This window comes from Mauremys mutica, chromosome 20 (genome assembly GCF_020497125.1).
Source record: "Mauremys mutica isolate MM-2020 ecotype Southern chromosome 20, ASM2049712v1, whole genome shotgun sequence".
Classification (NCBI taxonomy): Eukaryota; Metazoa; Chordata; order Testudines; family Geoemydidae; genus Mauremys; species Mauremys mutica.
Window position 1 is genome coordinate 16,709,772 of NC_059091.1, and position 139,792 is coordinate 16,849,563.

Below are 139,792 nucleotides of genomic sequence, written 5' to 3' on the forward strand. Positions count from 1 at the left end.
TATTGAGAAGACGGTTGGACACAGGAGTGATGTACCTGCCTGAGGTGTCTGTCACGTGCATAAAATCTCTCTCTCTCCAACATCTGTCCTCATTCACTCTCGCTATAACCTGACTGGTGCGAGAGGTACCATTGAAATGGTGTCCTAAAGAATTGTTGTTTCATTGTGCAACAGACTGAGGTTGCGGCTCCTCTTTCCCAGAGCAAATTCCATTCCTCTGAGGTAATTTGTCTGCCCAGATCCTTTCCCCAGTGAATCAGAGACGGACATTTTTAGTTAGGAAAGTTACTTGCAAAGATTGACATAAATCATTTTTCTGTTTTTAAACTGACCAGAAGCCATCACTTCTATTGACATTTGTGTTCTGGATACAAAAGCAGGTTGGTTTTTTTGAGCATCCAAGACCCCAAGGAGGGGAAAGATTCCATCCCCAGCTGGCTCTGGCTGAGGGGCAGCTCGCCATCTGTCATCCATCCTCTCCACGCCCTTACCCTGTTTGTGGTGACTCCAGCCCAACGTGGATGTGGAGGTCAGGATGGTGGGAGTCTGTAGCCCTGGCAGGATCCCACATACTTCGTTGGCATTTGAGAGGGGGATACAGATTCTGGGAATGAAGCAAGCCTAGATGGAGAAACCGAGTCCTGGTTGGGTCAGAACAATTCATCAAGTCCCAGCCAGATCAGACCCAGCACGGGGACTCTGGCACCTCCTGCCCCTTTGCCCCATCTGCTCAATGGCTGGAAAGTGCCACTTACCCCTTCTTTGAGTCCCCTCACTCCATCGCCACCTGGATTCCCACCCCACTACAATTGCCTGCCTGGAGCCAACTGGCCTCAAATTTCCCTGGCACACTCTAGATGTTCATCTGTTGGGCTCCATGAAACCTGTTGGAGGAGGAGGAGAAGGAATTCTGGGGCAAAGGCAGTTTGACTCCTACCTGAGTCGCACTGGGGTCCTCCTGGGTCTGGCTGGCACAGCTGCGCCAAGGCTCACGTGCCACCTCCCTGGGCTATCACATGCCAGGAAGCTTCTGTCTGACTAGGGTGACCCAGGCACTAGGTGCCTGTCTCATGGAATGGGCACAGGGCTGGATCCCACCACTCTAAACCCACCACTAACATTGCGATTGGATAGGGCTTCACAGCCAGATGGGTGGCCCCCCAAGCTCTGGGGCAAGAAATACCATCCCAGGGGGTGAGGGGTCCCTCAGCAGCTCAATGGCAGAGCAGGAATAGACCCAGGCCAGGGCTGTGATCTCTGTGTGGGGCATTAGCCACAGCCCCTCTATTGCTCCCACAGTGTTAGCTTCCCATGTTGCTGCTACCCCAGGCTTTGCAGAGTGCCCAGCCCAACAGCCTCCTCCTCTGCGAGCCCTTCCTGCTCCCCCTTTCTGTGCGATTCTCACAGTCCAGAGTGAATGCTAAAGCCAGCTGTGGGCAGGGCCAGGAGCCGGAGCACTGGGAAAGAGCTGCCAAGCCCCCAGCCCTCTCGGAGCACATCTGCAGAGGTTTGGGGGACCAGGAAGCAGCCTCAGCAACAGTTTTGGGGTGCCAAGGTGCAGTCAGAGCAATGGGCTGGGGAAGCAAGGGCTCTGGGGGACACAGACAGATTGGCGGGCAGCGTGTGGGGCTTGGGAACACAAGCAGAGGGACTTGGGGAGCACAATGAGAGGTTTGGCTGCCTAGGAGTGCTCACTATGAAGGGTCTGGGGTGGCAAAGTGACAGGCTCAGGGGGCAAGAACACACAGCAGTGGGTTTGGGGGTGCTGGGGGTCTCACACAGTGAGGGTTCAGGGGTGCTGGGGGGGGTCACACAGTGAGGGATTGGGGGTGCCTGGGGGCACCCCCTGACTGGTTCAGACCGCCCTCCCACCACTACAGGGAGGACATTGCTGGAGCTGGGCAGGGATGAGTGGCTTTCTTGCCCTTTAATAGTGAGTGCTGGGAGGCAGGGCTAGGGGGGTCATGTGGGGATGGAAGTGAGGTGTGAGGGAATGTGGCGCTGGTAGGGAGGTGTGTGGGGCTGGAGGGGAGCTGGGGGACTGTGGGGTTGGAGGGGAGGTGTGAGGGATGTGGGGCTGGAGGGGAGCAGAGGGCATGTGGGGGCTGGACGGGTGGTGGGGGTGCTAATGTTGGGCTGTAGGGGACGTGTGGGGGATATGGGGCTGGCGAGGCAGTGTGGAGGTGTATGGGGCTGGAGGGGAGCTATGGGGAGATGTGTGGCTGGAGGGGAGGTGTGGGGGGATGATGTGGGGCTGGAGGGGAGCAGGGGGGTGGCTGGGAAGGATAGTTTTGAAGCTGAAAAGATGCGCCTTTGTCATCCGTGCCTAACCAGGGAACAGCTGCAGCAATTCCAGCAAAGCCTGTCTGGGCTAGGACCCAGCAGAGGCTGCAGCCCCGGGAGGGGTGGGGGGCAAAGCCTGGGACATGATTACGGACAGAAAGAACCTGCACAGGCCCCACTGCCCGCCACAGCCTGCCTCCCCCATTCCTACTGCCACATACATGGTATGCAGGGACCAGCCAGTGCTGAGCTGCAGCCACTTCTGGGGTGGGCCAGGGGCAGTTTAACAGCCACTTGCACTACATGGCTGTGCAAACATGGCTGTTTAGGACAGGCAGTAGGGTGCCCAGACAGCAAATGTGAAAAATCGGGACAGGGGGGTTGGGGGTAATAGAAGCCTATATAAGAAAAAGAACCAAAAATCAGGACTCTCCCTATAAAATTGGGCCATCTGGTCACCCTAACAGGAAGTGAAGGTCGAGGTCATAGCAGGAAAGATGGAGTCTGGCTGCCTGTTGGGAACTCTGGCCTGTATCTGCTGTTCCTCCTCCCCTGCAGCCTCCGTTCACTGCACCGCCGGCACAATGCTCTGGGCAGCGGGGCTGCGAGCTCCTGGAGCAAGCCGCAGCCTGACCCGGTGCTCTGTGCTGCACGGCGGCATGGCTGGCTCCAGCCGGGCGGCGCGGCTACCTGTCCTGGTGCTTTGGGCAGCGCGGCTGTAGTGCTGCCAGCCATCGTGCTCCAGGCAGCGCAGTAAGGGGGGCAGGGAGCGGGGGGGGGGGGGTTGGATAGAGGGCATGGGAGTTCGGTGGTTGAATAGGGGCAGGGGTCCCGGGGGGTCAGTCAGGAAGGAGGGGGGTTGGATAGGGTGACGGGGGGCAGTCAGGAATGAGAGATGGGGGTTGGATGGGGTGGTGAGGGGCTGTCAGGGGCAGGGGATCGGGGGGCAGTCAGGGGACAGGGAGGGGTGGATGGGGAAGGGGTCCCAGAGCAGGCTGTCAGGGGACAGGGAACGGGGGGGTTGGATGGGGCAAGAGTCCTGGGGGGGCCACCAGGGGCGAGCAGCAGGGGGGTTGGATAGGGGGCAGGGGCCATGCCAAGCCTGGCTGTTTGGGGAGACACAGCCTCTCCTAACCGGCCCTCCATACAATTTTGGAAACTCGATGTGGCCCTCAGGCCAAAAAGTTTGCCCGCCCCTGCCCTAGTAAAAAGGGAGCTGCTACAAGGATATTGAGGGGCAGCTGGTGAGGGTGCTAGAGGGGACCTGAGGTGGCTGAATGGTGGTGGTGAGGAGGGGGAAGGAGGTTGGGGGCTGGGCTGTCTCAGGGGTAGGAGGGGTGGAGGCACTGGGGCAGCAGCACTTTTGGGCCGTGAGCTCCGCTCTCCGTACTCCATCCCTGGGGAGGCGTGAGGCAGATCCAGGCAGAACTTGGTGCTGGGGCCCATACAAGGCCGCAAGGATGCGGGGGGAGGGGGAAGTGGCAGCAGCTGCTGAGGAGCGGAGCCCTCCCTGCCCCATATGTCAGGGGCACTGCCCCCCAGCCCCACCCTAAGGAGAGCTGCTGTGTGTGCACCCAGTGCAGCCCCCCTTCCCTGAGTTGAGCTGCCCAGCTGCTCTCCCCAGCACAGGGAGCCCCAGAATGTGCAGGCCTTCCACCCACCACCACTTGGGGGTCTCCCCATCCCCACACCACAGGGCTGGGCTCAGGGTCCTGGGGGCTGGGAACCCCCACCCCCACTCAGGGCCCCAGCCCCCTCTGGGCCAAGTGTCCCACAGCTGCTCTGAGCCTGGCCCTGTAATGCAGGGCTCTCCCCTATCCCCTCTGGGGACAGCAGCTGCCCTGGGCCCAGACCCATCATGGCAGAACCCAGCCCAGACTCAGTGCCTGCGGGGAGCAAGGTCCCAATGTTGGGGACTTGAACACCTGGACTGGGACTTAAACCCAGGCTGGGACTTTAACCCAGACTACTTGGATTTTGTGCAAACCTGGACTGGGACTTTAACCCAGACCTAAGTTGTTAGGGACTTGAACCCCGACAATTTGCTTTGGGACTTTAACCCAGGCAACCTTGACCCTACTTAACGGGTAGGTGGATGTTGCTGGATTTTTACGAGCTTTAGCTGGTTTACAGAACTTGCCTTATTGCCGACGCAGAGATTAGATTACCAGGCAAGGCTTTTTTAAATTAGAGGATGCGCGCTGCGTTGCCTTAGAGTTTGATTTTTTGCCGGAGAGTCAGACAAAGTCCCGGCGGAGTCGCCAAAGATGTTGGGGACTTGAACCCCAACAGCGAAGTTTGTTGTTTGACCGCAGAGTTACAGACAACACCAGCAAGGTTTAAAACAAAAGCTTTTTATTGACAAGTGCACGTGTCAGTAAAGAACTGCTTGTATTTGAAGAGAACCAGCCCCCCCTTTACAGCTTAGTATTAGCTTATATAGACAGTTTTATTACGTTATAAATTATTTACTTTACACAACCCATATTTTACCCCCCTTTGGTTAGTAACAAACCCTAATAACAAAGCACATTTGTTTTTTTTTATAATGTAAGCAAGTTGTGATGCCCCAGCAACTTTTTTATTAGCATAGTTGCCAAGCACCAGACACTGGAAGACAGGAGTTAACGCAGCTGGTAACTTGAGGAATGCACCTTTTTTTTGTATTTTACTTTTTTTTAGGGCTTTATGAAACATGCTGACTTTAGTCAGATTGACATAACTGGTTTTTGTGCTACATTTTTATTTAGGCCTAACACCAACACATGGTCAGCATGGAATCTGCAGGGGAAGCTCCCTCTTCTGGGGGAAGCCCTGGCGTCCAGGGGACACCAGGAAGCCCAGTGCAGACCAGGCCCTCAAAGGCCCCACAGCCGCCCACATGACCTTGCGTGGGGGGAGCAGAAAGGGGGACCAGAGGACCCATCGTTATGGCACGGGGCGCTATACAGACATGGCCCAGGTGACCTGGTCATGGAGGCTAGGGGGTGGGGAGGGGGCTGTCCACTTGGCCCCACACCCCACCCCTCCACCCACAGCAGGGAGGGAGCTCCTGGCAGCAGGACAAGGGTGTGTGGGGAGGGCAAGGGGGATGATGCAGCCCTGGAGTCAGGACTCCTGGGTTCTATCTCCAACTCTGGGTGGGGAGTGGAGTCTACAGGTTAGAGCAAGGGGTGCTGGGAGCCAGGACTCTTGGGTTTTCTACCACTATCTCGCTGCACAGCCCAGGGTCAGTCCCTGACCCTCTCTGTGCCCTGCTCCTCTAGTTTAGGTGGTAAGTGGGACTCTGCCATTTCCCTAATGCGGATGCCAGAGGGTCCAGTCATTGCCTCCCAACCCTGGATCACCCCAGCCTCAGTCTGACTGAGGAGTCTGGGCTGATGGGGTGGCTGCCCGAGGGAAGGCTCCCTGTCCCACAAGACAGGCACCTTCTGTCTCCAACTCTCTGTAGAAGGAAGGACTTTGGGGGGAGGGGGATGGCTGGAGGGGCCTCATCCCCCCCCAGGGGTGCTGGGTCTGACAGACATCTGCAGATGTGAGTGCTGTTTGGGGAAGCATCTCCCTGCCCCTCTGTTGTCTATCCCCCCCCCCTTTACTCCCCTCCCCCGGCAGGTGCACAGCCTGCACCTACTGGGTCCTGCACGGTCCATCTCCCCTCCCTGCCCCGCTTCCCTATGTCTCCAAAGGGGGGATGCTGACCCCTGGCTGGGCCGTGTCTGTATTTAGGGGCCCCTGTGCCTGGGCACCAAGTGACTTTGTGGGTGGCTCATTGGCACAGCCCCTCAACTGTCTCCCCCACCTCCTGCCCCCCAGGGCAGTTCCCCCCTCATGTCCTGGGGGCAGATTAGTGCCCAGCACAGCTCGGGTCCCTTAAGCTGCATTCCCAGACCTCAAACCTCAGACCCCCACTGATCATGTGATCAATGCTGATGGGGACTGGGTCCTCGAGGCCAGAGCCAGCAGAGGGGAGATGGACTGGGCCACGGAGTTCCTCTGTCCCTGTCCTGCCTGATATGGGGCCCTGGCCTGTGTGCAGCCATTTGGAGCTGGGCAGAACCACATGGCCTCTTCCCCTCCCCACGCCCGGCTGCAAGGAGACTGCACTGGCGGCTGCTTTTCTTGGGGTCGGCACCGTGGGCCCAGTTAGCCTTGGACCCTGTGTCCCATCATGGCCAATGCCGGCTGCCCCCAGGAGAGATTTCCTTCTGATCCCTGCTAGCGGGCAGCTCCTCCTTGCAGCCTCCAGCCCAGGGAAGCCTGTCACAGACTCATAGGTCGTGCCCACTCTTGGCCCCGTGAGGTCCGTGGGGGGAACCCCCTTCAGTGAGACAGCCCTTCTTGGGCGTCCACTCTCTCTTGGGGGTTAAGCCCCTCCACCTCCTGGAGCTGCACCTCTCGGAGCCTTAGCACACCTGTTTCTCACCGTGGGCCCCCTCAGGGAGTCCACCCGCTCTGGACCCCCAGAGGGAATAATGCAACCCTGTTCTCTAGACTGGGGTGACAGCCAGCGTAAAACAAGAGGGTTTTTTGAGCATTTAAACACAGCGTAGGAAACTCTCAGGGCCCCCGGGCCTGGCCTCCCTCAGCACAGCACATTCAAGTCTCCCCTGCATTCAGGTGGGCTCTGCCTGCTCTCCCTCTCCAGCCCAGAGCCCCCCTGCTTCCCAGCTGGGCATCTGATATCACCTCCCCCAAGCCCTGCCTCTGTCCATTGTCTTCTCTCCAGGTAAACAGGGTCCCCTGGGCCTCCTCTTCTCTCTTCTGTCCTTTGGCCTCCGCTGGCTGGAACTGGCTGGTTAGGTCACAGGGGTCCTCTCTTTACTGCCCATTGTCCTCGGCTGTGACTCCTGAGCTGGGCCTCTGGGTCACCACGATGCCAGTCGCTGGGGTGTCCATTCTCCAGGCCATTGGCTGGGATCCAAAGTTCCCTCGCTGGTCCTCTGTAACAACAAACTCCCTCTCTCATCACCTCGTTAAACCAGTAACACCCAGGGAAACTGAGTCCCACCCCCTCTGCATGCAAACCATTGGAAAAAACAAGACAATCTCCCACTTCATCAGATCTCTCTCCCCTTTGTCGCTGAACTGAGCGGGATCACTTAGCCAGTGACCTGGGGAAGTTCAGGGCCACTGTCCCGTGATAAAGCATTGGCTATAACATGGGCCCTCCCCCTCACATGGACCACCCCCAAGTCATACCCCCGGAGGAGCAGGCTCCGTCTCAGCAGCTTGCCATTAGCCCCTTTCATTTGGTGCAGCCATGTCAGGGACGAATGGTCAGTGTACACAGTGAAGTGCCGCCCAAATAGATACGGCTGCAGTTTTTTTAAGGGCCCACACCATGGCCAGGCAGCAGCTTCTTGCTCAGGTACACAATGGGGTGTCTCTTCCCCCTTAGTATCAGTTTGCATCAGCACTGCACCCAGCCCCATGTTTGAGGCATCGGTGAACAAGAGTTTGTTAAAATCCGGGTTTACCAAAACCGAGCTTTGGACAAGTGCCCCCTTCAGTGCACAGAGAGCCCTCTGGCACTGCTCGGTCCAGACCACCTTGTCTGGCTTTCCCTTCCTACACAGCTCCGTGAGGGGAGCTGCCAGGGAGCTAAAGTGGGGCACAAACCTCCAGTAATACCCCGCCATCCCAATGAAAGCCTGGACCTGCTTTAGTCTGGGGAGTGGGCCAGTCCTGGATTGCCTCCACTTTGGCTGGCTCCAGCTTCAGGAGGCCGCCCCACACCTTGTGGCCCAGGTATGACACCTCTGCCATTCCCACCTTGCACTTTCCAGCTTTTATGGTCAGTCCTGCATCCTGGAGGCAACCCAGCACCCTCTTCACCTGGGACACATGTTCTTCCCAGGCTAAAGACACAGATATCGTCAATATAAGCCAGAGCAAAGTCCTCCATCCCCCTTAGCAACTGATCCACCAGGCCCTGGAAGGTGGCAGGTGCCCCCTTGAGGCAGGGGTTAGCTGGTCTGAGGGGGGAATTGATTCCAGCGAGGGGTTAGCAATTGGCCCTGACTCTGCCCCCTCTTTCAGCCCAGCCTTTCTGGCTCAGCAAGGGGCCAGGAACCAAAAGCAGGGTGCCATGTGTGATCCAGGCTCTGATTCCCCCCGAGCCTGGCAGCTGCTGCTCATGCAAATCACAGGAAGAGCTAGAAGGGTAGAGTGCCACCCCAGGGCCTGTCCCAGCTGTGCTGGAGGGGAGGAGCAATATTGACCCAGACCCAGCCAAGACGTACTTGCAGCCTAAACCTCTCTGCATGCCCTGGACCCCCACCATTTGGCATCCAGAGTTTCCTGGGTCATACCAGAAGGGGCCCCATGTGTTAGGTGCTGAATGAACCAATGAACATAGAGTGAATGAACATAGAGACGGGCCCTGGCCCGAGGGCACTGCGACACTTCAGGGTTAAGCGAGGTGTCTGGAGTGAATTCCAACAACCTGCTCACAGCAGGAGGGAGCCTTGTCTGTGCCCAGCAGGGAAATTCTTCCCCAGTGAGCAGCTGCTGGCACCACAAGCCCCCTCTGCTCCAAGCTCCATGTCACAAAGTGAGAAATCACTGTAATATTTTATGATTCCTATGCATGCCTCAGTTTCCCTCAGTACTTTGCATTGCTCCCCAATGGGTGCAGAAGGGTTAAATCTGCTCTTGGGGGGCTGAGCAGAAGCCATGAGGTGATGGGTCATGTAGCTGTCTGGGGGGAATGAACACAGTGTTAAAGGACTGTCTGAAACTGACCCGTATCAATGAAGGATCCAGAAAGACAGTGGGACCTCAATGGCCAAGATGTTCACACCCAGCAACCAAGAGAAAGGACCTTCCCTGCCCTCCACCCCACCACCTCTCTGCAGGAAGCCGAGCACAGCCCAGCTCGAGAACAGAGGCCTGAGAGGTGTCAGGGTACAGGACAGAGTTGGCTTTTGGAGGGACTCAGCACCTCTCAGTTGTGCCAGACAGAGACAGAGCTGGAGCCAGAAGGGGGTTCCAGGGCAGCTTGGCTAGGTGGCGTGCTGGCGTGGCCAGGGTGAACAGTGTTTGCTTCTCTGGGCTAACCTGGGGACTTCCCGGTCTGGGATGCAGACGACTAATAAACCCGACTCCGTTTGAAAACATCACCTGGTGTCGCTGCACATCCTTGCCAGGGTGCACTGGGCCCTGAGGAGTGGGCAAGTCTCTGGCCAGGCATCTGTCTCAGCTGAATGCACCAGGCGGAGCTCCCAAGGTGAAGCAGAAGGGCTGGAGCCCAGGGGCTCAGTCTTGGAGGAGTTGAGGCAGCGTGGTGTGCCCTTAAGGAAGAGTGGGACCCCTCGGGGGTCTAGTCCCCTGAAGGGCTCCTCCAGGGACTGTTTAAAAGCTGGGATGCAGCAGCCATGACACTCCACAAGCCCTGTTCTTTCCCAGGACAGGCTAGCAATTTACACCCTCACTTTGTTGCACTCAAGTGCCCAGTCCCTTGTCTTCTGGACACCCACTATCAGCACCACAATCCACTGCTGGCAGGGAAGCAGGGCGATCCAGTTCACTGGTTCCACCTCAGTGCAACACTCCTTAGCACAGAGTGCTTAGAGGTGGCCAAAGTAAAATCTAACACATTAATTTACCAAAACTCGTGTTAAAATTCAAATAAAAGCCCGGCCCAGGTCAAAAGATACAGGTCAAATAACCCAGGGGTGGGCAAACTATGGCCCGCGGGCCAGATCCAGCCCACCAGTTCGGGGGCTGCTCCATGCAGCTCCCGAAAGCAGCAGCTCCAGCGCTCCAGCTGGGGAGCAGGGTTAGGTGCCGCTCCATGCAGCTCCTAGAAGCAGCAGCATGGCCCTCTCTGGCTCATAAGCATAGGAGCACCCAGGGAGCTCTGCTCTGCATGCTGCCCCACCCCAACCGCCGCCCCCGCAGCTCCCAATGGCCAGGAACCACAGCCAATGGGAGCTGCAGGGGTGGTGCCTGCAGACAGGGCAGTGTGCAGAGCTGCCTGGCCGTGCCTTCATGTAGGAGCTGGAGAAGGGATATATAGCTGCTTTCAGGAGTCACTTGAGGTAAACGCTTCCTGGAGCCTGCACCCTTGAGCCTCCCCCCATGCCCCAACCCCCTGCCCCAGCCCTGATCCCCCTTCCGCCCTCCAAACTCCTCAATCCCAGCCCGGAGCACCCTCCTGCACCCCAAACCCCTCATTCCCAGCCCCATCCCAGAGCCCTCACCCCCCCGCCCCATCCCAGAGCCCCCTCCTGCACCCTGAACTCCTCATTTCTGGCCCCATCCCGAAGCCCACAGCCCCTCCCACACCCCAACCCCAATTTTGTGAGCATTCATGACCCGCCATACAATTTCTATTCCCAGATGTGGCCCTCGGGCCAAAAAGGTTGCCCACCCCTGAAATAACCCCATCAAACATGGTCTAGAGCCTGGGCTTATTAACCAGTTCCTTTCCTGTGTGATAAGGTATCTCTCTCCCAGTGGTCAGTCTGTCCAGCGCTTGTCCAGGCCAGGGAGTTGGGCTCCACATTTCCTGGGAGGCGCCTGCTGGCAGAGCACTGCCTCCCTGATGGATTGTGCCCTCTTTCCTTCTCTTACAGTCTCAGACCCTTTTCCTGTGTCAGTGCTCACCTCTGCATTGTCCCTGGACTGTAAACTCTGGGCTGGGCTGGGTCCTGGATACCAATTGTTCTCGGTGTTGATGGAGGCAGCTGGGAGACCCACCTTGCCTCTGATGACATGGTTCACTTCCCACGGGTTTGGAACCCAATATCCTCCACGTTCCAGAACTCCACCAGCATTTCCTGTGCCAGCCCCCTCCAATAACCACGACAACCAGCGAGCTTTGAGCTGTTGGTTCAGACCACACACCACCCCGTCGGTGAAATAGTGAGAAGATGGTTGGACGCAGCTGGCATGTCTGTGACACAGGCTCCCAGAGGAGGAGCCAGACAGTGGGACCGGGTCGGGGATGAACAGACATGAGGGAGGATGGGCGGACATGGACAGCAGAGTTGGAGTCCAGGCAGATTTCCCCAGCTTCTCTGGCACAGGCTCAGTCACTGTCCTGGATTGAGCTGGTCGGGCTGATCCTGGCTAACCCAGGGCCCGTGCCACCCCATGGTGAGATCAGCCTGGCTTCCCAAGTGACATCCTTCACCCCCCGGCACTGGCGTGAGCAGCATGCCCTGGCACTGCGCGAGGGACAGCCTGCAGAGACAGACGTACAGACATGGCCCAAGGGGCACCCTGCACTCAGAGCCTGCTATGCGCTGCTTGCCTGGAGCCTGCTGCGCGCCAGGGAGCTGGGAACCTGGTCCTGTGCAGAGTCCCACACACCGGTTAGTGTCTCTGGAGCCCGATGCGCCTGTCTGGCCTGGTACTGCAGCTCCTGGAACTTCCTCTGGGGGGCAGCATCACCCCACACCAGCTGTGATAGTGGCACAAGGGAATGGGAGCAGAGACAGCTCGAAATTGCTGTGCGGGGAAAGGAGTTATCTGAGTCCTGACAACTGCTGAAGTGGCAGGGGCATACACAGCCTGGTGGGGGAAGCTGCCCTGCTCCATTGCCCTTTCTCCCCAGCTCCCCAACCTCCACGTTACTCCATCCCAGCAGGCCCTTTGGTTCTGGGCCCGTTGTGTAGGATAGAGTCCTGTGGTGGAGGGGAGGTCACGTGGCCAGCAAGGGAACACTGGGGGAAGGAGGGGACAGCCACAGCCAGAGGGGCTGGAGTGCTGCCTGGGTGGGAGGTAAGGCCTCTGTGCCCATGGGAAGCCCGGCTCCTGCACTGGATGGCAGCGGCCTCTTGTGCACCTCCACACTTTCCCAGTGCCATGACATGCAGCCATCTCTTGGGGGGAGCCTGGCGCCTCTAACTAACTTGGAACCACTGCCCAGCTAATCATGAGGTTTTAAATATGATCATATTCGGGTTTGTTTATTAGCCGACTGCTCTTTGAGTCCTTAGGGGGCCACATTTGCCAGCTTTTCTCTGCAGCTGGCCAGGAGGGCCAGAAACTCACTTAGTTTTTTCATTGGAAGCAGAATCACATGATGCCAGGAGCTGGGGATTTGAGAAACGTGAGAGTCACGATCAAGTTGTGCAGGTTGGAAACACTGAGCCTAGGAGGCAGGAATGTGATGGAGGAGAGAAGCACCAGGGGAGAGTGCACTATGAGAATGTGTGTGCGCGCGCGCGCATGCGTGCTTCTGAACAAAGATCTACTGAGCTGGAGGCAGTTTGGCATGGACCAGCGCCAAGTGATCCCTAGTGGGGGGAATAACCCAATGTCTCCATGCACCTGGCTGGGAGCAGCACGGACTCCCCTGGGAACAGCTCAATGAACCCCGCACCTTCACACAGCCAACACAGCGCTGGGCTGTGGGGGGGCCAGGCTGGGCCCTGACGTGAAGGATGTGGCTGGTGTGCAGCTCTACAACAGGGGGCACCAGTGCCTGGGCACCATGTGCTGGGCTGAGCGGGTGTCCCCAAGGACTCAGCAGGGCACAACAGGCACAGATGGCAGGGAGAAGGGATAGGGGCTTGGAGAAAATCCCCCGTAAAAAGAGATTGAAAAGGATGGGACTGTGCAGAGAGGGAAAAAACGCCAGCCTAGGGAAAGAACTGGATAAAGAACAGGCACATAAGTGAGATGTCTTCAAGTCAGTAGGGCCTGAGGAGATCCCCCTGGGGGACTTATAGAAGTGGCTGGAGCAATCTTGGAATGGTTAGAGATTATCTTCGAGAATGCCTGGAGGATGAGTGGAGGTCCCAGAGGACTGGAGAACAGGGCTGCCCAGAGGGGGGGCAAGGCCCCGGGCCCCGCAGAGGCCCCATGAGCCCTGGCCTGGTGGCAGTCCAGGTCTTCGACCAGCATTTCGGCGGCGGGGGGCCCTTCAGTGCTGCCGAAGATGCAGAGCGACTGAAGGGCCCCCTGCCGCCAAAATGCTGCCGAAGACCCGGACCGCCGCCGGATGAGTACAAGCGCTGCAGCTCCCCCGCTTTGCCCCAGGCCCCCGAATCCTCTGGGTGGCCCTGCTGGAGAAGGGCAAACAAAGCTCCCATTTTTAAAAAGGGGAAATGCAGAGGACCTGGGGATTATCAACCAGCCAGCCTGGAAAGATACTGGAACAACTTATTAAACACTCACTTTCTAAGCACCTAGAGTTTTCTCACCACAATTGTTCTTCCAGCGTGGCTGCCCAGTCCTTAGCCAGGATCCAGCACTGAGCCCAACATGCTGGTGTGATGGGGTGTCCACCCCACACAAGGCCTGATGAGCTTATAGTGACAGGTGGGCCAATTAACTGCCCAGGCTGCACCTGAAGGAACAGCCAGGGAGCAGGGATTAACCAGAGAAGGCTCAGCTGACCAGGAACAGGAGGGGCTTGTCTAAAGCCCAGGAGCTGAGAGCAGCTGGGGGCTGCAGGGAAGTAGCCCAGGGAGGAGTGTGGCTGGCAAACCCAGAGAGGGGGGAAAGAGTCAGTTAGGTAGGAAAGGCTCAGGGGAAAAGCAGCAAGGGGTAGGATAGTGCAGACCTTGGCTGCTGATCATCAGAGGGTCCCTGAGCCAGAACCCAGAGTAGAGGGCAGGCCTGGGTTCCTCTGCCAGCCACTGGGGAAGTGGAACAGACCAGGCAGTGCAGAGCAGACTGCCAGGGACTGTTTGCCCTGAAAGACTTTGGTACCCCAGAAAGTGAGGACCCTAGTGACCTGGCTGGGTGGGGACAAGTCACAAAGAGGAAGCTACAGCTCCCGGAGGGGGCCTTCAACTACCTGAAGGGGGGTTCCAAAGAGGAAGGAGCTCGGCTGTTCTCAGTGGTGGCAGATGACAGAACAAGGAGCAATGGTCTCAAGTTGCAGCGGGGGAGGTCTAGGTTGGATATTAGGAAACACTATTTCACTAGGAGGGTGGTGAAGCACTGGAATGGGTTACCTAGGGAGGTGGTGGAATCTCCATCATTAGAGGTTTTTAAGGTCATGCTTGACAAAGCCCTGGCGGGGATGATTTATTTGGGGTTGGTCCTGCTTTGAGCAGGGGATTGGACTAGATGACCTCCTAAGGTCCCTTCCAACCCTAATATTCTATGATTCTATGAATGAGAGAGGCTGCAGGGTGAGAGGGGATGATGGGTGGCGACACCGCCAGAGGAGGATGGAGCACCTGGAAGGAGCTAATCCCCAAAGTGGCCAGGAGGAGGCACCCCTAGCAGTGAGTAGAGCCCATGATATCTTGGCTTTTTTGTCTCCTCAGGTGAAAGATTCCAGAGCGGATCTCTCTGCTTATAGCCTCAAAGCTTATCTTTGTGTTCCAAGCCAGGAAGCTCTCCCAGGGGTTCAGTTAATTTCTAGTCTCCTTCCCGCATAGTGATAGTTACATGGCTCTCTCCCCGCCTCACTAGTTTGATGGCTTTGTTTACCTTCTATGGAAATGTACTTCCATTGTCTCTGCTTACTCAATTTACACTGGAGACACATTTAAGCAGGTGGAACCACACTCTTTTCCTAGGGCAGGTGCCTTAAGCCCTGCTTCCCACACACATTTTTGGAACATATTTCCAGTCCATATTTATAATTTGCAATATGTTAACCATAGACCCATCACACAAGAATATTGATGATCAGTGAGTTGCTAGTTTTCCAATGACATCTTACAAGACACCTGTTAAATAAATATGACAACTGTGTGTGGGGTGCACTGAGCTGGTCAGGCCTGCTGGAAAGCACTGCTACACAGCAGGGAGCCCCCTGCCCTCTGGTGCTGGGGTGCCTGTAGGACCACACACAGACCCACCTAACATCCTTACATGCAAGCTAGGGAAATGTAGCCTAGATGAAATTACAATCAGGTGGGTGCAACACTGGTGGGAAGACTGTACTCAAAGTTATCAATGCTCTGGCTGTCCAACTGGGGGAACGTATCTAGTGGGGCCCCACAGGGGTCAGTCCTGGGTCAGGTACTAGTCAATATTTCCATTAGTGACTTGGATAACGGAGTGGAGAGAATTCTAAAATCTGCAGGTGACCCCAAGGACAGGACTCAAATTCAAAATGACCTGGACAAATTGGAGACTTGGTCTGAATTCAGCAGGATGAAGTTCAATAAAGACAAGTGCACAGTACTATATATAGGAAGGAAAAAGCCAATGCCCAACTACAAAATGGGGAATAACAAGCCGGGTGGTAGCACTGCTGAGAAGGATCTGGGGGTTATACTGGACCGCAAAGTGAATATGACCCAACCGTGTGTTGCAGTTGCAAAAAAGGCTAATATCATTCTGGGTTGTATCAACAGGGGTGTTGTAGGTAAGACACAAGAGGTAACTGTCCTGCTTTACTCAGCACTGGGGAGGCCTCAGCTGGAGTTCTGCATCCAGGTTTGGGTGCCACATTTTAAGAAAGATGTGGACAAACGGGGTGGGGGGGCATTCAGAGGAGAGCAAGACAAATGAGAAAAGGTTGAAAAAACCTGACCTCTGAGGAAAGGTTTAAAAAACTGGGCATGTTTAGTCTGGAGAAAAGCAGACAGAAATTGGACCTGACAACAGTCTTTAGCTGCCTGAAGGGCTGGTATAAAGAGGATGGGGATCAATTGTTCTCCAGACCACACCCACTGGAGGTAGGACAAGAAGTAATGGGCTTATTCTGCAGCAAGAGAGCCTGAGGTTAGGAAAAACTTTCTAACTCTAAAGGACGGGAGGTAAGTCGATCTAAGATACGCTATTCTCGTAGCTGAAGTTGCGTAACTTAGATCAACCCCCCCGACCCCACCCCAGTGTAGACCAGGCCTAAGGCTAGTTCAGCTCTGGACCAGGTTACCAAGGAAGCTGTGGAATCCCCATCACTGAACGTTTTCAGGTTAGATGAACAGGTTAGATGAACATTGTCAGGGATGGGCTAGGTTTACGTGGTCCTACCTCAGTGAAGGGGGCTGGACTAGGCGGCCTCTCAAGGTCCCTTCCATCCCCACATTTCTATGATTCTATGCAGTGTGTCAGAGTGGGCATAATTCAGGTCTCCAGAGTAATGAAAGGGCCAGAGGGCGATTGGGTACCCCCGTCTCATGGCACAAGAGTGATGGGTGGTGAGCTGGAAGGCAGTTTATTCATAGCCGATAAGAGCCTCTTTCACACAAAGTGTGGCTGGTCTGTGGCACTCCCTGCCACCAGATTGCAGCTGCTGAGGCTGATCCTGAGTGGCCAGAAGCCAGAATGCTGAGTGGTGCTGGACAGTGCATGAGCTGGAGCCCTCTCTGTCTGGCCTCTTCCAACCTAGACTGCTGATGTTGCTCCTGCACTATTGCAGGAACCTGTTTGGGTCAGCGTGAGTCCCATGCAGCACCCAAGTCAAGCTCCTCCCCCCAGACATGTGCTGAGTTGCAGTGGCAGGCCATCCTGCAGCCCTGCCCATGGCGGCCTCGGAACCCCTCCATACCTTCCCTTCCCCATACAAGGAAGCGGAGTTGTCTCTTCCCCAATGCCCTTGTGCCCAGTTTCACACTGGTGTGGGGTAATGTCATCCTCTAGAGGAGGCTCCAGGAGCTGCAGTGCCAATCCAGACAGGTGTGTTAGCCTCCAGAGCAAGGGTAGCCAACCCGAGCCTGAATTTACCAATGTGCATTGCCAAAGAGCCACAGCAACACATCAGCACCCCCCGTCAGCTCCTCCGCCTGCCCCCAGTGTCTCCCACATGCCAGCAGCACCGCTGATGAGCACGTAACCCTCCACCCCTGTGCCTCCCGCCTGCTGCGATCAGCTGTTTTATGGTGTGCAGGAGGCTGGGGTGGAGGAGGAGGAGCAAGGGCTCGGCAGACTCAGGGGAAGGGGTGGGGAGCCTTGGGGGAAGGAGTGGAGTTGGTCTGGGGCCTGGGACAGAGCCCGGAGGTTGAGCAGGGAGCACCCTGTAGCACATTGGAAAGTTGGCGCCTGTAGCTCCAGCACCTGTCCCGATTTTTCACACTTACTATCTGGTCACCCTAGTTGCTGCCCATGCCAGTGCTAGGTGGAGAGGGAAGTTGCCCAGGAGGCTGGGCTGATTCGTCCATGGAGCAGCGCATTCAGCAGGGCCCGGGCCTGGGCGCGTCCCTGACACTGAGCACTGGGTCAGACAGGATCAGCCTGACCAAGTCAAGCTGTGAGAGCGACCCGGGGATGCACCTTGGAATCCACTTGGTGTCCGTCTGGGTAAATAGCACCCTCCCCTCCAGAACTTCCTCCCCCACCTGCACAATAGCCCTGGGACGGGTCTTTCTCTCCAGCTGCTGCGGCTGCTGCAAATTGTATGAGCAGCGGCAGCCAGTGCTGTGTGTGAATCATACCAGTCGGTGTGGGACCGTGTGTGTACCTGGCTTGGCACTGGGACTCAGCTGCACTGGGGAGGCTCTGCCCATGCCACTTCTGGCTCTAGCTCCCCCCGCCTCCCTCCTTCATGTACCCTGGTCTCCAGGATGAGCCCTATTCCGGCCTCCCTTTAAAACCCACAACATCGTGCCTCTCTCAGTGCTGGTCCCTCCTCATCACTCCTCTGCATCCATCCCAGGCCATGGCATCCTCTAGCACTCATCCCACCCAGCGCACACTCCCTCCAGCAGGGCCACTGCCCCTCACACCCTCATCTCACCCCATTGCCCTGGCTGCTGCCCCTCCTCAGGCCTGTACAGCTGCAGCTCGGGCCTGCTCTGTCCCCCCATGCCACCGGGGGGAGTTGCAGCACCAGCTTCCCCAGCCCAGCCAGCATCCCTGCCTCCCCCAGGCCAGGCTGATGGTGTGGGGCAGTCAGGCCCAGCAGGGCTGCCTAGGGTGACCAGATGACCCGATTTTATAGGGACAGTCCCGATATTTGGGGACACTTGCTGTCTGGGCTGCCCTGCCTCTGTGTGTGTGTGTATGTGAGAGAGAGAGAGCAGGGCAGTCACCCTGGGTGCCAATGTCCAGGGGTCCCATACCGCTGGCTGGCTGGCTGGTCCTTCCTTTGCTCAGCTGCCCTGGCCAGCAAAGCACTTAGGCCTAGCAACCATCTGAGCCAGCTCTGTACCAGCACCTCTGCTGCTGCCAGCCTGTGGCGGTATTAAGATGGTACCACATGGCCACTGGCTGCCTAGTCAAAGCTCACTGCAAAGCCAGCTCTGCACCCTCTTGCCCCACAAACTTTCCAAGGAGGGGAGAGCAAAGGACCCTCCAGTGGCAGGCTCAGCCCCCCACTCCACACACTGGAGCTTGTATTGCTACTAAACCTGCATCCCCCCTCCCTACATGCATGTGCCCCTCTCCCTCCAGCCCACACCCTGCCCATCTCCTACCCTCGTCAGGGCACAGTGATGACAATCTGTGATCACTGACGCAGTCAAAGCCTAGACCCGGGGTCCCCAATGTGGTGCCCATGGGCACCATGGAGCCCACTGGGGCGTCTAAGTGCTCCCACGTACTGGCCGGCGGTTGAGCATCCGCTGAAATGCCGCTGACAAGCTACGTCATCTAGAGGCATCACTTCCGAAATGCCGCCAATTTTCAGTGGTATTTCGGTGGTGACACCTCTGGATGACGCTGCTTGTCGGCGGCATTTCGGTGGTGACACCTGTTGACGTTGCTGCTTGTCGGAGGAATTTTGGCAGATGCTCGTCCTCCGTCACGGTCCTCTGTGGCTCATCGTCTGGCACCCGCCAGACGAAAAAGGTTGAGGACCACTGGCCTAGACCAATGCCAGGCAGACTCTGCAGGAGGAATTATGGGTAAGCTCTATTGTAATTTATGTAAATGAGGCTGGCCAGGGCTGGCTTCCCCTTCCTCCCTCTAGAGGGTGCAGAAAGCTCCCTCCCACTAGGAAACTGGAAAAGCAACTTCATTGTCCCCTGTGTCCCCCTGGCCCCATGACATGTCCTGCCTGGCCCCGGCTCTGAGCAGGCTGCTACAGGGACTGATGGTGTCTCTGTTATTTTTCTGTACAGCGCCTAGCACTATTGGGCCCTGATCTAGGGTTGCACTTCTAGGCTGTACTCCTGATACCTCCCCACCTCCAGGGTCTGAATTCAGAAGCGGCAAAGCCTGCTGTCCCCAGCTGTATCCCACACAGAACTTAAGAGCATAAGGACCGCGAGGCTGGATCAGCCTAATGGCCCATGCAGCCCAGTGTCCTGTCTGCTCACAGTGACCATTGCCATTGCCAGGTGCCTCAGAGGGAACAAACAAAACCGGCAATCACTGAGTTATCCATCCCCTGTCGTCCACTCTCAGCTTCTGGCGAACAGACACTAGGGACACCAGAGCATGGGGTTATGTCCCTGACCATTCTGGCTAATAGCCATTGATGGACCTGTCCTCCAGGAACTTATCTAGTTCTTTTTTGAACCTTGTTATACTTTTGGCCTTCACAACATTCCCTGGCAACGAGTGCCCCAGGCTGACTGTGCGTTGTGTGAAGAAGTACTGCCTTAGGGTTGTTTTAAACCTGCTGCCTGGTAATTTCATCGGGTGACCCCTGGTTCTTGTATTATGAGAAGGAGTAAATAACACCTCTCTTATGCACTGTCTCTGCCCCAGTCAAGATTTTATAGACCTCAATCATATCTCCCCTTAGCCATCTCTTTTCCAAGCTGAAAAGTCCCAGTCTTGTCACTCTCTCCTCCTACAGAAGCAGTTCCACCCCCATGATCATGCCCTTCTCTGCACCTTGGATATGTCTAATATAGCTTTTTTTCAGATGGGACGACCAGAACTATTATCAGAGTGGTAGCCAGGTTAGTCTGTATCAGCAAAAACAATGAGGAGTCCTTGTGGCACTGTAGAGACTAACAAATTTATAACAATAACTAATTTATAACAAATAAATGTGTTAGTCTCTAAGGTGCCACAAGGACTCCTTGTTGTTTTTGCAGAACTACTATGTTTGACAGCAGTGGCATGTTGAGAATCTGGACTGGAGACTGGGAGTCAGGATTCCTGGGTTTCATGCCCGGCTCTGGGAGGGGAGTGGAATCCAGAGATTAGAGCAGAAGGCTGGGAGTCAGGACTCCTGGGTTCCATTCCTGACTCTCTGGGAGGGGAGTGTGGTTTAGAGGTTGCAGACAGATCTGTGGCCCAGTACATGGATTTACCACATTCATTGTGGCTGGGACTTGACTGACCTTGTGTGATGCCTGGCCTCTCTCTAACAGGGGGGAGCTTCGGGAGGAGACCAAATTGACAGCCGCTCAGTAACACAGGCCCTGGAACAGATGCTTACTGATGCCACTCAGTCACTTACCCTCCCAGCGCAGTGCCTGGGCCCCTGGCTCCAGCCTCTTTCCACTGGGGACAGAGCCCCTGGTCTGTAAGCCTGGCTGAGGTGCCAGAACCAGCCCTGAACCCCTGACTGCGGGGAACCCGGTCACCCCAACCCAGGGCATCTGCTCTATGTCAGCCCCTGATCAGGATGGGGTGGCTCCTGGAACCTGGCAGCTGGGGAGAAGTGGGGAAAGCAGTGGTACCCAAGCAGGACAGGGGTGATCAGGGACATGGCAGACACTTGTGCCCTGATATGGTCCAGATGAGGAGAGGGCCCCACAAAGGGTTGGGGCACGGGCCTCACAGAGGATGGTGCCCGCAGCACTGACCCACAGGCCTGGGCCTGGCTAGGCAGGGAGGGGGCTGGCCAGCTGGCCAGCTGTATGAGTGACAGGCAGACAAGGGGGCTGGTGTCCAGTGAATCCACCCGCATCCAGGTTCCCAGCGTAGGCCAAATTTGCCCACGCTGTTCCCCTGTTCCCTGGGATGGGGGAGCCAGCGGCCCCTGGAGAACTGAGCTGGCTGATCACCCCCAGGAGACTATATGGGAGGGGGAATGAGGTCCCCACACTGCAGAACCAGAGACCCCAGAGGAAGGGATTGTGGGATGTGGGGGTGCAGAAACTGGCACCTTTGGGGGTGGGGTGCCCAGGCCAGGATGCTGGAGACGAGTTTAGGGCCCAGTGGATGGCCAGGGGTGGAGGCAAGGGGGGCTTAGGGAGAGGAGAGGGGGCGGATGGGGACAGGAGGAGTCACTGGACTGGGGGAAGGGAGGGAGACATCAGCCCTGGAGCAAGGAGGATTGGGGGACACAGCAACATTACCAGGGTTGAGTGGGGGAGGGGGCAGAGTGTGGGGACTTGGGGTGTAGGGAGAGACTGGGGCTGGAGGAACCTTGAGCTCCCCACAGCAGCCAGCGTTCCTGCCTTGTTCCTGATAGCAACTCCTGCTGGGAGAGGCAAGGCTGCAGCAGCTGGGCGCTTCCCCCCGGCTCCGCCAGAGCTCCTGCCCTGCTCCCCACAGCGCCCCCTGCTGGGAGAGGCCAGGCTGCAGCAGCCGGGAGCTTTCCCCACCCACCACAGCCAGCATTCCTGCCCTGCTCCCCACAGCGCACCCTGCTGGGAGAGGCAAGGCTGCAGCAGCTGGGAGCTTCCCCCCCCGCTCCACCAGAGCTCCTGCCCTGCTCCCCACAGCGCCCCCTGCTGGGAGAGGCCAGGCTGCAGTAGTTGGGAATTCCCCCACAGCCAGAGCTCCTGCCCTGTTCCCCACAGCGCCCCCTGCTGGGAGAGACTGGGCTGAGGTAGCTGGGAGCTCTGACCACAGCCAGCGCTCCTGCCCCGCTCCCTGCTGGGTGTTCCATAGCATCAAGGGCCTGACTCCCCTGTACTGTCACTCCCACTGGAGCTCATGTGGGTCCCTGCAGGGGGTGTCAGTCTGGTGGGGTCCCTGAGGCCCCGAGCTCCGTGTCTGGGCTGTGAGCTTCCCCGTGGGCACGGCGCCTGTGAGCATCCGTGCGGCTGTGCCCTGGCTCTCCAGGACCAGCGTTAGGTTCGGGGCCCAGGTGGTGGCTATGCTCTGCAGGGTTGGGAGGGGTTGGTGGGGTGGTGGGATGTGCAGTGGTAACTCTCGGACTTCCTGGGGGCAGAGTAGTGCCCAGCCGTGGGGAGCAGGGGCAGCCAGGCCCCAGGCTTTGCTGTGAATGGTGCTGGTTGCAGGGCCTGGCACTGAGCCAGCCTGACACTTATCTCCCCACGGCGGGCACCAGGCCAGCCCCTCCCCCAGCCTGTGCTGTGGGAACATTCTTACTCAAGCGAAAGAAATGCCTTTGCCGTGCCTAATGGCTCGCACATGGGGGGCGGGGCCCTGGGAAAGGTGCTGCCTGCGTCAGAGGGCAAGGGGCACCCCAGGCACACCCCTCACAGCGGGGCCGGGGGCTGGGAGAGAGTTGTGGCCTGGGAGGGGCAGTTCTGGATCTAAACTCTCCCCTGTTTGTGGGGTGATTGTCTCTGCAGTCCCCCGCTTTGGGCCACTTCCTTTGCAAGGAAGTCCCCATGTAACAAGCTGCACTCAGGGATCCCTCACCCAGCGCTGAGATGCAGCCGCCTCTGGGGTGGGGCACGGGGGCTGTTTGTACAGGGATCCCTCACCCAGTGCTGAGATGCAGCCGCCTCTGGGGTGGGGCACGGGGGCTGTTTGTACAGGGATTCATCGATCTTGGGGTGGGGGGGGAGGCAGATGTTTAACAGACCCTCCTGACATCACCTGGCCCAAGGATGTCATTCCCCACGCAGGTCGGTCTAGGAATGGGGACACGGAACCAGGACTGGTCCTGCCAAAGCCCTCAACTCCAGCACACACTCGAATGCGGGGCCAGCAGGGGGCTGTGGGTCAGGAGTGAGGGGCACTGGCAGAGCTGTGAGTGTTGGAGCAGTGTAGAAATGGAGGGATCAGCGCTCAGTGGAGGGGAGCCAGGCGTGGGGGAGGGAGGGGGTTGAAGTGCGTTCTTGGGGTTAGTCAGCTCCCCCGCCCCTCCCGCCCAGTCCTGGCCAGCTTGGCAGTAAAGGGTGGATTGTTTCCATGTGTTGGCAGCTGCGCCTGTGTGTGTGCGAGGGATTGTGTATCTGGGAGGGATTGTGTGTGTGTGTGTGTCTGGGAGGGATTGTTTGCGTGTGTGTGTGTGTGCATGCGTCTATGTGTGTGTGTGGCGGGGGAGGGATTGTGTGTGTGTCTGGGAGGGATTGTTTGCATGGGTGTGTGTGTGCATGCATCTACGTGGGGGGGGAGGGATTGTGCATGTGTGTGTGTGTGCATGCATCTGTGTGTGTGGGGGGGAGGGATTTTGTGTGTATCTGGGAGGGATTGTGCGTGTGTGTGTGCACATGTGTCTATGTGTGTGGGGGGAGGGATTGTGTGTGTGTGTGTCTGGGAGGGATTGTGCGTGTGTGTGTGTGTGCACGCGCATGTGTCTATGTGTGTGTGGGGAGGGATTGTGTGTGTGTGTGTCTGGGAGGGATTGTGTGCGCGTGTGTGTGTCTGGGAGGGATTGTGTGCGTGTGTGTGTGCGCATGTGTCTGTGTGTGTGTCTGGGAGGGATTGTGTGTGTGTGTGTGTCTGGGAGGGATTGTGCGTGTGTGTGTGTGTGTGCGCATGTGTCTGTGTGTGGGGGGAGGGATTGTGTGCGTATGTGTGTGTCTGGGAGGGATTGTGCGTGTGTGTGTGTGTGTGCACATGTGTCTATGTGTGTGTCTGGGAGGGACTGTGTGCGTGTGTGTGTGTGTGTGTCTGGGAGGGATTGTGCGTGTGTGCGTGTCTGGGAGGGATTGAATGCGTGTGTGTGTGTGTGTGTCTGGGAGGGATTGTGCGTGTGTGTGTGCGCGCGTGTGCACAATCTGGGCTTGATTTGGAGCCGGCTTTTTTCCCCAGCTCCATTTCTGTTTTAAGCGAAAGTGTTTGTGTCTCCCCTCCCCCAAATCCCACTCCCCCTTTTCACCCCAGCCCCCCAAACATCCAGCACCTCCTCAGACCCCCCCCCAGTCCTGTCTTCCATCTCTGGGGGCACCCCCCCACATCCCCCAGGGGTTTCTGCCACAATCCCAGGATTTCTACGTGCTCCTGCCCCCCAAAGAGCCCCCCTCCTTCCACCACCCCCAACAACCTTCCTGGCCCTGAACAACTGTCCCCACCTCCTGCAGCAACAGGAAGCCCCCAGCTCCAGGCTCTGGAGGTTGCCCCTGGGCTCAGGGTTCACTCAGAGCAACAGCCAGCAGGGTGTGGAGTGCAGTGGGGTGGGGGAGGCAGTGGGGGCAGCAGGGTGGAGTGCAGTGGGGTGGGGGAGGCAGTAGGGTGTGGAGTGCAGTGGGGTGGAGGAGGCAGTGGGGGCAGCACGGTGAGGGATGCAGTGGGGCAGGAGCAGCAGGGTGGGGGAGGCAGTGGGGGCAGCAGAGTGTGGAGTGCAGTGGGGTGTGGGGAGGTGGAGTGGGGGCAGCACGGTGAGGGATGCAGTGGAGCAGGGGCAGCAGCGTGGGGGTGGAGGAGGCAGTGGGGGCAGCAGGGTGTGGAGTTCAGTGGGGTGGGGGGAGGAGTGGGGGCAGCACTGTGAGGGATGCAGTAAGGCAGGGGCAGCAGGGTGGGGGAGGCAGTGCAGGTGGGGGAAGGCAGTAGGGGCAGCAGGGTAGTGGTAGTGGTGGGGAGGCAGTTGGGGCAGCAGGATGGGGGGTTCAGTGGGGCTGGGCCAGCGGGGTGGGGGAGGCAGTGAGGGCAGCAGGGGGGAGGTGCAGTGAGGCAGGGCCAGCAGGGGGGAGGGCAGCCCCACAGGCTCTCTTCAGCTCTGGGGAGAGTCCCCCTCTGCCTAGACATCCCTCTCTGTCTGAGAGGCTCCTCCCCTGCCCCAGCCCCAGCCCCAGCTGCAGCCCATGATCTCCCGCATGCCAGTCTATGACCCGGGCTGGGTCTGCCTGGGAAAATGCTGCTCTGGATCCAGCCTCGTTCCTTTCTTGGCAGGCGCCTGACCCAGGGGTGGCTATTCCGGGTTGACCCATGCTGGGCCACCCTTTCCCAGAGGGAGAGCTCAGGACTGGGATCTGCTGCCTCCCCAGAACAGATCCCAGCGGGGGCTCGCCCTGGACCCGGTGCTGAATTCCAGCTCCATCCCTGCCACTGCCCCAGAGGCTGTGAGCTTCCCTGCAGCAGTGCCCTGCTTTGCCATGATCCTGGGAGTCCAGCAGAGGGAGCCCTCACACAGAGTGTGTGTGGTCAGTCCAGATGGGGGTGAGGCTGGGAGACAGGACCCCAGAGTGCAGAGTAATGCAGCTGGGATTGTTGGGTGCATGGTCCCTCTGGGAGGAGACATGAAGCTGGTGGAACAGCTGAGCGTGTTGGGGGGTGTAGCTGAAAGGATCCCTCCCCCCACCCAGGCAGAGGGGCTCCTGACCTGCCATCTGCAAGGCCCTGTGCCACCTTAACCCTGAGGCCCTGTCTGTCCGTGGGGTGGGCCTAGTAGACTAGGAATAGCATTGCATGAGCACGATGCAATAAATGAAGTCATGTGCCCCCTGCTAGCTGGCATGAGACCCATGGGCCTGTGCTTCCTGTGCCCCGCTCTGCACGGCCCAATGGCGAGTCCCACACAAGCTCAGCGGCCAGGGAGGCTGTGGAGTGGGGGGTGGGGAGAGGAGTTGCAGCGATTCTGCTTGTGTGCTGGGGAGGGGTCCATCAGCGAGGAGGTGCTGTCCTGCGTCATCAGTGCAGGGTTAGGGGTCTTGCCTGGAGGGGAGGCTGGGAGCTCCTGGTGTGCTGGGAACGTTCCGATGGGGGGCTATTTATACTGCACCTCGTAGAGCCGGGGCCTGCCCCCTTGCAGCTATTTGTATCCCACTTCCTTCTGTCCTGCTGCCCTTTTCTTCCATCCTCCTTTATTTATAACAGCTTGGCCTCCACTGACCCACCCCTCTCCCCAGCACAGGCGCCAGGACTCCTGGGTTCTCTATCCAGCTCTGGAAGGGGAGGGTCTAGTGGGTTAGAGCTGGGGGTTGGAAGCCAGGACTCCTGGGTTCTCTGCCCAGCTCTGGGAGCGGGGTTCTAGTAGTTAGAGCAGAGTTTTGTGAGGGAGCCCAATGCAGAGCAAAGGAAGCACCTGCCCCTGCCAACAGAGAGGTGAGCAGCCTCATCCCTTTGGAAAATTGGGCAGATCTGGGGGTCATGTCTCTGGCACTTGGGTGAAGGTGACGTATTGAGCTCCAGGGATTTGATTGAGCAGGAAAGGCAGTGGGTGGAGGCTGTGTAATGGGGTGCTCTTCCCTTGAAGTCAATGTTGACTCCAGCATGGCATTAGGGGGTGCTGTGCCACGAGGACAGGGTGCTGATGCCCCAGTGTGGGGCTAGGGGTGCTGTGCTGCAGGGACAGGGTGGCGATGCCCCATTGTGGGGCTAGGGGGTGCTGTGCCACGGGGACAGGGTGGCAATGCCCCAGTGTGGGACTAGGAGGCCTCTCCCCTGTCCGGCTCTGGGCACTGCTCCAGCTTACGCATACAATGGGCTGCTGTTCGGACCTGCTGCCACAGCTGGCCGCTCTGCTGGAACAGCTGGCCGCCTGGGTGCCTCACCCCAGTCTGCTGGGCTGGGGGCCCTGGGCAGGGACGGGAGCAGCTGGGAGCTGACTCCCCACGCCCACTCCCAGCCAGCCCCAGGGCCCCTTCACAGGGGGCACCAAGGAGCCACTGAGCTGACATAGTCCCTGCCAGGCCTCTGGATCCTACAGACCCCCACCTTATCCCCCTGGGTCACACAGACCCCTCTTCTTCCTCCGGGTTCACACAGATCCCCACCCTGACTCTCCCTGGTCACACAGACCCCCCTTCGTCTCCCCGGTTCACACAGATCCCCACCCTGACTCTCCCCAGTCACACAGACCCTGCCCTTCCCCCCCTCCCCCCAGGTTCACACAGACCCCGCCCTTCCCCCCCACCCCCCAGGTTCACACAGATCCCCACCTGACGCTCCCCAGTCACACAGACCCCCCTTCGTCTCCCCGGTTCACACAGATCCCCACTCTGACTCTCCCCAGTCACACAGACCCCCCTTCGTCTCCCCGGTTCACACAGATCCCCACTCTGACTCTCCCCAGTCACACAGACCCCCCTTCGTCTCCCCGGTTCACACAGATCCCCACCCTGACTCTCCCTGGTTCACACAGACCCCGCCCTTCCCCCCCTCCCCCCAGGTTCACACAGATCCCCACCTGACGCTCCCCAGTCACACAGACCCCCCTTCGTCTCCCCGGTTCACACAGATCCCCACTCTGACTCTCCCCAGTCACACAGACCCCCCTTCGTCTCCCCGGTTCACACAGATCCCCACCCTGACTTTCCCCGGGCACACAGACCCCGCCCTTTCCCCCCCCAGGTTCACACAGATCCCCACCTGACTCTCCCCAGTCACACAGACCCCACCCTGACCCCCTGACCCCTCCCCAGGTGACACAGACCCCCCAGCTTGTCTCGTATTCTCCTCCCTGGGGTGACTCCTCACCCCTGGGCAAAGCTGGAAAGGGAGCTCGGAGTGGGGTCAGATGAGGGGCAGCTTCTCTGGGTCTGACTAGACCATTTCAGGCTCTTGGCCTGGGCAACTCTGGGGCATCACGTGCATGCCCAGATCAACCAGTTTATGGGGCTACAGGGCCACCTGGCAGAGCCAGGCAAGCTGCTGCCAGCCTCCCCCCAGCTCTGCCAGTGCCCCTCAGTCCTGACCCGCAGCCCCCAGCTATCTCAGCCCTGCGCTCCCCAGGTCTGCTGAGGCACCTCGGTTCCCCTCTGCTGCCCCCCATCCCAGGTCCTCCTCCCAATGTAATGGGGAGGGATCCCAGCACCCAGTGGGGGATCCAGCTGCTCTGGAATGTGCCCGGGCTGCTTTTCCTGAACCACCTCCCAGCACCCAGGGATGGGCAGGACCCGCTGGCTCCCTGCTGCCAAGGGCCAGCCAGGGGCGGGGGGAGCATCCTCCCCCCCCCACAGGTGCCTGGAGCTAGAGAACCAGAAATTCCTGCTCCTTGCAGGAGTGCCTCAGGGGAAGGGGGTGGAGAGGGAGGCCCAGGGGGTGTGGGGTGGGGGCAGAGGGGAGGTGTGGGGGATAGAGGGACAGAAGAAGACCCAAGGAGAATGAGGGGCAGAGGGGCGGCTTGGGAGGATGTGACGCGGGGAAAACCTGGGGGGTAGAGGGGAGCTGTGGGCAATGGGGAAAGAGGAGACCCAGGGGGGATGTGAGCAGAGCTGGGGGCAGAGGGGAGGCCCAGGGGAGATGGGGGCAGAGGGGAGACTTGAGGGGATGTGGGGCAGAGGGGAGGCCCAGGCGGAATGTGGGGTAGGATATTAGTTCAGTGATTGACCACTTTAGGAAGCAGAGAAAGAGCCAGGCCTGGCCCAGGAGGCTCCCCCTTCCTCACTTGGGCTCAGGATTAGCCAAGGGACCTCAAAACAAGCTCTACAGTTAAGGAGAGAGAGTATGGTCCAGTGGTTACAGCAGGAGGGCTAGGAGCCAGGACTCCTGGGTTCTCTCCCTGGCTCTGGGAGGGGAGTGGGGGCTAGTGGTTAGAGCAGGGAGGAGGCTCCCAGCTGGGTAATGCTCCCCAGGGGAGATTCTCTCCTCACCTGTGGGGTGAGCTCATCCCCTGGAGCCTGAGCATGTGCAGCAGCTGGCCCCACTGACCAGGAGCTGGGGAATGGGTGGGGGTGGTTTGAAGGTCTGGGGATGGTGGAGAGACAAATGCCCCAGGGTTTGCTGGTGGAGAGGGAGGAGGATGTTGCAGGGGGGCTTGGGTTGAGCCCAAGGGATTAAGGGGAAGAGTCTGCCCCAGGGATATGGGGGTGGGGGACTCTGCATGGGGTGTGGCTCTGGGGACAAGTCTCCAGCTCCATTGCTGGGTCGAGGGCAGACAGAGCACGATCCTGCCCCCGAGCTCTGGGAGCTGGGGGCCAGGGCCCCACCTGGTTTGTATTCCTGGGGGCCCAGGGCAGGGGCAGGCCGAGAGCAGCTCTTTGCCCTGCAGGCTCTATCCCTCTCCACCCTGCCCCTGCCCCTGCCCCATCATGGGGTTAGCTGGGCAAATCAGGGGCCTGAGGCTGGCCTGTACTCCTGCACCAACCACTCCTTGCATCCCCACAAGCTCTGGGGCCACTGCCCTGAGCTGCAGCCCCTGACCCCACCTGCAGGGGGCAGCAGGGGGAAGTGAACCTCCCCCACCTTCCTGCGCAGCTCACCCAGCAATTCCATGGCTCTCTGGCCAGAGCCCAAGCGGGGAAACTCCCAGTAACAAATCATGGACAGATGGACCAGCCCAGTGCCTGGAAAAGGGGAAGCAGCTCAGCTGTAAAGACCTCCCCCTGCACCCTCCCAGCCGCACCCCAATCACCCAGCTGTTCCCCTGACCCCTAACCACTCTACCTGACTTCCCCAGCCATGCTGAGAGCGCAGCACTCCCCAGCTTGTCTCCCATTTACAAGCCTGTAAATTATTGCTCCTTTGCAGAGACTTTATCAACATCGACCTAGAGGGGAGGGGGCAACAGTCCAGGGACTTGACTCCCTCCTTAGGGGCTGCTGCTACCTCCCCCACACAGGACTTTCTGTCCCTCTGGTCCTTTTTCCATGGTGGGGGGAGGACGAGGCTGGGATAGCAGGGGGCTGTGGGTCGGGACTGAGTTCTGAGGGGTATCACAGTCGGGGGGCTATTGGTCGGGACTCAGGGGCGTCGCAGAGCTGGGGGGGCTGTGGGTCAGGACTGAGGGGCGTCGCAGAGCTGTGGGAGTTGTGGGTCGGGACTGAGGGGCATCGCAGAGCTGGGGGGGCTGTGGGTTGGGACTGAGGGGCGTCGCAGAGCGGGGGGGCTGTGGGTCGGGACTGAGGGGTGTCACAGAGCTATGGGGGCTATGGGTTGGGACTGAGGGGCTTCGCAGAGCCGGGGGGGCTGTGGGTTGGGACTGAGGGGCGTCGCAGAGCTGGGGGGGCTGTGGGTCGGGACTGAGGGGCGTCGCAGAGCTGTGGGAGTTGTGGGTCGGGACTGAGGGGCATCGCAGAGCTGGGGGGGCTGTGGGTTGGGACTGAGGGGCGTCGCAGAGCTGGGGGGCTGTGGGTCGGGACGGAGGGGTGTCACAGAGCTATGGGGGCTATGGGTTGGGACTGAGGGGCATCGCAGAGCCGGGGGGGCTGTGGGTTGGGACTGAGGGGCGTCGCAGAGCTGGGGGGGCTGTGGGTTGGGACTGAGGGGCGTCGCAGAGCCGGGGGGGCGGTGGGTCGGGACTGAGGGGCGTCACAGAGCTCGGGGGGCTGTGCGTAGGGACTGAGGGGACGGACAGAGATCGCGGGGCACGGGGTTGGGACTGAGGGGTGTTACAGAGCTGGGGGGGGCTGTGGGTCGGGACTGAGGGGCGTCACAGAGCTGTGGGGGCTGTGGGTTGGGACTGAGGGGCGTCGCAGAGCTCTGGGGGGGCTGTGGGTCGGGACTGAGGGGCATCGCAGAGCTGGGGGGTCTGTGGGTCGGGACTGAGGGGCGTTACAGAGCTGGGGGGGCTGTGGTTTGGGACTGAGGGGTGTCGCAGAGCTGGGGGGTCTGTGGGTCGGGACTGAGGGGCGTCGCAGAGCTGGGGGGGCTGTGGGTCGGGACTGAGGGGCGTCGCAGAGCTGTGGGGGCTGTGGGTCGGGACTGAGGGGCGTCGCAGAGCTCTGGGGGGGCTGTGGGTCGGGACTGAGGGGCGTCACAGAGCCGGGGGGGCTGTGGGTCAGGACTGAGGGGCGTCGCAGAGCTCTTGGGGGTCTGTGGGTCGGGACTGAGGGGCGTCGCAGAGCTGGGGGGGCTGTGGGTCGGGACTGAGGGGCGTCGCAGAGCCGGGGGGTCTGTGGGTCGGGACTGAGGGGCGTCGCAGAGGGGGCTGTGGGTCGGGACTGAGGGGTGTCGCAGAGCTGGGGGGTCTGTGGGTCGGGACTGAGGGGCGTCGCAGAGCTGGGGGGGCTGTGGGTCGGGACTGAGGGGCGTCGCAGAGCTCTGGGGGGGCTGTGGGTCGGGACTGAGGGGCGTCGCAGAGCTCTGGGGGGGCTGTGGGTCGGGACTGAGGGGCGTCGCAGAGCTGTGGGGGCTGTGGGTCGGGACTGAGGGGCTAAGCAGAGCTGGGGGGGCTGTGGGTTGGGACTGCGGGGCGTCGCAGAGCTGGGGGGCTGTGGGTCGGGACTGAGGGGTGTCACAGAGCTATGGGGGCTATGGGTTGGGACTGAGGGGCTTCGCAGAGCCGGGGGGGCTGTGGGTTGGGACTGAGGGGCGTCGCAGAGCTGGGGGGGCTGTGGGTTGGGACTGAGGGGCGTCGCAGAGCCGGGGGGGCTGTGGGTCGGGACTGAGGGGCGTCACAGAGCTGTGGGGGCTATGGGTTGGGACTGAGGGGTGTTACAGAGCTGGGGGGGGCTGTGGGTCGGGACTGAGGGGCGTCACAGAGCTGTGGGGGCTGTGGGTTGGGACTGAGGGGCGTCGCAGAGCTCTGGGGGGGCTGTGGGTCGGGACTGAGGGGCCTCGCAGAGCTGGGGGGTCTGTGGGTCTGGACTGAGGGGCGTAACAGAGCAGGGGGGGCTGTGGTTAGGGACTGAGGGGTGTCGCAGAGCTGGGGGGTCTGTGGGTCGGGACTGAGGGGCGACTCAGAGCTGGGGGGCTGTGGGTCGGGACTGAGGGGCGTCGCAGAGCTGTGGGGGCTGTGGGTCGGGACTGAGGGGCGTCGCAGAGCGCTGGGGGGGGTGTGGGTCGGGACTGAGGGGCGTCACAGAGCGGGGGGGGCTGTGGGTCGGGACTGAGGGGCGTCGCAGAGCTCTTGGGTGTCTGTGGGTCGGGACTGAGGGGCGTCGCAGAGCTGGGGGGGCTGTGGGTCGGGACTGAGGGGCGTCGCAGAGCCGGGGGGTCTGTGGGTCGGGACTGAGGGGCGTCGCAGAGGGGGCTGTGGGTCGGGACTGAGGGGTGTCGCAGAGCTGGGGGGTCTGTGGGTCGGGACTGAGGGGCGTCGCAGAGCTGGGGGGGCTGTGGGTCGGGACTGAGGTGCGTCGCAGAGCTCTTGGGGGGCTGTGGGTCGGGACTGAGGGGCGTCGCAGAGCTCTGGGGGGGCTGTGGTTTGGGACTGAGGGGTGTCGCAGAGCTGGGGGGTCTGTGGGTCGGGACTGAGGGGCGTCGCAGAGCTGGGGGGGCTGTGTAGGGGAGAAGTAAGAACTGCCAAAAGCGAAGCAGAGCTGGACCTTGCAAAGGGAATTAATACCAACAGTTAAAGGTTCCATAGCCAAATAAATAAGAAGAAAACAAGGAAAGAAGAAGTGGAGCCGCTAAGCACTGAGGATGGGGTGGAGATTACAAATAACACAGGGCATGGCCCAACATCTAAATGAATCCTTTGCCTCGGGTTTTAATGAGGATAACAAGGCGCTTAGAGGTAGTCACATGGTGGCTGATGGGAATGAGGATATGGAGGTAGAAATTACCACATCCGAGGTGGAAATCAAACTCAAACACCTCACTGGACTAAATCAGGGGGCCCAGATAATGTTCCTTCAAGAATATTAAAGGAACTGCCACATGAAATTGCAAGCCCAATAGTAAACTTGAGGGTCGTATCCTCTGGCTGGAGTTCCTATTTTAAGAAAGGGGGAAAAAATGATCCGGGAAACAATTTTTTATCTCAGCTGCATGCAAGGTCTTGGGACAAATTTTGAAAGAGAACGTAGTTAAGGACGTAAAGATGAATGGTAATTGGGATAAAATAGAACCTGGTTTTACAAACGGTAGGTCCTGCCAGACCAACCTGATCTGTTTCTCTGCACAGATAACTGATGTTTTAGACAAAGGAAATGCAGTAGCTCTAATCTACCCGGGTGTCAGCAAGTCATCTGATACAATTCCACATGGGAAATTATTAATTCAATTGGAGAAGATGGGGGTTAATATGAGAATTGAAAGGTGGATCAGGAACTGGCTAAAGGGGAGACAACAACCAGTCACACTGAAAGGTGAACTGTCAGGCTGGAGGGAGGTTACTAGCGAGTTCTTCAGGGATCAGTCTTGGGACCAGTCTTATTTAACATTTTTATTACTGACCTTGGCACAAAAAGTGGGAGTGTGCTAATAAAATCTGCAGATGACACAAAGCTGGAGGTATTGCCAATACAATGGAAGACCAGAATAACACACAAGAAGAGCTGGTTGACCTTGAAAACTGGAGTAATAGAAATGCGATGATATTTAATAGTGTGAAGTGCAAGGTCCTGCATTTAGGGACTAATAAGATTTTTTGCTATAAGCTGGGGATGTATCAGTTGGAAGTGACAGAAGAGGAGAAAGACCTGGGTGTATTGGCTGATCTCAGGATGACTATGAGCCGCCAAAGTGGTACAGCTGTGAAAAAGTCTAATGCAGTCCTAGGATGCATCAGGCGAGGTATTTCCAGTAGCGACAGGGACGTCTTAGTACCATTATACAAGGCACTGGTGAGACCTCACCTGGAGTATTGTGAGCAGTTCTGGTCTCCCATGTTTAAGAAAGATGAATTCAAACTATACAGGTGCAGAAAAGGGCGACTAGGGTGATCAGAAGAATGGAAAACCGACCTTGTGAGAGGAGACTCAAAGAGCTTGGCTTGTTCAGCCTAACCACACAAAGGCTGAGGGGAGATCTGATTGCTCTCTATGAATACATCAGCGGGACAAATGGATATAAACTGCCCATCGATAAGTTTAGCCTTGAAATTAGATGAAGGTTTCTAACCATCAGAGGAGGGAAGTTCTAGAACAGCCTCCCAAGGGGAGCAGTGGGGGCAAAAAACCAAACTGGCTTCAAGACTGAGCTTGAGAATGTTCTGGAGGGGATGGGATGAGGAGACGGCCTCCAATGGCACGTAACTGATCTGCGACTACTAGCATCAAATATCCCCAATGGCTGGAGATGGGGAGGACTCTGAGTTATTACAGAGAATTCTCTCCCAGGTGTCTGGCTGCTGGGACTTGCTCACGTGCTCAGGGTCTAACTGATCAACAGATTTGGGATTGGGAAGGAAGTTTCCCCTGGGTCAAATTGGCAGAGACGCTGGGAGGTTTTTGCTTCCTCTGCAGCGTGGGGCCTCGGTCACTTGCAGGTTTAAACTAGTGTAAATGGTGGATTCTCTGTAACTTGAAGTCTTTAAACCAGGATTTGAAGACGTCAGTAACTCAGCCAGAGGTTTCGGGTCTATTCCAGGAGTGTTGAGGGGTTGAAGTTCTGTGCAAGGCCGGCTCCAGGCACCAGCATTCCAAGCAGGTGCTTGGGGCGGCAATCTGCAAGGGGCGGCAGTCTGTGTGTTTTTGCCCCCAAGCAGCACACCGAATTGCCACCGCGGACAGCGGGGGCAGTCCGTGTGCCATTAGGGCGGCACGCGTGTTTCCGCGGTGGCGGCAATTCAGTGGCAGCTTCTATGTTCAGCTGTCCGCGGCGGTGCAGCTTCTGTCTTCCGGCTGAAGACAGAAGCTGCCTCCGAATTGCCGCTGCCGTGGAAACGCGCGTGCTGCCCTAACGGCACATGGACTGCCCCCACTGTCCACGGCGGCAATTCGGCGCGCTGCTTGGGGCAGCAAAAACAGTAGAGCCAGCCCTGGTTCTGTGGCCTGCAATGTGCAGGAGGTCAGACTAGATGATCACGATTGTCCCTTCTGACCTGAAAGTCTCTGAGTGCTCACCCTCTGTCTCCTGCCTGGCAGGGCCCCTGGCTCTGGGCTCAGGTGCAGCCTGGAGGTTGGTTATGAAAGGCTTTTGGTGGGTCTGTTCCTCTCCACACAGCAGCGAAGAGCTGAAGGGAGCACTGGGCGCCGGATACTAAATCCCCATGGCCTGCCAGGCCCAGGCACGCACCCACGACTGCTCTGGGGGCTCCACAGCACAGATGTGGTGAGCGCTGCTTGGTGGGTCACAACCATGCTGCTCTAGCCTACACCACACCTGTCCATGGCACACAGCCATGCGGGGCCCTCATTCTTCACAAGCCGGAGCAGATTCCACCCCCCCAACCCCCAGCCAGGCATGGCAGTGAGGTGAGCCCGCCAAAGGTGGGAAACTGAGGCAGCGCAAGGGGACTACCCCAAGCTAGAGATGTGAGTCAGGAGTCCTGGCTCCCTCTCTGCTGCCATGACCCTGTAGAACTGTGTGTGTGTGCATGTGTATAAGTATTAAGGTTTTAGCTAGTGGTTATAGATCAAATTGTTTTATCATAATAAATGTGGCATCTTTGTCTTGCCCCCTAAAACGATCCTGTGTAGTTTTGTCTGCATAACAACCCCCTCCATGTGTTCCCCTTTGGGGAGCAGCTGGGAACTTCCAGGCACAAAGGGATTTAATGTCCAATCATTGCAGAGAAAAAGCAACCCAAGAAAGAACCAAGTCAGGCCTGCATCCTTGCACTGCTCCAGAGCCAAGGCTGCAGCTGGGGAGGTGCAGCAGTGACCTCAAACAATGGCCGCATGGTGCCACTCAGCTGAGCCAGAGGAGCCTGTGCCCAGGGCCCCCACTCCCAGGTAGGGCAGACACATGGGAACTCAGCTGGGAAAGTGGCAATGTCCAAGTCCCCCTGCCCTGCCCCTGCAAGCCCCAAATGTTACTGGCTCTACCTGGGGATCCAGGAGTGGCTCTGCCCAGGGATCCACATATGGCTCTGCCCAGGGATCCATGTGCGGCTCTACCCGGGGATCCATGTGCAGCTCTGTGGGGGGATGTGGGGCTGCAGGGGAGGTGTGGGGGGAGGTGGGGATGGAGGGGACATGTGGGGGAATGATGTGTGGCTGGAGGGGAGGTGGGGGTGTGTGAGGCTGGAGGGGAGGTATGGGGAGATGTGGGCAGGGCTGGTGCAACCATTTAGGCGACCTAGGGCCCTGGCATTTGGGGGGTGCCATTTTCTTCAGCAGCGACTGCAGCGGCCGGATCTTCAGCCGCCCCGGTCGCCGCCAGCATTTAGGCGGAGGGAGCTAGGGCAGGGGAGCACGGGGAGGGCCGCCTGCAGCAAGTAAGGGGAGGGGGGCAGCAGGCAGGGGAACTCCCCGCCCCAGTTCACCCCTGCCCCACCTCCTCCCCAAGCATGCTGTGGCCGCTTCACTTCTCCCGCCTCCCAGGCTTGTGGCGCCAATCAGCTTAGGCGCCGCAAGCCTGGAAGGCGGGAGAAGTGAAGCGGCCACAGCATGCTTGGGGTGCTTGTGCATGGAGCAGGGATGAGCTGGGGTGGGGGAAGGGGTGCCTCAGAGCAGAGGGTGGAGAGCTGCCACAAGGGGGGCGCCTCAGGGTAGAGGGGGGAAGCTGCCGCGGGGGGGGGGTGCCTCAGGGTGGGGGCACGGGGGGGGGAGGGCGCAAGGTGGAAGTTTCGCCTAGGGCGCGAAACATCCTTGCACCGGCCCTGGATGTGAGGCTGGAGGAGAGGTGTGGGGGGATGATGTGGGGATGGAGGGGAGCAGGGGGTGGCTGGGAAGGATCGTTTTGAAGCTGAAAGATGCATCTTTGTCATCCATGACTAACCAGGGAACAGCTGCAGTGATTCCAGCAAATCCCATCTGGGCTGGGACCCAGCAGAGGCTGTGGCCCAGGGAGGGGGTGCCTGGGAGATGGTTATGGACAGAAATAACCTGCACAGGCCCCACTGTTCCCCCCACAGCCTGCCTCCCCCATCCCTACTGCCAAATATATGGTATGGAGGGACCAGCCAGCTCTGAGCTGCAGCCACTTCTGGGGTCGACCGAGTCCAGTTTAACAGCTACATGCACTACATGGCTGTGCAAACATGGCTGTTTAGGACAGGAAGTGAAGGACGAGGTCATAGCAGGGGAGATGGAGTCTGGCTGCCTTTTGGGGTGCCTGGCCTGGCTCTGGGGTGAGCCCCCATAGTAGGAACCATCCCAAGGGCAGCACCTTGCTCCAGCTAGGATGACCAGATAGCAAATGTGAAAAATCGGGACGGGGGCGGGGGGTAATAGCAGGGCCGGCTCCAGATCCCAGCGCGCCAAGCGCGTGCTTGGGGCGGCATTTTGCCGGGAGGGCGGCAGGCGGCTCCGGCGGACCGCCCGCAGGCATGACTGCGGAGGGTCCCCTGGTCCCGCAGAAATGCCTGCAGAGGGTCCGCTGGTCCCGCGGCTCCGGTGGAGCATCCGCAGGCATGCCTGCGGGAGGTCCACCAGAGCCGCGGGACCAGCGGACCCTCCGCAGGCACGTCTGCAGGAGGTCCCCCGGAGCCGCGGAACCGGCGACCGCCAGAGCGCACCCCGCGCCGCGCCGCCCTGCCCTGCTTGGGGCGGTGGAATTCCTAGAGCCGCCCCTGGGTAATAGGAGCCTATATAAGAAAAAGACCCAAAAATCGGGACTCTCCCTATAAAATCGGGACATCTGGTCACCCTAGCTCCCGCCCTCCTGGGCCCCTGGAGTAGTTCTGACCCCACAAGGGGTGGAGCCTGGGCAGTTCAGGGTGGAGCCTGCCCTCTAGCTGTGCCACCCAGAACTCACTATTCTAAGGCTGGGCAGCCCCCCCAGATCCAGCAATGTGCTCCCTGTCGTGGAAAGGGGGGGGTCTGAACCAGTCACGGGGTGCCCCCAGGCACCCCCAAATCCTCACTGTGTGAGCCCCACGGGCACCCCCAAACCTATTGCTGTGTGTGTTCCTTGCCCCCCTGAACCCATCACTTTGCCATCCCAAACCCTTCACAGGGAGTACTCCTAGGCACCCAAAACTCTCACTGTGCTCCCCAAGCCCCTCTGTGTGTGTTCCCAAGCCCCACACACTGTCCCTCAACCTGTCTGTGTCCCCCAGAGCCCTGGAGGCGCCTTGCTCCCCCAGTCCATTGCTCTGGCTGCACCTTGGCACCCCAAGCCCATTGCTGAGACTGCTCCCTGGTCCCCCAAACCTCTGCAGATGTGCTCTGAGCAGGCTGGGGGCCTGGCAGCTCTTTCCCAGCGCCCCGGCAGCCGGCCCTGCTCCACAGCTGGCTTTAGCATTCACACAAGAATGACAAAGAAAAATAAATAGGAGGATCTGGGCTGTGAGAATTGCACAGAAAGGGGGGAGCAGGAATGGCTCACAGAGGAAGAGGCTGTTGGACCCGGCGTTTTGCCATGGTGGGGATAGGGGGGCTGTGACTAGTGCCCCTCGCAGACATCGTAGCCCTGGGGCAGGCAGCTGCCTTGGGACCTGAGGCCATTCCTATAACTCAGTTGGGATCCCAGGCATCCAGCGGCGCTGCTGATCTCCAGCCCAGGGGACATCCCAGCCTGTCCATAACAGAGTCCTCATGATGGCCGTGTCTCAGCCCCCATGAGATGAGTTGTCTGGGCCTCAGCCTGGAGGTCACTATCTGCCCCCCCGCAATAGGATAGGCCCCATGTTGGCAGCCTCAGCCAAACTCTCCGCTGCCCCCAGAGGGGCCTGTCCCAGGTAGGGGGCGGTGCCTTGCTGAGGGTCTGAGTGCAGATGCTTGCCCTGCAGTAGATGAATCTTCAGGGCCTGATTTACAGAGGTGCTGAGCAACCACAAGTTCTGTGAGTGCTCAGCCCCCCTGAAATGAGCCCCATAGCTCCAGCTGTGCCCCATATCCCATACCCCTTGGTGTCATGCGGAGACCAGTCCAAGGACGGGAGCATGGTCTGCCATGTGCCAGCCTCAGGGCATTCTGCCACTTAGCCACAATTGGGGCAGCTGGGCGTCCCCACCCCATGTGCTGTGGGGTGAGGGGCCCTGAGAACATCACCTGCCCACCCCCGCTCACACAGCAGCTGTGCCCGCTCCAGTCAGTGGGGTCTGAGATGGCGACAGCAGCGCTGCACCTAGTGAAGGAGTAAAATGGGTGTGACAATATCCCATTCTCACCAAGGGCTCCATCATCCAGACAGCCCCCTAGCACCACCCGGCCTGTGACACCAGCCAGCAATTCCCTGAGCCCCACTGCTCCCTGGGGAGATCGGTCTCACCCCATGATACTGGGGGCTGAGGTGCCCCAAGGGAAGGGCATCTGCTCAAGGCCACCCAGTGAGTTTGGGGGAGATTTGGGACCAGAATCCTGGAGCACAACCCGCCCCCGCAGTTGAGCCTGAATCCCCAGGCTCCACCAGGGACCTTCTCTCTGGGGAAAACGGTTCTGCCAGATACACCCCCACTGCCAGCTGCAGGGCTAGGAAGCCTGCGGGGGAGGTTCTGCTGTGCAGGGTTTCTCCTCTGAGCTGCTGAGAGCTCTAAGGCCAGGGAGCAGGTGGGCCTGGGGGAGGATAGCAGCCCTGTAGGGAGGGCACTGGGCTGGCCCCCAGCAGACCTAGGTTCTGTTTCCAGCTGTGCTGCAGCCCTGCTGGGTCACCTTGAGCAGGTCACCTCCCCTCTCTGGCCTGTTTGCTCTCCCAGCCTGTGTCTGCTCAGCCTGTGAGCTCTGTGGGGCAGGGACTGTCTCTCCCTCGGCAGCTGTGCAGGGCAACGGGGCCGATCCCAGCTAGCAGGGCCGGCTTTAGGAAGTGTGGGGCCCAATTTGAACAGTTTTGACGGGGCCCCAGCAGGGATAACTTAAAAAAACTCAAAGAAACCCCACACATGTAAAACAACACATGGGGCTTGTACTCACCAGGCAGTGCTCCGAGTCTTCGGTGGCACTTCAGCGGTGGGTCTTTAACTCGCTCCAGGTCTTCAGTGGCACTGAAGGACCTGCCACCAAAGTGCCGCTGAAGACCCGAAGTGCCATCAGGTGAGTAAAAATTAAAAAGGCACCTCTAGCCAGGGAAGGGATTCTCACTGGGTGCGGGGCCTGATTCGGGGGAATTGGTGGAATAGGCCTAAAGCCGGCCCTGCCAGCTAGGGCATGTATATGGGCCACGCTAGCAATAACTCCCACCAGTACCAGCACCTCTGAGAATCAAGAGCCATGGTCTCTTGTGATGGAGCAATCTCTTGGGGGAGGGGCAGGGCAGCCCCTGTTCCCTCCTCAGGAGGCCACTCACATGTGCCAGGGGCTGAGAATTGGGAGCAGGCAGCTGTCTGTCTGTCCCACATGCCGACCAGTAGGAATAGCAGTGAGCTGGGGAGCAGGCTCTGGTTGGGTGGTGGGTGGGATGCTGTGCCAGGGAGCAGGAGGCCTGGCTCTATTCATGCTCTGCCACTGAGTTGTTGAAGGGCCTTGGGCAAGTCATTTCCCCTCCCTCCCACTGGATGGTATTTCTTGCCTCAGAGCTGGGGGGGGGGGCGGCTGTGGCTCGCAGCTGGTTGTGAAGCCCTATCAAAGTGCAGTGTTAGTAGCGGGATTAGAGCTCCCCCAGCCCTGTGCCCATTCCTCCAGAGAGGCTTCTACTGCCTGGGTTGCCCTAGTCAGACAGGACGGAGCTTCCCGGTATGTGATTGCCCAGGGAGGTTGCACATGAGCCTTGGCGTGGCTGTGGCAGCCAGACCCAGGGGGTCAGGGTGCACACGCTCACCCAGCTGTAGATGAATCTTCAGGGCCTGATTTTCAGAGTGCTCAGCACCCCTTAAAAGAACCCCACAGCTCCTTAGCTCTGCCCCATATCCCATACCCCTTGGTCCCTTCAGGTCCTCTTCCTCAAGTAGAAGTCAAACTGCCTTCACCCCCACAATTTGCCTCCTGCAATGACACCTGGCCTTCTGGAGCCTGGCAGAGAAGTCTGGGCTGAGCTGCCTTGGACTCTCCTGGAGCCCAGCTGTCTTCTCTGAATTGCCTTGAACTTTCCAGGAAAGCTCCATCCTGCCAGGGCAGCATGAGGCCGAAGGCTCTGGGCTGGCAATGTTACCAGTGTGGGCTCAGCAGGGCCCAACTCCAGCTGGTGATGGCGCAAGGGGGGGCTCTGCACTGAGGAGGGGCAAGTGGCTCTCTCCAGCCCTTGAGCAGATGGGGCCAAGTAGCAGAACCGCCGAGATGCTAACAAGCCCCCCATCGTCTCTCTCCAGTCCCCCTGGCTGGTTCTGTTCCAGCTGGGACTCAGTCAGTTCATCCAGGGTCTGCTTTGTTCCATCCCCAAGTCTGCCTGGCTCCCCCAAATACTAACAAAGCAGCGGGGATCCTGCCAGGGCTACAGCTGCCCCAGTGTGCGGACCCCACCAGTCGCCTTGGGTTGGAGTCGCCGGAAGGAAGCGGGGGTGGATGAGGGGCCGCCCCTCGCCACAGCCAGCCAGCGATGGAAACTTTCCCCTCCTTGGGGACTTGGATGCTCATAAAAAACAACCGCTTTTTTGGTCATGTTGGAGGGAGGTTTCATGACTCTGTGGGAAAGGCCGAGGGTATGGGGTCTGAGCCAGCACATCCCTGACCCCAGAACACACCGCTGCTTGTGCCCCCTCCCCCACCCTGCTGGGTGGGGGTCAGGTTTGGACCCCCCCTCTCCCCTGGGGAACCTTTATCCGGTCGCTCAGAGATCTCCCAGCAGAGCCCCCCCATTGCACCCCGCTCCCTCCATCGTCATCTGTCCCCCGGAGCTCGAGCCCCACTGAGCGCCGCAGTGCTCCCTTCTCCCCGCGCCTGCAGCGAGGGAGCCCGGTCAGTCCCCCGCCACCTGCCGGCGCCAGCTCGGGCAGGGGTCGCTGGCTGCAACGCGGAGCTGGGCCTGACCGGGAGCGGGCTGGGCAGGAGGGAGGGGAGGGAAGGAGCGTGGGAGCCCGGGGAGGAGGAGGCCGGGCCCCGCCCCGCGCAGAGGAGGGGCGGCCGGGCCAGGACTCGAGTCGCTGCTGGCGGGGGAAGTTTCCCAGGGTCCGGGAGGGAGGGAGGCAGCCTGGCTGCACTGGTGTCTGGCTCTGGGGCGCGGGGCTCTCGGCCCCGCCATGGATCTCTAGGGCGGGGACGGCGAAGGAGCGGGGTCCGGGTTCGGGATCGCAAGCGGAGCGGCGGGATGGGCTCGGGGGCCGGGTCCCGGGCGCTGCTGGGCGGCAGCCTCCTGGGCATCGCGCTGCTGGCGCAGCTGGGAGCCGGAGCAGGTAAGGGGGCAGGGGCGGGGGATCCCGTGCGCGGGGCGCGCCGGCTGTGGGAGTTGTGGTCTGGAGAGCTGGAGGGGGGATCGCGGCAGCTGCGAGTGCCGGGGGACTCCCGCCCCCGGCGATCTCTTATTGCTCAACTCGGTGTTGGGGCAGTTTCGGGGACCCCGTTGTTGAGGGGTCCTCTCGGTGTTTGGGGGTCCTGGCGATTTTGGGGACCCCAGGTTGGCGTTCGGGGGGGGCGTCTGGTGGCGTCGGGAAGGGGGGCGACGTGATCTGGTCCTTCACTTTCTCTTTACAAACTTTGCAAAAGTTTTTTTTTTCCTTTTTTTTTTTTTTTGCGCGGGGGGTGGGGTGGGTTTCAAAGCCAGGAATCCGCCGCGCGCCCCAATGATGCGGGCTCCCCCGGCAGGGATCAGCGGCTGAATGGGGGGCTCAGGACGGGGGCGGCTCCGTCCAACTTGGGAACCACTTGTAACGCGTCTCTTGTGCGCTCCCCCCCCTGCCTGAGCCCCCTCCCCTGTCTGCGCTGGGGGGAGGGGGCCGGCCCTGTGTCAGAGCACAAAGAAAATACTTAATCATTGTATAATCCCCGCTTGGGGGAGGGGGCTGCGCGGCCCCTGCCCCGCGGCTGGGCTGGGCTTGGGCTGGGAGTTCGCAGGCACTGATTTGAGGCTGCGGGGAACAATCCTGCGCTCCTCTTCTTTCACTATTGACTAGAAGTAAACTTTCCTCGCAGCCTGCGCCAGCCAGCCTGGGAGCGTGGGGGAACCTGGAGCTGGAGCGCGGATCCGGCTTCCCCCTTGCCGCCCTTCCCCCTCTCTGCGGTCGCGGCCTCCTGCCCATGAAGTCCGCACGAGCCAGGCGCAGAGCGTGGGGGGGTCCCATTGCCTTGTGGTGGGGGCTGTACAGTGGGGGGAGCAGGGACCCAGGGGTTTAGCTGGGATTGCCATGAACCGGCTTCCGGGGGGCGCTGGCTCACATTTGATGGCATTTTTGTTGCGGTTCAGTGTGTGGAATTGTGGGGGGGCTGATGTCCTGCACAGATGCTCCAGCAGCTGTTTTGACTCCGTCTCTTCCCAGCCCCGGATACTCAAACTTTTTGTGTTGGAAAGTAAATCTGAGGCGCCATCCTGGGGCGCTCCCAGCCCTTCCCCTGGCTGGGCTCCCCCGCTTCTTCACAGAGCTGGGGCATTGGGGCAGGGCACCCGCTGGCTAAGAAGCACTGGGGAGGCTGGGAGAGAACTTCAAAACGATTACCCAGCTCCGCATTGGGCCTGCTGGGACCTGGCCTCCCCTGGCTCTGCTGGGCAAGTGGCAAACTCAGCAAGAGCCCTGGGAGCCCAGCTGGTCAGCCAGCGGCCCCCCACCCCCCAGTGAGTGTGAGCTGGGACTTGAGGTGATGCATCTGGGAGATAAGATGATTTAATTGCGTGTCCTGCACCGACTTGCCAGTGCACAGCAATGTGCCAGCGATGAGAGAACTGCTGTGAAAGGTAAATACAGCGCAGGGTTATTATTCAGCGTGGGTTTCACTCGCCCATGAAGCTGCTGGACTGGTTTGTGCGGCTCGGGGAGGCCAACCTGCTGCCTGCGCTCCCAGCCAGCGCATGGGGACACATGTGGATGGGCCCAGGGTCTGTGGGATGGCTGCTGCTGCTGTAGGTTGTGGATAAAAATAAATAATAAATAATTGGAGATATACCAATCTCCTAGAACTGGAAGGGACCTTGAAAGGTCATCTAGTCCAGCCCCCTGCCTTCACTAGCAGGACCAATTTTTGCCCCAGATCCCTAAGTGGCCTCCTCAAGGATTGAACTCACAACCCTGGGTTTAGCAGGCCAATCCTCAAACCACTGAGCTATCGCTCCCCTGATACCCTGAAGTATAACCCCCTCCACCCCCCTTGCTGCCTGGCTGGACATAGACCAGCATTGTTCTTGTTGAGCAACTCGCTGCATTGCGGGAGTCCCGCCGTGCTGTTCGTTCCTGAGCAGCGCGTGGCCCCATGGCTAGACAGGGGTCTGGCCACTCTGCTCCCGCACAGACTGCTGGTGCCAACCCCTCCTTGCAGGAACTTGGAGGTCTCTGTCCTGGAGCCAGGAACTGGCCTCCAGACGCACCCAGACAGTGTCCTCACTAGGGAAAGGCATCTCTAGCTGCTGTCACAGTGAGTGAGGCAGAAGCCTTTGCAGCTCCAACTGCTTGGGGGCTGGGCAAGGGCTGGGAGGCCTTGGGCTCAGCTCAGGTCTCTTCTGGGTAAATTCTTGTCTTGGGCAGTAGTAGCGGAAATTAGGTTATGGGGGTGTGGATTATCCCCCCTCCTGGTGTGTGTGGGGGAGTGGCCTGGTTCCCCCCCCCCCCCCATCCCGGGGATGCAGTCCCTGGGATGCGGCAGCCTGGTCCTCCTGTCTGGGGGGATGAGCTCCCAGGGGTGGTGGGAAGTGGCCTGATCCCCTCCCCCCCCAGTTCCAGGGATGAGGTCCTGGGGGGCGGGGCAGCAGCCTGGTCCTCCCATCTGGAGGATGAGCTCCCAGGTGGGGGGTGACTGTCCCAGTCCCCTGTTCTGGGGATGCGGTCTTGTGGAGGGTAACGGCCTAGCTCCTCCCGCCCATCCTGAGCATGAGGTCCTCCTACCTTTGCAAAGTCTCTCTCTTTCTAGAACTTTCCCTGGTTTATTTTAGTCACCCCCTGTTTAACCTCCCCCTTCCTCCAGAGCAGCCTGGCTCAGCCTGGCTCCCAGAAAGCTGGCTTCTCTGTGCCCTGCTGCAGCAGCTTGGGCTCCCCGGAGCGCGATGCTTTGTGTGGGACCCGGCTGGTTCGTGGCCAGGCTCCCCATGTTGCCCCCTAAGTGAAGGGGCTGGTGGGGGTGGCTGCCCTGTGGGCCCTGTGGAATGAGGTGAGGGTGGGAATTGGGTGGCAGGCAATGGCTCTGTGGTGCTGGCCACCTTCTGGGCACTGGCCTCTGTCATTCACCCACAGACAGTGTGGGACCCTGCCCCTCCCCAGCGCTGGCTATACCCAGGAGCGCTCAGAGCTGCAGCAGCTGCCTCCCCTCCAGATGCATGAGAGGGCCGGCTGGCTGGGCCATTCACTCGTCTGCCCCTTTCTCCCCCCCCACTGCGTTGCTAGCCTGTGAACAAAGCGGCCAGGCAGCTGGAGAGCTGTGGAATCTGGAGAGGGCCCTGGAGTCGCCTGAACAATCACACTGGCTAATCCGGTTGTAAACACTCCTCCCATAGAGCCGCTGGCTGCAGCAACAGGGATACCCAGGGACCCAACCGGCCAGGGAGGAGTGGGGCTGGGGGGCCCACCTGCCCCAGCACAGCCAGTGCAGGCCATGGTCTCTGCCCAGCTGGCAGGACAGTGTGGACCTGTTCTCAGGGGCTCTCTGCCTGGCTAGTGAGCCCCCTCCCCTGCTTCCTTGTAGACTGCAGAGCTTTCCCCAGGATAGCATCCAAATGTGCCCCAGAATCAGGGCCTGAACCTGCTCGTCCACCCAGGATGGAGACCAGGAATCCTGGGGTGGGTGGTGTCTCCTGAGCCCCCCTCCACTCATGGGTTTTTAGCAACACTGACCCCTTCCCCTGCCATGGGGAGGGTGAGGGGCAGGTGAGACTCCCTGGGTCCTGCTGGGGGTGCCAGTTGCACCGAAGGGTGCCTAATGGGGCCAGTGATGGGGGTCCGGATACTGGGCTTGGACTGCACCTTGGAAGTGACAGGTCTTGTCTCCCACTCGTGCACCAGTCGGTCCCCCTGCTCTGGGCTGGGTCACAGAGGCCCCGACTCTCCCAAGCCAACCACTTGGCTCTGAATTGGCTGCACTGTTGGGGCAGGGGCAGTTGGCTGTGTCTGCCAGGCCAGGGGAGCCAGCTCCGCTATCCTGTGACGATCAGTTCTGGTCCATTCGTGGGTCCTTGGCTGGCAGGAGCAGTCCTTCCCCTGCCCTGGGGAGTGGGGGAGTTACAGCAATGGGATCCCTGACTGAACACCCTGGGGCCCTGAGCTTCTCATGAGGCTTCACAAATGCCAGAGAGGAGGCAGGTTGGGGCTACTTCTGCACCAGCAGAAATGACTCCGAGAGGGCAAGTGACTGGCCCAGTCATTGGCAAAGCTGAGGATAGAACCCAGAAGTCCTGGCTGTCTCACCTTCCCCTTGTCCATTCCTCTCTGGGTGGCTCTGGATCCTGTGTTCTGCTTGACAATGTACATTGGGCTGGCTTGGCCCCTGAAGTGCTGTTTCAGGCAGTTGGGAGTTCCGGCAGTCCCTGGGCTGGCTGTGACTGTCGGGTCCCTGCCTCACTGCACTAGCTTAAGTGGTCCTGCGAGGCTGCCTGTGGTCAGGATCCCAGGGCGCTGGGGCTGCTGGGCAGCATGGGTCGGGGTGGGAGACTTTATAGGTATGTGCCCTGCCTTGCCTGGCATACCTGTCAGGAAAGCATGCCAGCCCCTAATGCAGAGGGGTGAGGGGCTGTGTCCCAGCATGCACTGCCCCTGTCTCAGCTGTGGGGGGCGGGGGAATACGGGTGCTGGGGCTGGGCCAGGTGTGTGTCGGCACAGTGCCTCCCTCACTGCCTGTGAGCTCCCAGGACTCAGTGCTGAGCCCCTCACTGCTCGCAGCACCTTGCCTGCAGGGGCTGATGGGAGACTGTGCCCCAGGCTGCCGGAGTGAGAAGCTGGGGGGGAGGGGGGTGGGTGGCTTGTGTTGGCAGCAGCTGTGTGTCCTGAGCACAGGTGGGGGTTCCTGTGTGTGAAGATATCCCACTTTGGACACAGGACTTGGGGGAGGTGTGGGGGGTTGTTCTGTGACTCTCACCCCCCAGGAATCCCAGAGCCCTCCGGGGCAGTAGAGCCTCCAGGGTCATCCTGTCTTACCCTGCCTTTGTGAACTCCCCCAGCGTTCGGACAGCCTCTTATCTCCACTGTCCTTTAATTTCTGCAGTGATGGGGCCTTGACTGCTGCTGGGTTTATTTTTTTTGGGGGGTGGGGGAAGTGGGCGCTAGTGGGTTAGAATGGGGGGGAGGGGGCTGGCAGTCAGGACTCCTGGGTTCTATCCCTGGCTTTGGGAGGGAAATGGGGGCTACTAGGTTACAGTGGGGGAGTGAGGTCGGTAGTTAGGACTTCTGGGTTCTGTCCCTGGCTTTGGGAAGGAAGTGGGGGCTAGTGGATTAGAGTGGCTGGCAGTCAGGACTCCTGGGTTCTCTCCCAGCTGTGGCACTGACTCACTGAGTGACTTTAGGCAGTCCTCTTCCTATCTCTATGCCTTAGTTTCCTGACGGTGCTCTCTTTGGAGGGCTGTGCATGCTGAGGGTTCCCCACTGCACTTCCCATCAGGCCTCCCTGCAGATGGGGAGTTGGAGCTGGCACTCAAGGGGTTAATGTTCTGGGATCCCTCCCCCCCTTCTCACTCTAGGCTGGAAGAAGTTAGGGCTCTTCTTAAAACTCTGCCCCCTCCGCTGCTGGGCCTGCCCTGGGGATCACATTGGGGGGTGTGGGACCCCGTCATCGCACGTATCCCAGTGTGGAACAGGCCCCCGCTCCACTGTGCGGGGGCACGACTTGGTTTGCTGCTCCCCAGACACATCTGTGCTTGACAGGCGGGGGGTTCCATGCGGGGCCCAAGCCGCCTCCTGGCACCTGGGACAGCCCCGCCAGCTACCCAGGAGAATGAGTCTCTCAGCATCTCGTCCCCCTCCCCCAAAGCTGCTGTGCCTAGGGCCCCTCATGGGGCTGGGGGTTGGCGCCAAGGGCAAAGGAGCCCAGAGATCAGGGTATGTGTGGTGGAGCTGTCTAAGCCCGATGCCACCCCTTCAGTTGCAGCCGTGTGTGGGGAGGGGGCCGGCTGGCCGGCCGGCAGAGCAAATTCCACTGCAGTATTGGCTCTGGGGGCTGGAGTGGGGGAGAGGGGCGGGGGCGGCATTGTCTCTGGGAGCTGATCTGTGTGCTGGGCACGCAGCGCGCTCCAAGTGGGTCTGGAGGAAATGGCTGGTGGGGGAAGGAGTGAGGCCCCTGAGCCCTACGTGGCCTGTGGGGCCCAGGCCCAGCCTCCTCTCTCTCTCTGTATGGGGGAGGGGAGGGGGCTGTTGGGTTTGTGCCTCGTCCTGCTCCCCAGCCATGGAAAACTGCTGCTGGGGTTTCCTTTTGGGATCGGCTCCTCCACAGGGCCTGGAGCTGCAGCCCCAGGGGCATAGAGATGTCTGAACCCCATTTATTCAGGGGGCCAATCCAGCTGGGGGGGCTGGGACCAGCCAACCCTACACTTCCAGTGAGTCCCATTAGAAGCCCAAGCATTGGCCCATGGGGGGGTTGTGGGGTGTCTCTAGTTTGCCCCCCCATGCTAGCCCAGCTGCTGGCAGAGCTGCCCAGGGGTCTGGAAGGGGAGAGGGCTCACAGGGCTGGGTGTACTGGTCCCTCGACCCTAGATTGGGTCCAGCCAGGGCTGGCAGCTGGTCACTGTCATCCTGGCACAGGGTCTCACTGTCCCTGGGGAGGCTTCTTCAGGAGCCTGTGGGGCTTGGCAGAGCTGGGGTTGCCCTGGGCAACAGGTCCCCGTGCTTGGGTGGGGGTGGGGTCTGAGTCCGTCTCCCTCAGAGCGACCCTCCATCCCCAGGCTGTGGGAGCCTCGCACTCAGGGTGGAGGCAGAGGGCTGGGCTGACTGTAGGGTGAGCTGTGGGTGGAGGTTCCTGGCTCGTTTGTCAGAGAGTCGTCGGGCCTCAAGATGCTGTAACACCCAGGATGGTGCAGTCTCAGTCCCCTCCCAGCTGTGCTGCTCTGTCCCCTACATGTGGGGCCGAGGCCCCCGGCTCTGTTCTGCCTGTAGCCCTGTACTGCCTGGCATGGCCCAGCCTCCTTGGCAGGGTCTGAGCCGAGGTCCGAGCTGGCAGGCTACTGCTGTATGAGGGGCCTGGGAAGGGGCAGAGATTAGCAGGGCAGGTCCCTGGACACTTGATGAAGACACTGACTGCTCTGAGGCCCTGACAGGCCCTGCACTCCCTGTGGGGTCCTGGTGGCCTGGGACCATGTGCCACAGGGCAGAAGGTTCTGGGAGCAGGAGCTCTGGGGGCTGCTGTTCCCTTGGTCCCAGATGGTGCGAGGCCCTAGCATCTGACTGGAACCTGCAGGTTGTGCCCAGAGCCCTGGAAACCCCTGTCCGCCCGCCCCCGCCCCCCGTGCTGGATGGCACTGGGGGCTGCTGGTGGTGGAGTCACACAGACCTTTCCTTGGCTCATTGGTAGGGGCCCCAAGTTAAACTTCCTAGTCATACATGGAACTTGTCTGTCAGCTGCCCTCCTCCTGATTTGTGGTATGTGTGTCTTCCCTTTGCCTGCTGCTGCTGGGATGAAACTTTCCCCATGCAACGTCAGTACCAATGTCAGTGCGGCATTGACTCTGAAGCCTAATGATGGCTGTTTAAATCCCAGCCCTGATAGCAGCATTGCTGTTGATCATTTCAGGGTGGGGCTTGGGGTTATGAGCAGGGTCCTGCCACATCCATCCAGTTTATGGGGCGCTCTGATGTTGGGGGTTGGACTAGATGACCTCCTGAGGTCCCTTCCAACCCTGAGATTCTATGATTCCCTGGGGCTTGCCTGAACAGTGTGCTCTAAGCCAGATGGGTGATGGACCAAGGACCATCTGGGTGGGGCAGGGGGACAGGGAAGCAAAGAGCAGCTGCTGTCAGGGGTTGCTGCTAGGAATCCCCTGGATCCCAGTGCCCTGATGCCCCTTTCTTGGTGCAGCTGGCATGGCCAGTGACTGAGCTGGGCTCCCCACTGAGGGGCTGGGTGCGAGGGAGTTCTGCATGGGGATGGGGACAGGGAGGTGAGGGGGCCACTCCTTTGTGCTCTAATGGGCTCTCTCCCGCTCTCTCCCTGCAGCCGTGCAGTGTCTGGAAGGCTCCATGCCCTGTGAGAATGGCGGCCAGTGCATCCTCTACTCCAACGGGAAGGCAGCCTGCGTGTAAGTGACCCCCTGCCCTGCAGGTTGGGATCCGTGCCCGCTGCCATCCAGCAAGATGGGCTCCATGGTGGTGGGGTGTTGCTCACAGGCTGCGGGGGGAGGGGGAGGGCTTTCCCACCCTTTCTCCCTGGGGTGAGGGGATGGGCAGGTCTGAACCAGCAGGAACCAGAGGCCTGGGACTGAGTTAGCAGGAGGGAGGGTGGTTCCCGGCAGCGCGGCCATAAGGAGTAAGGGCAGCCTGGCCCAGTGGTTCAGCTGGCCCAGGCCAGGTTCTGGAGCGCTGGGTTTTGTTCCTGGCTCTGCCCCTGCCCCCATCTTGCTGCGCCTCACCTGATGTATGTCCTTGGCTGGGGGCCTGCATAGCCCCGTCACCATGCCTGGCATGGCCCTGCCCCAAGGAGCCGGTGGTGATTGGGGGGTGCCAGCCAGCAGGGTGGGGGGAGGGGTGTCATGGCACCAAGCCCCAGTCGCTGCTCTGCTTGGTGGAGCTGGCAGAGCTGCCTGGGGGTAGGAAACTCCGGCAGGGCAGAGGGTCAGGGCTGGGGGATGTGGGGAGCAGCCACTTACTGTGAGGTAGCCTCTTGCTTGCGCCTCGTGGCCCCTGGGAAGGGATGCAGCAGAAGGGACCCTCGCCAGGCCAAGGGAGGGGAGTCACACCCTGCCGGGGCTGTGAGCATGTGGGAGGGGCTAGGGGTTGCCCTGAGCTGATGGGAGTGGGGGATGCTTGGGGCAGGGTGAAGGGGTTATAAGAGTGTGGGGGATGGGGTGGATCTGTTTCCATGTGGAATGAGGAATGTCAGCAGCCAGGCAGTGGGCGACTCACTCTGACTCTGGAGGCCTGGCTGTTGGGTGCGACCCCTCCTGTCCCCCAGGCCCCGCGCTGGGGAGGGGAACATGGGGTGATGCTTGTTGATGCAGGGGGTCAGGAGAAAGGGCTTCCTGCTGGGGTCAGATGAGCTGGGAGGGCGGCTGCAGAAGAGGTGAATCTTGTGCTTGTGGGAAGGCTAGGGGCAGAGTGACAAAGTGCCTGGATGTTTTCTTTGGGGCTCCCTGGGCAGAGAACTGACACCCTGGGGCTCACATCCTCTGGCCCTCTCCCCTGCCCACTCCTACTGGCAAAAGGGCCGAGATCTGCCCCCCCGACCCTTGTTTCCTCCCTGGGGTGGCTGTTGCAATCCCAGATTGCAGAGCAGTGTTAGCAGTGTGCTGGCTGCCCTGCAGCTCCCCACTTCCTGGCGGGGTGTGGGGGGGAGCTCCTTCTGCCCGGCCTCCTTCCTAGAGTCTCCCAGACAGGGGGCCTCTTCAGGAGGGGGCCCTGGAGTCATTTGATCCCAGCGACTGTAGACAGCGCTTGGAAAGGAAGCAGCTGCTGATCTGCGGAGGAGGGGGGGGGGGCACATGTGAGACCCAGGCTGTGTCCGGAGCTGAGCTGACCCCATCAGGCTAGGGTGACTGGGCTGACCCCCTTCCCCAGCCCCCATTGGAGCAGCTGGCCCGCATGGGAGAGGCCAGGAAGGAGTGTGCTGAGTTTTCTGGTTCTCAGCCCTGTGTGCGGGAGCACCCAAAGGGAGGCCGTTTGTCTCCCTGGCCCTGGCTGGACCACCGGAAGGGGCTGACGGGCCAGATGCTTTCCCTGGTGGGGATGCTATAAAGGCCATGTGGGGGGACCCAGGAACTCCAGCTGCTGGTGGGGAGGGGGTTGGGAACAAAGGAGAGGCGGCATTGGACCATGGCAGCTCCTGCCGTGCCTGGACCCGTTCGGTCAGTGTGGATGGGAGATGGGTTTGGAATGGAGATTGCCACTTCTGCCGTGCTGTGTCACCCGACAGGTTTGCAGAGCCCTGGCGAGCCAGCTGCAAGGGACTGGGGCTGACTAGCATGGGGTGCTTCAGTGAGTGTCATCACCCTGCTTCACGGGAGCAGAGCTGGGGATAGAACCCAGGAATCCTGACTCCTAGTGCCCCTGCTCTAACCACTAGACCCTGCCGTCTCTGAGCCCAGTAATGACTTTCTCTGTGAATCACTTCCATTTTCTTCCTGCATCTGACTCTGCAGTGCGAGCTCTGGTGGTGGAGGCTGCCAGTGGGGCAAGGCAGGCTGATTATCTGGGAATTCTCTCTCCAGGGCAGGGCTTCAGGCCCTGATGCTGGGGAGTTGGAACCGGATGAGGCTGAGCCCTGGAGACTGGGTGCAGGGGGCCTTGGCAGCTCCTGGCAGTCTCTCTGCAGAGCCGTTTCTGACCTGTCACCCAGGTCGTAGGTTCCAGGGGGAAGTGGTTGGCGCCTGGTGGGGGCAGCGGCTGGCTCTGTACGGGTAGCCTGGGTGGCCCTGTGCCCACCACTTCCTGCTGAGTGAGCCAGGAATAGCTGAATAGTTTCTGTTCTGTGCTGTGCCCTCACCCGGTCCCCGCTGCCCCTAGTGCCAGGCCATGGCACAGCGGCCGCGCAGGCAGGTGCCGAGCTCGCAGTGGCAGGTTCCCGTCTCCTTGCTGCCTGCGTTGGAATGCCAGACAGGTGGATGGGCCTCCTGCCGCCCCGCCCCGAACAGGTGAATCACCGGCTGTGGCGCTGCCTGGCCTGGAGCAGGAGTAGGATCTGGATGGGGCCTTGCTGCCTGGCCGCTGGAAATCGTGGGCTGGAGTGTGGGACTGGAGCACCAGCTGAATGCTGACCTGGCCCAGTGCCAGAACAGGCACAGTGCCCCCAGCATCAGGGAGTGGGAGGGGCGGGAGGGGAGCAGTGGAAAGCAGAGAAGGTCAGGGGAGGGGTGGAAGGGGCACAGCAGAAGCAGAGATGATTGGAGATGGGGGCAGAAATGAGTAGCCAGGGGTGGGTAGGAGAGGCATGGTGGGGTGCAGGGGGCATAGAGGAGCAGCCGACAGGGGACTGGAGAGGGGCAGAGAGGAGTGGCCAAGAGGGTGGGGGCAGGCGGAGAGGAACGGTGCGGGGGCACGAGGGGGCAGCTGGGAGGGCAGAGAGGAGCATCGGGGGGGGCGGCACAGGGGACATCCAGGAGGACAGAGAGGAGTGGCCATGGGGTGGGGGGCAGAGAGGAAAGGCCGAGGGGGATAAGAGGGGGGCAGGGGCAGAGAGGAGCAGCTCTGGGGCAGAAGGGGGGCAGGGTGTAGAGAGGGGTGGCCAGGGCGACAGGACGTGAGCGACAGGGAGCAGAGAGACGCAGCCGGGCAGGCAGGAAGGGGGCAGGGGACAGAGGGGAGCTAGGGGGGCAGGATGGGCGTGGCAGAGAGGAGTGGCCAGGGGGCTCTCCCTGCCATTTGGCTCAGCATGGTGCTGTGGTGCTGCTGGAACCTGTCGAACGGGTTGGAACCGGCTCAGGGAGGGCTGGTGGGGGGAAATTTATCTCCGTCCCAGTGCCAGAAATCTTTCCCCCTCCCCTACCAGTGTGCGGGGCCCCTCACAGGGGGGCAGCTCCCCGTGGGCCCCATGGGCCCTACTGTGCCAGCCTGGAGCTGGGTTTGCCACCTGGGTCCCTTTGCCAGGTGCCCTCAGGGTGAGAAGTGGGGACTAGTTTAGTCTGGATTGTGCCCGCCCAGGCACTGCAGGAGGGGGCACCAAATGAGCGTGGGAGTTGGGGAGGTGGGGGACAGGATTGGAGCAGGGGCTGATGGGAGATGGGGTGGGGGGAGTGAGGATGGATGGGGGAGGGGGCTGCTGGGGAATGCATGTGGGAGGATGGAATTGGAACAGGGAAGTGAGATCAGGGAGTGCAGCAGAGTCCATTGGGGGATGGGAGGGGGCACATGCCAGGGTAGCCCCCATCTGCCAGGTGAAGGGGCATTCTGGGAGCAGATGGGCAGTGTGGCCTGCTGGTCAGAGCAATGGGAGGCGGGCTGGGAGTCAGGACTCCTGGGTTCTATCCTCTAAAGCTGGCTCTGCCTCCTGCGGCTGGGAGGTATGGGGGGAAGTTGTGCCCCCATGCGATCTCGTGCCCAGGGGCGTCCCTCCAGGAGTGGGTGCCTGAGGCAGCCGCCGGGGTGACTCATGGGGTGATGTGGCAGTGGAGCCGCTGAGTCACCGCCCCACAGAGCAGGCTGGATGCCGGCTCCACTCCCCAGACATGAGCAGGCAGGAGCACTGCCAAGGGGCTGGGAAGGGGGCTGCTTCCCAGCGTGGGAGCGTGGCTCTGCCTGCAGGGGAGGGCGCTGCCTGGTGCTGGGATACAGGGCCCTGCTCCCCTTCTGCTTCCTGCCACAGGGATGCCTGTCCCCTTTCCCTTTCCAGGGGTTGAGTGGGTGGATGGATGTGGTGGGAAGCTCTGCCAACCCCAGCCCTGCACTCAGGGTGCCCCCCCCCACACACACATGCAGGGAGAGGGGAGTTGGCATCTCACCAAGTGCTGCTGGATGGAGCCCAAAATGGAGTGAGGATGGGGTGGGGGGTCCGCAGGGCATTCCTGGTCCGTACTGGGGCCAGTGGAGCTGCCCATGTCACTGCTTAAGGGGCTGTGGCCTGGTCTGGTCGGTGGCATTTGCCATGGTTGTTGCTGAGGCAGGCGTAACCATTTGCAGGCTCCAGGGCACAAGAGTCAGGCAGGGACCAGCACACCAGGGGATGGGGAGGGGGTGGAGTTCCTACAGGCAGTATTGGTCAGTGGGTCTGAGCCTGGTGCAGGGGGGTTATGGTCTAGATGGTCCCATGGCTCCCATCTGGTCCAGTGGGGCAGGAGAGAAGGGCTACAAGGCTGGATGGGCCTGTGGGTCTGGTCTGCGCTGTCTATCTCCTCACCATCCCTCTCCTCCGCCCCGTCTGTGCCCCCAGCACCATGTGTGCTCTAGCACCGCACTGCCCTCTTGTCTTTCCTTGTTGGACCAAGCCCCCAGCTCTGTGGGGTAGGGCTTGGGTCCCCGGGAAGGGGGGAGCTGGTGTAATTCCAGGCCTGGGCAGAGTCCCTGCTGTCCCGTGGTACCTGCCTGTAGGGGGCGCTGGAGCTCCTCCAGTCCCAGTCTCTCCCAGCAGGGGGTGCTGTATAGAGCAGGCTGGGAGCCCCCAGGCTGCTGTGGGGTGAACTGAGCGCCCCCCTGTTTCTGCTGCAGGATCTCCCCCCACCCCCCTGGAATTGAGGGCCTGGTTTGCAGGTCCTGGACAGCAGAGTAAACAGGCGTTCTGCGTTGCCCTGGTAACGGCAGGCGGGGGTGGGGGTTGGCCGGGGCTGCCGCTGAGCCAGAGACGGGAGCAGATTGGGGGTATAATCTGTGCCCCAGTACCCAGGCTGTGGCGCAGCCTCTGGAGCCGGCCCAGCCTGACGGGGGGCACCCAGGTGCTGCCCAGCACTGGCTTCATCCTGGACCCTGAGCTGTCGTCAGGAGCAAGCCCAGAACTGGGGCTGGGGAGGCAGGATGGTCCTGTCCGGCCTGGCTCAGCCCAGTAGGCTTGGCTGCCCTCCCCTCCTCCACCCTTCAGCCCCTGCACACCGTGGGTCTTGGACCCAGCCCTGTGGTGCATGCAGAGCCCAGGTCAGCCCCTCCTGTCGCCTCCCTATTGCAGAGCTCCCAGCATGCACTGCTCCAGCTTGGCTAGCTAGAGACCTGTGAGCTGGGCCCCACTCGCTGGGGGGCTGGGTCTGCCCTGGCTCAGTCCCATAGGACGTGGCCCTCGGGGGCAGAGTTCAGGGCCCCTGCGTGACAGGGGGTTTGTGGGGGGCAGGAGGGACTCTGTACCCTACTCCTTCTGCATGCGCCCCGAGGAGGTGAAGCTGTGGGGGGCAGGGCAGAGAACCCCTCACCAGGCTCTCCCCCGAGAGAGGTGCAGACCTGCTGGCTGGGCCAGGTTCCACTGGGAGTGGGTGCCCCTGCAACGAGCTCTAGGCAGTGGGGTCCCGGGGTCAGAGCGGGGTCCTGGGGCCGCCCCTGTGACAAGCTCTAGGCAGTGGGGTCCTGGGGCCGCCCCTGCGACGAGCTCTAGGCAGTGGGGTCCCTGGGTCAGAGCAGGGTCTGTGGTCGGCCAGGTGCTAAGAGGTGCAGCAGCAGGTGGGCTCTGAGAAATGACAGGGTGCAGGGGGCCCAGGGAGTCGGTCCTGAATTGGCTTACGCCTGCTCTGCACAGTTTGTAGGGAGTGGGGGTGATGCCAGTCGGAGGTTACCAATACAGCTTCATGTGAGGGGGTCGCTCTGCTGCTATAAAGGTGCCCTGTACTGGTGTAGCTCGTCTCCTTCCCTGGGCAGGGATGGCTACACAGTGGGGAGACCCTTTGCATTGGCACAGCTTCCCCCATGCTTAGAGCTGTACCCTGAGGCCGAGCCCAGCCCTCAGGGGCAGGAAGAAAAGTCAGACTCAGCAGCCCCTTCTCCCCTGGCCAAGGCTGTACGCCAAGGCTGGGAGGCTCCCCCTGTGGGGAGCAGAGAGGGGGGTTAAAGGCTTCAGTGGAGATCTGGCAAGGGCTGGGGGAACAAGGAGGGGCAAAGTGAGCAGCTGGCACAATGATGAGTCTAAGCTGGTGCCAGTTGAGGCCCTGCAGAGGGAGCTGAGCCCACAGGGCAAATGGGCAGCACAGGGTAGAGGGTGTTTGGAGCAGAGCAGCCAAGCAATGTCTGTTGGAGGGAATAACCTGAGATCTGGGGCAGCCCCCAGGACCAGCACCAACTGCATGAGGGCCGGGCTACCCTGGGGGCAGCTTGATGGAGCTGCAGGGATGGAGGTGGCTGATGTGTTGTGGCATAGGGGCCTATGGTTGGGTGCTGAGTGCAGGTCTGGGTGCCCGCCCGCAGAGCACAGTGGGGGGATGGGATGGGCCAGAGACATCCCCCACCCCCCCAGGAGCCCCTGGCAACCAATAAAAGCAGAGGAAATTGATGGACTCTAACCTCCCACCCTGCCCTGGAAAGGCAGACCAGCCGGAGACTCCATGATGCTGCCCCTAGGAACTTCACTGCCAGTGAAGTGATGTATAAGGCACCCAGATGCAGTGGTGGTGGGCATGTGTCCTTCCTGCACTTGTTCCGGGCGCTTGCCCGTAGTCCCATTCCTCCCCCTGAGGGAGGGACTCACGCCAGTCTGTGCCCCCTCTCTGCAGGTGCCAGCCCGGGCTGATTGGCGAGCGTTGCCAGTTCCAGGACCCCTGCCACCAGTCGCCCTGTGCCAATGGGGGCGTGTGTGAGAGCTCCCTCAAGGATGGCACCGTGCAGTACCAGTGCACCTGTCCCAAAGGCTTCCGAGGTGAGGGTCATGTGGGCGGGGGGCATGCTGCTCTAGGGGAGGCTGGGGAGGGGGTGGGACCCAGCTTGGCCTGGTTGGAGGCGGAGCCAGGATCTGACCAGGCCCGGGGAGAACCGATGCCACGCAGGCCTAGGGGAGATGGGGGATGGCCATGGGGGGGCTGTGGGATATGGGGAGGGACCCTCAGCCCAGCTGGGGGAGGGGAATGGAACCTGACTGAATAAGGCTGGCGCGGGAGGAGGGCTGGGCACACCTTGGCCCTGGGGCAGGGACCTGCTGGGCCTAGGGGGAAGGGCTCTCTGGGCTGTCCTCATGCCCAACCAGGTCCCGCTCACAGACATCCTCCCCAGGTCAGGACTGCTCCCTGGGTGATGCCTGCGCCAACAACCCCTGTGCCAATGGGGCCCGCTGCACCAACTGGAACAGCCGCTACAACTGCACCTGCCCGCCAGGCTACCAGGGCCGCAACTGCCGCACGGACGTGGACGAGTGCCGGGCACCGGGCGTCTGCCGCCATGGGGGCACCTGCTTCAACACGCCAGGCTCCTTCCGCTGCCAATGCCCAGCTGGCTTCACGGGGCAGCTGTGCGAGAGCGTCTACACACCCTGTGCGCCCTCGCAGTGCCTCAATGGGGGCACGTGTCGCCAGACCGGGGAGCTGAGCTACGAGTGTGCCTGTCTACCGGGTGAGGGGCCCGGGGTGAGGGGCAGCATTTGGGAGCAGCAGGGGTTGGTGTGTGGGGTCCTGGCCGGGACAGTGCTGGAGGAACCTGTTTGGGGGGATGCTGTCCCCTCCCTTAGCCCTGGGGGCAGGGGTTGTTGGGGGTGTGTCTCTCCCCCTGCCCTGGTGTGTGTGCCCACGGGGCTGGCGGCTCTGGGCCGCGCTGCAGGAAGCTCATCGGAAGCTGTAAATGGCGCCGGGGGATCTTGGACCCTGGCCAGGAAGGAAACAATCCCAAGGAGCGTCCGGGAGAGCAGCATGGCCGGAGCTTGTGGGGGAGGGGGGGCACTGTCCCTCCCAACCTTGGGCTATCCCCTCCCCTGCTCCCAAGAGCCCTCTTTGGCTCCCTCCCCACCTCAAGCTGACCATTTCTTTCTCCCCATTAGTCCCTTCAGCCCCCTCCCCTCAAGTAATGGCTCATTCTCATCTAAGCTGCAGCTCTGCTCCTGCCAAATCCTGCACCCTCTGCCAGCTGGCCTGGCCCTGGGAACACAGAGAAGGAGGGGTATGGTCTGGGGGACCCTGTGTGTGGGGGGGGGACCAGGCCCTGTGGTCCGTGTGGGAGGTGAAGTGGCTCTGATGCAGCTGTGTGTGTGTGTCGGGGGGGAGCAGGCTGCGAGGCCGCTGTGAGTTTGAGGGAGAGCAGGCTCAGAGGGTGCTGTGTGTGCTGGGGGAGTGGGTGTGGGGGTGCTGTGTGTGCACATGGGGAGGTACAGCGGGCTCGTGGGCGCTGTGTGTGCATCAGGGGGAGCAGGCTTGATGGCACTGTGTGTGTGTGTGGGGGGGGGGAGCAGGCTCCGAGGGCACTGTGTGTGCATGGGAACGGCAGCGAGTCCGGTGGCGCTCTGTGCGCATTTGGGGGGAGCGGGCTCCGAGGGCGCTGTGTGTGCATGGTGTGTGTGTAAGGGGGCACTGTGTGTGGGGGGAAGCAGGCTTGGGGGTGTTAGGTATGCATGGGAGGCTGCGAGCTTTGGGGGTGTTGGAGGGGGAGTGGGGTTTGGGGAGCTCTGTTCATTGGGGGGGCAAGTGGGCTTGGTGGCGCTGTGTGTGCGTAGCGGGAGCTGGCTCTGTGTGCCAGGGAGCAGAGAGCTCAGGGGCGATGTGTGCGTGTGGCGGGGAGTGGGCTCGAGGGCGCTGTGTGTGCCTGGGGGGGGCAGTGGGCTTGGGAGTGCTGTGTGTGTGTGGGGGGGGGCAGCGGGATCAGGGGCACTGTGTGTGTGTGAGGGAGCAGGCTCCAGGGGCTCTGTGGGTGCGGAGCAGGGGCGCTGTGTGTGTGTGGGGGGGGTGGGGGGAGCGGGAGCTTAGGCGCTGTGTGTGCATGGGTGCGGAGCAGGGGCGCTGTGTGTGCGTGGGGGGGAGCGGGAACAGGGGCGCTGTGTGCGCGTAGGTGGGGATCGGGCTTGGGGGCGCTGTTTGTGTGTTGGGGGAGCAGTGGGCTCGTGGGTGCTGTGTGTGCATGGGGAGGGGAGCAGCGGGCTTGGGGGTCCTGTGTGTGTGCATGGGGAAGGGAGCAGTGGGCTCGTGGGTGCTGTGTGTGCATGGGGAGGGGAGCAGCGGGCTTGAGGGAGCTGTATATGTGGGGGCAGCAGTGGGCTCGGGGTGCTGTTTGTTGTGGAGGGGAGTGGGCTTGGGGGAGCTGTATATGTAGGGGGAGCAGGCTCAGGGGCCTGTGGCGGGGGACAGCGAGTTTTGGGGGTGCTGTGTGTGTTTGTGAGCAGGGTTTGGGAAGCTGTGTGTGCTTTGTGGTGGAGAGCGGGCTCGGGGGCACTGTGTGGGGGTGGGGGGACAGTGGGGTTGAGGGCACTGTGTGTGTGCGTGGCGGGGGGAGCCGGCTCTGGGGGTGCTGTGTGGGGGCGGGGGAACTGGCTTGGGGGCACTGTGTGTGCATGGGGCAGGGGAGCGGGGTTGGGGGCACTGTGTGTGCGTGGGGCAGGGGAGCGGGCTTGGGGGCACTGTGTGTGTGTGTGTGTGTGTGGGGCGAGGGAGTGGGCTTGGGGGCCCCATATGTGCATGGAGCGGGGGAGTGGGCTCGGGGGTCCTGTGTGTGCATGGGGTGGGGGAGCGGGCATGGGGGCCCTTTGTATGTGTGGCGGGGGAGCGGGCTCGGGGGCCCTGTCTGTGTGTGGGGCGGGGGAGCAGGCTCGGGGGCCCTGTGTGTGTGTGGGGCGGGGGAGCAGGCTCGGGGGCACTGTGTGTGTGTGGGGCGGGGGAGCAGGCTCGGGGGCACTGTGTGTGTGTGGGGCTGGGGAGTGGGCATGGGGGCCCTGTGTGTGTGTGTGTGGTGGGGACGCTGGCTCGGGGGCACTGTGTGTGTGTGTGGGGCTCAGGAGCGGGCATGGGGGCCCTGTGTGTGTGTGCGTGTGTGTGGTGGGGACGCTGGCTCGGGGGCAGTGTGTGTGTGCATGGGGCCGGGGAGCGGGCATGGGGGTCCTGTGTGTGTGTGGGGTGGGGACGCTGGCTTGGGGGCAGTGTGTGTGTGCGTGGGGTGGGGGAGTGGGCATGGGGGCCCTGTGTGTGTGTGGGGGGTAGGGACGCTGGCTCGGGGGCACTGTGTGTGTGCGTGGGGTGGGGGAGTGGGCATGGGGGCCCTGTGTGTGGGGGGGTGGGGACGCTTGCTCGGGGGCAGTGTGTGTGTGTGTGGGGTGGGGACGCTGGCTTGGGGGCACTGTGTGTGTGCGTGGGGCGTGGGAGCGGGCTCGGGGGTGCTGTGTGTGCATGGGGGTGTTCCTGTTGCAGCGTGGCCTAGGCTGAGCAGAGCTGCGTGGAGCCAGAGGGGCGGGCAGCACACCCTGCTAGGGCCTGTGGAGAGGGCCCCACGTGGGATCTGGCCCCGCCATGCCTGAGGCAGCTCTGCTGTGACCCTGGGGTTTTTCTGACCCCTCCAGGCCAAGCTGCTTAATCTCCCATTGCCCTGGGGGTGCCAACCAGGGGCAGGTGGGCATGGGCATTGCAGGGCCTGGCCCAGGGCCCTGTCCCCTCAGGGCTTTGTCTGATAAATGCCCCACGACAGACTCCTGACTGGCCCCCCTCCCTTGTCTGCAGTGATCTCTCGCCCTACTCCCTGACCCTTTGCAGAAGCCCCTGCTCCTCTTGCTGTAAGCCGCTGTGTGGGCAAAGCCGGGGAAAACTGGCCTGCCTCGCTCAGCCCTGCTGGGACCTGCATTTGTTCCAGGGGTCTGCTGGGTTGCAGCAAGGGGCTGGGGACTGGAGCCAGGACTCCTGGGTTCTATTCCCAACACTGAGCAGTGTGAGGGGGCTGGTGGGTGGGTGGGTGGGGTGGCAGTCAGTTGCCTGGGCTCTGTTTCAGGTTTAGCCACAGACTCTCTCTTTGGCCAGCTGCTTCTCAGGTTGGGCTGGAGGTGGATTTGAGCTCTGTGCCTCTTGGAGACTGGGTTGGAGGGGCTTGGGGCTGGGGCCAAGGAGCGGGTGGGAGGCGCCTGGGGCCGGGGAGCAGGTGGGAGATGCCCCAGGCGGGGGCTGGGAAGAGACACTCGTGGCCGGGGCTGAGTGTACACACACTCTCTGACTGGGCCGTTCTCTCTCTCTCTCTCCCGCTCCCCCCATCCACTCTCTCCAGGCTTCGAAGGGCAAAACTGTGAGATCAACATTGATGACTGCCCAGGCCACAAGTGTCTGAATGGAGGCACCTGTGTGGATGGGGTCAACACCTACAACTGCCAGTGCCCACCCGAATGGACAGGTACCACCCAGCACCCTGCCCAGCGGCAGGAGTTAACTCCTCGTTGCCCGCCACCATCTGTGCAGTCAGCACTATGGGCCTTAGAGCCAACATCCAACCCTGTGGGCAGGGACTGTGTGCCCAGCAGCCCAGGGCTGCCATAGGACCCCAGGAGGAATGTGACATGGGGTCTTCCCTTCTAGGGCGCGCCGGCTCTGATCCAGCCCCAGGGCAGGAGTCTGGCTGGCTCAGGTGGTGGGGAATGGGACTCAGGCCCTTTCCCCTTTATCATAGAATCTCAGGGTTGGAAGGGACCTCAGAGTCATCTAGTCCAACCCCCTGCTCTAAGCAGGACCACTCCCCAGACAGATTTTTGCCCCAGATCCCTAAATGGCCCCCTCAGGGATAGAACACACAACCCTGGGTTTAGCAGGCCAATGCTCAAATCACTGAGCTATTCCTCCCCTCAGGGCAGGGGACTGGCTGGCTTGGGGTGGGCAATGGGACACGGGGCCTTTCCCCTTTATGGGGTGCTGGCTCTGATCCACCCCAGGGCAGGGGACTGGCTGGCTCGGGGTGGTGAATGGGACATGGGGCCTTTCCCCTTTATGGGGTGCTGGCTCTGATCCACCCCAGGGCAGGGGACTGGCTGGCTCGGGGTGGTGAATGGGACATGGGGCCTTTCCCCTTTATGGGGTGCTGGCTCTGATCCACCCCAGGGCAGGGGACTGGCTAGCTCGGGGTGGGCAATGGGACATGGGGCCTTTCCCCTCTAGGGGCGCTAGCTCTAACCTGCCCAAGCTCATCTCCCTTCTCCCCCAGGCCAGTTCTGCACAGAGGATGTAGATGAGTGCCAGCTGCAGCCCAACGCCTGCCACAATGGGGGCACTTGCTTCAACACCAATGGTGGGCACACCTGCGTGTGCGTCAACGGCTGGACGGGCGAGAGCTGCAGTGAAAACATTGATGACTGTGCCACAGCCGTCTGCTTCAATGGGGCCACCTGCCATGACCGCGTGGCCTCCTTCTACTGCGCCTGCCCCATGGGCAAGACAGGTGAGGTGGGAAGGGGGTCTGGCCTGACTCAGCCCAATCTCAGATCTCCAAGCACCCCTCACTGCGGGATCTGTGATTCTTCCCCCCCATGCCTAACTCCCCCTCAACGATCTGTGGGGGGCTGAGGGGTTGGCCAGGGGGATGGGAAGGGCTAGGAAGGACCTGAAGGGGCAGGGGGTGGCTGAGTGGAAGGGGGAAGAAGATGGGGGCAGGAGGAGTGGAAGGGGGTGGGAGGGAGACCTGAGGTGAGGGTGACAGGCTGGCTGAGTGGAAGGAGTTGAGAGGAGGGCTATGAGGGGTAGGGAGCTGGGGTGGGGGCAGTAGTATGGGAGTGCAGATGGGGGAGGACTGGAGCTGGCTGGAGGGCGTTGGTGGGTGGCTGTGTGGGTGGGGGGAACTGGAGCCAGCAGGGAGTGTTGATGGGTGTTTGTGCGGGGGGGACTGGGGCTGGCTGGGGGGGGGGGGTTGGTGGGTGTTTGTGCAGGTGCGGGGGACTGGGTCTGGCTGGGGGGGTTGGTGGGTCTGTGGGGGGGGACTGGGGCTGGCTGGGGGGGGTGAGGGTTGATGGGTCTGTGTGGCGGGGACTGGGGCTGGCTGGGGGCCGGGGGTTGGTGTGTGTGTGTGTTGGGGGGGGACTGGGGCTGGCTGTGGGGTGTGGGGGTTGGTGTATGTCTGTGCAGGAGGCCGGGGTTGGCTGCGGGGTGGGAGGGTTGGTGTGTGCGGGTCAGGAGGAGGGATGAGGGGCATTGCCTTAGCCTTCCAGGATGGGGCTGGCACTCTGCTCTCTGAGGGCCAGGCTAGCTGGGCTTCCGGAGGGTGGTTGCCCCACTGCTGCCCACGCCCCTCACTCCCTCCCTCTGCCAGGTCTCCTGTGCCACCTGGATGATGCCTGCGTCAGCAACCCCTGCCATGAGGACGCCATCTGTGACACCAACCCTGTGAACGGCCGGGCCATCTGCACCTGCCCCCCAGGCTTCACTGGGGGGGCCTGTGACCAGGATGTGGATGAGTGCTCTATTGGTGAGGAGGGGCCCACTGCCTTGGCACAGAATTGGGTGGACCTGGCCCTTTGCTCAGTGATGGGGTGGGGGTGTGGGAGGCTGGGCCAGGGTCGGGGAGGGCCTGGCCTTTTTCTCAGTGATAGGGTTGGAGTAGGGTTGGCTGGGCCAAGATTGGAGGGAGGGGAGCTGGAGGCCTGGCCCTTTGCTCAGTGATGGGGTTGGGGTTGGGGAGGCCTGGCTGGGATTGGGGTGAGGCAGGGGTTCGGGGGGTCTGGTCCAAGCCCCATCTCTGACTTGGCCACATCCCTGCAGGTGCCAACCCATGCGAGCACTTTGGCCGCTGTGTGAACACGCAGGGCTCCTTCCAGTGCCAGTGCGGGCGCGGCTATACGGGTCCCCGCTGTGAGACTGACATCAACGAGTGCCTGTCCATGCCCTGCCAGAACGATGCCACTTGCCTCGACCGCATTGGGGAGTTCACCTGCATCTGCATGGCGGGTGAGCACTCACCCCACCCCCTGCATTGCCTGTGGGATGCCCAGCTCGGCCTGCCCCATAACAGCTGAACTGCAGCCCTGGAGCCCTTGGGAATGTGTGTGCTCGGGGGCTGGGTCCCTGCCTTGAGGGGAGACTGGCTCTACACCCTTCCCCCTCCCCACCCCACCCCACCCCACCCCTACACCAGGACTCTTGAGAACAGCCTGTGTCCAGGAGCGCCAGATCGCCTGAGGAACGGGGGCCAGTTTATCCCCCAAGATGCCAAATGCTGGTTAAGTGATTGTGAAGCTGACTGGGAGCCAGGACTCCTGAGCTCTATCCCCAGCTCTGGGAAGGGAGGGGAGTCTGGTGGTTAGAGCAGGGCAGACTGGGAGCCAGGACTCCTGGATTCTCTCCCCAGCTAGGGGAGGTGAGCATTGTGCTGTCGATCCAGGGGCTGGCTGGCCTGAGTATCTGGGAATGAGAGAGGTGATTCTGTCCTCCTGCCCCCCAGTCTAACAACACCTCACAGTGAGTTTGTTGAGACTCAGCCCAGTGCCCAGCAGGATGAGAACCTGGGTCCCCTGCCCTGTATCCCAGCTGGCTCTAGCCAGCCCCAGCTGAGAGGCTAGGGCTGGATGGGCGTTGGGTGCCCCTCTGTGACAGGGTTTCCCATGGGCAGAGCCCAGCCTGGCCTGCATTCCTCTCCTGTCCAGAGCAGGGAATCCTGGCTTGGCTCGGCTCCCAGGGGTTGGGAGCCGTTGGGAAGCCCAGGCGGTTGGGGCGAGGGATGGCGGCAGATGGCGGGATCCCAGGGGCTGGGCCTGGCAGGGAAGGATGCAGTGCTTAATTTGGAATGAAAGAGGTGCCAGGGCTCAAGCATAACAGATGTGGCAAGCCCAGAGGTGCCGGGGCTATGAGCTCCCAAGCCCTGGCACAAGTTAAGCACTGGGAGGCTGGCTGTGGAGGTGCTGGAGGGGCAGGGGGCGCGTAGCCGGCAGCCAGACGGTGGGAGTGCAGGGCTGTGCCTGGAATACTAATGGGGCAGGGGGGAGGCCTGCGCGGGGCTGGGCTGCTCCTTTTTGTCTCCCCGCTACCCCCTGTGGGGAGGAATCTTCCCTTCATTAATTTCAGCCCTTTGTGAGGCTGGTGGGGGGGAGGGGCAGTGCCGGCACAGCACTCGCCAGGGCACTGGGCCCTCTCCCCCAGTCCAGCACCCTGGTGCTCTGCTGTTCCGTGCTGGTGCCTGGGCATCCTGACGGGATGGGGGCCAAACAGGCCCCTTGTGGTGCAGGAGGGTGAAGGAGCCATAGAGCCTCTGCCCCGATGCCTGCGCCAGTGATGTGGGGACCAGGGAATGGGCACAAAACCAACCCGCGGACTCCACATGCCGGCTGCCTGGCTGCTCCGGGAGCCACTCACATTGCTCAGCTCAGAGCGTGGAGCAGGATTCAGTGCTCTCCTAGTTCTGGGCAGGGACTGGGAGTCAGGACTCCTGGGTTCTGTCCCCAGCTCTGGGAGGGGTGTGGGGCCTAGTGGGTAGAGCAGGGGGCCTGGGAGCCAGGACTCCAGAATGCTGTCTCCCCAGCTCTGCCACTGACCGGCCTGGGCCCGTGGGCGAGCGTTTCACCTCTGCATGAAATACTCTCCCTGTGCTTGATGCTTCCTTAAAGTCCCTGACCCAGGCAGCACCAGCGCCCCCGCCCTTCCCCGCCAAACCATGCAGTTTTGTAGGGGACCCACTGCCCCCAAACCAGCAGTACTGGCAGCCCTGAGCTGGGTGTGTCCATGGGGCAGAGCTGGGGTCGGGGTGGGGCCTGGATAGTAAGCCGGGGGGATAATAGTTTAGGAGCCCCCAGGTCCCCTCCATTTACAGCCAGGGCAGCACAGCCATCGGGAGCTCTGCCATGCTGAGGCTGGAGGGTGCTCTGGGCCTGCCCCAGATCTATGGGCTCAGAGGCACTGGAATTTATGGGGAAAGGGGGCTCCCAGATTTTAATGGGGGCTGGGGGGGGCAGGAATTCCCAAATGCATTGTGGTCTCCCCACCCCATGTGGCCAGCTGGAGGAGGAGCCATAGCCCCAGGGGGCAAGGCCCTCCGGCCATATAGGAGCAGCCTGTCCATGGGCTGGGGTCACAGTTCTGGTGGAAACCGGGCTGCTGAGCCCCAGGAGGGAGAGGGCAGGGCTGGCTCCGCTCTCCATAGCCTGGGCACCCCCTGCTCCCTCAGACTGCTGTGTCTGCTGCTGCCCCAGCTCTTCTCCCCCTCCCCCCTGGAGACACATTGCCCCCCAACACTGCCCTCTCCTGTCCCAACCCACATGGGGCAAGAGCTCCCACTGCTGCAGCCTGTGTCCGTCGTCCCCCCCACCCATCCCCACACCCCGTAGGGAGATCCCACTGCCCTAGTGATGGAAACCCTTCTGGTAATGGGCTTACTCCAGACCCCCCCGCAGCCTCTCTGTCCCATGGTGCAGCCTAACACCACACAGTCTGTTGCTTCCCCTGCCCCATGGCAGTGCCCTGCCCCCACAGAGCCTGCCGCCTCCTCGCCTCCCCTGCCCCATGGCGCTGCCCTGCTCCCACATAGCCTGCCACCTCCTCGCCTCCCCTGCCCCATGGCGCTGCCCTGCTCCCACATAGCCTGCCACCTCCTCGCCTCCCCTGCCCCATGGCGCTGCCCGGCCCCCACAGAGCCTGCCACCTCCTCGCCGCCTCTGCCCCATGGCGCTGCCCTGCCCCCACGTACCCTGCTACCTCCCCTGCCGCATGCCGCTGCCTGCCCCACGTGGCCCCTGCAAGCAGCCTCACTCCTGCCCCAGGGAGCTCTTCCGCCCGTGCCCCGTCTCTAATGCTCCCTCTGGGTTCTGGCTGCAGGGTTCAGCGGCACGTTCTGCGAGATCAATGTTGACGAGTGCGACAGCAACCCCTGTGTCAATGGCGGGATCTGCCGGGACGGCGTCAATGGCTTCACCTGCACCTGCCCCTCTGGTGAGTCTGGCTCCTCCCGGGGCCATGGGCAGGCACAGAGCTCCCAGCGCGGCCTGGCCGGGCTCCTCCTGGGGCCATGGGCTGGGGACAGGCACAGAGCTCCCAGCACGGCCTGGCCGGGCGCCTCCCGGGACCATGGGCTGGGGGCAGGCACGGAGCTCCCAGCACGGCCTGGCCGGGCTCCTCCCGGGACCATGGGCTGGGGGCAGGCACGGAGCTCCCAGCACGGCCTGGCCGGGCGCCTCCCGGGGCCATGGGCTCGGGGCAGGCACGGAGCTCCCAGCACGGCCTGGCCGGGCTCCTCCCGGGGCCATGGGCTCGGGGCAGGCACGGAGCTCCCAGCACGGCCTGGCCGGGCTCCTCCCGGGGCCATGGGCTGGGGGCAGGCACGGAGCTCCCAGCGCGGCCTGGCCGGGCTCCTCCCGGGGCCATGGGCTGGGGGCAGGCACGGAGCTCCCAGCGCGGCCTGGCCGGGCTCCTCCCGGGGCCATGGGCTCGGGGCAGGCACGGAGCCCCCAGTGCGGCCTGGCCGGGCTCCTCCCGGGGCCATGGGCTGGGGGCAGGCACGGAGCTCCCAGCGTGGCCTGGCCGGGCTCCTCCCGGGGCCATGGGCTCGGGGCAGGCACGGAGCTCCCAGCGCGGCCTGGCCGGGCTCCTCCCGGGGCCATGGGCTGGGGGCAGGCACGGAGCTCCCAGCGCGGCCTGGCCGGGCTCCTCCCGGGGCCATGGGCTGGGGGCAGGCACGGAGCTCCCAGCGCGGCCTGGCCGGGCTCCTCCCGGGGCCATGGGCTGGGGGCAGGCACGGAGCTCCCAGCGCGGCCTGGCCGGGCTCCTCCTGGGGCTGAGGACTGGGCCCATGGAAGTGCCCCGGGATGGACAGGCTGGGCCCAGCAGCAGGGGGCCCTGTAGGGCAGAGGGGAGGGAGCACTCGCTGGGGAAGCATAACACCCCCCGGCCCCCTGCACGGCTTCTTTCATCCTGGAGGCCACTTCTTGCGGGGCTGATGGACAGCCAGGCCACGGCTCTCCCTGCTGACTGGGGACAATGGCACCTTTGTTCTCTTGGGGCTGCCTCCCCTGCTGGCACACAGCCCCCTGAACCCAATTTACATGTGGGGCAGACGCCGGTGATAGGGATGGGAGGGGAGCTGGCCTGCCCCATTGCTGGGCCCAGTGGGGAGCCTGTGCCATGGTCCTGCACAGCACCCGCCTCTAGGACAGGATGCCTCTACCCAGCTCACTCGCAGATCCACAAAGCTCACACCCAGCCCCTCCCCAAAGCCTTTCTCCCCCTCCCACACAGACCCTGCACCCCATCCTGGAGCCCCGCCCCCGTCCCCACCCCCAGAGCCTGCACCCTGCCCCTGAGTTCCTCTCTTCTCCCACCCCTGGACCATGTGTCCCATCCCAGAGCTCCTCTTCTGCCCCATCCCCAGATCCTGCACCCCCACCCCACCCTAGCTCCTCTCCTGTCCCAGCCCCACTCCTGGACCCTGCACCCCGCTGCATCGCTGGGGCCTGCACCCTCAACTCAGAGCTTAGCTCCCCCCACCGCTGTGGCCTACTCCCTGACCACAGCATATCCCTGTCCCCCTTACTCCTGTGGCATCCCCTCCCCCCAGCCCCTTGCCATCACCCAACTCTGACCTGGAGCCTTTGCCTGAAGTTGCTCCAAGCTGCACCCCACCCCAGAACTGGGAACACCCGGTGGGGACTGGGGGCTCCATGGGGAGGCAGTGCAGGGCCCCGGCATACGTTTGAGCCCCCTGCCTTTCTGTGCCCAGGCTTCTCTGGTTCCATGTGTCAAATCGACATTGACGAGTGCGCCAGCACGCCCTGCCAGAACGGTGCCAAGTGCATGGACCGGCCCAACGCCTATGAGTGCCGCTGCACTGAGGGTGAGTGAGGGCTGGCGCCGAGACCTGGGTGCTCCGTGGCCTCAGCGCAGGTTGGGCAGCTTGTTCCCCAGGGGCCACAATAGTTCTTCCCATCAGCAGGGGGCAGCGGTGCCCCATAGCACCCCCATTCCCAGGCGTGGCTAGGGCCCCCTCCCAGCAGTCTGGGGAAGACACTGCAGCTGCACCCCCAACCATAAGACGGTCAGGGGTACATCTGTATTAAACAAGCATTCGTGGTGCCCGGGGAGGGGGAGCCAGTGCCAAGGCTGGGACCCACCTACCAGCCACACTCTATGAGGGCTCCCCTTGCCCCATAGGCGCCCCCTCCCCTCACAGCATGGAGGATGGAGAGCCAGGTCTGGCAATGAGTGGGACCAGTTGCCTGCATTGGGGACCCCCACAAGCCTGTGGCTGGGGTCACATTCCATGGGTCTGGGCTGTCCGGGGCCCTCCGGCATCTGGAGACGGGACAAGAATGGAGCTGCTGGAGTCTGTCCCACGTGGGCATCCCCTCCCCAGCAGGCGGGGGTGGCGCTACCCACATGCCATGTGGCTGCAGGGCACTAGGGCCACACCAGCATCACACAAACCTGGCACTGCCCGCCTTCCCTCCGCTCCCCCCCCCCAGGCTTCGAGGGCACGCTGTGCGAGAAGAACATTGACGACTGCTCACCTGACCCCTGCCACCATGGCAGCTGCCTGGACGGCATCGCCAGCTTCACCTGCTCCTGTGCCGCCGGCTACACCGGCTACCGCTGCGAGAACCAGCTCAACGAGTGCCACAGCAGCCCCTGCCAGCACGGGGGCAAGTGCATCGACCGCATCAACAAGTACCAGTGCAACTGCCTGCCAGGCACCTCAGGTGGGGGCAGGGCTGGGGGCCTGCGTCACGCTGGCCAGGTCTGTGGCCCCACCCCACCCCCTGCTCCCACCCTTAGGGTCCACAGCCCCTTTCCTTCCCAGAGGCGCACTGTGCCCCACCTCACCCCCAGGGGTGCACAGCCACTTCCCCCCCCACCCCAGGGTGCACTGTGCTCCTTCCCACCATGTGCCTATGCTGCCCCCCTCACTCCCCCTCTAGATCCATGGCCCCTCCCTCCCCTGGGTCCTCTGGCTTCCATTACCCCAAACCCTGGGACATGCACTACCCCCACCTCAGAACACACTGTGCCTCCCACCCCCAGTCCCCATCTCTCCACTGGCTCCCCTCAATCCCACCTGCCTAGCCCTAGGGCATGTGCTGTCCCCAGGGATATGTTATTCCCCCAGCTCCCTTTCCGCTGCTCCTGCCCTCCCAGCCCACATGCCCAGCTCTGGCCAGGCCATGGGGCTGAGGGTTCCCCGCGTGCTGTGGGGTGCTGCCGGTGGCTGGCTGGCTGGCGCGGATGTAAGGCGGCCCCTCTCCCCAGGTGTGAACTGCGAGGTGAACTTTGACGACTGCGCCAGCAACCCCTGCGACTACGGCGTCTGCCGCGACGGCATCAACCGCTACGACTGCATCTGCAAGCCCGGCTTCACAGGTGGGGCAGGGACGGGGCCCAGCTCCAGGGAGCCCTGGCTCTGGGGGATGGGGGTGGGGTCCTGTGACCCTGATTCTGAGAGGATGGGGATGCAGGGGGCTGGCTCTGGGGGGTTGTTTGGGGTGGGGCCTAACTGTGGGGTGGTGGGGCCCTAGGTCTGTGGGGGTGGATGGGGGGTGGGAGCAGGGCCCCATGACTTGCCTCTGGGGGGTGGGGCCCTGGTGTTGGAGGGCTGGGCAGGCAGGGGCGGCTCCAGGCACCAGCGCATGCCTGGGGCGGCAAGCTGGTGGGGGGTGTGGCGTGTCGGTCGTCATGAGGGCAGCAGTCAGGGAGCCTTCAGCAGCGTTTCTGTGGGAGGTCTGCTGGTCCCGCGGCCTTGGCGGTAATTCGGCGGTGGGTACGCTGAAGGCACGGGACCAGTAGACCTCCTGCAGAACCGTCGCCGAATCCGCGTGACCAGGGCGGACCTCCCACAGAAATGCCACTGAAGGCTCCCACCATGCTTGGGGCAGCAAAACCCCCTGGGGGGTGGGGTCTTGGCTCTGGGGGTGTGTGGTGGCTAGGCCATGGGGTGCCCTGGGCCGAGCCATACGCGGTCCCCATGCCAAGCGGGCGTGTCTCATAGGTCCCCTGTGCAACGTGGAGATCGACGAGTGTGCGTCCAGCCCCTGCCAGAACGGCGGCACCTGCCTGGACGGCGAGAACGGCTTCACCTGCCTCTGCCCTGAGGGCTTCCACGACCCCCACTGCTACTCCGAGGTGGACGAGTGCAGCAGCAGCCCCTGTGTGCATGGAGTCTGCCGCGACGACATCAATGGGTGAGGGAGCACTGCATCCGCCCCGCCCGCTCTGCCCCCGCCCTGCCTGCCCCTGCCCGAATGTCCCTGCCCTCCCCCGACCTGCCTTGCCTGCATCCGCCCTCCCTGCCCCGCATCCACCCCGCCCTGCCCACGTCCGCCTGCCTTGCCCCCACCCCGCCCTGCCGGCATCTGTCCTGCCCACGTCTGCCCACCCTTCCCCCTCCCTGCCCTGCCCCAACATGCCCTACCTGCATCCACCCTCCCTGCCCTGACCAGCCCTGCATCTGCCCCACCCTGCCTGCATCCCCCCACCCTGCCTGGCCCCCCGCCCCACCCTGTCCTGACTTGCCCCACCCTGGCTGCGTCCGCCCAGCCCTGCCCTACCCCGCCCCACCCTGCCCTGCATCCTGCCCACAGTGCCTCGACCTGCCCTGCCCCCGCCCCACCCTGGCTGCGTCCGCCCAGCCCTGCCCTGCCCCCACCCCACCCAGCCTGCCCCCGGCCCTGCCCTGCCTCCGGTGACACTTGCCCTGCTTCGACCTGCCTGCATCTGCCCGACCTGCCCTGCCTGCGTCCGCCGCCCCCTGCCCTGCCCCCACGCCGCCCTGCCTGCGTTCGCCCAACCCTGCCCTACCCCGCCCCATCCTGCCCTGCATCCTCCCCACAGTGCCTCGACCTGCCCTGCCCCCGCCCCACCCTGCGTGTATCCACCCAGCCCTGCCCCACCCCGACCTGCCTCCACCCCGCCCTGCCTGTGTCTGCCCATCCTGCCATGTCCTCGACCTGCCCTGTCCTCACCCTGTCCTGCCTGCCCCTGCCCCACCCTGCCGCCCGCCCCTGCCCTGCCCACTCTGTGGCCAGCGCTCCGCCCGCCTGCCCTGCCCAACCCGGGGAGCAGTGCTGGGCCTGCCCTCCTGCCCTGCCCAACCCAGGGAGTGGCGGTGGGCCTGCCCTGCCCAACCTGGGGAGCGGCGCTGGGCCTGCCTGCCCTGCCCAACCTGGGGGCAATGCTGCACCTGCCTGTTTTGCTCTGTCCTGCCCCTGCCCGCCCTGCCCTGCCCATCTGGGGGCAGTGCTGCACCTGCCTGTCCTGTTCTGTTCTGGCGTGCCCTGTGGGCAGCACTGCGCCCACCCACCCCAGGGGCAGTGATGCACTTGTCCGCCCTGCCAGGGGGAGCCCCTAGACCCAGCGGCTCCATCCCAGTGATTGCTGTGTGGTGCCAGTTCCCCAGAGAGCCCTGGAGGCACAGAGTGGGGTCCCCATGGGGCAGGACCTGCACTGACGCCCCCTCCCCCACAGGTACAAATGCGAGTGCGAGCCGGGCTGGGCTGGCACCAACTGCGACCTGAACAAGAACGAGTGTGAGTCCAACCCCTGCCAGTTCGGGGGCACCTGCACTGACTACGTCAACGGCTACCGCTGCAAGTGCAAGGAGGGCTTCCAGGGTACGTGCCCCCGCATCCCCCCCTCCCCCTCCAGTCCCCCTCTCCCTCTCCCCAACTGACCCTCTGTCTCCCTCCCAGGGACCTACTGCCAGACAAACATCAATGACTGCCTCTCCAGCCCCTGCCTCAACAAGGGCACCTGCATCGACGCCATCGCCAGTTACACCTGCCTCTGTGACCTGCCCTACACAGGTGGGGCTGTGCCCATTGTGGGGAGAACAGGGTGCCCGGGCCAAGTGGGGAGGGCCTGTTTCTGGGAGCCAGGAGGGGTGGGGGGGTCTCTGTGGTTTGGGGGCAGGGTGGGTGCCAGGCCAGGTGGAATGAGCGTGTGTGTGTGTTGGGGGGGGGGGTTCCTGTGGTTTGGGGGGGGCGGGCAGGCCAGGCTAGGTGGAGTGTTGGGTGCGGGGGGTGCCTGTGGTTCTAGGAGGTGTGGTGGGGTACGGTGGGGGGGGCATGGTTCTGAGTGGGGTGGGAATTTCCTGTGGTTCTGGAGGGAACGGGGGTCACCATGGTTCTGGGAGGTGTGCTATGGTGGGTGGGTGTCCCTGTGGTTCTGTGGTGTGTGGTGGGATGTGGGGGTGTCTCCGTGGTTCTGGCAGGTGTGCTGTGGTGGGTGGGGGTCCTTGTGGTTCTGGGGTGTGTGGTGGGGCCAGGGGGGTGGGTCACTGTGGTTCTGGGGTGGGTGGTGGTGGGGGTCTCTGTGGTTCTGGCAGGTGTGCTGTGGTGGGTGGGGTTCCCTGTGGTTCTGGGGTGGGTGGTGGGATGGGGGGGGTGTCTCCGTGGTTCTGGCAGGTGTGCTGTGGTGGGTGGGGGTCCTTGTGGTTCTGGGGTGGGTGGTGGGGCCAGGGGGGTGGGTCGCTGTGGTTCTGGCAGCTGTGCTGTGGTGGGTGAGGGTCCTTGTGGTTCTGGGGTGGGTGGTGGGGCCAGCGGGGTGGGTCCCTGTGGTTCTGGGGTGGGTGGTGGGGGGGTGTCTCCGTGGTTCTGGCAGGTGTGCTGTGGTGGGTGGGGGTCCCTGTGGTTCTGGGGTGTGTGGTGGGGCCAGGGGGGGTGGGTCGCTGTGGTTCTGGGGTGGGTGGTGGGATGGAGGGGGTGTCTCCGTGGTTCTGGCAGGTGTGCTGTGGTGGGTGGGGGTCCTTGTGGTTCTGGGGTGGGTGGTGGTGGGGGGTCTCCGTGGTTCTGGCAGGTGTGCTGTGTTGGGTGGGTCGCTGTGGTTCTGGGGTGGGGGGTGGTGGGGGTCTCCGTGGTTCTGGCAGGTGTGCTGTGTTGGGTGGGTCGCTGTGGTTCTGGGGTGGGGGGTGGTGGGGGTCTCCGTGGTTCTGGCAGGTGTGCTGTGTTGGGTGGGTCGCTGTGGTTCTGGGGTGGGGGGTGGTGGGGGTCTCTGTGGTTCTGGCAGGTGTGCTGTGGTGGGTGGGGGTCCTTGTGGTTCTGGGGTGGGTGTCTCCGTGGTTCTGGCAGGTGTGCTGTGGTGGGTGGGGGTCCTTGTGGTTCTGGGGTGGGTGGTGGGGCCAGGGGGGTGGGTCGCTGTGGTTCTGGCAGGTGTGCTGTGGTGGGTGAGGGTCCTTGTGGTTCTGGGGTGGGTGGTGGGGCCAGCGGGGTGGGTCCCTGTGGTTCTGGGGTGGGGGGTGGTGGGGGTCTCCGTGGTTCTGGCAGGTGTGCTGTGGTGGGTGGGGGTCCTTGTGGTTCTGGGGTGCGTGGTGGGGCCATCGGGGTGGGTCGCTGTAGTTCTGGGGGGGATGGGGGGATGGGGGGGTGTCTCCGTGGTTCTGGCAGGTGTGCTGTGGTTCTGGGGTGTGTGGTGGGGCCAGGGGGGTGGGTTGCTGTGGTTCTGGGGTGTGTGGTGGGATGGGGGGGGTGTCTCCGTGGTTCTGGCAGGTGTGCTGTGGTGGGTGGGGGTCCCTGTGGTTTTGGGGTCTGTGGTGGGGCCAGGGGGGTGGGTTGCTGTGGTTCTGGGTGTGTGGTGGGATGTGGGGGGTGTCTCCGTGGTTCTGGCAGGTGTGCTGTGGTGGGTGGGGGTCCCTGTGGTTTTGGGGTCTGTGGTGGGGCCAGGGGGGTGGGTTGCTGTGGTTCTGGGTGTGTGGTGGGATGTGGGGGGTGTCTCCGTGGTTCTGGCAGGTGTGCTGTGGTGGGTGGGGGTCCCTGTGGTTCTGGGGTGTGTGGTGGGGCCAGGGGGTGGGTTGCTGTGGTTCTGGGGTGGGTGGTGGTGGTCTCTATGGTTCTGGCAGGTGTGCTGGGGTGGGTGGTGGGGCCAGGGGGTGGGTTGCTGTGGTTCTGGGGTGGGTGGTGGTGGTCTCTATGGTTCTGGCAGGTGTGCTGTGGTGGTTGGGGGTCCCTGTGGTTCTGGGGTGGGTGGTGGGATGGCGGGGGTGTCTCCGTGGTTCTGGCAGGTGTGCTGTGGTGGGTGGAGGTCCCTGTGGTTCTGGGGTGTGTGGTTGGGGGTGGGGAGGTCGCCATGGTTCTGGGACTCATGGCAGGGCAGTTCCTGTGTTGAGCAAGGCCTGTGGCCAGGGCAGAGGCCTCATGTTGACTCTGGGTGGGAGAGTCAGAACTGCTCTCACCATCGCCCCCTTCTGCCTGCAGGCCGCAACTGCGAGAATGTGCTGACACCCTGCTCCCCTAACCCCTGTGAGAATGGGGGGGTCTGCGACCACACGCCCGACTACGAGGGCTTCACCTGCAGCTGCCCCCCAGGCTGGCAAGGTATCGTCCCTCTGCTCTGCCCCTCCCCCGTGGCCTCCCTGCCGCACCCGCTCTGACCTGTGCCCTTTCCCTCCCCGCCAGGTCAGAGGTGCCACGTGGATGTGAATGAGTGTGACCGGACCCCCTGCCGGAACCGGGGCACCTGCACCAACCTGCATGGCGGGTACAGCTGCACCTGCCGGCCGGGGTACACAGGCACCAACTGTGAGACAGACATTGACGACTGCTCCCCCAGTGAGTGTGGGGGAAGGGTTCACGCGCACTCGTCGGGGTACCGCACACCAGCTTGATTGGCTCTGCCACCCGACAGCCCAGCCAGGGCACCGTGTGGAACCCCAGCCCTGCAGGCTGCGGGCGGGGGGCTCAGTAGGGGGCGCTCTCCCCTCGCAGTCCCTGCTGACCCGGTGCCCCAGGGTGGTGCTAGGGGGTGCTGTGCTGTGGAGCGGGGGGCTCAGCAGGGGGCGCTCTCCCCTCGCAGTCGCTGCTGACCCAGTGCCCCAGAGTGGTGCTAGGGGGCGCTGTGCTGTGGAGGAGGGGGCTCAGCAGGGGGCGCTCGCCCCTCGCAGTCCCTGCTGACCCGGTGCCCCAGAATGGTGCTAGGGGGCGCTGCGCTGTGGAGCGGGGGGCTCAGTAGGGGGCGCTCTCCCCTTGCAGCCGGTGCCCCAGCATACTGCTAGGGGTGCTGTCCGGCAGGAGGCGCTGTTAATTGGAGATTTCCCACCGAGTCCTTGCTGCCCCATCATCCCGCCGTTTCCCATGGGCTGCGCTGACGCTGTCCTGGACAAACCCTTCCCGAGGGCTGCCTCTGGGCCTGCCCAGCCTGCTCGTGCTGGGTTCTCCTTCCCCTCCTACCCAAGCGACTGGGCAGCAGGGCTGTGGGGCTGGGGATCAGCCGCTGCTCCTTCCCCAGAGGGGGCTGCGTGAGTGAGTGGGGGAAGGGCTCTGGGAATGACAGGGATGTGGGGGTGAATCTCTCCCTGGGGGTGCCTGCCCTGAATGCCCACGGGGGAGGGGAGGCTTGGCTGGAGGCCATGAAGTGGCTGAGATCCTCTGGCCCCTTCTGACACCGCTTTGTGACCCTGCCACTTACCTGCCCGCAGACCCCTGCCTGAATGGTGGCTCGTGCCAGGACGGCATCAGCTCCTTCTTGTGCACCTGCCTGCCGGGCTTCACGGGCCCGCGCTGTGCCAGCGACACCAATGAGTGCCTGAGCAGCCCCTGCCGCAACGGCGCCACCTGCACCGACTACGTCAACAGCTTCACCTGCACCTGCGCCCCAGGCTGGGCCGGCCTGCACTGCGAGCACAACGTGCAGGAGTGCACGGACAGGTGAGTCAGTTCCCCCCCCCCCCCCCCCGACCAGGGACCCCCTTCCATTCCCTGGCCTGCACTGCGAGCACAATGTGCAGGAGTGCACCGACAGGTGAGTCAGTCATCCCCCTTCCCCCCACCCCCCAACCAGGGACCCCCTTCCATCCCCTGGGCTGGGCCGGCCTGCACTGCGAGCACAATGTGCAGGAGTGCACCGACAGGTGAGTCAATCCTCCCCCTTCCCCCCACCCCCCAACCAGGGACCCCCTTCCATCCCCTGGGCTGGGCCGGCCTGCACTGCGAGCACAATGTGCAGAAGTGCACGGACAGGTGAGTCAGTGCCCCCCCACCCCAACCAGGGACCCCCTCCCATCCACTGGTCTTGGCTGGCCCACACTGCGAGCACAATGTGCAGGAGCGCACTGACAGGTGAGTCAGTCCCCCCCACTCCCAACCAGGGACCCCCTCCCATCCCCTGGGCTTGGCCGTCCCACACTGCAAGCACAACTTGCAGGAGCGCACTGACAGGTGAGCCCCCCCTCCAACCCGGGACCCCCCTCCCATCCCCTGGGCTGGGCCAGCCCACACTGCAAGCACAACGTGCAGTAGTGCACCAACAGGTGAGTCAGTCCTCCCCCTTCCCCCCCCCCCCACCCGACCAGGGACCCTCTCCCATCCCCTGGGCTGGGCCGGCCTGCACTGCGAGCACAACAGCACAATGACAGGTGAGTCAGTCCTCCCCCTTCCCCCCCCGCCCGACCAGGGACCCCCTCCCATCCCCTGGGCTTGGCCGGCCCACACTGTGAGCACAACGTGCAGGAGTGCACCAACAGGTGAGGCCCCCCCCCACCTGACCGGGGACCCCCCTCCCATCCCCTGGGCTGGGCCAGCCCGCACTGTGAGCACAGCGTGTAAGAGTGCACCAACAGGTAAGCGTGTCCTTCCCCCCCCCCCCCCAAAAAAGCCTCCCCTGGGCTGCCCTGTGAGCTCAAGGTGCAGGGGTGCACTGACAGGTGAGCCCCAGCCCCCATCAGGGAGCACCCCCAATCCCCATCTCCCTGTCCCCAGAGGACCCCTATCTGCAAGGAGCTTCATCCCTTCAGGGGGAACCTTGCCCCTGGGATTCTTAGCTCTAGCTTCCCTCAGCGCTGCCAGACCCTGGCCCCAGCCAGTGAGAGCCGGGAACCCTTGAGAGAGTGGTGCTAGGGCGGTGGGGTGGAGGTGGCTGTAGGGGGGCAGGGGACAAAGGGGAGGAGTGGGGGTGTTGCTGGGGGGCAGGGGTTGTACTGATAGGTGGCGAATGAGGCTTCGAGCTAACTGCCTGTGACCCTGCAGCTCCTGCTTCAATGGTGGCACCTGCCTGGATGGAGTGAACTCCTACACGTGCCGCTGCCGTGCCGGCTTCACGGGCACCCACTGCCAGCATGAGATCGATGAGTGCCAGTCCCAGCCCTGCCTCAACGGGGGCATCTGCCTGGACGGCGTGGAGTCCTATCGCTGCACCTGCCCCCAGGGCTACACGGGTGCCCAGTGCCAGGTGAGCCCTGCCCCGGGGGTGGGCGGTGGCCTGGTGGGGAGGGGCAAGGACACAAGGTCCCAGCGTCTGGGGAGGGTGAACGTGAGGCCTGGCATTGTCAGGGGAGCCTGGCCTCGGGCGGGGGAGGAATCCAACAGCCCAGTGCAGTGGGGGGTGGGAGGCAGGGGCCAGGGCCTTGGCCTCAGGGGATGGGGAGAATCCAACACCCCAGTCAGGTGGGGGGCAGAGGCCTGGCCTATGGGGGCAGGGGATCCACACCCAAGTGTGGTTGGGGGCGGGGACCTGGCATTGCTGGAGCCCAGCCAGGGCTATATTGGTTCCCCAGGTCGCGTCCCACCAGAGTACATTGTCCCCTAACTCCCCCTCTCTTGCAGACCCTGGTGGACTGGTGCAGGCGCTCGCCCTGCCAGAACGGGGGCCGCTGCGTGCAGACGGGCACGGCCCTGACCTGTGAGTGCCCGGGGGGCTGGACTGGCCGCTACTGTGACATTCCCAACGTCTCCTGCGAGGTGGTGGCAGCTCATCGAGGTGAGGGCACCCCTGGGCAGGACTGACCCCCACTAGTCCCTGCCAGGCTGGGCTGGGAGGGGTCTGTCCTTGGCAGGCACTGCCCTCGCTCAGGGATCTGGGTCTCCAGTGCCCTCGAAAGATGTTGGGGGCCCATAGGGCAGCTATTGGGTGGAGCTGTCAGCTCAAGTATAGCCTGGCCCCTGCCCTGCCCCCACTGGGCCCTGCTGTCCCAGCCACATCTGCTCCAGCAATGCTCTTGGTACCCCCACAGCTATCCCCAGCTCTGGGAGGGAAGGGGGGAGGGTCTAGTGGTTAGAGCTGGGGGAGCTGTGAGTCAGGACTCCCGGGTTCTATCCCCAGCTCCTGGGAGGGGGTGGGGGAATCTAGTGGTTAGAGCAGGGGGGGCTGACAGCCAGAGTCCCTCTCCTCTCCGTGCCATGGTTTCCCTTGTTGGAGCTGCGCTGGGCCCGTGGGCTGTGCACAAGGCATCAAGTCTCTGTCTGTCTGTCTGGGGCAGGGGTCTCCAAGGAACAGGTGTGTCACTACCGGGGCCAGTGCGTCGACGCTGGCAACACCCACTACTGCCTGTGCAAGGAAGGCTACACGGGCAGCTACTGTGAGAGCGAGGTCAACCCCTGCCAGCCCAACCCCTGCCAGCACGGTGCCTCTTGCCACAGCTTCATAGGCAGCTACGACTGTGAGGTGAGTCCCAGGGACGGGGGCTGCACGAAGGGGCTCCAGGTGCTGCCACCAGCTCTAGCCAGGCTGCTGGGGCGGGGAAGCTGCAGGAGTTGTGCCCCCCCTCCCCCACCGCGAGGGCAGCTGGGCCAAGGGGATACTGAGCAAGGCACATTCAGATGGGCTTACCTCGGAGCAGGGCAGCCAAGAGTGGTCTGAGCATGGGCCTGGGAGCCAGGACTCCTGGGTTCTGTCTCCGGCTTTGGGAAGGGAGCAGGGTCTACTGGTTGGAACAGAAGTGCTGGGAGCCAAGATGTCTGGGTTCTATTCCTGGCTCTGGAAGGGCAGTGGGGTCTAGTGGTTGGAAAGGGGGGAGATCTGGGACCAGGACTCCTGGGTTCTCTTCCTAGCTCTGTTGTTGACAGTTTGTGATGTGGGGTGAGTCCTCCTCCTCCCCCCGATGTTGCTCCGTGGCTCCCCACAGCAGTGGAGAGGGGTTGGTGGTGGCAGCATGAGGCCTCGTTTAACCTCTCTGTGGCTGGAGGGGGTGGAGCTGAGGGGCTCGGCAGCCCTAAGGTGGGGCCCTCAGGAGTGGAGCTGGGGCCCAGGGCCCTGACTTGGCTGTGTCTGTGTCTCCCTGCAGTGCCCACCAGGGTTCGAGGGCAAGAACTGCGAGTACGACATCGACGAGTGCCAGTCCCACCCCTGCCAGAACGGGGGCTCCTGCATCGACCTCATCGGGCGCTACATCTGCTCCTGCCCGCCGGGAACCTTGGGTAAGGCCAAGCCAGGCTAGTGGCCAGGCACCGTGGGGGGGGCGATGGGAGGCAGGTTACTGGGGGAGGGGGTGGCTCTGGTTACTCCCAGGAGGGAGGGTACCTGTGAGACAGGGGGCTCAGGTTGGGGGATGGGGCCTGGTTTCCTTGGGGGGCCAGATCCCCACAGGATGGGGTGGTTGGGGTGCTCTGGTTACGCCGGGGGCTGCAAGGTCTCTGCCCCCCGCCCCCCAGGTGTCCTGTGCGAGATCAACGAGGACGACTGCGCTGCGAGCCCTGGCAGCCGGGCACCCAAGTGCCTGAACAACGGGACGTGTGTGGACCGGGTAGGTGGCTACCGCTGCAACTGCCCCCCGGGCTACACAGGCGAGCGCTGCGAGGGCGACATCAATGAGTGCCTGGCCAAGCCCTGCCTGCCCCAACGCACGCTGGACTGTGTGCAGGGCGCCAACGACTTCCACTGCATGTGCAAGCCGGGCTACACGGGTGAGTGTGCCGAGGGGTGAGGCTACACCCAGGCAAGGGGCGGGGCTTCACGGGGCGTTTACACCAGGGGCATGGGTGCATGTCAATGGGGTGCACTCAGTGCAGGGTGGGAGAAGGGGAAACCCCTGGGGAGGTGGGGACTCTCTAGGCTTGGGGTCTGGCTGGCACAGGGAGGCTGGGGGTCTGTGCACCCATGAGGGGCTGAGCTGTGGGAAGGTGGCAGTTCTGGGAGCAGTGCTGGAGGTGGGGTGGGGGGGCAGCTCCCCTCTCCCTGGACTCTCCATGACGCCTCCCTGGGCCCCTGCTCCCCCCCGCAGGCCGGCGCTGCCAGAACATCGTGAACACATGCGAGTCCCAGCCCTGCCAGAACGGTGGTCAGTGCAAGATGACGGTGAACACGCCACTGGGCTACACCTGCCGCTGCCCCCCGGTGAGTGCCCTGCGTGGGAAGGTGCAGGGCGCTGGGCGCCTGCCTTTGGCCGTGCACAGCCTGGAGTCTTCCAGGCCGAGGGAATGGGGCTGGGGGCCTGCTCCGCCATTCCAGTCCTGGAGCTGCAGGCTGAGCTCTGATCTGAAGAGGGGCATCTTGGTTCTGGTGCTGCAGGGGAGGGTTTAGGTGTTGGTCCTGGTGCCCCGGGGGAGCAGGCTGGTCCTGCTGTGGGGGAGGGTTCCCATGTCATGCGGGGGCGGGGGGGAGGGGCAGTTTCCATGGCACTTGAGGATGGGGTGGGGTAGGGTTCCCATGGCACCTGGGGGGGTGGATAATCAGCTGAATGTGAGCGCCCAGTGCAACGCTATGGTCAAAGGAGCTAACACAATCCTGGGATGCCCAGACGGGCATAGAGAGGTTCTCTTACCTTGTACCTGGCACTAGTGCAGCAGCTGCCGGACTCCTGTGTCCAGTGCTGGTCCCACAGTGCAGGGATGCTGGTACATTGGTGAGGGTCAGAGGGGAGCCCCGAGAATGGCGGAAGGATCCGAAGAGCAGGGAGTCTGAGCAGTTCAGCTTCCCAGGGGGAAAGGGGCAGGGGAGTGGAGCCCAGGCTGGGCTCCTGGGCCTAGCGACTGAGGTGTGATGTGATGTAGCGGCTGGGAGCTGGACACGTTCAGACTGGAAACAGCCCCTGGAACGGGCCAGCAAGGGAAGGGCTGGGCTGGGTTGGGTTCTCCACCCCGGGCCGTTTGCAGTGGTGCTGGGCTGTGGGTCTAACAGCTCTGCACTTGGTCACACAGGAATTAGTTCAGACCTTGTAATATACACGCCAGGCGGAGGGGCCTGTTCTGGTCTGGGTCCTGGTGCTGCTGGATGAGGAGATCCTGGTTCTGGGTCAGTTTTGGTCCAGGTCCCAGCGCTGCTGGGCAAGCAGGAGGTGGTTCTGGCTCGTGGCCTGGTCCCGGTGCCATCTCTCTCACCCTCTTCCCTGCCCCTCCCCAGAACTATTCCGGGCCCAACTGTGAGCGAAGTGTGCTGTCATGTCGGGAGCTCGCCTGCTTCAACGGGGGCAGCTGCCAGCACACAGTGCTGGGTGCCCGCTGCTCCTGCCTGCCAGGCTTCACCGGCTCTGACTGCCGCCTGCGGGCCAACAGCAGCTGCACCAGTGCGCCCTGCCTCAGCGGGGGAACCTGCATAGAGATGTCCTGGCCTCCCCATTTCCAGTGCCTGTGCCCCAGTGGCTTCTCCGGCCTGCACTGCGAGCAGAAGCTCCAGCAGCTCCTGGAGCTGCAGTGCCTGCAGGAGGAGTGCGCTGCCAAGGCAGGAGATTCCTACTGCGACAAGGAGTGCAACAGCCCTGCCTGCAAGTGGGACGGGGGCGACTGCTCCCTGCTGGTGGGCGACCCCTGGCAGCAGTGTGAGGAGCGCCAGTGCTGGCAGTTGTTCAACAACAGCCAGTGCGACGAGGACTGCAACACGGCCGAGTGCCTCTACGACAACTTCGACTGCAAGAGCCGCGACCGCAGCTGCAAGTAAGGGGGGCGCTGGGCTGGGGGGGCAGGGCAATGGGCCAGGGAGGTGCTGTGGGGGACTCTACAGAAGGCATTCTCCCTTCAGAGTCTGCACTTGCCCCAGTGTGGTGCTGGGGGGCGCCGTGCTGTAGGGGGTGCTCTCCCCCCACAGTGTCCCGGCGTGGTGAGTGTGCGCGGTGCACCTGGGGGCGGTGTCTTGTGGAGGACATGTGAAAATGAGGCCCTGGGCAGTCGTCCCTAGTGCAGATCCCATGGCTTTTGCTTTAATCCTGGTGCTGTGCCCAGGTGGGGCATGGGGGCTGTTTATACAGGGACCCCTCGCCTGGCGCTGAGATGTGCCCCCCTGTGGGGTGGCGTGTGGGGGGAGTATTTATCCAGGGACCTCTCACCCAGCTGAGGTGCAGCCCCCTCTGGTGTGGGGCCTGCGGGCTGTTTATACAGGGACCCCTCACATGGCTCTGGGGTGGAGCGCGGGGCTGTGGTAGCTAAAACTCACTGCTGGCCAAAGATGGCTGTGGGCACTGGAGCCATGTCCAAGATGTTTCTCACTGTGTGATGCAGTCTCTGCTGCAGGAGCCCAGTGACCCCGGTGCCCTGGGGTGCCCAGCGGGACTGAGGGGGGCTGGCCAGAATGGGATAGGGCTGGGGGCTAGGTGGGGCGGGGCTGGGTGGGGCTGTGCGCTGACCATGCCCTCCCTTCTCCCCTCCCCACCCCCCAGCCCTGTGTATGAGAAGTACTGCTCAGACCACTTCGCTGACGGGCAGTGCGACCAGGGCTGCAACAATGAGGAGTGTGGCTGGGACGGGCTGGACTGCGCCCGCGAGATGCCAGAGCACCTGGCCAGCGGCGTGCTGGTCATCACTGTGCTGCTGCCCCCCGACGAGCTGCGCCGGACCAGCACCACCTTCCTGCAGAAGCTGAGCGCCATCCTGCGCACCTCGTTGCGCTTCCGCCTCGACAGGGACGGCAACTACATGATCGAGCCCTTCTACCGGCCCAGCCGCCTGCGCCGCCGTGAGCTGGGCCGTGAGGTCATTGGGTGAGCTGGGGAGGCGCAGCTCCGCGGGCTGCGGCCATGGGGAGTTGGGGGGGGCGATGTGGCCGCAGGGAGTGGCGGGGAGATTTGGGCCACAGCCAGGAGGTGGGGGGAAGAGAAAGCCCTGTGGGCCACAGCCATAGGGATTCGGGCAGAGACGCAGTGCTGTGGGCCACAGCCGGGGGGTGGGGAAGAGAGACAGCCCTGTGAGCCATGGGGGGAGAGGGGAAGATGTAGCCCCATGGGCTGCAGCGGGGGAGGGAGCCAAGGGCCTGGGGGGACTGGTACAGGGGGATGGTGCCAAGGTGGGGCTGGTTAGCGCTTTGTGGGGCTGGCACTGGGAGTAGGAGCCAGTGCCGGTGGAGGGAGCCAGCCCTGGGGCAGGCACTAGGAAGTTGTCTGTTGACTTGCACCACGACACAGCCCTTTGCTCCCAGAGGTGTCACGCAGCTGCCTTCAATCAGCAATTGGGTTCACCACCCGCTCTGATGCGGGTCTTGGGGTGGCTCAGCTGGTGCCTGTCACCCACTCCCTGTGCTCTCAGACGGCAGCAAGGGCTCTGGGGGCAGCATCCAGGGGCCTTGCCTCCTGCCCGGCCCTGGGACCCAGATGGGAGTGGGTAGGGACAGGGAGAGCACAATGGTGCTAAGCAGCTGCTGGCAGCCTGGCAGAGACCACATGGTCCATGGGACCAAGCTCCCGCTCCCTGGGCCACGCCTGCTCTGGGACGTGCACAGCCCTTGCTGCAGGGAGTGCTGAACCCGCCTTGCACCAGGGCTCCATGTGGAGCAAGGGGTGCCCAGGCCCCCTACAGTCTGGGCCTTGGCACCACTGTGGGCGAGGCCACTGGTAACTGTCCCCCTCCCTGTCCCAGCTCTGTGGTCACCCTGGAGATTGACAACCGCCTCTGCGTCCAGGCCTCAGACAAATGCTTCCCTGATGCGCGCAGCGCGGCTGACTACCTGGCTGCACTGGCCGCTGTCGAGCGCCTGGAGTTCCCCTACCCCATCAAGGCTGTGCACAGTGAGTGCAGGTGGGGCCGGGGCCAGGGGGTGGAGTTTGGGGGCAGGGCTCTCAAGAGAGGGTGGGGTGAGTGGGAGAGGTGGGGTGAGTGAAAGGGGGTGGGGTATTGGGAGGGGCGGAGTGAGTGGGAGGGGTGGAGTCTCAGGATGGGGTGGGGTGAGTGGGGGCGGGGTATCAAGAGGCAGGGTCTGACTCCCGTCCACTCCTGCAGGTGACAAGCTGCAGCCGAAGTCCCCGGACTCCGTGCCCCTGGTGCCCCTGGTGGTGGTGGCAGCGGCCGTGATCCTGCTGGTGATCCTGGTGCTGGGGGTGCTGGTGGCGCGGCGGAAGCGGGAGCACAGCACGCTCTGGTTCCCGGAGGGCTTCAGCCTGAAGAAGGAGAACAGCAACAAGAACCGGCGGGAGCCCGTGGGCCAGGACGCCTTGGGCATGAAGTATGGGACTTGCCCTCACGGGGCCAAGCCCACAGCCTGCTCCCCACACCCAGGCCTGGAGCCCGGGGGATCCCCACTCTCTGCAGCAGCATGGGGGATTTTACCTGCTGCAGGCCCCCACCACTACTACCACCACCAGGGGGCAGCGTGCAGACCATCTCTGCCTGCACGCCCCATGGCTGCCCAGTGCCTTGTGCAGGGGGGATGTCCTGAGAGTGGCCCCCTGAAACCCTGGGTGGGTGGGGTAGAAGGCAGGGGCTGTGTGGCAGGGGCTGGGGTCTAAGCTCTGGGCTTCCCTCCAGGAACATCAGCAAAGGGGAAAGCCTGATGGGGGAACACTCAGATGACTGGATGGATGCAGAGTGCCCGGAGGCCAAGAGACTCAAGGTACCAACACCTGTGGACCAGCAGCGAGCTCTGGCTTGCTGTGGGCCAGATGAGTGATGGGCGCTGGGCTTGGTGACGTGGGGGAGGAGGGGTGCGGGGCTCAGTGACGCGCCGGGGTGGGGGTGTCCTGATGAATCCCAGGTGCTGCACTTAGCCCCTTGCTCAGAGCCGCATAGGGTCATAACCCAAATCCCACCTTGGGGAGGTGGAGGGGATGGGGGAATGGGAGTCCGCGGCAGGGCTGGGGCAGGATCTACCAGCTCTGTGACTGGTTGTGCTCTCCCCCAGGTGGAGGAGCCGGGCGGGGACTCAGAGGACCCTGTGGACTGCCGCCAGTGGACACAGCATCACCTAGTGGCAGCTGACATCCGCATGCCACCATCCATGGCCCTGACACCACCCCAGGGCGAGTTCGACACCGACTGCATGGACGTCAATGTCAGGGGGCCAGGTAAGGGGGCATGGCTCCATCTCAGGGACTACAGCTCCCAGCATGCAGTTCAGGCATGCTGCACCCTGGGAGAAGTAGCATCACTGAGGAACTTTGGATGGAGTAGCTGCTCCCCGCATAGGCAGCTGACCACAAGCCCCAGCATGCACCACTGTCCCAGTTCAGCCACACAGCATGCTGGGAGTTGTGGTCTCTCATGCTGGAGCCCCTGGGGCAGCCCCCAGTTAACCCCGTGGTGGCGGCTTTCCTTGCAGATGGCTTCACTCCGCTCATGCTGGCCTCGTTCTGCGGGGGCGGTGTGGAGACCGACCTGGCTGAGGAGGATGAGGCTGACGACTCCTCAGCCAACATCATCTCGGACCTCATCTGCCAGGGCGCCAACCTGAGTGCCCAGACGGACCGCACGGGTGAGACTGCGCTGCACTTGGCTGCCCGCTACGCCCGGGCTGACGCCGCCAAGCGCCTGCTGGACGCCGGTGCTGACACCAATGCCCAGGACAACACGGGCCGCACGCCGCTGCACGCCGCGGTGACTGCCGACGCCCAGGGCGTCTTCCAGGTGAGACCCTATCCCCCCACTGTGATGCCGACGCCCAGGGCATCTTCCAAGTGAGACCCCATCCATGATGCCAACACCCAGGGCCTTCCAGGTGAGACCCCATCCCCCACCCACCCTGTGGGACCACCAACGCCCAGGGCATCTTCCAGGTGAGCTCCTGCCTTCCCTCACCCACCTGGGACAGGCCCCAGTTGCTCACTCTCCACCAGAGCTCCCCCACGATGTTGTCTTCCCTCCCCACATCCTTGGCCAAGCCCCTGGGCAACCCGGCCCTTGCTAGAACAACCCCCTGGAGAGCTCCCACTCTGCCCACACTGGGAGGGCTCCGAGGGCCCCTGGCTGTGCCCATGCTGGGAGAACTGGGCTGGGCAGGGTTTCCCCGGGTGTGGCTCACAACAGCCCTGCCCGGCAGATCCTGATCCGGAACCGCTCCACGGACCTGGATGCCCGCATGGTGGATGGCTCCACGGCACTGATCCTGGCTGCCCGGCTGGCCGTGGAGGGGATGGTGGAGGAGCTCATTGCCTGCCACGCAGACGTCAATGCTGTGGATGAGCTGGGTATGGGGCGGCTTCCCGCCATCGGGAGTCTCTGCTGAGGCCCACCCCCAGCTTCCCCTGGGGAAGGGCCTGGCTGTGGGTATAGGGGCTCAGCTCTCCACCCCCAGCATGAGCCCACTGTGGGGGCTTGGTGACATGGGAGGGCACTGCCAACCTGTGAGGATTTGGGAGGGGCTGTGCAGGGGGAGGAGCCCAGGGCTGGGCTAGCCAGGGGCTGCGGATAGGGACTGAGGGGCACCAGTAGAGCTGGGCAGGAGCAGGGGGCTGCGGGTTGGGACTGAGGGGCACTGGCAGAGCTGTGAGGGGAGGGGGGAGCCCAGGGCTGGGCTAGCAGGGCTGCAGGTTAGGACTGAGGGGCAGTGGGGGGATGGACCAGCAGAGGGCCCCCCCCTCACAGCTTGGTTCCCCCAGGTAAATCTGCGCTGCACTGGGCCGCGGCCGTGAACAACGTGGAGGCCACGATCGCGCTGCTGAAGAATGGGGCCAACAAGGACATGCAGGACAGCAAGGTGAGCGGCGGGCGGGATGGGCAGGTGAGCGAGGCCTGGCTGTTGTTCACCCCGCAGGCCCCGCCCACAACAGGGGCCCCCACTGTGCCTTCTTCCTGGAGCCTCTGAGCACCAGGACGAGCTGCTCCTGTGCTGGGGAGGGGGAACCCCGTGTGCCGAGGGCCCGACCCTGGCTCTAAAGCCCCAGCACAGAGGGCTGTGGGCATCTCCCACCCCTGCCCTGGCGTTCCCAGTGCTCCAGGGATGGGGGCAGCCCCCTCAGCACAGTCTGAGCCCCGCTGTCCCCCCACGTCCCCCCAGGAGGAGACCCCGCTGTTCCTGGCCGCTCGGGAGGGCAGCTACGAGGCAGCCAAGATCCTGCTGGATCACTTTGCCAACCGGGAGATCACAGACCACATGGACCGGCTACCGCGGGACATCGCCCAGGAGCGGATGCACCACGACATTGTGCGCCTGCTGGATGAGTACAACACGGTGCGCAGCCCGCAGGGGGCGCTGCCCCCCGGCCACACCATGTCCCCGCTTATGTGCCCTCCCAACAGTTTCCTGCCCAGCCTCAAGCCCACGCCGCAGGGCAAGAAGAGCCGGCGGCCCAGCGCCAAGAACACGGCAGGGGCAGGCAGCAGTGCCAGCCTGGCCAAGGAGGCCAAGGGGCGCAGCAAGAAGCTAAGCTTGGAGTGCCAGGGCTCCCTGCTGGAGAGCTCAGTCACCCTGTCACCCGTCGACTCGCTGGACTCTCCCTATGTGGCCAACCCCACCTCGCCCGTCCTGGCCTCGCCTGGCGTCTTCCACCCAGCCAGCTCCTCCATGTCGGTGGGCTCCACGCCCATGGTGCATGGCCTGATGGACGGGCCCTTTGCTGTCAGCCTGGCGCGGCTCAGCGACCTGGGCGAGGTGGCATCGGCCCAAAGCACCATCCTCTCCATGAACCGGGTCTCCATGCCTTCGCTGCCACGCCAGCCCGGCTGCGTGGGGCTCAGCCTGGGCATGGTGAGCCCGGTGGCGGTGCCCTTCGACTGGCACACCCGTGTCCCCACCTCCCAATGCAACCCAGTCATCGGGGTGGTGCATCCGGCTGCCTCCCACCCCAACCTGCACCAGCCGGCCCAGCCCTTCCCGCAGGGGCTGCTGCTGCCCAACCACCTGGCCATGGTGCACAGCTCCCAGGTGCTGGCTGCCCCCAGCCCTGCCAAGGATCAGACCCCACCGGCACCCACCCCTGGGCAGCCCATGCCCCCGCCGCCCCCTGCGGCACCCACCCTGGGCCGCGCCAGCCAGCCCATCTCGCCCAAGGAGGGGCAAGGGGGTGCACGCCCTGGCCCCCCACCGCCTCCCCAGTATTACAAGGCACCCAGTGGGCAGGGGGCAGAAGATTACCCCACACCCCCCTCGCAGCACAGCTACACCCCTGGCCAGGACGGCACCCCCAAGCACTACCTGCACCTGCGCAGCGAGCACCCCTACCTGACGCCCTCGCCCGAGTCCCCCGAGCAATGGGCCAGCCCCTCGCCTCACTCACTGTCCGACTGGTCCGAGTCCACCCCCAGCCCGGCCGTGCTGGGGCCCCCTCAGACCCTCTCCCACCTGCCCGACCAGCCCACCAAGATGCAGGTGTTTGCGTGAGGGCAGGGGGGAGGGAACCAGGGCCCCAAGCCCCTCCCCCTGGCCCCCTGACCCCCTTCCTGGGGGAGCCCCTCACTCGCCCCCGGGCCCTGCCTCCTGGGGACACCCCCCCCTTGTGTTTTTTTTATAAGAAAAATGTCAAATGTAAAAAGGAAAAGATCCCTCTCTCTGTGGGTGGGGGCTGTGGGCTCCCCCACAATTGCCATGGGTGGGGGGGCTCTAGCTATGCCCTGACCCCCCATCTCCCCGGTGGGAGGTGTTTGTCTTTTTTTAAAAAAAGTCTTTTGTATAGAAAAAAAAAAGTCATTTAAACAAGCGCTTTATTTTTACAAAATATTATATGTAAAGTGTCCAGTAGGTGTTGCTAAAGCACCATAGGCAGGAGTGGGGAGGGTGATCCCTGGCCTCCCCCCTCCCCCCACTGTTGCTCGGTGGGCAGCGTGCCCCCCACGTTGGGGAGGAGCCCGCTCACTGTAATTGTGTACTGCGTATGCGGCGCTAGCCTGTGGCTGCTGCCCGGGGCACAGCCCCCACCCCACCCCCCGCAATGCGGGGGGCTGAGCCCCCACTCCCAGCCCCCCTGCTCAGGGCCCTCCGCAATGCGGGGGGACTGAGCCCCCCACTGCCCAGAGCTCCCTGCCTGGGGCTGAGCCCCCCCAGGTCCCCCGCCCTCCCCGTCCTGTTTCTTGGCACTTCATCACATTCCAGGTTAATTTATTCCTTGGAGACGCCGCTGCTTAAGTGGGGCCTGTCTGGTGGGGGGCTCCGGCCAGCGGTGGGGGGCTGCCAGCTGCTCTTGGTGTCTGCCTCCCCCGTGGCACCACTGCCACCCCCACCCTGGGCACAGCTGATTGGGATAGGCGGCACCTGTCCTCCATGGCTGATCCCACCCCCTCTGCCCCACAATGGCAGCTTGGCCTCCCACCAGGGGCCCCGCCCGCGGTACGATGCCAGGCAGCGAACTGACAGCCAGCTGGGCTCCATCCCCTCTGTACATTCCCCACATGGCTCGCCTGTCACTGGCTCTGGGAGCAGGGGCTGGGGAGGAGCCCGGTGGCCGGGCACAGCTCCTGCCACCCGCTGTAGCATAGACGATGTGTAGCTCATTTTTAAACTATTTTTTAAATCCCTGTTTAAATCAAGTAGCTTTGAACCCACTGGGTGCCGCTGTACAGAGCTTGGCCCTGCGCCTAACCTCCCTGGGACGTGCGGTACCGGGGCCCTCACCCGTCCCTGCCCCCACGCCCCCTGGGACCCGCTGTGCAGAGCCGGCCCCGCCCCCGACTCCCCCTGGCACCCGCTGTGCAGAGCCGGCCCCTCCCCCGACTCCCCCGGGACCTCCTGTACAGGGGCCCTCACCCCCATCCCTGCCCCCACACATAACCCTGCTGGGACCCACTGCAGAGCCTGCCCCTGCACCTAACCCCCCTGGGACCTGCTGTACAGGGGCACCCATCCTTGCCCCTGCCCCCTGGGATCCGCTGTACAGAGCCCACCCTGCCCCTATCCCCCTGGGACCCACTGTACAGAGACTGGCCCCACTGCACCTAATAAAGCTGTAGTTAACAAGGAACCTGTCTCTGCCCCATTCTGTGTGCCTGTTCCCCCACCCCCCTACGTGCACCGTTTGCCATACCCAGGGCCTTGCCGTGGCTCTGGTTTGGGGTGGAGCGGCTGCTCTGGGTCAGCTCCAGTCCTGGGCTGATCTTGGTTGGTTATTGCAGCCTGTTTCCCTGGGCTGGTTCCCGCTGAGCAGTTCATAGTGGCAGTGGCACCTGGGCCTCTGCCGGGGGCTCCTAGCAGTTGTCTGTGGCCTGAAGTGCTGTGGTTGAGCGGTGGGGCCCTGGGGAGAGTCATGGCTGCGCACTCCAGGAGGACAAAGAGCAGCTGGCAGAAATGCCCCCCCCCCCCCCCCGCACGAACTCTGTGCCCAAATGTTCTCTCTGCGCTTCCCCAGGGGTTGGAGCTCTGCCTCCCTGCCGCACCCCATCTCCCAGCCCCTTGCCCTGGCTCAGCACTGACCTGCCATGGGTGCCCCCCCTGCTTGCAGCTCTTGCACAGTTGTGCTTTCACCCCGAGGTGCCTGGTCCCTGTGGGGCTGGAAGGAGGCTTTCGCTCGGAACTCGCCTGCCTTGCGGTGGGGACACACTAACCCCCTTGCCTGCTTATTGTCCTCCAGGGTCTTCCCACGGTTCCACCTGCATGCCCAGCCGGGCAGAGCTGTTCCCCCCCAAGGCCCTGGGGTACAAGCAGAGAGGACTCAGAACCCTGGGCTGTGCCCCAGCCTTCCTGGGTGCGAGCGCAGCACCAGCGAGCCCCAGAATACGAGAGCTGCTTGCAGCCAGGCACCCGCTGGGCAGCCTGGAGGGGGGGCATGGCAGCTGTTGGCTTTCAGGAGACTGATTGTCCTGGGTTCAAAGCCGCTAGCCCTTTCAGTGTGATACACCCTGTCTCCACTCTGCCCAGCATCTCTGGGGATCTGACACACCATCCCCCAGGGGGATGCAGCCCCAACAGAGAAGAGACAAATGGGCGAGACCAGCTGAACGATTTGCATCTCACCAGGATGTGTCAGGACAAGTCACAACCCAGCCCAAATCCTCAGCGCTTCCCCTCCCTGATTCCTGGGCAGCTGCCAGGAGGGGCCACCTTCGACGGGCACCTGCTGCACCTCTGTTGTTTCGGTGGAGTCCGCAAACTGGGATGGACGTGGCTCGATCTGTCCTGATGGGGAATTCATGCCTGTCACAACTCTTCCGGCCTCAGTTTCCACAGCCCTGTTCTCAGCACTTGGGGCAGCCCTGGGTGGCCATGTCCATACTCGCGGCTGTAAGTGCTGGCGTTCAGGTCCAGCAGGAGAGTGGGGCGAAGTGGGCAGGCCATTCCCGCTCGGACTCCCACTCCAAGTCTCCACCAAGACATTGCAGCCCTGGGCGTCAATCGCCATCGTCTCGCCGTCACGGGTCTGCCCATTGAGGCCTTTCACGGAGCAGCTATTACCATCAGTACCGGTCCTCCATGTGGAGATGGCAGTCCCGTGACCATCATAGATGCCGGCACCACCGCTCCTCCCGGTCCAGAGACAGCAGTGGAGCTTACGCCATCCTTCGATGGGCCAGGCCAGCCAACCCGGACAGCCGGCCGGCCGAATGGTACCAGTAGGCACCGTGGCCTCAGTGCAGCCCCCAGTGGGAGCTCGCTCAGTGGCCAGAGCTTCAGAAGCACCATCGGCCTCCCTCTCCAGACCCCGAGAAAGGAGTTGGTGGGACGTACGTCCTCGGCACCGTGCCCGGAGTCCGACCAGGCGGTGGACCCTCCGGTGCTGGCCGACACCCAGAGCACTGCACCAGCCTCTTCGTCCCGCCCGGAGGCGGTGATTGTGATTGCGGCCCTGCCCCCCTCCGTCCTGCAGGAGGACTTCAGGGCCTACCAAGAACTCTTAAAGAGAGTGGCAACAAGCCTACACCGAGGAGATGGAGGAGCCCTCGGACTCCCTGTTTAACGTGTTGTCCCCATTGGCACTGGGTAGGGTGGCCTTGCCTCTCCATGAAGGGGTGGCTAAGATTTCAAGTGTCCTGTGGCAAACACCCGCCTCGCTGGCCGCCATCTCTAAAAAGGCGGAACGCAAGTACTTGTATACCCACCCGGCGCTCAACTCCTTGGTGGTCAGTTGGTCAACCACAGGGAACGGCAGGGTCAGCCAGCCCCAACCCCAAAGAACAAAGACTCTCAGAGACGACTCTTTCGGAAGTTACGAGTGGCGAACTATCAGGCTCTCCTGGGCCAGTATGAATTCAATCTGTGGGGCTCCCTGCCTAAGTTTGAGGACTCCCTCCAGGAGCGCAATAGGTAGGAGTTTAAGGCACTAATGGAGGAAGGGGCAGCAGTCGCTAGGGTGTCCCTGCAGGCAGCCTCGGATGCTGCGGACACAGCCGCACGATCAATGGCCTCCGCGGTGTCCATGAGACGGGCATCATGGCTCCTGCTTTCTGGGCTGTCCAGTGAGGCACAGTCTTCCATGCAGGATCTCCCGTTTGATGGGAAATCTCTGTTTGCAGAGGAAACAGATACAAGGCTGCATGGCATGAGACTCTCGCACGACCCTCCAGACTCTGGGCCTCTATGTCCTGGCTCCGGCAAAACCTAAATTCAAGCTGCAGCAGACTCCTGCCCAGGCCCCCCTCCCAAAGTACGAGGCTGCCCATAAGAAGCAGCGGGACTATAAGAGACACCTTCAGAGGCGGTCTCGGCCTGCCCCCCAGCCTGGGTCCTCCAAGGGCAAGCAGGCGGGGAAAAGGCGTTTTTGATGGGACGCTTGGGGGCATCCCGCCAGTCCTCATCAGGGATCCACCCCCCAAAAAGCCTCCTTTCTCCAACCAGTTGTGTGCTTTCCTCCCGGAATGTTCGCGGCTGACCTCGGACCGATGGGTCCTCAACACCATCTCCTGAGGTTACAGCCTCCAGTTTACCTCCTCCCCGCCCAACCACCCCCCTGCCCCCGTCCCTGTTGGGGGACCCCTCGCACAAAGCTCTGCTCAAACAGGAGGTGGGGCGGCTCCTAGGAATAGGAGCGATAGAGGCGGTGCCTGAGGAGTTCAGGGGAAGGGGTATTACTCCCGTTATTTCCTTATCCTGAAGGCAAAGGGTGGCTCAGGCCCATCCTGGACCTCCAAGGTCTGAATCAGTACATGGTGAAGCTCAAATTCCACATGGTCTCCCTGGCCTCCATCATCCCCTCCCTGGATCCCAGGGACTGGTACGCTGCCCTTGATTTACAGGACACATACTTCCACATCCACATATTTGAGGGGCACAGGAGCTTCCTCCGTTTCATGGTGGGACGGAATCATTACCAATTCCTGGTCCTCCCATTTGGTCTGTCCTTGCCCCCAGGGTGTTTACAAAATGCATGTCGGTGGTAGCTGCCTACCTCAGATGGCGGTGGGTCCAGATATTCCCCTATCGGGACGCTCGACTTGTCAAGGGCACCTCCCGGTCACAGATGAGGGATCACGTGGCGCTCCTGTCCACATGCACCGCCTTCAGCCTGTTGGTAAACAGCACCAAATCCACGTTAGTCCCGGTCCAACACACACAGTTTATCGGAGAGCTCCTGGACACACAGTCGGCCAGCGCCCCTCTACCACCAAACAGGTTCAAGACCCTGAAAGGTCTCATTGACTCAGTCACAACGTTCCTGGTGACCATAGCCAAGGTTTGCCTGCAACTCTTGGATCACATATTGGCGTGCACATACGTGGACCTTCATGCCAGACTCAGAATGAGGTCCCTCCAGCTCTGGTTGGCCTCAAAGTTCTCCCAGGCCACTTACAGGATGGACAAAGTCCTCGCCATGCTGGACTCTGTGATCACCTCCCTACGGTGGTGGTCCGCCACAAACAACATGCTCCAAGGGGTCCCGTTCAGGGACAGGGGCCCGTTGTTGGAGCTGGTGTCCGATGCATCGAACCTGGGTTGGGGGGCCCATGTGGGGAACTTTTGGACCCAAGGCCTATGGTCGGCTCAAGACCCTGACCCTTCATATAAACATCAAGGAGCTCAGGGCGGTGCGGCTGGCGTGTATGGCCTTCCGCTTGCACCTGGAGGGCAAGGTAGTCAGGGTCCTCACGGACAACATGGCCTCGACAGTCTATATCAACAAGCAAGGTGGGGCCCGATCCTCTGCTGCGAAGCCCTCAGGCTGTGAGACTTCTGTATAGCCCACATCATCCACCTGAAGGCCTTCCACCTACCGGGCGCCCGGAACGAGAGGGTGGATCGCTTGAGCAGGGACTTTTCCTCACAACACGAGTGGTCCCTCCACACGTAAGTGGCCCACCGGCTCTTCCAAAGGTGGGGAACTCCCCAGGTGGATCTATTCGAGACTCGGCAGAACCGGCGATGCCCCCGGTTCTGCTCCGGCGGGGCCTGGGGAGCGGCGCTATCTCCGATGCCTTTCTCCTGTCCTGGTCAGGCCAGCTTCTGTATGCCTTCCCCCCTATTCCTGCTGATCAGCAGGGTCCTGGAGAAGATAAAGTCGGACAAGGGCTGGGTCCTCCTGATTGCTCTGGCATGGCCCAGGCAGCATTGGTATGGGACCCTCATGGGCCTGGCGGTAGCTCCGCCGTGGCCGTTGCCGCTCCGCCTGGACCAGGGACGCCTCCTCCATCCCAACCTAGCAGCTCTTCACCTCACAGCGTGGCTGCTCAGTGGTTAGGTGCTCGGACCAGGTTCAGCGTGTCCTCCTCGAAAGTAGATGGCCCTCCACTCACCGTGCTTATTTGGCAAAGTGGTCCCGGTTTTCTAGGTGGGCAGCGGACCAGGGTGTCTCCCTGGTGACCGCCCCGATCCAGCTTATCCTTGATTACCTCCTCCACCTGAGGCCCCAGGCCTGGCACCCTTGTCGGTTAAGGTGCACCTGGCAGCCATATCAGCCTTCCATCCGCTGGTGCAAGGGCACACGGTATTTTCCTTAAGGGTTTGGACCATCTTTTTTCGTATTCTAGACCCCCCGGTCCCGCAGTGGGACCCTGGTGTTGGCTCATCTCACGGGGCCCCCATTTGAACCACTGGCCATGTGCTCCTGGTCTCACCTCTCGTGGAAGGTGGCCTTCCTGGTTGCAATCATGTTGGCCAGGTGAGTCTTGGAGCTCAGGGCCCTGACCTCCGAGCCGCCGTACATGGTCTTTCATAAGGGCAAGGTCCAGGTCCGCCCACAGCCAGCGTTCCTCCTGAAGGTAGTCTCTGCCTACTACATGGGTCAGGACATTTTTCTACCGGTCCTCTGCCCCAAGCCTCACGCATCCAGTGAGGAACGCTGTCTCCACACGCTCGATGTGCAGCGGGCTCTGGCTTTCTACCTCGAGTGGACTAAACTGTTCAGAAAGTCCTCGCAACTGTTCATCGCCTCGGCTGAGTGCGAGGGGCCAGCTGATTTTCACTCAGTGGCTTTCCAATTGGATCCCTTCGTGCATCTGTTCCTGTAATGAGCTGGTGGGTGTTTTCCCACCGCCCAATGTGAGGGCACACTAGATCTGGGCACAGGCCTTGTCGGCTGCCTTCATGGTCCACATCCCCATCCAGGACATCTGAAGGGCCACCACATGGTCTTCAGTTCACACATTCACCTCGCACTATGCGATCGTCCCAGGGATGACTCTGGGTTCGGCAGGGCTGTGCTCCATCTGGGAACTTGTGAACTCCTACCCACCTCCAACAGATATAGCTTGGAATCACCTATTGTGGAATACACATGAGCAGTCACTTAAAGAAAAAAAAGACAGTTACCTTTTCCATAACTGGTGTTCTTTGAGATGTGTTGCTTGTGTCTATTCCACATCCTGCCCTCCTTCCCCTCTGTCAGAGTTGTCTGGCAAGAAGGAACTGAGGGTGGGGGGAGCATGCAGCTCCCCTTATACTGCGCCAGGTAGGCGCCACTCCAGGGGTCACAGGGGGTGCTCCCTCCTACGGGTACTGCTAAGGGAAAAACTTCTGGCACTGGTGCATGTGGCGAGCACGCACACCTATTGTGGAATAGACATGAGCACCACACCTTGAAGAACACCAGTTACGGAAAAGGTAACTGTTTTTTTCCAATCATCCGGGACCTCTCCCGATCGCCACAAATTTTCAAAGATAATAGCCAATGGCTCTGCAATCACATCAGCCAACTCCCTCAGCACCCTTGCATGCCTTAGATCTGGACCCATGGACTTGTGCATGTCCAGCTTTTCTAAACAGTCCTTAACCTGTTCTTTCACCACTGAGGGCTGGTCACCACCTCCCCATACTGTGCTGCCCAGTGCAGCAGTCTGGGAGCTGACCCTGTCTGTGAAGACCAAGGCAAAAAAAGCATTGAGTACTTCAGCTCTTTCCATATTATCTGTCACTGTGTTGCCTCCCCCATTCAGTGAGGGGTCCACAATTTCCCTGACCACCACCTTGTTGCTAACATACCTGTAGACACCCTTCTTGTTACTCTTCACATATCTTGCTAGCTGCAACTCCAATTGTGCCTTGGCCTTCCTGATTACACCCCTGCATGCTTGAGCAACATTTTTATACTCCTCAGTCATCTGTCCAAATTTTCACTACTTGTAAGCTTCCTTTTTGTGCTTAAGCTCACCGAAGATTTCACTGTTAATCCAAGCTGGTCGCCTGCCATAGTTGCTATTCTTTCTGCACTTTGGGATGGTTTGTTCCTGCGCCCTCAATAAGGCTTCTTTAAAATACAGCCAGCTCTCATGGACTCCTTTCCCCCTCATATTAGCCTCCCAGGGGATCCTGCCCATCAGTTCCCTAGGGGAGTCTGTCTGCTTTTCTAATGTCCAGGGTCCATATTTTGCTACTTTCCTTTCTTCTTTTTGTCAGGATCCTGAAGGCCAGTGCTTAACCTGACACCTGCCCCTTTGTTCTCCAGCTCAGGGCCTGTGGTCCATTTCCCTGGGCGGTTCCTTCCTCTGGGCTGCTGTGAAGTTCCTGGCCCTTGGGCTCACCTGTCCTTCCAGATCCTCCACTGAGACGGGTCAGTTTCAGTCCCATTCACCCCACCCTTGCTCTGCCCCAGGAGCAGTTCACTCGGCTGCACGCCCGGGGCAGCAGCCCCAGACCAGGAAGTCATGGCCCTGCATAGCGCTCATAAACACAGCACAGAACACGCCACCTTGTCCCTGTTGAACTGAAAGGGGGGGCTGGGGGCTGATCCCTGGACCCCAAATTGCGGGCGGGGCTCTTGCCAGATGTTCATGCTGCTGTGGCCTGACCAGATGTGTATTTCTCAGTCCTTTTCATGCCCACTCAGTTCCCAGACTGGATGTCACTGAATGGCTGCCCTTCGGGTTTGCATTAGTGCCCATTCCCCTTGTTTTACAACCCACATGTAACGACGTTTCTCTCTGGTCAATAACATCATGTCCCAGAATCGAGTCCCCATGTCCAGCCTCTGCATCAGACCCAGCGCCGTATGGGCAGAGCTCATGGCCACCGGCTTCCGTCCATCTGCTAGCAGCTGCTTCCTCTGCTGGTGCATTGCAGTGAGAGAGATTCAACAGCTGGGGTCCATTCCACAGCCTCTCAGCGTGTCCTCAGCTCTCTTCTGGGCGCTGGATCTGCGAATCTGAGTCCAGCTGAGCATCCATCAATTAGCCAACTGCCCGTCTGCCCCAGTCGTCCTCTGGTATCTGGGTATGCCAGGATCACAGGTCTCTGCAGGTCCTCGGCAAGCCCAGGTGGGCATCTCTTCTTTCCCTGGCCAGCTCGGCTTGCTGGCTGGCTCCAAACCATGCAGCAGGGGCTTGCACCAGGTCAGTCTCCAGAGCCGGTGCTGTGGGACGTATCCCAGGGAGGACCCCTTCAGTGTGCCTGACCCCCTGAGGGTCTGACTCTCACTAGGGTGAGCCACTCGGCTTCACTGCTTCGTTGGACCAAACCTCGGTGCCTTCAGCACCCCTGCCTCACAGCCTGCACTCCCCTCAGAGTTTTCACCTGGGAGACGTACCCCCTAAGGGAGCAGTGCACCCTCCCCCTTCAACACCTCTAGTAACTCTCAGCCAGCCTTACAAAAGCAGTTGGGTTTGTTAGCTGTCTGGAATGCAGTGTGGAAAATCCTGGGTTAGCGTAGACAAGAAAGTTACAGCCTGGTCCAGCTTGGTCTGTCAGCCCCGAGCCCTCTGTCCCGCATTTGTCCCACTACAGGAGAGCTTCCAGCAGCCCCCACTTAACAACCCCCTGGCCCCTCCTCAGTCCTTGGTTCTTGTTCACAGGCAAACCTGGGTGGCTTTCTGAAGAGAGGGGGCCCTCCCTGGTCTTTAGTTTCTAGGTACCAAATGTCTAGGCAATTAGTGACTGTTTCCTTCTCCCTGGCCATTGGGCCCAGGCCCCAGACAGCTGGTGTCAGTCACATCTGGATCCCAGGGTCTCTGCAGTACATAGGGGAAACTGAGGCACACTGTACTCATACAAAATATTACAGAGAATTCCCACTCTGTCACACTAGGTCTGGCTAACTGCACCCTTTTCTGGGGGAGTTCTGCAGCACCGTCAGAGCTGGGCCACCCAAGCTGGCTGCTAGGCACCCACCTTTGGATGATGACATTGACCTGAGCCAGATAAACCTCCCAGGGATTTCCCCATCATGGTTTGCCAGGAAGCCAGCTTACAATTTCTCTCTGTGGAAACTGGATCCCACTCTGCCACCAGCATTTTCCCTTTGGCCTAAGGGATTTGCAGCTATTGGGGCCTTGCAAGGTTGTTTCCATTAGGGGCAGGAATTGCTGCTCTGAGTCAGGTCTATTCTCGGTCTGGTTTTGGCTATTTACACAGGGGCCTGTTTCTCTGGGCAGGGGAGGAACAAAGAGCAGTTGCCAGCTACCATACTCAGAAATCCCTGTCTGCCCGTCCGTCCAGTTCTGTGCCCAAGAAGCAACATCTCTGCTTCCTCCCAGGGACCTGCTCACAGCTCCTTCTGCCCCCATACCCCACAAGCTGTACGTGCATTTGCAGCCAGTGCCCCCTCTGCCCACGTGGCTCAGCTCTGAGCTGCCCCATATCATAGGCAGTGCTTGTTTGAAGCTGGCTCTGCAGCCAGGGGCTGGCTGGCTTGCTTCTGGGGCCCCCTGAAAAAGGGTCCTTGACACCCATGGGCTCTAAAGACATTGGAGGTTTCTCTGGATCTAGACCTTCCCCCCCCCCCACCTGCCTGCGTTGGGAGCTGGCAGCACCAGCCTAGAGCACTCCCTGCTGAGCCCTTGTGCCACTGTACAGCACAGCACCCCCTGCTGACCCCGTGCCACCCTGACAGCACCCCCTACTGAATCCCCTGTGCCACCCTGACACACAGTGCCCTCTCCTGAGCCCCCTGTGCCACCCTACAGCACAGTGCCCCCTGCTGATCCCCCTGTGCCACCCTGACACACGGCGCCCCCTGCTGACCCCATGCCACCCTGACACAGTGCCCCCTACTGAGCCCCCTGTGCCACCCTGACACAGTGTCCCCTACTAAACTCCCGTGCCACCCTGACACAGCGCCCCTACTGAACCCCCGTGCCACCCTGACACAGTGCCCCCTACTGAGCCCCCTGTGCCACCCTACAGAACAGTGCCCCCACTGAGCCCCCTGTGTCACTGTACAGCACAGCACCCCCTGCACTGCCCTACAGCATAATGCCCTCTGCTGAGCATCCTGTGCCACCCTAGAGCACAGTGCTCCCTGCTGAGCCCCCGGTGCCACTTTACAGCACAGCACCCTCTACTGAGACCCCCGTGCCTCCCTGCCACACAGTGCTCCCTTCTGAGCCCCCTGTGCCACCCTACAGCACAGCGCCCCCTGCTGAGTCCCCTGTGCCACCCTACAGCACAGTGCCCCCTGCTGAGCCCCCAGTGCCACCCTGCAGCACAGTGCCTCCTGCTGAGCCCCCTGTGCCTCCCTGCCACACAGTGCCCCCTTCTGAGCCCCCTGTGCCATCCTACAGCACAGCGCCCCCTGCTGAGCCCCTGGAGAGCGTTCCTGGAGAGAGCCTGCCTTAGCCCCACTGTGCCACTGACCAGACTTTTACCGGCCTGGTCAACAGTGCTGGCCAGAGCTGCCAAGGTCCCTGTTCAACCGGGAGTTCTGGTCGAAAACTGGCTGCCTGGCAACCCTAGGTGGGGCAGTGGGCCAGGCCAATGGGCTTCACGGGGGCTGTGACTGGCACAGGGTTGGGGGAAGTGAGTTTAGAGGCATTGAGGGCAAAATTCTGCAGCTCTCCAGAGCCCTTTAAAATTCCTCCCCCACCCCCATGCAGCCTGACCCCGCTTTGTAAAGTGCCTTCCCTAAACAGACCTCCCCCAAGGACAGAGCTGGCCTGGCCTCCCCTCTGCTGCCTGGCGGGGGAGGCCGTCTCCTGTCCCACAGCCAGGACCCCAGGGCTCAGAGGGGCTGAGCAGCCTCCATCACAAATAGGTGAAGTTGTCCCATGACAGCCCAGGGCTCAGTCCCAGGTCAGCGCCTTAACCTTTGTCTGGCCTGGTTCTGCCCCAAGCTGCACAGGGACGTGCCAACCTGCTGGGCCAGGTCATGGAGCCTAGGGTGTTGGCCATGCGGAGCCGCCCATTGTGCAGCCAGTGTAGCCCAGTATTGCTATTCTGGCCAGCTGCTGGGACTTGGGCCCGCTCTAGGCCACCCCAGCTGCTGTCCCTGGTGCCTCTCGCCTATGGTTGACAGGGGTCCAGTTTTCGACTGGAAAGGCCGGTCGCAAGGGGGCCTGTACAGTATCCGGTCAGAAGTACTGACCGGACACCAAAAATCTGGTTACTGCCTGCAGGGGCGCCAGACCAGGGGTCCAAGGCAGTGTGGCCGCAGCGAGACACTTGCAGAGCGCTGGGGGCGCCATGGCTGTGAGCCAGGTGGGTGCCAATCCATGCTGCAGGATTGTGTTTGGATCGTGCCCTATTTTCCACCTTTCTCTCCGCTCCCCAGCTGTGCTCCCCCTGGCCTGCCGCAGAAACACCCCATCTTCGTGGGAAGCCACTCCAGGGGCTCCAAGACACACGTGACCAGCACCAGAGCTGCAACCTGATCCAGGGAGCTCACGTAGGATGGGCACTTCTCCCCAGGGCAGAAGTGACTTTGCAGCCCCAGCACCAGCTCCTGCTTCGCTTCCCTCCCCCGCCACTCAGATGGGGGCTCGGCCCAGCCCAGGAGGGTGGGGGAACAGTGCTCTTAAAGCTCAGGGCCTGAAGCTCATTGCGGAGCCTGGCCTCCAACTCGACACATTGTGGGAGGAGGGAAGGGCATTTTTCCCAGCTAGGGTTGCCAGGCATCCAGTTTTCTACTGGAATTCCCAGTCGAAAAGGGATCCTGGTGGCTCTGGTCAGCACAACTGACCAGGCTGCTAAAAGTCTGGTTGACTGTGGCACGCAGGCTCCATGCCTGGCTCTGCATGGCTCCCAGGAAGTGGCCGGCATGCATGTCATAGAATCATAGAATATCAGGGTTGGAAGGGACCTCAGGAGGTCATCTAGTCCAACCCCCTGCTCAAAGCAGGACCAATTCCCAACTAAATCATCCCAGCCAGGGCTTTGTCAAGCCTGACCTTAAAAACCTCTAACGAAGGAGATTCCACCACCTCCCTAGGTAACCCATTCCAGTGCTTCACCACTCTCTGAGTGAAAAAGTTTTTCCTAATATCCAACCTAAACCTCCCCCACTGCAACTTGAGACCATTACTCCTTGTTCTGTCATCTGCTACCACTGAGAACAGTTTAGATCCATCCTCTTTGGAACCCCCTTTCAGGTAGTTGAAAGCAGCTATCAAATCCCCCCTCATTCTTCTCTTCTGCAGACTAAACAATCCCAGTTCTCTCAGCCTCTCCTCATAAGTCATGTGCTCCAGCCCCATAATCATTTTTGTTGCCCTCTGCTGGACTCTCTCCAATTTGTCCACATCCTTGTAGTGTGGGGCCCAAAACTGGACACAGTACTCCAGGTGAGGCCTCACCAGTGTTGAATAGAGGGGAATGATCATGTCCCTTGATCTGCTGGCAATGCCCCTACTTATACAGCCCAAAATGCTGTTAGCCTTCTTGGCAACAAGGGCACACTGTTGACTCATATTCAGCTTTTCATCTACTGTAACCCCTAGGTCCTTTTCTGCAGAACTGCTGGCTAACTGTTCAGTCCCTAGTCTGTAACAGTGAATTGGATTCTTCTGTCCTAAGTGCAGGACTCTGCACTTGTCCTTCACAGGATCACAGATTATCAGGGTTAGAAGGGACCTCAAGAGATCATCTAGTCCAACCCCCTGCTACAAAGCAGGCCCAATCCCCAGACAGATTTTTACCCCAGTTCCTTAAATGGCCCCCTCAAGGATTGAGCTCACAACCCTAATGCACAATGCACAAACCACTGAGCCATCCCTCTCCCCCCCCACCCCCAAAGAGAAATCTCAGTACTTGGGTGTATGCCTTCAAACAATATCTAGTCCTAATGTAACACTGACAGACCTTGGTTGTTGACAGGTAGAACTGAACCTGCAACCTCTGAAGCTGAGTGCATGAGCTGCTACCACATGAGCTAAAGGCCAACTTGTTGAACCTCATCAGGTTTCTTTTGGCCCAGTCCTCTAATTTGTCTAGGTCCCTCTATATCCTATCTACCACTCCTCCCAGTTTAGTGTCATCTGCAAACTTGCTGAGAGTGCAGTCCATGCCATCCTCCAGATCATTAATGAAGATATTGAACAAAACCGGCCCCAGGACCGACCCTTGGGGCACTCCGCTTGAAACCGGCTGCCAACTAGACATTGAGCCGTTGATCACTACCCGTTGCCTAGGAACCAGAGGGACATGTCGCCACTTCCCAGGAGCTGCCTGAGGTCAGCACCGCCCAGAGCCTGCACCCCAAACCTCCTTCAATGCCCCAACCTCCTTCCCCAGCTTGGAACTCCCTCCAGCACCCAAACTCCCTCCCAGAGCACTGCAACTGGACTGATGCTGGTGAAGCAGAAACCCCATACTGGGGGCTGGGACTGAATCCTCTGCCCCCTGCCCCGCTTGGGTGGGAAGCTCACAGCCCAGCCCTGGCCTCCTGGACACCAGCAACTGCACCATGCTATGGAACACACAAATAGCTGCTAGGCACCAGCGCAGGGTTGGGAGTCAGGGCGCCTGGGTTCTGTGGGGAGTCGGGTCTAGTGGGTAGAGCTGGTGACTGGAGCTCAGGACTCCCGGGGGGTTTCAACTATCCCCATATTGACTGGTCCATGTCACCTCAGGACAGGATGCAGAGATAAAGTTTCTTAAATTACAGATTCTTGGAGCAGCTAGTCCTGGAACCCACAAGAGGGGAGGCAATTCTTGATTTAGTCCTAAGTGGAGAACAGGGTCTGGTCCAAGTGGTGAATATAGTTGAACTGCTTGGTAATAGTGACTATAATATAATTAGCGCTAACATCCCTGTGGCATGGAAAACACGACAGCAGCCCAACGCTGTAGCATTTAATTTCAGAAAGGGGAACTACACAAAAATGAGGAAGTTAGTTAAACAGAAATTAAAAGGTACAATGTCAAAGGTGAAATCCCTGCAAGCTGCATGGAAACAATTTAAAGACCCCATAATAGAGGGTCAATTTAAATATATACCCCAAATTAAAAAAACATAGTAAGAGAACAAAAAACTCCCACCATGGCTAAACAACAAAGTAAAAGGAGCAGTGAGACGCAAAAAGGCATCCTTTAAAAAGTGGAAGTTAAATGCTATTGAGGAAAATGGAAAGGAGCATAAACTCTGGCAAGTGAAGTATAAAAATACAATTAGGAAGGCCAAAAAAGAATTTGAGGAAAAAGGGGTAAACAGTGAGGTGGAAAAATTTGCAGATGATACAAAACTACGCAAGATCGTTAAGTCCAAAGCAGACTGTGAAGAGCTACAAAGGGATCCCACAAAACTAGGTGTCTGGGTAACAAAATGGCAGCTGAAATTCAGTGTTGCTAAATGCAAAGTAACGCACATCGGAAAACATAATCCCAACTATATATATACAGGGGCGGCTCTACAAATTTGGCCGCCCCAAGCAGTCATGCCCAGGAGGCGCCCCCGAGCCACGGGAGCAGCGGACCTCCCGCGGGCGTGAGAGCGGAGGGTCCGCTGGTCACGCGGCTCGGCTGGACCTCCCGCAGCTGCGGGTGGTTCGCTGGTCCGGCGGCTCCGGTTGAGCTGCCGCAGGCATGCCTGCGGGAGGTCCAGCCGAGCCGCGGGACCAGCGAACCGTCCGCAGTCATGCCTGCGGGAGGGCCACTGGAGCCGCCGGCCGAGCGTCCCCTCCGCAGTCATGCCTGCGGCAGGTCCGGTCGTCCCGGGGCTCCGGTGGACCTCCCGCAGGCATGACTGCGGCAGGTCCGCTGGCCCAGCCTGCCGCCCCCCCCGGGAAAGGGCCGCCCCAGGCGGGTGCTTGCCCCGCTGGGCTCTGGAGCCGGCCCTGTATATATAAAATGATGGGGTGTAAATCAGCTGTTCCCACTCAAGGAAGAGATTTTGGAATCATTGTGGATAGTTCTCTAAAAACATCCACTCAATGTGCAGCGGCAGTCAAAAAAAGGTGAACAGAATGTTGGGAATCATTAAGAAAGGGATAAATAATAAGACAGAAAATATCATATTGCCTGTATATAAATCCATGGTACGCACACAGATGTGGTTGCCCCATCTCAAACAAGATACATTGGAATTGGAAAAGGGCAACAAAAATGGTTAGGGGTATGGAACAGCTTCCGTATGAGGAGAGACTAATAAGACTGGGACTTCTCAGCTTGGAAAAGAGATGACTAAGGGGGGATATGATAGAGGTCTATAAAATCATGACTGACTTGGAGAAAGTAGATAAGGAAGTGTTATTTACTCCTTCTCATAACAAGAACTAGGGGTCACCAAATGAAATTAATAGGCAGAAGGTTTAAAACAAACAAAAGGAAGTATTTCTTCACTCAACATACAGTCAACCTGTGGAAGTCGTTGCCAGAGGATGTTGTGAAGGCCAGAACTATAACAGGGTTCAAAAAAGAACTAGATCAATTCATGGAGGAGAGGTCCATCAATGGCTATTAGCCAGGATGGACAGGGATGGTGTCCCTAACCTCTGTTTGCCAGAAGCTGGGAATGGATGACAGGGAATGGCTCACCTGTTCTATTCATTCCCTCTGAAGCACCAGGCACTGGCCACTGTTGGAAGACAGGATTCTGGGCTAGATGGACCTTTGGTCTAACCCAGTATGGCCATTCTTATGTTCTTATGTATGGGGAGTTGGATCTAGTGGGTAGAACTGGGGAACTGGCATGTAGGACTCCCGGGTTCTATGGGAGTGGGGTCTAGTGGGTAGAACTGTGGAACTGGCACACTGGACTCCTGGGTTCCCTGGGGAGTGGGGTCTAGGGATTACAGCTGGGGGAATGGTGCTCAGGACATCTGAGTTCTCTGGGGAGGGGGGTAGAGCTGTGGAACTGGCGCTCAGGGCTCCTGGGTTCTCTGGGGAGTGGGGTCTAGGGATTACAGATGGGGACTGGCGCTCAGGGACACAGCACAGTGAAGTTTTTTGGATGAATTGTTTATTTGCTAAAAATGCAGTTTTGGTTGACTTGAAACTCTTTGTAAAGTTGACCGGATTCGTTTTGGCTGAGAACCCTCTGCCTGGTGCCAGGCCAGCAAAAGCCAAGTGTATGTCTGTCCCTTCAGCCCAGAGTTAGGGCACTTGCATCCCCACACTGGAGATTCCCCCCACAAGTGTGCCCTGCCCTCCTGGGGGTGGGGGCTCCTGACTCTCCCCTTGAGGCTGTTCCACCGTGTAAAAATACCTGACTCGGGCAGGTGCTGCTGGTGTCCAGCGGGGAGCGGTGCAGCCCTCCAAGGGGCCAGGCAGCAGGAAGAGCCCTGCCTTGACGCCCCTGCTCTACAGGGAAGTTTCAAACCAGCGTTTCTGGTCTCCCAGGCGGGCGCCGGGCCCCCAGCTGAAGGCACTGACTCACCACTAGCTGAGTGCTGCATGCACAGACATTTTCCTGCATGGTTTGCTGCCATTTTCTAAATTGGCCTGAACGATTTAGTCTGCTGTTTTGGGGGGCTGGCCAAAGCAAAACCTCAGCTATTCCCCCAGCTCTACCCCGGACTCCTGGATTCTCACCCTGTGTCAGGGCGTGGGGGCTAGCAATCGAAGAGCCCAGACACACCACTTTGGCATTATCAATACATGGAGCCATGTGGCTGTGCCAGGGGCTATCTCCAGATGTGCTTGTGCCACATAGCTACTTTTGATATAGGATGGCGGTGTGGGGGAAGGGGGGGAGTTGGCCAATGGGAGCTGCAGGGGCGGTGCCTATGGACAGGGTAGTGCGCAAAGCCACCTGGCCACGTCACCATGTAGGAGCTGGAAGGGGAACATACGGCTGCTTCTGGGAGCTGCTTGAGGTAAGTGCCGCCCGGAGCCTGCACCTCTGCCCCCTCCTGAACCCCAACCCCCTGCCCCAGCCCTGATCCCCCTCCTGTCTGCCGAACCCCTTGGTCCCAGCCTGAAGCCCCCTCCTGCACTCCCAACCCCTCATCTCCAGTCCCACCCCAGAGCCCGCACCCCCAGCCGGAGCCTTCACCTCCCCACACACCCCAACCCCCTGCCCCAGTCCGGAGCCCCCTCCTGCACCCTAAACTCCTGATTTCTGGCCCCACTCCAGAGCCCACCCCCCCATCCGGAGTCCTCACCCCTCCCACATCCCAACCCCCAATTTTGTGAGCATTCATGGCCCGCAATACAATTTCCATACCCAGATGTGGCCCTTGGCCAAAAGGTTTGCCCACCCCTGCCCTAACCCAAAGATCCTCCCCACTCCCCTGTCTCCAGTCTGGCTCCATCCCATAGTGCCCAGGTGCCTGTAGGTGGCAGGACAGCCCCATGGATCCACAGTGTCAGTGTCCCTGCCTGTCCAGTTCCTGGGACTGGACAGACTAGTCACAATTTAACCCCTTCTGATCCCCCACATCATCAGTCTGAAAGTGACACATCTCCCTCCCGCTTCCCCAGCCTGGGCCATGCAGAGCCCTGACTACCTGGGATCATGGAGCCTCCAGGTGGACGTTGGCTCACTGGAGGTGGGGGGAGGGGCTTAGCAGTTAAACCCACCCCAATGTGATGAAGTGGGGGATTTTTCTTAGAGTTTTGCATGAATACTGTGTGGGTCTCAGTTTCCCTGTGTGCTGTGTGTTTAACGAGGTGGTGGGAGAGGGTTTGTTGTTGCAGAGGACCAGGTGTGACCTCACCTAGCAGCCGGGACTGGGACAACTGCTTGGAGATGGGGGACCCTAGCAACCAGTGGCCTGGTGACCAGGAGGCCCAGCCCAGCTGGGCAGTCAGCTGGTTCTGGCCCATGGGAGGACAAAGGGCTGAGGAGAGAGGACCCCGGTGACCTGACCAGCCAGTTCCAGACAGTGGGGGACAAAGGATGGAAGAGAGGAGGCCCAGATGACCTGTTTACCTCGGTCTGAAGACAAATGACAAGGGAGGAGCTGTTGGGGGAGAGGATATAGGATGGTCAGCTAGAAGGAGGGGGCTGCTAGACTGGGAAGAGAGCAACCAGAGCCCACCTGGATGCAGGGGAGACCTAGATGGCCCAGAGAGTTTCCTGTGCTGGGTTCAGAGGCTCAATAAACCTCCTGTTTTATGCTGACTGAGAGTCATTCCAGTCTAGAGACTGGGGATGCATTATTCCCTCTGGGAGTGGAGGCTCCAGGGGTCCAGAGCGAGTGGACTCCCTAAGGGGGCCCATGGTGAGACACAGGTATGCTGAAGGTTCAGAGAGGTGCAGTTCCAGGAGGCAGAGAGGCCTATGGGTTAACCCCCAAGAGAGTGGACCCCTGAGATGGGCTATCACACTGGAGGGGGTTCCTCCCAGGCACCATATGGAGCTGAGAGAGCATGAGTCCATGACACCCCTTCACAGGGATTCCCCCTCCTAACTCCCACAAGATCAACAGCTTCCAAAGAGAGCCTGGCTCTGGGACCAGTATCCAGATCCTGTGTGTGCATGCATATATGTGCATGTGTCTGAGTGTACTTATGTGTGAGAGGGCACATACATGTGTGGGCATATATTTTTGTACATGTGTGCGTGTGCATGCACAGGCATTCAGGTGCACTTCTTTTGACATGAATGTGCATGGTTGTGTGCATGAATATTAAAAAAGCTATGTAACAAAGGGAAGAAAGGGGAAGTTAATAGTCATGAATATAAATCAGAAGTTAAGAATGGAAGAAAATTGATAAGGGAAGCAAAGGGACACAAAGAGTCATCTATGGCCAGCAGAGTTAAGGACAATAAGAGTTTTTTAAATATATTAGGAACAAAAAGAATCTGGACAATGGTACTGGTCCATTACCAGATGGAAATGGTAGAATTATTAATATTAATGCAAAAGAGGCAGAAGTGGTCACTAAATATTTCTGTTCTGTATTTGGGGCAAAAAACAGATGATAGTCTCATCACATGGTAATGATATCCATTCCATTAGTATCTCTGGGGGTGTTAAACAGAAGCTACTAAAGTCAGACATTTTAAAATCAGCAGGTCCAGATAACTTGCATCCAAGAGTTTTAAAAGAGTTGATTGAGGAGCTAATGGTGACTTTCAATAAGCCTTGGTGCACTGGGGGAGTTCCAGAAGACTGGAAGAAAGCTAATATTATGCCAATTTTTAAAAATGGTATTGGGATGACATGGGTAATTAGATGCTTGTCAGTGAGACATTGATCCCAGGCAAGATAATGGAATGGCTGATACAGCACTTGATTGATAAAGAAGTACAGGGGAATGTAATTAATGCAAATCAACATGAGTTTATGGAAAATTGATCCTAGAAAACTAACTTGATCTCTTTTTTGATGAGATTAAAAATGTGGTTGATAAAGGTAACAGTGTTGATGTAATAAGCTTAGACTTCTGGTACTGCACAACATTTTGATTAAAAAATTAGAACAATACAAAATGAACATGGTACACTTTAAATACTGGCCAATTGCTAGGTCTTAAAATGTAATTGTAAAGGGGAAATCATCGAGCAGGCGTGTTTCCAGTGAAGTCCCTCAGGGGTTAGTTCTTAGCCCTACATTATTTAACACTTTTATCAATGACCTGGAAGAAAACATAAAATCATGACAGATAAAGTTGCAGCTGACACAAACTGGGGGAGTGGTAACTAATGAAGAGGACAGGTCATTGATTTGGAGCAATCTGGACCATTTGGTAAATGGGGCACTTGCAAACACTATTCCTTTTTATATGGTGTAAGCGGGTGGACTCACTCCTGCAGCGCCTCCTGCTGGTACCTTCTGGGAATTAACTCTCTTCCAGCCTGGAGCACCCTTTGCAGGCCCCATGCCCCTCATGGACCCCGGTGCCCCTTTCTATGGGTTGCTGCCCCCCTGGCAGTACCCCCACACTCTCAGGCTCTGGGTCTCCCCACCCAGGGGAACCCCCACCTCACCTCAGTCTGGGCTCCTGCCAGTCACCATCTAGCCCCACTCCCTGCAGTATAAGCCACTCATCACAGGCAAGGGGGTTCGGACCTGCCGCCTTCCTCTTCCCCCCAGTACCTTTGTAGGTCTTAAACCAGGCCTTGCAGCCTGGGGAGTTGCCAGCCAGGAGCTCCCCTGGCTTTCCCTAGCCCTACGTCACTCCTAGTACCCTTTCTGCTAGGCAGCCAGGCCCTGCTTCCTCTCAGACCAGAGCAAGCCTTCTGAACTCCTGGCTGCCCTGACCTTTCTAGGGCCAGCTGGGTCTGTTTGGGGTGTGTCCTCCAGCTGAGGCTGCCTCCCAATCAGTCCAGCTTTTCTCTCGGCCCTCTCCCAGGGGTGGCTTTAACCTTGTCAGGGCTGGAGCGGGTAACCACCCTGCTACATAGGGGTAAATGTAAATGTATATCTAGGAACAAAGGACTGTGGGTCAGATTTGCAGGCTGGGGGACTCTCTCCTGGGAAGCAGTGACTCTGATAAAGATTTGGGGGTGGGGGTGGATAATCAGCTGAACGTGAGCCCCCAATGCGATGCTGTGTCCAAAAGGGCTAGTGCCATCCTGGGATCCATAAACAGGGGAATGTCGAGTAGGAGCAGAGATGTAGGTGCTGACTAGTGGCTTAGCACCCACTGGCAGCCAAGCTCCCCTCCCACCCCCGCTCTCCTGCCTGATGACAGTCCCACTGAACAACTCCTTCCCCTCCCTCCCAGAGCCTCCCACCCGCTGCGGATCAGTTGTTCCGTGGCGTGCAGGAGGTGCTGGGAGGGAGGGGGAGGAAGGGGGCAGGGCATGCTCAGGGGAGGAGGCAGAAAGAGGCGGGGAAGAGGCAGTGTGGGGGCTTGGAATGGGTGGAGTGGGGGCTGGAAGAGGCGGGGTGGGGGTGGAGGCTTGGGGGGAAGGGGTGGAGTGGGGGCGGGGCCTGGGGCTGAGCACCCCTGGGGAAAATCAGAAGCCGGCGCCTGTGAGCAGAGAGGTTATTTTGCCTCCGTATTTGGCACTGCCGCTGGAATCCTGTTTCCAGTTCTGGTGCCCACAATTCCTAAGGCGTGTTGGTAAATTGGAGAGGGGTCAGAGAAGAGCCACGAGAATGATTAAAGGATTAGAAACCTGCTCTATAGTGATAGATTCAAGGAGCTCAAACTAGCTTCACAAAGAGAAGGTTGAGGGGTGACTTGGGCACGGTCTAGAAGTACCTACGTGGGGAACATCTCGCTAGTCAAGGGCTCTTCGTTCTAGCAGAGAAAAAGCCTGGTTAGGGAAGGAGAAAGCGAGTGCAGGGCCAGGTCTGCTGAGTTGGAAAGTGAAGACGGGGCACAGCAGGCTGTAATTGGGGGAGGACAAGGAAGAAAAGAAGAGCGGCTAGTCCTGTGGCAGAGGGGACGAGCCAGTGGAGATACCCAGAGTTTGGAGCTGAGGCGGATACAGGATGAGTCGCTGAAGATTTCAAGGGAGAATAAAAGACAAGAAGGCTTCCAGCCACAAAGAACAGGAGGAAGGCTGGAGAATCGCACCACCACTACGAGGAGGCAGGTCTACATGATTGATGACCCTCTACTAAGAAGAACAGACAGGCCTGTCACCAGAGCTGATCTGGCGCACAGAGGGGTGTGCTGTCTGCCAGGGGCTAAGATACGGGATGTGGACCTGAGGCTGAAGAGGATCCTAATGGGGAGCAGGAAAGAATCCACTGATTGTCCCTCATGTGGGAACAAATGACACTAGATTCTCGCATCAAGGGAGACTGTGCTAGGCTGGGGAAGATGCTTAAGGAAATGGAGGCTCCGGGGATCTTCAGTGGAATTCTACCCTCCTTAGAGGAGGACCGTGAAGGTGAGACAAGATTAGGATGATCAATAGATGGCTCAGGCAGTGGTGCTGTGAGGAGGGCTGTGACGATGCTGGTTCTGGCGGGACCCAACTGAGAGTGCCAATTCAGGACCAATTGCTTAAACAGGGCAGTTACAGCCCTAGGCTGGGGTTTTTCCACCTCTAAGGCAAACCAAACCAGCCAGACAAAGAGGACTTTGGTCTCACCCCACTGGCTAACCACAAGTCACACAAGCAATTTCCTTAGACACTCCAGTCTCCCAGTATCACCACCAGTCCCACTCGTCCTGGGGATGAACGGTTATGAAAGAAATAAAAGGAAAAAAAATATAAAATATAAAATAAAATAAATAAATAAAAAGAAAGAAAGAAATAAAAGAAAACGGTTCTCTCGATCCCAAAGAATTAAGCCCCAGACCCAATATACAAATCAGATCTTACCCACAAATCATGCTGTTGCCAATCCTTTAGAATCTAAAATCTAAAGGTTTATTCATAAAAAGAAAAAGATATAGATGAGAGCTAGAATTGGTTAAATGGAATCTATTACATACTGTAATGGCAAAGTTCTTAGTTCAGGCTTGTAGAAGCGATAGAATAAACTGCAGGTTCAGATCAAGTCTCTGGAGTACATTCCCCGCTGGGATGGGTCATCAGTCCTTTGTTCAGAGCTTCAGTTTGTAGCAAAGTCCCTCCAGAGATAAGAAGCAGGATTGAAGACAAGATGGAGATGAGGCATCAGCCTTTTATAGGCTTTTCCCAGGTGTAAGAACACCTCTTGGTTCTTACTGTGGAAAATTACAGAAACATGGAGTCTGGAGTTACATGGTCAAGTCCCTGCATACTTTGCTGAGGGCTTGGCTACACTTACAAATTTGCAGCGCTGCAGCAGGGTGTGAAAACACACCCTCTCCAGCGCTGCAAATTGCGGCGCTGCAAAGCGCCAGTGTGGTCAAAGCCACACAGGGAGGTGGAGTACGGACAGTGCTGGGAGAGCTCTCTGGCGCTTTGACTACACTTAGCGCTTCAAAGCACTGCTGTGGCAGCGCTGCCGCGGCAGCGCTTTGAAGTGCTAAGTGTAGCCATAGCCTGAGTTACAAGGCCTATCTGCCTTCTCTCCATGGGTCAATTGTATAGCTGATGGTCCTTAATGGGCCATCAAGCAGGCTAGGCAGAGCTAACACCAACTTGTCTGGGATGTTTCCCAGAAGCATAGCATAAGTTTGACATACAGACAGTATAGAGCCAATACTCATAACTTCAACTACAAAATGATACATACATATAGACAGCTTAATCACAACCAGCAAACCAGAACCTGGTCTTAGACACCTTATATGACCCCCTTTTATATAAGATTTGGTGCCACAACAGGACCTTGGTTGCAACCATGTTCTATATGGTCCCAGATTATATCAATAACGTCACAAGGGCTTTGGGATGTTTGACCGCTGGGAGGCATTCACGAACAGAGGACTGTTCTCATGGGATGGACCAAAACCTGAGTAGGGAGGGAAATAGGCTTTTGGGATGGAGTTAGTGCAACTGATTAAAAGAGCTTTAAACCAGGAACTTACAGAAGATGGTTGGGAGATGCTCATGTAATCTCCATGCCTGATTCTAATAGTGACCTGAAGGAAAATCAAGAAAGAGAGGACACAGCAATGGAGAAAGGACCAGCAGTGGGTAGGCAAATGGACATTAAGAGGAAGGACAGTGCTGATACCAGTCAGGAAGGTGATACTGGAAGCAGAATGACTGTACCCAATTGGGCGAGGAATGTGGGTGAAGCCAAGCAGCAGCAGTAATTAAGATGCCTGTGCACCAATGCAAGGAGGCTGGGTAACAAAATAGAGGAACTAGAGCTACTGCTGCAGGAAGTGAAACCAGACACTGTAGGGATAATAGAAACCTGGTGGAATAGGCACACTGGAGTACAAGGATTGAGGGGTATGTGCTGTTCAGGAAAGACTGAAAAAAGGCAAAGGTGGAGGAGTAGCATTGTTTGTTAATGATGAGGTAGACTGTAAAGAAATTAAAAGTGATGGGATGGATAAGATAGTCTGTTTGGGCCAAAATCGTTCTGGGGAAGAAGCTACTAAAGGTTCCCCTGGGACAGTGCTTGGGATGTGCTACAGAGCCCTAGGATCCAATCTGGATAAAGACCTCTTCAATGTTTTTAATGAAATAAATACTACTGGGAATTGTGTGATTATGGGAGACTTTTTCACTTTCCAGAGATAAATTGGAGGACAAGTGCTACTAATAACAGCAGGGCCCAGGTTTTCCTGGATGTGATAGCTGACAGATTTCTTCACCAAACAGTCACCGAACCTACACGGGGTAATGTCATTTTAGATTTGGTATTGGTGAGCAGTGAGGCCCTTGGAGAAAAGCTGGTTGCAGGAGACAACCGTGGTTTGAGTGATCATGAGCTAATTCAGTTTAAACTACATGGAAAGATAAACAAAAATCGATCTGCACCGAGGGGCTTTGATTTCAAAAGGGCAAACTTTAAATAATGAAGGGAATTAGTTAGGGACATGGGCTGGACTGAAGAACCCAAGGATCTGAATGTGGAGGAGGCCTGGAATTACTTTGTTAAAGTTCAGAAGCTCTCTGAAGCCTGCATCCCAGGCAAGGGGAACAATTTTGTCAGGAAGGGTTGCGGACCACGCTGGATGAACAAGCAGCTCAAACAGGTGATCAAGAGACAGAGGCGGCTCTAGGGATTTTGCTGCCCCAAGCACGGCAGGCAGGCCGCCTCCGGCGGTTTGCCTGTGGAGGGTCCGCTGGTCCTCCAAAGCCATGGGACCGGCGGACCCTCCGCAGGCACGCCTGCGTGAGGTCCACCGAAGCCGCGGGACCAGTGGACACTCCGCAGGCAAGCCGCCGGAGGCAGCCTGCCTGCTGCTCTCACGGCGCTGGCATAGCGCCCCCCGCGGCTTGCCGCCCCAAGCACGCGCTTGGCGTGCTGGGGCCTGGAGCCGCCCCTGTCAAGAGAAAGCAGAAAGCCTATAAGGAATGGATGATGGGAAGGATCAGCGAGGAAAGTGACCTCTGGGGGGTCAGAAAGTGTAGGGGAGAAGTGAGAACTGCGGAAAGCCAAGCACAATTGGACCTTACAAAGGAAATTAAAACCAACAGTTAAAGGTTCTTTAGGCATATAAATAAGAAGAAAATAAGGAAAGAAGAAGTGGAGCTGCTAAGCACTGTGGATGGGATGGAGATTACAAATAACACAGGGCATGGCCCAACACCTAAATGAATCCTTTGCCTCGGGTTTTAATAAGGTAATGAGGAGTTTAGAGGTAGTCGCATGGTGGCTGATGGGAATGAGGATATGGAGGTAGAGATTACCACATCCGAGGTGGAAATCAAACTCAAACAGTTTAATGGGACTAAATTGGGTGGCCTGGATAATCTCCATCCAAGAATATTAGAGGAACTGGCACATGTAATTGCAATCCCAATAGCAAGGATTTTTAATGAATCAGTAAACATGGAGGGGTCATACCCTATGGGTGGAGAATTGCTAATATAGTTCCTATTTTTAAGAAAGGGAAAAAAGGTGATTCAGGAAACTCCAGGCCTGTTAGTTTGACCCCAACTGTCTGCAAGGTCTTGGAACAAATTTTGAAAGAGAAAGTAGTTAAGGACATAGAGGTGAATTGGGATAAAATACATCATGGTTTTACAAATGGTAGATCCTGCCAGACCAACCTAATCTCCTTCTTTGAGAAGAGAACTGATGTTTTAGACAAAGGAAACGCAGTAGATCTAATCTACCTGGCATCTGATATAGTTCCACATGGGAAATTATTAGCTAAATTGGAAAAGATGGAGTTTAATAAGAAAACTGAAAGGTGGATAAGGACCTGGTTAAAGGGGAGACTACAACAGGTCAAAATGAAAGGTGAACTGTCAGGCTGGAGGGAGGACACTAGTGGAACTCCTCAGTCAATCTCATTTAACATTTTTATTACTGACCTTGGCACAAAAAGTGGGAGTGTGCTAATAAAATTTGCAGATGACACAAAGCTGGGAGGTATTGCCAATATGGAGGAGGACTGGAATATTATACAAGAAGAGCTGGATGATCTTGTGAACTGGAGTAATAGAAATGGGATGAAATTGAATAGTGCAAAGTGCAAGGTCATGTGTTTAGGGACTAACAACAAGAATTTTAGCTATAAGCTGGGGACGTATCAGTTGGAAGTGACAGAGAAGGAGAAAAATCCTGGTGTACTGGCTGATAACCGGATGATTATGAGCTGTCAATATGATGCGGCTGTGAAAAAGCTAAAGCAGTCCTAGGCTGCATCAGGCGAGGTATTTCCAGCAGAGACAGGGACATGTTGGTACCATTATACAAAGCACTGATGAGACCTCACCTGGAACACTGCAAGCCATTCTGGTCTCCCATGTTTAACAAAGATGAATTCAAACTGGAACAGGTACAGAGAAGGGCAACTAGGATGATCTGAGGAATGGAAAACCGACCTTGTGAGAGGAGCCTCAAAGAGCTTGGCTTGTGCAGCCTAACCACAGGAAGGCTGAAGGCAGATCTGATTGCTCTCTATGAATACATCAGAGGGATAAATACCAGGGAGCTGGAGGAGTTATTCAAGTTAAACGCCAGTGTGGACCCAAGAACAAATGGCTATAAACTGCCCATCAATAAGTTTAGGCTTGAATTAGATGGTTTCTAACCATCAGAGAAGGGAAGTTCTGGGACAGCCTCCCAAGTGGGGGCAAAAAAAGACTGAGCTTGATAAATTTCTGGAGGGGATGGGATGAGGAGACGGCCTACAATGGCATGGAGCCGATCTGGGACTGCTAGCAGCAAATATCCCCAAGGGCCGGTGATGGGGCACTGAGTGGGGAGGGCTCTGAGTTATTACAGAGAATTCCTTCCCAGTGTCTGGCTGGTGGGGCTTGCCTACATGCTCAGAGTCTAACTGATCGTCAGATTTGGGATTGGGAAGGAATTTTTCCCTGGGTCAGATTGGCAGAGGCCCTGGGGGTTTTTTAGTCTTCCTATGAGGCCATGGCCACTTGCAGGTTTAAACTAGTGTAAATGGTGGATTCTCTGTAACTTGAAGTCTTTAAACCAGGATTTGAGGATGTCAGTAACTCAGCCAGAGGTTAGGGGTCTATTCCAGGAGTATGGGGTGAGGTTCTGTGGCCTGCATTGTGCCACAGACTAGATGATCATAGAATCATAGAATTCAAGATCAGAAGGGACCATTATGATCATCTAGTCTGACCTCCTGCAAGATGCAGGCCACATTAGCCGATCTACCCACTCTTTTAGCAAGCGACCCCTGCCCCATGCTTCGGAGGAAGGCGAAAAACCTCCAGGGACACTGCCAATCTGCCCTGGAGGAAAATTCCTTCCCGACCCCAAATATGGCGGTCAGCTGAACCCCGAGCATGCGGGCAAGACTCTCCAGCCATACCCTCTGAAAGAGGTTAAGAATATCATATCATTGACCCAATTTGACCCAATTATGTACCAGTTTGGCACTTAATTGACCTATTGACTAAGCCCGTTATCCTATTATACCATCTCCTCCATAAACTTATCTAGCTTAATCTTAAAGTCATGGAGGTCCTTCGCCCCTACTGTTTCCCTCGGTAGGCTGTTCCAGTATTGCACTCCCCTGATGGTTAGAAACCTTCGTCTAATCATGATGGTCCCTTCTGACCTTAAAGTCTATGAATCTATGAGAGAAAGGTCTGACACCATCTAATGGCTGGAATTCAAACTGGAAATAAGGTGTAAATTTTTGACAGTGAGGGTAGTCAACCATTGGAACAATTTACCAAGGGTTGTGGTGGATTCTCCATCACTGACTATTTTAAAATCAAGATTGGAGGGTTTTCTAAAAGCTCAGCTCTAGGAATTATCTTGGGGCAGGTCTCTGGCCTGTGTTATACAGGAGGTGAGACTAGTTGACCAAAATTGTCCCTTCTGGTCTCAGAACCGCTGAGTGTGTGTTTATGTGTGCACGGATGTCCTGCGAATGTGATGTGTGTGTGGATGGGGCTCGTGTGCTGCAGGTTCTCAGCTCCTTTCCCAACGGGACCATTGGCCTGTCTCAGAGCAATCCTGTGCATGCGCCCGCCACTTCTAGGGAGATTGCAGGGGGAGGTGTGGTTAGTGCTTGGGTAGGACCCTTCCTGAGTAAATGCATCAGTGGCTGAGTCTGTAGGGGGCGCTGTGCTCCAGGGAGTGGGACAGAGTTGCAGAGTCCCTCCTCACAGGCTTCCCCTTGGCCTGCAGAGACTGAGAGGCATTGCTGAGAAGCTGCTGCTGTCTCTTGGGCCAGAGATGGCTGCCTGTCATTGCTGGGTGCAGCCTGTCGGGGTGAGCGGGGCCACACAGACTTGTAAATGTTCCCCACCCTGCTGTGACTCAGCCTTGCTACTCACGCTGGGTTGCGTATAATTAGCTGTTTGCAAAGAAGGGTGGGGGTCATTTTACCAATGGGGAAACCGAGGCAGGAAGAGGGGAAAGGACTTGCCTAAGGTCACCTAGTGAGTCAGCAACAGAGCCAGGGATAGGATGCAGGAGTCCTGCCTCAGAGCCAGCTGCTCCCAAAGGCCAGGACCCTGGAGCTGTTAGAGAATCTCCCTTAGCAGTGGAGGGGGTATGACCTACAGCTGGGCTGTTGCAATCTGCTGCCCCCATAGTGGGCAGTGGTCTCTCTCTCACACACACACACAGCTCACTGCAGTCTGGACAAGCCCCTTGAGGGGAAGGGGGCAGGGACTGGCTGGCAGAGCTGGTGGGGGGTAGCGTACAGGCCCCATTTCCCACCCCAAGAGGCAGATGTCCCCCCCCCACTGTTTCCTTTGATCCTCCCTCCCTCTCCCCCCCCCCCCCCGGGAAGTGTCTGGTCCCTGCACTGCAGGCAGAGGGTTAATAGGATGTGTCTGGGTCCATTAATCCTCTTACCCTCTTGGGCAGGGAGGCAACGATGGGGGAAGTGGGTGTGGGGGGGGTATGTGGCTGGTACTGAGCCTCTGTGGAATGCTAAACCCAGTGCCTGGGGATTAACCCTTTGCTGGAGGGCCTGGGAGGTGGGGAAGTGGCACGGGCTGCTGGCCATGGGGAGGCCTCATCTCAGCCAGAGCAGCTGCCCCCATCCCTGGCTACGGCCGGGGCCTGGCAGACGGGGCAGGAGCCTGGAGGGGCTGGGGCAGGTTGGGAGAGGGCATGGAGGTATTGTGGATGACTTGTAGGGGGCTTCTCTCGAACCTGCTACCCTGGGGGACTCACCATGCCCAGCCCCCCCCCCGCCTAACTTCCCCCCTCAGCCTCTTCCACCCCTTCCTTCCCTCACATTGTCCCCCCTCCCTGCCCCCACTGGCCCATGGGTTCCTTGGGCACTGGTCCAGACCTTGACAGCCCTGCGGGTCAAGGGGTGTGAAGGGCACAGCCCTGATGGGGAGGCTCTCTGGCCAAAACCCACATGCTGTGTCCTGATGGGCAAGGACTCCATTCCTGTGCACCCCAGGGAAGTGGCTTTCCCAGAGTCACACAGGGAGAGAGGGGCAGAGCTGGGATAGAACCCACAAGTCCTGACTACCAGCCCCCCCACCCCCGCTCTAACCACTAGATCCCACTCCCATCCCGCAGCTGAGGAGAGAACCCAGGAGTCCTGTGCCCTGACCCTAAACCTGTGCTCCCTTGTGATATCCACTAGGGCTGCCAGGTATTGTCTCCCCCCGACCCCGGGCCTCGACCTGTCCTGCTTCAGGGGCTGCCAGAGAGCAGAGGTGACAGCCCCCCCAGCCAGGGGTCAGTGGGTCTGGCCTCCCTCCTGGGAGGGCACCAGCACGGGGTAAAGAGGGGGAAGGAGCAGAGCGCAGCAGCCTCCTCTTGTGGGAGGGATGGGGAGGCGATAGTGGGACAGGCAGGGCTCGGCCCTCTGGCTGGGCAGGGGGGCAGACCGGGATAGCGCTAATCCCTTTGGTCAGGAGTCTCGGGGAGGCATCTCATTCTGGATTTGCTGCTCAGGCCCTGTGATAGACCTGAGCCTATTCCCAGCTGGGCACAGCTCGGCATGTGTTTGCCCCATCTCCTGTAGCGGGGAGATGCAGGGAAGAGGTTTCCCTCCCCTCCGCAGACACTGCATGCCAGTGTCCTCTGCTCAGTGTCTCCGGGGAAGGATGGCAGCTCCCAATTCCAATCCGTGTGCTGGCCTAGTCCTGGAGCGGCACCCTCTGCCCCCACACGGCGTCCATCCTGCACCTGGGCTGGGCTCCCTGGGCATTCCTTAGTTCAGGTCCAGCTGACCAAGCCCCAGAACCAGACCATGACGCCAACCGTCATATTGGAGAGTTATTCAAACGCCTCTTCTCCATGCACTGGGGCTGGGCACTATGGGCAGGCATTGGAGGGCTCCCAGAATGCACTAGGCACAATGGGCAGGTGCCTCAGGGCTCCTAGAATGCACTGGGCCTGGGCTCTATGGGAGGGCATGATGGGACTCCCAGAATGCACCAGGGCTGGGCAGTATGGGCAGGCACTGCAGGGCTCCCAGAATGCACCAGGGCTGGGCACAATGGGCAGGCATCGCAGGGCTCCCAAATACACTGCTGCTGCCATGGCTGCCATTTGTGGCTGCCCACAATGGCTCTGATTAAATGGGCGCCCAAAGGGATGAGCGAGGGTCCCTGCCACGCCTACCTCAAGTCTCAAGGCACGGCCTGACCCTCCGCTGTGCTCCAGCACAGAGATGGGGGTGGCTTCCCTAAGCCAGGCCCTGCCCATCCGCGCCAGCCCCTTGGGACAACGTCTGGGCTGGGGAGTGGGGAGCAGATGGGGACACCCCATCCAGAAGCAAAACAAGGGAGTGATGTGTGTGGGGAGGAGCAGGCGTTGGCTGCCCGGGCTCGCCTGCACAGCGGCGGAATGCAGCCCATGTGCCGGGGGGGCGGGCACACCGGCATGTGCTGCCAAACATGCCGACTGGGAAACATCATTGTCCCCGATTCTCCCGGCTCCACCCGCCCCTCCCCCAACTGGGAGCGCTGGCTTTGCCAGTGACATGCAGCCCCCACATGGGGGAGGGATGCAGGGGTGGGTGCTAATTACCTGGGCTGGAACCTGGCCAGGGCTCGGAGGGTAACACCCCTCCCCTTGCAAAGGGGCCAAGCTGCATTAACCCTTTGTTCCCTGGATAATGTGCCCTTCCTGAAGCCAGCTCTGTCTGGCTCCCTCTCTGGGGTCACCCTGATCCCCCCAGCCCCCAGACTTGCCTGCTACCCCTCCCACATCCCTGGCTCCCAACCCCTTGAACCCAAAGACTTCTGCTACGCCCCATCCCCCTCTAGCCTTTCCTGCTATCCCCGCCCCTCCAGACTAACCCTTCCCTCCACCTGTGCAGATCCCCCCCACAATCCAAGCTACCTGGCTCCCCGGTAACCCTCCTCACTCCCTTTGGAGCCCCTCCCCAGTCCCAATGGCTCTGGGTTTGCCAGGTGCTCACCCCCTCTGTTCCTCACACTCCTCCTGCCCCAGAGAGCTCTGGCTCTCACTCCCCGGGGTATAGGATCCCCGCCCCTAAGAGAATATAATCAAGGAGGAGTAAATTTTGAAATTATATCTTGGCTGCTCCTTCAGGCTGAGTGCAACCAACCCCCCGCACCCTGCTGCACTGCTCCTGTCAGCCAAGTGCACCCCCCCCCCACCCAGGGCTCCCTGCAACCCCTGCACTGTCCCCACTGTGCTGTTCCTGTCGGCTGAGTGCCTCCCCCCACAAGGGCTCCCTGCAACCCTCGCACCTTCCCCACTGCTCTGCTCCTGTCTGCTGAGTACATTCCCCCTCCCCCCCGGCTCCCTGCACCCCCCATGCCATCCCTGCTGCGCTGCTCCTGTCAGCTAAGTGCATCCTGGGGGGTGCAGGGAGCCATGATGGGGAAAGGGGAGGGCCCATGAGGGAGTCGCCCTGACCCAGCTTGGGGATAGGGAGTAGCAGGAGGTTTGGAATTCAAGGGATAGGGAGCCAGGCATGGGAGGGGTAGCAGGAGAGTCTGGGGGCTGGGGAGGAGATGGGGGGCAGTGTCGTGACCCCAGAGAGGGGGCTAGACAGAACTGGCTTGAGGAAGGGCTTGTTCCCTAGGGAGCAAAGGGTTAACGTGCCCATGGCCCCTTCGCAAGAGGAGGATTGTTACTCCCAGAGCCTGGGCTCCAGCCCCAGCCTGAGTGTCTACACTGCAATTTTATAGCCATGGCTGGGCTGTGGGTCTGTTACTGCAGTGTAGACGCACCCTGTAACTCTGTGACGCACCTAGAGCCTGGGCTGCAGCTGTTCACACTAGAGAAACGCAGCACTGCAGCTTGCTCTGGCCTGACCGAACCAGCACAAGCTGCAGCAGTGCCACGTTGACGCCAGCCGCCTACTTCGGGGCCTAGGCGGGCTGTGTCCTCCCACAAGCCTCAGCTCAGATCCCTCGCCCCTAGGGCTCTTTGCACCCACTGACATGGGATACTTGGCTCGTCCCTTTGCCTGCTTGAATGGCTCTGCCCTGCTGTGTGTCGGCAGCAGGGGCTGTGCCCTCAGACCCTGGGGCAGGACAGAGAGCAGGCAGCTCCTGTGGCCTGTGGGCACGGCACGTACCATGATCAGCAGCGCCCCCCCTCCCCCTCTCCCGATGAATGGATGGAGTCCTCTGCCCCCTCCACTCCTCTCAGCTGGGGCTCTGCCAGGGGCCAGTCAGTGGCTGGGTTGGGAGAAGAGGATGCCTGGGAGGGGGAGTAGCTGGAGTTTCCACCTTTCCTCCATGTCTTGCCCCATTTCACTGTTTCCTCCTGAAGCTGCACCAAGGGTTCCCTTCTCTCACGGCTCCTTCTAGGAAGCAATCTGGGCCCAGGCAGCCCTCTAGGTCCCTCCACGTAGCCCCCTCCTGCCCCATGTAGCACTTTCCCCCCAAGGCCTCCAGAAGAGATGGGGGTAGGGGTGCTGACAAATGGCTTCACATGGCATTGGACAGCCTTGCCTTAACTACCGACTCTGCTTTCTCTCAGATCCCAGACAGGGAGGGGGGAACATCTGCTGCTGAGCCTCCTCCCCGCAGTAAAGCTGGTTGACTTGTTCAGCAGACCAATACCGTCCTTTATGCTTTTGGGGAGCTCCTCAAGGACCAAACCAATTCAATCCTCCGTAAAATCCAGAGCTGTTTTCAGCAGTGTGTGTGTGCGTGTGTCCCCGCCATCACTGCCAGGACCTTTGGGCCCAGTTCAGGTCAGGACATTTTTGCAATAGCTTGAAAGGTTGACTGGGCTGCAAACCCCGCTGCCCACCCAGCTCTAGCTGCAGGAGGCGGTTGTGGGGAAGACCTCAGGGCAGTGATGCTGGGATCGAAAGTAGAACATGTGGGAGTCCTGCGGCACTGGCGGCTCAGCCCTGCCTCAACGTGCCTGGCCAACGCTGTCATCAAGGTTCTCAGGAGCGAGAAGCAGCAGCCGCACCCGGGCACGTGGCACTCGGCTCTGCAAACAGCCAGCAGCCATGCCAGCCCCCAGCGCTGAGCTCAGCAGCACTCCAGCAACAGGCCTAGGATGGGGAGCCCTCCATGGAATGAATCAGTGCAGCCCCCAGTGTGATGTGGGGGGCGCTGTGCTGCAGGGAGCAGGGTGGGGGGCTCATCTCTAATGTTAGTGCAACAGAGTATCCTCCCCTGCTTACTTTCTTGTGGAGACTTTGGGGATTCTAGAATTGATTAAAATATTTTGGAATTTGAAATCTGAACACTTTATAAGCTGTGTCCTGGGGAATTATGGAGCTATTGATTGTTAAAACTGCAGCCATGCTGTATAAAAATAAATGAATAAAAGCTTCTTACAATTTTTTTTTTAAAGGGGGGAAGGACAGCTCAATGGTTTGAGCATTGGCCTGCTAAACCCAGAGTTGTGAGTTCAATCCTTGAGGGGGTGATTTGGGAATTTAGTTGCAGTTGGTCCTGCTTTGAGCAGGGGGTTGGGCTAGATGACCTCCTAAGGTCCCTTCCAACCCTAATAATCTATGATTGATTCTATACTATTCCCAATACTCCAGTGAGGGTCTGGCTGATGAAATACAAGGTTTTAGCCTCAGCCATTTGCATTAAATAACAACACCATGGAGCTTTCCCTGCTTTCTGCCCCAATTCAAGCAGCAACAATTCTAGTCCACCCTCCTGAATGCCCTGAGCAGTTAGCTACAGGATCACTCTCTCTGGGTCATATCATTGCAGCTGTGCAACTATTCAACAGCTGCCAGGCCACACCCTGTTCCAATCCAGAGGTGGCTGCATTTCAGTGACATTGCAAAGCGAGACCTGTGGGAAGGCAGCATATGGCTTTGGGTGCTACTGGAATGCAGGTTATTAGCCAGACCCTGTTTGATGGCCCCCTGCATGAGGCCAGTTTAGTTGGTCTCATCTCAGGCATCCACTTGCCCAAAACCCACATTCACTAGCTGAGCCCCAGCAGAGGCCAAGGGCTGAATGGGCTGGGGAGCCCAACCCTCCATTGCCCCCTTGCGCGGGCTGGAAGAAGATAACACACAGAGACCTCAGAACTTGTCACATGACTGGACTATTGTGCAGAGGGGTTCAGCTTCTCCAGGAAGCACAGGCAGGGAAAAAGGGAGGAGTTGCATTATACATCACACTCGCTCTTGTAAACTGCACAAAATTCTCTGTTACTTGCACACTCTAGGGGCACCCAGCCTTACCCTGTTCCTAGGGCTCAAGCATAACCCTGTTAATTTAGGCACCCACACTTACCCTTCCATGGGCTCTGGGCGTAACCTTACATTTGGTGGGTTTCTAGGGTCTTTTACCAGTGAAAGAGCCTTACACAGTAATATCCTACTTAGCCTCTATTTATTAACCAAATAGAATACACACGCTACGCATAAAATGCTCACCACTCCCAATAAGGCAGATGAACTTTTCCCTGCTGGCTAGTCAGGATCAGGTCATCTGGGGGACTTCCACTTCTGCACAGTGTAATTGGCAGGGTGTTGAGGTCTGACAGCTCTGATCTTGGGGCTGTGTCCGGTAGGTGGTTCCTTTTGGACCCCAGTTTATATGGTGAAACTTGAGCCTTGCTTAGCTGTATCCTAACCAATCATTTCGCTGAAATTTTACTAACCAATCCTAGCATATTGTAACAAAATTCTCTAACCAATCATAACCCACCACCTTAATTGATTTACACTTAGTAAAATTAATTATGTAACAGACAGAAACAATCAAAGAACCAAACAGAGATCAGACAAACAATAGAGAAGTGAGGTCCATAAAGACAAAACAATAAAGAAATGAGGATTTCACAACAACAACTATTAATAAGCGATTACTCGCCAGACAGGATGCTGTCAAACAAAGTTTTCTTTACCCACCTGAAGATCTGTTTCTTTATCTTCTTAACAGCCTGATATTATATTGTTTTAATGTCATTTAAATGGAATGTGAGGATGTGACTTTTTGCTTCTTAGCTCATGGCTGCTACTCTCCTAATATGGCTGCAGACAAAGGCCTTATCCTTACAGTCCCCTCCTTAATGACACTTTTTCCAAAGCCATCATTACTATTCCAGGAGTCCAATACTCAGACCTGCTGAGCTTGAGCTTGCCTCCTGGGTATAATTATTTGACATTGCATGCCAGCTTCCTGTATTCTTCAAACAGTTCTCTTCATCCAGCAAGCCAAAGCTATTATGCTCATTAATAAAGTCAATTGGATTCCAATGATCACCACAATGGGGTGAACCATTATATTGAACACGTCAATTGCAGAAGGTGACTCCCACCAGGAATGATGTCCTGCATCTGCAATAGTTTTCAGTATGAGTGATTTCTGTATTATTATGTTGTACTTCAATACGTCTGTGCAATATATATTGTAAATGCAAATGTAACATAGGATGGATTAACAATTTTCTTATCATGGTCATATTCATGCCTAAGGTTACAGGTGTTACATTGTGATACAATTGTGGTTTAAGCTTCAAGTAGCTTACAGTCCATACAGCTACATAGTATTTAAAATCACAACTTTTAATCGTTGTAATATTGCAAAAACATCTATTAACTAAATAAGTCATAAAATACAATTCCTTATCGTCTACTACTGCCATTGGACAATGACTTCTACCACAAACACATCCCCTTCCTGCATATACAACAGCTGACTTTTGTTTAGTGAATACATTAAACGTACATCTTTGGGTTCCTTTGTCTTTAACATAGAAACAGTTGCCTCTTTCTTGTAAATTTTGATCCTCATACACATATCCCAGATTTTCATGGGCTACACACTGAAACATGTCAGTGGTTTTCCACTGTTGGTTTTCTTTATATGCCCAGGAATGATGATCAGTGGAATACATAACCAATTCTTTTGTTAACTGGATTCCCACAGGTATCACTGGATATATACCAGTAGTGAGACTGGGGTATATACCGGTAGTTACTACATATGCTTGTAGAACCATTTGATCTTTATTTAGGGTAAAATTTATCAGTTTCCACCAGGCCATTCATTGTCTCTCCCCTTCTGTAACATTTTCCAACAACTTTTTTATTTCCAAAGGCAAATTTCCTTGCATGCCTTCCTGGAATATTTGAATGACCAATTGCTGATTTATTTCCTGGGCCTGTGTACAGGCTAATGCTAAAGACACATTTCCTTATATTGATTCCATAGTCCCTACTAAAAGTAAGATATACTTTTCACTTTGCTGGTGCCAGACTGGCAGGATTTTAAAAATAATTGTTGCCCCATTCCTAATTGTGACAAGGGCTTTGACACTGATGGACTTTCCCAAGTCTTGTATTTCAGTTGTAACCTGTAACATAATTTAGTTTGTTTGCCATTACCGCTCTGTTAGTAGCATCCACAGGAGCATCCACAGAAACTCTGGCGCCCTAGGCAGAATTCGGGGGACGGCATTTTGTGTGCTGCCCACGGGGCGTGTGGGAGCTTCCGGTTCTGCTCCCATCATGCCGCCGAAGAAGGACCTCCTCCGAAATGCCGCAGGCGACAGCGGCCATCATTGAGCTGCTCAATTGCCTGCCGCTGTTTTCCGCGGCATGTTGGCAGAAGGTCCTTCTTTGGCGGCGCGACAGGAGCGGAACTGAAAGCTCCCGTGCGCCCCGTGGGGAGCGCACAAAATGCCACCCCCCAAATCCTGGCGCCCTAGGCGACCGCCTAGGGTCGCCTAATGGAAGCGCCGGCCCTGAGCATCCAGTACTGCAATTCCTAATCCAGTTTCACCCAAAGCAGTTTTCAATACACTCCTTGAGAGCCTTTTTTAGGCTACCCACCCTCCTGGCTGCCAGGCAAATCCAATAACCATCAGTAGTTCCTATTACGCTAGTGTTAGGGCAGCTATACCTTCCCTGGGCCTTTACTGTACTGCCCCTTATAGTAATTAGGGAAGCTGTTGTAATGGCCTTCCTTTCCTTACATTTAATTTTCTACAACACCCAGGTGCACTCGGCTGGCCTTACATACTGGAAGTTGATTGAGACTTGCCAATTATTACTGATTTTTTTTTCAGTAAACAATGGTTTCACACACCCTTCTTTCCCTTGGTAATTTCACTTTGTGCTTCACATTTTTTTTATGTCCATCCTTCCATTCCCACAGATAAACCTTGTGTCCCATGTGTATTCTGCCTTTAAATGTGCCTTTGCCACCTGTGCGTGTTTCCCTGTTAACAGACTGGCGTTCCTTGACCTCCGCTCTTCTGCAACATTGTTTTCTGTAAATACAGTTAAAATACTTATTAATCCTTTCTGCCTAATGCAGTATCCTTTTTTTAAAACACAATACACAACAATGTTAGCAACAAGACAAACAACACAAAACATAAAACAAAAAACACAATCTTCGTCGCAAAAGTAGATCCATGGCATTTTGGGCTGCTCTTCAGCTGGTACCAGCTTGTCCTGAAGTTCTGAAAGACAAAAAAACATTTTTCTACCACTTTTTTGGAGGGGAGGGTGACAGATTATTGCTTAAAATACTCCTTTCTTTTACAAAGTTCCTTGCTGATTGCAGGCAAAGTGTGCAACCCTCACTGAATGGGGGAGGCAACCTAGAGACAGATGATGTGGACAAAGCTGAAGTACTCAATGCTTTTTTTGCCTCGGTCTTCGCAGACAAGGTCAGCTCCCAGACTGCTGCCCTGGGCAGCACAGTATAGGGAGGAGGTGAGCAGTCCTCAGTGGTGAAAGAACAAGTTAAGGATTATTTAGAAAAGCTGGATATGCACAAGTCCATGGGTCCGGATCTGATGCATCCAAGGGTGCTGAGGGATTTGGCTAATGTGATTGCAGAGCCATTATCTTTGAAAACTCATGGTGATCGGGGGAGGTCCCAGACGATTGGAAAAAAGCAAATATAGTGCCCATCCTTAAAAAAGGGAAGAAGGAGAATCTGGGGAACTACAGATTGGTCAGCCTCACCTCGGTCCCTGGAAAAATCATGCAGCAGGTCCTCAAGGAATCAATTTTGAAGCACTTGGAGGAGAGGAAGGTGATCAGGAACAGTCAACATGGATTCACCAAGAGCAAGTCATGCCTGACCAACCTGATTGCCTTCTATGATGAGATAACTGGCTCTGTGGATATGGGGAACGTGGTGGATGTGATATATCTTGTATTTAGCAAAGCTTTTGATACGGTCTCCCACAGTATTCTTGTCAGCAAGTTAAAGAAGTATGGATTGGATGAATGGACTATAAGGTGGATAGAAAACTGGCTAGATCGTCGGGCTCAATGTCTACTTGGCAGCCAGTATCAAGCAGAGTGCCCCAGGGGTCAGTCCTGGGGCCAGTTTTGTTCAACATCCTCATTAATGATCTGGATCAGGTCTGGCTCTAGCGTTTTGGCCGCCCCAAAGAAAAAGCCGCGATCGGCAGCACTTCGGCGTCAGGTCCTTCCCTTCGAGAGGGACTGAGGGACCCGCTGCCGAAGAGCCGGACATGATGCTCCCTTTCCTTAGGCTGCCCCAAGCACCTGCTTGCCGTGCTGGTGCCTGGAACTGGCCCTGATCTGGATGATGGGGTAGATGGCACTCTCAGCAAGTTCGCGGATGACACTAAGCTGCAGGGAGAGGTAGATATGCTGGAGCGTAGGGGTAGGGTCCAGAGTGACCTAGACAAATTAGAGGATTGGGCTAAAAGAAATCTGATGAGGTTCAACAAGGACAAGTGCAGAGTCCTGCACTTAGGACGGAAGAATCCCATGCACCGCTACAGGCTGGGGACTGACTGGCTAAGCGGCAGTTCTGCAGAAAAGGACCTGGGGATCACAGTGGACGAGCAGCTGAATATGAGTCAATAGTGTGCCCTTGTTGCCAAGAAGGCTAATGGCATATTGGGCTGCCTTAGTAGGAGCATTGCCAGTAGATCGAGGGAAGTGATTATTCCCCTCTATTCAGCACTGGTGAGGCCAAATCTGGAGTACTGCATCCAGTTTTGGGCCCGCCACTACAGAAAGGATGTGGACAAATTGGAGAGAGTCTAGCAGAGAGCAATGAAAATGATTAGGGGGCTGGAGCACATGACTTATGAGGAGAGGCTGAGGGAACTGGGCTTGTTCATTCTGCAGAAGAGAAGAGTGAGGGGGGATTTGATAGCAGCCTTCAACTACCTGAAGTGAGGGTTCCAAAGAGGATGGATCTAGACTGTTCTCAGTGGTAGCAGATGACAGAACAAGGAGCAATGGTCTCAAGTTGCAGCAGGGGAGGTCTAGGTTGGATATTAGGAAACACTATTTCACTAGTAGGGTGGTGAAGAACTGGAATGGGTTACCTAGGGAGGTGGTGGAATCTCCTTCCTTAGAGCTTTTTAAGGTCAGGCTTGACAAAGCCCTGGCTGGGATGATTTAGTTGGGGTTGGTACTGCTTTGAGCAGGGTGTTGGACTAGAACCTCCTGAGGTCTCTTTCAACACTAATCTTCTATGATTCTATGAAAACACAGGAATTAGCCCCATACTTTCCTGTGTTTTTGTTCTATAGGGTTTAGGGTGAATTATCCCACTGTTCAGTTATTAAATTCATTAGGCGATGTGACTCAGTTTCCCTTCTCATACAGCAGATCAGGTTTGTAGTGTTTTTCCTGCTGTGCCAAGCTTTAAGTTTATTCACAGGTAATAACTGAGAAGCAGAAGGGGGAAGGAACACCAGCCAAAATAGGGAAAGAACACGGTAAGCTTTTTCCAAAAGTCATACACATTATGCATTGTTACAGGGTTACTCATTAACATTAAATTTATCCCAGTGTTAATATTAACAATAACATTAGCATCATATCTATTACAAAGGGGTGTTTATAAGTATCCTGTTGTACCAGGTCTTTTATTTAGACAATTTGTCTTTGAGACCAGTGTGTTCAATGTCCTCTTGAAATCTTTGCATAGGCTTTAATTGAATTATATCCATAGGCTTTTGGTGAATGAAGGAGGTAGGGGTGTCACGTATGTCAGCAGACCTCGTTTGTATTTGTCCTTAGATTCCAGCACTGTTCACACCCAAACAATTTTTTTCTACTTAGGGTTAACCTGTCCCTCTTATTCTCAGGCTTGACTTGTTTTCCCACTTTCCTTTCCTGGAGGGTCATAATCTGAGTCTTCTTGCTTACAAGTAGCTTATTTGCTGACCAGGTATGTCCATTATCTGCAGCTCCTTTGTGCTGCCAGTTATGGGCAGTTCTCTCCTTCCTCTACCAGCTAGGTAATTTGCATCCACATGGATGCTTTCTGCCTTGCTTTTGGATCCAAAGCTACTAGCAGCTCAGAGACTCTGTCTTAAAAGGGACACAATCAGCTTCCACCCGAGTTCTGATTACTTTTCACTTTCAACTCCTGCTTCCAAAACACACAGTGATCTGAGAAAGGAAACACAACCTATTGTGGCTCCTTTTTGGAGCCCGTGCAGGATTTTAATTACGTAGCATGTTTTGTTTGCATTTCTTTTACCCCTTCTACAACATACACTGCATATTTCATACAAGGTGTATTCCAAGGTTTAACTTCTATAACATTATATTAGCCACAGCAATTTTTACATAAGATGTAACTGTTTCTTTTGTACTCACAGTTTTCATGTACCCTTATCGAAGTGACAGTCTGATTACTCAGAACCACTTTAAGGCTCAGTGTTCCTAACATTGCTTCTTTGTGCACCTCACCCCTGCTGTTGCTCTAGAGGAACACTGTCTTTGTCTTTTCTTATTCTTTTACTGCAGCTCTTATCTGCTATTTTGTCGTTGGTCCCCCCCCACCACCAAAAAAAAAAAAAGGATCCAGAATCTCTTCTTATTCTCCGGGCTCTGACTGCCCCTTATTACAGCCATGACTTTCCCTCTTTAACATTTTCACATTTTTCAACTGTTCAATTCCCTCTAGCCTCTGTGTAGTTAATGTCTCACTCTCCTTCCTTAATTCACTTGTTTATTTCCCAAAATGACACCTTCATCAGCTCATAAGAACGGCTGTACTGGGTCAGACCAAAGGTCCATCTAGCCCAGTATCCTGTCTACCGACAGTGGCCAATGCCAGGTGCCCCAGAGGGAGTGAACCTAACAGGTAATGATCAAGTGATCTCTCTCCTGCCGTTCATCTCCACCATCTGACAAACAGAGGCTAGGGACACCATTCCTTACCCATCCTGGCTAATAGCCATTAATGGACTCAACCTCCATGAATTTATCCAGTTCTCTTTTAAACGCTGTTATAGTCCTAGCCTTCACAACCTCCTCAGGCAAGGAGTTCCACAAGTTGACTGTATGCGGTGTGAAGAAGAACTTCCTTTTATTTGTTTTAAACCTGTTGCCCATTAATTTCATTTGGTGACCCCTAGTTCTTGTATTATGGGAATAAGTAAATAACTTTTCCTTATCTACTTTCTCCACATCACTCATGATTTTATATACCTCATTCATATCCCCCTTTAGTCTCCTCTTTTCCAAGCTGAAGAGTCCTAGCCTCTTTAATCCTCCTCATATGGGACCCTCTCCAACCCCCTAATAATTTTAGTTGCCCTTCTCTTAACCTTTTCTAGTGCTAGAATATCTTTTTTGAGATGAGGAGACCACATCTGTACGCAGTATTCGAGATGTGAGCGTACCATCGATTTATATAAGGGCAATAATATATTCTCCTTCTTATTCTCTATCCCCTTTTTAATGATTCCTAACATCCTGTTTGCTTTTTTGACCGCCTCTGCACACTGTGTGGACATCTTCAGAGAACTATCCACGATGACTCCAAGATCTTTTTCCTGATTCGTTGTAGCTAAATTAGCCCCCATCATATTGTATGTATAGTTGGGGTTATTTTTTCCAATGTGCATTACTTTACATTTATCCACATTAAATTTCATTTGCCATTTTGTTGCCCAATCACTTAGTTTTGTGAGATCTTTTTGAAGTTCTTCACAGTCTGCTTTGGTCTTAACTATCTTGAGCAGTTTAGTATCATCTGCAAACTTTGCCACCTCACCGTTTACCCCTTTTTCCAGATCATTTATGAATAAGTTGAATAGGATTGGTCCTAGGACTGACTCTTGGGGAACACCACTAGTTACCCCTCTCCATTCTGAGAATTTACCTTTAATTCCTACCCTTTGTTCCCTGTCTTTTAACCGGTTCTCAGTCCATGAAAGGACCTTCCCTCCTATCCCATGACAGCTTAATTTATGTAAGAGCCTTTGGTGAGTGACCTTGTCAAAGGCTTTCTGGAAATCTAAGTACACTATGTCCACCGGATCTCCCTTGTCCACATGTTTGTTGACCCCTTCAAAGAACTCTAATAGATTAGTAAGACATGATTTCCCTTTACAGAAACCATGTTGACTTTTGCCCAACAATTTATGTTCTTCTAGGTGTCTGACAATTTTATTCTTTACTATTGTTTTGACTAACTGGTACAGACATTAGACTTACCAGTCTGTAATTGCCGGGATCACCTCTAGAGCCCTTTTTAAATATTGACATTACATTAGCTATCTTCCAGTCGTTGGGTACAGAGGCCGATTTAAAGGACAAACCCTAGTTAATAGTTCCGCAACTTCACATTTGAGTTCTTTCAGAACTCTTGGGTGAATGCCATCCAGTCCCGGTGACTTGTTAATGTTAAGTTTATCAATTAATTCCAAAACCTCCTCTAGTGACACTTCAATCTGTGACAGTTCCTCAGATTTGTCACCTACAAAAGCTGGCTCAGGTTTGGGAATCTCCCTAACATTCTCAGCCGTGAAGACTGAAGCAAAGAATCCATTTAGTTTCTCCGCAAAGGCTTTATCATCTTTAAGCGCTCCTTGTGTATCTCGATCATCGAGGGGCCCCACTGGTTTTTTAGCAGGCTTCCTGCTTCTGATGTACTTAAAATCATTTTGTTATTACCTTTGGAGTTTTTGGCCAGCCGTTCTTCAAACTCCTCTTTGGCTTTTCTTATTACACTCTTGAACTTAATCTGGCAGTGTTTATGCTCCTTTCTATTTGCCTCACTAGGATTTGACTTCCACTTTTTAAAGGAAGTCTTTTTATCTCTCACTGCTTCTTTTACATAGTTATTAAGCCATGGTGGCTCTTTTTTAGTTCTTTTACTGTGTTTCTTAATTTGGGGTATACATTTAGGTTGGGCCTCTATTATGGTGTCTTTAAAAAGTGCCCATGCAGCTTGCAGGGATTTCACTTTAGTCACTGCACCTTTTAATTTCTGTTTAACTAACCCCCTCATTTTTGCCTAGTTCCCCTTTTTTAAATTAAATGCCACAGTGTTGGGCCATTGAGATGTTCTTCCCACCACAGGGATGTTAAATGTTATTATATTATGCTCAGCTATCACATTCCCAGTATTGTCCCAGGGATCTGAATTCCGCATGCCTGTGCTTACCCCTTCCCTGACTCCTGCCACTGTGTCCCTCAGGGCTCCCAACCTGTTTTCCAATCTCTTTATCTGTTGCCTGCCTGCTTGTCTGGGCCCGATAATGCTTTCCTCACTGAACCGTCCCTTCCCATGGGCCCAGGCTTTGTCCCACTACCCATTTAGCAACGAGGGTGGGCACCTCGACTATCCCCCACCCCTCCTGGGTCCTTTTCTTCGTTCCCTTTCTCTCTTGTTGCTCTGGGGTGGTCCATCTGCCAGGTAGGTAGCGACCCTTTCTGAGAGAAGGCACAGGTACTCTGCTATTATTTACTGTGTTAGACTCTGTCAGTTCAGTCCAAAAGACCTTAGGCTGCTCGCATTCTCCACCAAACTGGTTACCTGCACAAAATTCTCTGTTACTCACACACTCTAGGGCACCCACCTTTACTCAGTTCCTAGGGCTCAAGGCATAACCCTCTACCTAGTGGGGAAGGAGAGCTAATAACTGGTGACATCAAGAAGGCTGAGGTGTTTAATGCCTATTTTGCTTCAGTCTTCACTAAAATGGTTAATGGTCACCAGATACTCAACACAACTGATATTAACAACAAGGGGGAAGGAACACAAGCCAAAATAGGGAAAGAACAGGGTGAAAAATGTAGACAAGTTAGATGTATTCAAGTTGGCAGGGCCTGACGAAATTCATCCTGGGGTACTTCAGGAACTAGCTGAAGCAATCTCAGAACCGTTAGCAATTATCTTCGAGAACTCCAGGAGGACGGGTGAGGTCCCAGAGAACTGGAGAAGGGCAAACATAGTACCTATCTTTCAAAGTGGGAACGAGAGGACCCAAGGAATTCTAGACCAGTCAGCCTAATTTTGATACCTGGAAAGATACTGGAACAAATGATTAAACAATCAGTTTTTAAGTATTTAGAGAATAGTAGGGTTAAGGGATAGCCAGAATGGATTTGTCAAGAGCAAATCATGCCAAACCAAACGAATTTCCTTCTTTGACGGGGTTTCTGGCCTAGTGGTGGGGGGAAGCTGCAGATGTGATATATCTTGATTTTAGTGAGGCTTTTGGCAGAGTCCCACATGACATTCTCATATGCAAACTAGGGAAATATGGTTTAGATGAAATTACTGTAAGGTGGGTGCACAATTAGTTGCAAGCACTTTGGAAGAGGGGATTAGAATTCAAAACAACTGTGACAAATTAGATAATTGGTCTGAAATCAATGAGATGAAATTGAATAAAGACGTGCAGAGGACTACACTTAGAAAGGAAAAATCAAATGCACAACTACAGTATGGGGAAAACTGGCTAGGTGGCTTTGCGACTGAAAAAGATCTGGGGGTTATAGGGACTCACAAACTGAATATGAATCAACAGCGTGATGCAGTTGTTAAAAAGGCTAATATCATTCTGGGGTATATTAACAGGTCTGTCCTTTGTAAGACACAGGAGGAAATTGTCCCACTCTACTCGGCACTGGGGAGACCCCAGCAGGAGTCCTGTGTCCAGTTCTGGGTGCCCCACTTTTGGAATGACGTGGACAAATTGGAGACAGTCCTGAGGAAAGCAACAAAAATTATTAAAGGTCTAGAAAGCCTGACGTATGAGGAAAGGTTACAAAAACTGGGCAGGTTTAGTCATAAGAAAAGAAGGCTGAGGGGGAATCTGAAGGGCTGTGATCAGTTGTTCTCCATGTTCACTGGAGGTAGGACAGATCTAATGGGCTTAATCTGCAACAAGAAAAATGTAGGTTCAATATTAGGAAAAACTTTCTAACTATAAGAGTAATTAAGCTCTGGAACAGGGTTCAAAGGGAGATTGTGAATCCCCATCACTGGAGGTTTTTAAGAACAGGTTGGATAAAAAATTCACCCCCCTAAGCAACATAGTTACATTGATCTAACCCTCTGTGTAGACAGCTCTAAATCCGGAAAGCTTCCACCGCCTCTCGGGGAAGTGGATTAACTACACTGACGGGAGAGCTCTCTTCTGGTGGCGTGGAATGTCTTCATTAAAGAGCTACCACGGTACAGCTGCGCCAATACAGCGTTTTAAGTGTAGACGGGCCCTTAGAGTGGCTTAGCTGAAGTTTATTCAGATGGCTAGACCAATCTGGATTAAATGTGTCCACACAGATGCTGGTGTATGTGCTCCTGCAAGCAGATCAGGCCTTTCGCTGCTGAAGGCTGCTGCATATGTTGTAATACAGCTGGGAGGCAGTGGCTCTGGGAGGTGCTTCACGGACGGACGCGGACTGAGCCCTCGCCTAGGGAGCTCTCCGATTCCCAGTCACTTGGGGCTGCCCCACCCCAGTTCACCAGTTTCATTTTATTTTCCACGGGGGAGTAAAGGGAGCATGTGACAGGCCCAATCCTGTCAGTGCCCACAAATGACCCAGGTTGAGCTGCTTGCCCACTGTTCCCAGGGGAGGTGTATTTGCTAGATCAGGTCCCATGTGCTTTGATGATGGATCCTCGGCAGAGAGTTTGCTTGGGCTCCCATTGGCTCAGGAGTGCAGGATTGGGTCCCTGAAAAGGATTATAACTACATGGACTGGGAGGGGAGTGCGGTCTAGTGGTTAGCATATGGGTGCTCGGAATCAGGACTCCTGGGCTCTAGTCCCAGCTCTGGGAAGACAGTGATGTCTACTGTGTTAGAATGGGGTTAAGGCGAGCCAGAATTCCTGGCTTCTATTCCCAGCTCTGGGAGGGGAGTGGTATCTAGTAAATAGAGCAGAGAGGGCTGGGCTGCAGGTCTCCTAGGTTCTTTCCCTGGCTCTGGGAGGGGAGCGGTGGCTAGAGCAGGGAGTTGGGACTCCTGGGTTCTAGCCCATCTTTGAAAGGGGAGAGAGAGGCCATCGGGATGCTTCCATTCCCCTTGACTGTTTTTTCATCAGCCAACTAGAGAGTTCACTTGTTTGCCCCCATGTGTTTGCCCTGCAGCACTGCGCTCAGCCACCAATTCACAGCCTGGGCACAGGGTGAAGGAATAAACACCCGAAAACACAAATAAAGTAAGCGCTGGGCTTGGCAGGTGGGGAGCCGAGCCTGATACCCAATTCCAGGCAAATAAATGCTTCCACCAAGCCCCACCGGTGCAGAGAAGATGTGGCAAAGGCCTGGCCCTGAATGCTGGAGAGCCATGCTCAGTCCCCTGTGCAGCACCTTCCTATGTAGCTTACTCCTCTGAGCAATGGGGAAAATAGCCCTGCCCCACGGGGTGCTGTGTTACTATAGCCCTGCCCCACAGGGTGCTGGTTACTGTGGCCCTGCCCCACGGGGTGCTGGTGACTGTGGCCCTGCCCCATGGGGTGCTGTGTTACTATAGCCCTGCCCCACGGGGTGCTGGGTTCTATAGTCCTACCCCATGGGATGCTGGTGACTGTGGCCCTGCCCCCCAGGATGCTGGTTACTATAGCCCTGCCCCACGGGGTGCTGGTTACTATAGCTCTGCCCCACGGGGTGCTGGTTACTGTAGCTCTGCCCCATGGGGTGCTGTGTTACTATAGCCCTGCCCCACAGGGTGCTGGGTTCTATAGCCCTGCCCCCCAGGGTGCTGGTTACTGTGGCCCTGCCCCACGGGGTGCTGGTGACTGTGGCCCTGCCCCATGGGGTGCTGTGTTACTATAGCCCTGCCCCACGGGGTGCTGGGTTCTATAGTCCTACCCCATGGGATGCTGGTGACTGTGGCCCTGCCCCCCAGGATGCTGGTTACTATAGCCCTGCCCCACGGGGTGCTGGTTACTGTAGCTCTGCCCCACAGGGTGCTGGTTACTATAGCCCTGCCCCACAGGGTGCTGGTTACTGTAGCTCTGCCCCACGGGGTGCTGGTTACTATAGCCCTGCCCCACGGGGTGCTGGTTACTGTAGCCCTGCCCCATGGGGTGCTGGGTTCTATAGCCCTGCCCCATGGGGTGCTGGTTACTATGTGACTGCCCCATGGGGTGCTGGTTACTATGTGACGGTGCATTTAAAGACCGTGCAGTTTTTCTTCTTGCTGCAGAATGTGGCAGTCAGGGGAGGGGCCCCAGCGGTGGTTTCTACTCCTGGTCCTGCACCCCAGGTGTATGTGTCGGGGTGCATGTGTGTGGAATGGAGCTGGCACACAGCTCCCTGCAGGGCAGCTCAGCTCAGCTATTTTGCATGGGGCATATTTCCACACCAAATTCAGCAAGGCCCCAGCCCTGCAGTCACTGTCTCGGTGCTTCATGTAACACACGGGCCCTCGGGACCTGTGGGCAGGCCAGGCTGAGTGTGCACTAGTGTGACACAATACCCCCATGCCCCGCAGTGATGGAGAGAGTGTAGGGGTGTCTCACACAGACACACTAGGGTGACCAGATGTCACGATTTTATAGGGACAGTCCCGATTTTTGGGTCTTTTTCTTATATAGGCTCCTATTACCTCCCATCCCACCCCATCCCAATTTTTCACATTTGCTGTCTGGTCACCCTAAGACACACAGGGTGGTGGGGGGGAGGGGCAGTCACACATACATGGGGAGGGTCACACACACACACATTGGAAGTATATTGGGTCACATACATCGAGAGTGTAGGGGGTCTCTCTCACACACACAGGGAGTATAGGGGGAATCACAGAAACACACACAAACATGGGGGCATAGGGGGATCTCATCACAAACACTGCATATGGAAGTGCATGGGATCTCTCATTCTCAGATACAAGGGGGAGCATGGGGGATCTCTCTCTCACATGGGGGAGCATAGGTGGATCTCTCACACACACACGGGGGAAGCATAGGGAGATCTCTCACACACATGGGGGGAGCGTAGGGGGATCTGTCTCTCACACGGGGGGAGCATAGGGGGATCTCTCTCTCTCTCACACACGGGGGGAGTATAGGGAGATCTCTCTCACACACGGGGGGAGTGTAGGGGGATCTCTCTCTCACACGGGGGAGCATAGGAGATCTCTCTCACAGACACAGGGGGAGTGTAGGGGGATCTCTCACACACGGGGGAAGCGTAGGGGGATCTCTCTCTCTCTCTCACACACACACAAGGAGGGGAACGTAGGGGGATCTCTCTCACACACGTGGGGGGAAGCATAGGGGGATCTCTCTCACACACATGGGGGAACGTAGGGGGATCTCACACACACGGGGGGAAGCATAGGGGGATCTCTCTCACACACACACATGGGGGAAGCATAGGGGGATCTCTCTCTCACACACACATGGGGGACCATAGGGGGATCTCTCTCTCTCTCTCACACACACACACGGGGGGGGATGTAGGGGGAACTCTCTCACACACACATGAGGGGGAAGCATAGGGGGATCTCTCTCACACACACACGGGTGGGAAGCGTAGGGTGATCTCTCTCACACACATGCGGTGGGAAGCGTAGGGGGAATCTCTCTCTCTCTCTCACACACAGGGGGGAACGTAGCGGGATCTCTCTCACACACGGGGAGGGGAACCATAGAGGGATCTCTCTCTCTCTCACACTCACACACACACGGGGGAAGCGTAGGGGGATCTCTCTCTCTCTCTCACACACACGGGGGAACGTAGCGGGATCTCTCTCACACACGGGGAGGGGAACCGTAGAGGGATCTCTCTCTCTCTCTCTCTCTCACACTCACACACACATGGGGGAAGCGTAGGGGGATCTCTCTCACACATGGGGGGGGGAAGCGTAGGGGGATCTGTCTCTCACACGGGGGGAGCGTAGGGGGATCTCTCTCTCTCTCACACACACACGGGGGGAGCCTAGGGGGATCTCTGTCTCTCACACGGGGGTGGGAAGCGTAGGGGGATCTCTCTCACACA

General features: G+C 58.9%; 1 protein-coding gene across 1 annotated transcript; it reads left to right on the plus strand.

The window, feature by feature from the left end:
* Positions 1-41,782: 41,782 nt before the first annotated feature.
* Positions 41,783-90,814, plus strand: NOTCH3 (notch receptor 3). The gene is made up of 34 exons (XM_044994727.1): positions 41,783-41,980; positions 49,857-49,938; positions 56,968-57,110; positions 57,461-57,796; positions 61,409-61,531; positions 62,333-62,566; positions 63,431-63,586; positions 63,880-64,065; positions 66,922-67,035; positions 68,819-68,932; positions 69,561-69,794; positions 70,342-70,452; positions 71,078-71,270; positions 72,553-72,698; positions 72,777-72,890; positions 75,276-75,395; positions 75,477-75,629; positions 76,496-76,724; positions 78,042-78,243; positions 78,618-78,771; positions 79,271-79,455; positions 80,075-80,207; positions 80,442-80,693; positions 81,011-81,123; positions 82,129-82,658; positions 83,378-83,698; positions 84,570-84,718; positions 84,930-85,152; positions 85,455-85,539; positions 85,828-85,990; positions 86,245-86,549; positions 86,962-87,109; positions 87,521-87,618; positions 87,919-90,814. The coding sequence occupies exons 1-34, from the start codon at positions 41,896-41,898 to the stop codon at positions 89,239-89,241; spliced, it is 7,257 nt and encodes a 2,418-aa protein (XP_044850662.1). The 5' UTR covers positions 41,783-41,895; the 3' UTR covers positions 89,242-90,814.
* The last annotated feature ends 48,978 nt before the right edge of the window (positions 90,815-139,792 follow it).

Excerpts from the sequence above, each read along its gene's own strand:
- NOTCH3 (XM_044994727.1), top strand. The coding sequence starts at position 41,896 with ATGGGCTCGGGGGCCGGGTCCCGGGCGCTGCTGGGCGGCAGCCTCCTG. Across the intron at positions 57,797-61,408 it reads CGAGTGTGCCTGTCTACCGG|GCTTCGAAGGGCAAAACTGT; the intron begins GTGAGGGGCCCG and ends CACTCTCTCCAG. Across the intron at positions 81,124-82,128 it reads ACACCTGCCGCTGCCCCCCG|AACTATTCCGGGCCCAACTG; the intron begins GTGAGTGCCCTG and ends GCCCCTCCCCAG.